Below are 144,179 nucleotides of genomic sequence, written 5' to 3'. Positions count from 1 at the left end.
TAAAAACTGTATTTCCTACATTCAAGACAGGTGCAGGTACAAGATAGCAATATCTGTCATTTGAATGCTTTACTAGGAAACTACTCTTCTCCTTCCCTTTTTCCCCCTCTCCTATGTCCTCTGATCAATTTAGCTGCCTTCTGGTTGGCAAGACCACGAACATGTGGCATTGTTTGTCAGTCCTGTACGTTCTGAAGGGGCTCATTAGCTACCACTCAGTTCCTCCAAATACACTCGCTTTCTGTACTTTATGATACCCTCATAATCAAGTGTTTGGCTGAACTGAAGCTCTTTTTTTTTGCAAGGCCTGGCTTTCTGAATATAGTCCAAGGCTCATTACCACTCTTTAATTCCGCAACGGGTTGTAATCTAGTCAAGGGCAAAATAGATTAAGTCAAACTGATGTCTACCTCAGTGTCCTCATTCAACCCCAGTTGGCAACTAAATACCATGCAGCCACTCACTCACTCTCCTCCCCCACTGCCCATTGCAAAGGTAAAAGCTATGGGTTAAGAACAGTTTAATAATTGAAAAAAGTAAAATATAATAAATATAACTGTAATGGAAAGGGAGTGTTCTGGGTTTACCAGTAGCTGTTTTTCTCCTTCTTAGTAGCTAGTGCAGTGCTGTGTTTTGATTTTTTGGCCTGGGAACAGTGTTGATAATGCCAATGTTTTTAGTTGCTGCTCAAATGTTTGGTCTGGCCAAGGACTTTGTGAGCCTCATGCTCTGGCAGGGAGGAGGGGAGGCCGGGAGGAAGCAGAGACAGGACACCTGACCCAAACTGACCAAAGAGGTATTCCATACCACAGCACGTCATGCCCAGGATGTAACAGGGAGTTACCTGGAAGGGCTGGGCACTGCAGGGTTGGAGGAGGTATCGGTCGGTGCTCGGCTGGGGGAAGTGGGGCGAGTTATCGGTTGGCTGGTGCTGAGGTGTTGTGTTCTTTCCTCTTGTTATTTCCTTTAGCATTATTATTATTGGTGGTAGCAGCAGTGGTTTGAGTTATACCTTAGTTACTGAACTGTTCTTATCTCAACCCGTGGGAGTTGCATTCTTTTTGATTCTCCTCTCTGTCCCTCCGGGAGTAGGTGGAGGGCAAAAAGGGGGGGGGGGGGGGAGGGGGAGTGAGAGAGTGACTGTGTAATTTATGGATGACTTTTGTTTAAACCACGACAGGGAGGTAACAAAAAGAGATAGAGGAATAAAATTCAAGACAGAAAAGTGGTGCACAATACAATTGCTCACCTCCCGCTGGCCAATACCCTCCCTGAGCAGCGAATCGTCCCTTCCGGGTGACTCCCCCCAGTTTCTATGCTGGGCATGATGCGCTGTGGTATGGAATACCCCTTTGGCTACTTTGGGTCAGGTGTCCTGTCTGTGCTTCCTCCCATCTTCTTGTCCCCCTCTTCACTGCAAAGCATGAGACTGAAAAGTCCTTGATCAGGGTAAGTATTACTCAGCAACAACGAGAACATCTGTGTATTATCAGCATTGTTCTCAGGCTAAAGCCAAAACAGCACTGCACCAGCTACCAGGAGGAAAATTAACTCTATCCCAGAGAAAACCAGGACACTCGCATTACACAAAAATGTATCTACTAAAGCACCTATTACATTCTTATATATTTTCCAAGATCAAATATATATAAATATACAATTTAAAGGATAGAGCCTTGCTTTGCCACTCAAATTTCACCACTCTAGTACCAGCTGGGTAGCAATATATGGTTGCAGGACTGAGAAGACAGTATCTGATTTGCGTGTTTTTGGACAGTAACTGATGTTATAGGGTTTAGGTAGTTCTATTTTTGAGTTTAGTGTGCCAGGAAAATCGGTGCTGTAATACAAGGATGATTCTAACCCATTTACCTGTCAGGAAGTACTGTATGTTGCTTGTTTGTATTTTGGTAATTTGGTATTACTGCATGTGGGAAAATGGAGATCATGTCATATATCTTTGCAAATAAGACTTTTTTTTTTTTTTTTTTTGTGGAGACCTAGGACTAGTGTTATAATGATTATAAAAAGAGATAACATGCTAACAAGTGCTTCTACAAGGCTTCAAGTTGTAAAACTTTAGTTTGGATTCATAGTTTTTGTCAGCAGGCAGCACTTCAACTCATATACTCTAATTATAATCCAGCTAAATGTCCTTGTGATATTAAAGGAAGAAAGGATTTATGCCCCATTTTTCTGAGGGTGAAACTTTATACCCTTGATGTATTGCAGGCCTCCAGAATAACTCAGGCCTCCTTTAAAGGATCCAAGAACCTCATTTTCATAACCTCTTACATTCTCCTCAGTAAAATCGATGCTGGAGTCAGCATGTGGAACAGCTTGCATGGAAAAATTCATATATTTCCAATGCTTTTATGCAGAAATACAAACTCCATCTGCCAGTGTGTATTGATGCCTACTGGACATTTCTGTTGCTGTGAATTTAAAAGCTGTAATGTTTTAAATACTGCATTCAGATTCTGAAGATCATACAATGTAAAAAATTGTTTCACTAATGCAGTTTTTGCATTCAGATTTCATGTGTGGTAGAAATTGAAAGTCTTTGTTGAACTTGGACTTAGCTGTTCCTGTTTATAAAGTTGGGTAAACTTGCAGGGGATTATACCAATCTGAATTCAACCTGGGGCATAGTATAAAACTTTCCTTTTGATCAAAGCCATGATTTTTATTTGAAAAATAATAATACTATTATGTCTATTCTGCAAAAGTGTAATGACTTCAAGCAGATAACTGAAAGCTTCTTTACTATGCTAGCAATATTAGTTTCTGAGCTTCAGTAATATGCATGTAGGAAGCTATTGCAGGGTAGAGGACCCACTTGAGTCGAATGTTTCTGTGGCAGAATTAATACAAGCTATTGTAGCTTTAGCTCAGTATTCACTGATAAAATTACATGACTTACCAAACCTTGTGATGTTGAACTTGTAATTTTCATTCAGTTTTCTTCTTTTCTTTGGTCATGTCTAGTGCATACAATTTCAAGCTGAAATAGTGCTTATATATCTAGTCGCCATAGACTATTTTGTTATAAACAGTACAGTACACATTTATAGATTATGGGCAGATAGGTTTATAAAACAGAATGGTAGTTTGAATAGCTAGAATAGTAGTCCCTCAAACAGCACCAGGGAGGAAATCCATTATTTGTTTACTTTCAAACTGCATGTAAGGCTTTTCTTTTCAGCAAAATTAAGTGTCCGAAGTTCTTTCATTCAAATAATTTTGTCTTGGAATCATACAAAACAAAGGGAGGGATTGGCCAAAGTTTTGGATATCACTTTGTAAAGACGTGTATTTCTTACTTTCTTGTTTAATCTGCTGTGTAAAGTATCTTTATATATCACGCATGAAAAATGAGCACAACAACAAAGAAGCATCTGTCATTAGTGAAAAATAAGGAAAGCTAGATGTTAACTCCAGAAGAGAATCTCACTTTCAGGTTAAAGCCAGACTATGAAGAAAGGTGGATGGACATGTAATTAGAGCTTGTGTGTAATTCTCTAGTGTAAGCATTTCCCTTAGTAGGTTTAGGCAAAATTCCTGTAAATGTTCCCAGATGTAGGGCACCTGCTAATTATTGCATTCCGGACCATCAAAGGAATGCTTTGCAGAGACAGTAAGTTATGTGGGTTTTACTTCTAAAAACTGTGAAGTTGTTTGGGCTAAATGATTCTACATACAAGTAAAAAACATCATGTTTTTCACCACTACTCCAAAGAAAGTGTTCACAGGTTTTTGTCCCTTCAGCAAATCAAAATTTTTCAAACCTAAGTTGCCATTTAGTAAGACACATAACTATGTACCACATACTGATTATGTGCTGACAATCACTGTACTTTTAAAAGAGCAGTCTATCTGGTTATGTGAGAGAATACAGTAATGCTATCCATGTCTTTTCAGAATTTGTTAAAGTCAAAGGAATTATACGAATTTACAGAACTGCATAAGTAGCACAAGTTACAACATGCTTATGTTCTGGCTGGACCTTATCAGAAACATGTCTTGAAGTCTCTGTTTCATATTTCATTGGCATGTGTAGCTGTGGGGTTTGCAGAAAGCCCTAGTGACTGATCTTCAAAGAGGTACTAGCTACTGGCTATCAGTGTCTCAATCACACCAGTAGCCAGGACTTCATCTCTCTCGAAATCAGATTACTGCAGCACAGGAGATCTTTCTTATCAGTGGAAGAAGTTATTTCGTTCCAGTGTGTCCCTGTGAACTTATACAACTGATGGTTTTGATGGTTGTGAACTGCCAACTGATGGTTTTATCTGCAGCCCAAAGGCAGAGCATAAGGAAGGCTCTGGAGCTGGTCTGAGAAGTCCTTCAGTGCTCCTAACCACTGCCCAGTTTAATGCTATTCAGGGCCCATGTAACTACCAGTCTTTCCAGAAAGCTACCAAGGGTGGAGAGTCCGGCAGTAAGGGTGAAGGCTCTGAAAAACTTCTAGCTTCACCCTTGGTTTGGGTGGAGGGAAGACAGGCTCCTGTTTGATGCCCTGGCACTCCTGGATCCACCTGAAAACCAGTCAGGTCTGCACTGTCATTAGCATCCCAAACTAAGCAATAGGCTTTTGTACCAGAGACCTCATTACTGTGAAAATGATTAGCTAAAGGTCTTTCTCTTGGAGAAGTCTGAGGCTGGGAGAGTCATTTAGGGAAATAATTTCTGACTTAACTGTCAATATACCTAACTCCTTTGTGTTAAAATTTTATGCCTTACAAGTCTACAGCCTTCCTAATACCGAAGTATATTTTAAGTGAGTAATCAGATTTATTTTCAAGGGTAATTTTGCCACAGCAATTCTAGAAAGTTGGTATTTGAAAATGAAGGCAGAGATTTTCTCAAAGCAGTGCTGAGTAATTATGTTTTTTTCTCATGCTCATATATTGCTCTAACTTTATTTTATTGCCCAATGCATCTTTCCTTCTTCCAATTAGCTTCAAATAATGCCTGTGCTTCAACCTTAGGAGCAGGGTTTCAGAGTTATAGGGATGACATTAAACAGCCTGTCCTCTAGGCTTGTAAAGCATATTTCTTTTAGGGTTCCAGGAAAACAAATGGAGTAACAACTTCTGCAGGCAGTTGAAGATACCTCCAGGTATCTACTGACTTCAGATTACTGTTTCACATCCAATCAGAGATATTTTTAAGTCAAAAGGATTCTTTCCTCAGGCACAGCCTTACTAATTTTAAAAGCCTGCCTCTTTGCAGAATCTTTACTTATGTTCACATTTGAGACTGACAGAATTAAAAATATGTAGTGTGGAAAACTATGTAATTGGGCACTCCAGATATGGTCAATATTTTTATGTCAAAAGAATTTACTTTTTGGGGAAGTGTTACTGAAGGCTTGAGTCCATTTGGGGCACCTGTAAGTGGAAAAAAAGAAATACTGAACCAATGAGACCACTGTCATAACCTATTTTATTACTTTAATGTTGTATTACTGTGGATTGGTTTGCTACTCTGCAGCCGGGCCAGTGACTGGGGGACATCATCAATGCTTGGACCTGAGTAGCTATTTTGCCTTTATCTCTATATAGTAATTCCTCGTGTAGTAGGGTGGACCTACGGCTTTCCATATCAGCTGTACTTACCAGAGTTGTTCTTAATCTGTCATAATGAAGGGGAGGACAAGGAACAGAGGGTGATGGATGGAAGAAGCAGTGACTGTAGCATCATGTTTGCTATCACATGGTGTTGGTGGGTACAAGGAACAGAAGGTGACAAACAGAAGAAGTGATTGCAGTATTATGTTGTTTGCTGTGACTTGAGGGATGTTTTGATGCCTTAATAGCACAGATTATATTCTACTTAAATGGAGAAAAAAAAAAATCCTCTAAGGCTAAAGTCCTACAAGTACTTACACGTCTTCTGAAATTCGATTGAAACTTAAATTCTCTCTCTCATCTACAAATGCTAGGGCACATTCATATGTTTACACTAAGTTTATCAATTCTATGACCTATTTTCTGTGATGCATAATCATCAAAGACTGGGGATGAACACGTGCTCATCAAAATTACCTAAATGTGCCATAACTACGATCCCATGTCCTATCATAAAACAACATCCTTATTTGCAACAGGAGATATAGACTGAGCTATTCTCTGCCCTGTATGGTATTTTAGCTGTGTAATTACCTCACTACTTAAGGATGTTAACTATGATATGATTCATGGCAGCATTCCTGCAGGTATCTCTCAGTAAATCAAAGTAGATGTTCCATGGCTGTTGTTTAGATTCCATTGCAAATATTTACAGGAGTTTATCAAGTCTGCTGAATTATAGCTACTAAATTGCTCAGAATGTACTCATGGAAACAAATCCTCTTTGTATAAGAAAGAAGGCACAATCATTCTTTAAGCTGTTCAATAAATCTTATTGCTCTGAAAAGGTTGAAAGTCATTTGCATTTGGCAGAGGTAATGAAAAGCTTCTTAACAGACTTAAATGTTCAGTGTTGTTAATAAAGAACAGCAAAATGTAACCATTTTATGGGTATGATCAGGTGGGTCCTATGAAATTAAGGTTTGGTTCTGCAGTTGGATCTTGTTCATTGCCAAAACTCTTATTTCTTTGTGGCAGCAAATCATGTGCTAGACTTGCAGACAAATACAGCATCAGAGCTATATCTTATGGAAATAAACAAGAATCATTTGTTTAGTCAGCAAATGCATGCTTAATAAACATTGCAGATTACTACAACATTTTCATAATTGCTGTTAACTTGATTGGTAAAATGGTCTTTTAAAAGAATTTCACTAAACTCAGGAACAATAAAATAGAATTGGTATCCCCAGGGGTTTGCATGATAGTGCATAATTGTGAGAAATTAGTCTTACCACAGCAACTCTATCCAAAGGTGGAGTTCTATGCAGCCTCTCCTTTGAGACATTGTTAACATTTGAAAATATGCTATTTTCTTCACTTCTTTGTTTTAAAAGAAGGTAATTTCATGTGCAGTTTTGCAGACTAAGAATGCAATCCATTCCTATTAGAAAACAAAGCTATCCCATAATAAAGTCTGAATTCTATTTCAAAATTAATACTCAGTGTTCTTTTGTATGAGGGAACATGGGTGTCCCAAGTGAAAACTTCTTTCCTTCAGAAGAAAAATAGTTATTTTTTCTTCCCCTTCTCCCTTGTGTCATAAAAATAATTTTCAATCGTCCACGAGGAGATTTTTAATCTGTCTCAATATGAATGCAGCAAAAAATAGTAAATGCCCTTCATATCTTAAGAAACATATTGTTTATGCCACCTATCTACATTTCCATTATTGTATATGTGCACAGCAATGGCTAGACACTGGGTACCCAGGGAATAGGAATGAAGCTATTAAAAATTCATTTGATTGGTACTATCTTAGAGGAGCCTCTGTATGGAAAGTCAGCTTTTTCCATCTTTTACAAGTTATTGATACATACTGATGTTTAACTTGTTGAGGTGCTTCTTTTTGACTTTGTCTATAGAAGTTTTGTTTAATTAGGGCTCAATTCTCGCAACGTGTGATTGTGTTTTTTTCCTTATTAACAGGTAAACAGGCACAAAATAACAGATACAGATAAAAGGAAGGAATAGATGGTCATGTAAGTCAGCACCTGCTTTCAGCTTTTTCTGAGTTACTTGAACTCCAGAGAAACAGGCTGAAAAGGGCTCCACCTCTCCTATAACAAACAATTAAAAGATCTATTCAGGTGATCCACTTCTCCACCACTATGCTGTCTTTTTGAAGAGCTGGAGGGATTCTCATGTGAGGGCCAAGAAATTGTAAGCTTTGCTTGTTTCTGCATTCTAGGAAAACCTATCACATAGTACGTAGGAGAGTAAACCCCGTATCTATCATTCTTCTGACAGAGCCTGTTTAAGATGTTCAGAAGCTCAAGAAGAGCAAGAGAGCTGCCAGTGTGCCCTTGAAAGGGTGACCTTGTTTTATGTATTCTCTTTTTCTTGTGAGAAGCACATCTTTATTGCCTTGTCTGTCTTTGGTGCCAAGCAACCTCCTCCACTGCAAAGTTCCCTCATTTTGCCCTCATTTTGCCCTGTACCCAGGTAGCCATTGCCACAGCTAGCATGAGTCAAAAGCTCCTGCCATTTAAACCCCAAGGGAGCCTCCTTTGCAAATTACTGCACTGCACAGCAAATACCATCCAGCTCCTTAACAACCCAAAAGATCTGTTGGGAAGGCCTTGAATTGTTTCATCCACCTGAGTGCTCCTTTCTGAGGCTATGAGTTCTGACGTTCTGAACACATTTATATCTAGTCCCCAAAGACCAGCATCTTTTTGAACTGAAGAATCAATGATGTTACTTAGGCGGATTATTTGAAGACAGTTTTGTTGTTGCTGCATAACCTTAGTTCAGTGACTGGCACTGTATGATGGGTAATTCTTCTGATTCATTTGCTGCCTCTTTTGTTTGTTTCATCATGTTTCACTAACCTGTCCTTTACTTCTGACAATAGCTTATATGATCTTTCTTTCAGTTAGATCATTTTCTATGATTACTGAGACATTTGATATTGCTTCTGTATGATTTCTGAATGCAAACAGTACAACAGAATGTATGCCAGGGTACTCTAGCTTGGAGCCAAACTGAAAACAAAGAAAAAAACTAGCCTGTGTGTTGTAGTCCTTTGACAACACAAGGGCTTTGTGTGCCATATGATACTGTTTTAAGTCTAAAGTATGCCTAAAAGTTGCTTATATTACTTTAATAGTTAAGAAGACAGCTGGGTATGAAGGTGGCAGACAAAGCGGCATAAATTATGCGAGCTTGAAAGCAAAATTGTAGTGGAAAACAGCAACCTTGGAATGTATAGCAGTCAGGTCTTTAACTCAAGAACTAACATGGAAAAATAACAGCAGATTTATTCGGTGACATTTGCACTCTGAGATCACAGCAGAAACAAGTAGAGTGCTTTGAAATTCAGTGCCTGTACCAGGGTATTTTTAAAAGTGGAATCACCTCTTCTCCCTCTTCTTAAATACTAACCACTACTACTCAGGGAAGAAGATGCGTTTGAAATTTAAAGAAATCACTTTACAGCTGCAGTTCCAGAGGAATTCTGTTTTGAATAACAACAATAACAACAAAAAATGTTTCTTCTTTCCCTAGGATCACACATGATAACTGGCTTTCAGCTGGTCTCAGAGCCATAGAAAAGGCCAATCTCTGCATGCAATGCATTCGGGACACAGCTTTGGTTTGATTTCTGAATCAGGTTCTTGTGGTGTGAGGTATGTTCTGAATATTTATGCATGTTTTTTTCTTGGAACAGCATTGTCCTGAAATGTACTATGTTTCTGGATTGGCATAATTGCTCTGTAGGAACCATTTGAATCTCTCAGGTAAATGCAAAACTGATACAAGAGCCTTAAAATGTGTATTGTATTGTGTGAATTCCCTTTACTTATCTGACTAACCTTCATTTCTCAAAATACTATAATCTGTTGTGCATACCTGTCATTAAAAGCTCATTCAGAAGCTTATCTGTAAACTAATAGATTGTGACAGCTCCTTTCTTTATTTTTTGGAGCTGTCCTGGGGTAGCATGCGAAGGAATTTGTACAGACATTGGAAACCATGGATTATTCATCGATCATGACTATGTGCTAGGACTGCAAGCTGAAAATCCTCTTGAGAGTTTTATTGGAGATGTTACTGCATTTTCAGCCTCACTTTGAGACAAAATAACATCTCAATCATTTTTATTTTTCTCCTTGAATAGTCAGCACATAGCATTTGAAGAAAGGTCTGTGAAGGTAGCTTCATCATCATTGTGTTAGAATAGTAATTTCTCTCCCACTTGGGGGTTCTATGTTTTCTCAGAGAAGTTGTCCCATAGAAGTGGGGGGTACGGGTTTGCCCTTGCCGGACAGCTAGGGGACCCAGAGCAGTTGATTAGAAGGGGAAGAAAGTGCCAGACTGAATGCAGTGATTTTCTGTCTTGAGACAGGGAGAGAAATCATCACTTAGGCTCACAGGGATGCTCAGGTATTTTCACAGGGTGGATTTGATTGCACAGATCTTTCAATTTGAGCAATCAGTTTTTCATTTAGATTCATTTCTTGTTTTACTATATTTTTGGATTAACAAAATATATTTGTTGACTTGTTGGCAAACCCAACACAAATTAAAAGAAAGAAACTTTACAAAATTTCTAATAGTTTTTTGTGGTGTTTTTTTTTTTTTTTTAATATTCTTTGTACAATTTACATATTTTGTTGGGGTTTTGTGTGTTTTTTTTTTTTTTTTTTTGCAGTTGATTGCAGGGGTGAGGTAGGGGTAGCAAAGAAAGATGCGAGATCCTTAGAAAACTCTTCAGGGACAGGAGTCTTTTCCTTCCAAATTCTGACTGCTGCTACTACACCACAACATGAAAGCAATACATCTCTCCTCTCTTGCTGTAATTTGAATGTGAATTTGATCTTCCTGAGGAAGGAAGATCAAATATCTTCTATCCAAGCACAAATAAAGAAAGGGAAGTGGAGAGAATAATACTGTTTGACATTTTCAGACGTAACATGTACTGATGAGCATGTTACAGACCTACCTATGTCAATATACAGAGAGTGTGTCTACATCGTCTGGTCTGGAGACCTCAGTCCTTCATCCAGATCGCAGCAACTGAAATTTTCAGCTTTAGAGATACAGCTATAGTTTGACAGCCTTGACCTCAGACTGTACACAAGGCATGTGGTCATTTGGGCTGTGGACTGTGCAAATGTAGTGCTCAAGTGCACCCCCTCTTTCAGTCTGTTAGAGTGGAAATAGCAGCAAATAGAGGAAGAAGGTATCAACAGGGGCTTACGAATGGGTCTAACTGCTATTTGATACAACATGCACAGTTGGCTGCAAGTGGACCCTGGCTGCCTCTCCCTGTTCTCCGCACTTGGTTAAATCTGAGTCTGCTATTCCTGGGTGGGATAGATAGCTATCATCCAATTGGTTCCGATAGTTTTACAGTGCGAGCAATCACAATAAATCACCTGCACCAACGTGAAGAACAACCTGATGACGACAGTTATTTTGTAGCAAAGCTAAACACCACATGAACAAGGAATTGAAGAGCATATATTTGTGATTTTATTTGACTATGTACCATAGACTTTTGTTGGGCTTTGAGAGAGAGAGTTTCCAAGTTGCTGTTGGAGAAGAGAACCAATCTCTGCTGGAGTCTTATAGCTTCTCATTACAGTGTCCTCATAGGATCAACAAGAGCTAAAATTGCAGGAAAAGCATGCAAAATTTCTTCCCTGAAGTAGAGGATTGGGTTTTTTTTAACTCTTTCATCTGGAAAAATCTTATAGTAATACAAGTTGAAGGTTTTTTCTAGATTTGATTAGGACTTTTTTCCGATTTTGCTTAAAAACTGTATTCTAGACCTAAATGTCATGCACTAACAACAATTTATTTCTATTTAAAAAGACACAAAAAACCAAAAACCAACAACCTCACAAACCCCAAAACCCCAACTTTACAATCCAGTGATTATGTGTTAGAAGGTAGATATTGTCTCTATCCAAGTCTAGCTGTGAAATAACTGATCAGGAGGAAACCACAGTCACTCTCTGCCCTTGCAAAGCACAGCATCATACAGCTGTTTTTATTACAGTTGTGTGCTGGACATGGTTAACACCATAACTTCAGCAGGTTTCATTATCTTTCCCTCAGACATATGATCATTGCATATTTGTTCTTTATACATTGTTTATGCCTGGAAATCAATAAGAAAGTTCAGACATGCAGCAGTCTTATTTCCTCATGCTCTGAAACAAAATCCATTTGTAATGCCTGTAACATCTTCAAATTATTTCTTCTATCCTGTTTACCTTTTAAGACCCATAATAATGCCATTGATTTTTTTGTTGTTTTTTGTTTTTTTTTTTTCTTATAAAGGTACAGCTTACTACTGAAATCAATGGGGAGTTTGCTTAAAAATCAATAGGGCGTTATGGCCCTGAAACTTAAGACAGTGGTGGCTCCTTAATTATATCAGGAAAGGTGATTAAGATGTCACAAACACACCACTAATCCACAGACACAAAACCAGGTAAATTAAAAGCAACCATCTTTACCAGAGCGTAACTCCATTTAACTTCAGTTGGAGCTTTGCCTGAAAAAGAGCAGTGGAATCAAGTAAGTAAAGTGAAGCAGTGTCATCAGATTTATATTAATCAAACATTTGTTGCAGAGCTAAGGTCATTTACCAGGAGCAGATTGGTCTTTAAACAAACTACACAGGCAACATGACTGATTTCTTGGTTTAAAGCATTTCTGGTCCTTGGGGACTGGGAAAGCAAGAAACGAATGTGGATGTTCAGAGCATCAGACTGCATGTTCCCAAATGAACCAGCTGAACTGATGAAAGAATTCCAAGTCTATCTCAGAAGACCTTTTGGACCTTCAAAAAGCTGGCTGGACTTTGACATGCATAGCCGGGATTTTAAATTTTACAGGGATTCCCATGGGAAGGAAGCAAGTGGAAGTACAGATTGTTTCGGGTTATTTCAAACCTCCTCCTAGTCCCACAGGGGCTGCATTTGGATTCTTTTTAGTAAGCTGAAAAGGAATTAGGATCTTTAACATTTCTTACCAACCTTATTTTCTGTCCTTTGCAATCTATGGCTCTGATCCTTGGTATTTGCACGAGAATCTCCCCACTGTTTTCAGTAGAGCTCTGTAGGCAACAGAAGCTAAGAGGACCCTGGTTGAGAAATTTTGCTCACCAGTCCCATGCTAGTTTGTCTTTTTCACAGTACAGATAATGCATATAGTATATTTTTTGCAAATGAGTATTAATAAAGTCAATAAAGCTCTGGATAATAGTTTTATAATCAGTATGGTAAAGATAGAGATGTTCATATGTAAGTAAAGATGTTGAAACTGAAGACTGTGTTTCCCCTCTAAAATGTAGTAATAGATTTATTTACAGTATTGGTACTAATGAGAAAATTACTCTCACAGGAAAATGCAGGCAGAAACTGTATGCGTATGTTACTCTTAAAGAGGTGGTACTTCCGTTATCTCCTATATCTAGTTTTATCTTACCTCTATGCTCAAGGTTAGAAAGCTGATCACAGAATGAACATGGGTCTTATTATTCCACTTGGTCACTTTTACTTCATCCCTAAAAGTGAGTTTAAGGGGTTGTCACAGTCTTCAAAGACTGCAAGAAGAACTGGAATCCAGATTAGTAGTTCAGCCTGTGAGTCAAGAATGACTTATTTTCTAAAATTTGATTATGATATTTTGCCAATGAATACTGAGCAAGGCTTTTGTTCATCTTTCACACCTGGCTGCTACTGCAAACATGTAAGTTTAATTTGCTTTGTAAGCTTGTTATGAGAGGCACAGTGGAGAACAAGAGCTGAAAAGAACCTCCCGCATCTGTGGTTTTATTAAGAATTGTTTTCTCCAGAGCACCCTCAGCCTGACAGATTAAAAACGTAAAGAGACCTTTTAGTCTAACAGTCTCACCATTATCCCCTTAGTAAAGTTTGCTTTTGTGATAATTACATTTTACTATCTACAGTTGTTTACTAAATGAATAGATTTTCTCTGATGCTTCTTGCCTTGAGTTTTCCTCTGATAGTTTGTGGTTACAATGAAATATTTAGACATATGTGTTTGAATTTTATTTGTTGTTTTCCTTGTTTTGTTTTCATAGCAAATGATTTGATTGTGGTTCTGGTGATTATTGACCACAGAACTAGTTTAGGAATTATGCCTGAAGTAATGTAGTATTAACACTGCTGTTTGCATTGAGAAGAAAATTGCAAGCTCATTCTTTTTCCCTGTTAATAGAAGGAACAAGTTAAGGAGGCAGTTCCCAGTTTCTAGCATGCCCTGAAGAGGCAGGACTTCAGAATAACATCCTCTCTAACACTAACAGTTTTTTTTATGGAAATATTTTATATATGGATGTGTATATGAACTCACCATACAAAAATTTTGGTTTTTGCAGTTTTGTAGGAAATACTGAACCTCTGCTTACATATAAAACTGTAAAACTATTACTAGTATAGCAAACCATACTGAGTTTTGATAAAAAAAAAAAAAATATTCCAAAGGTAAAAATTTGAATAGCTAATACTAATCAGGCACCTATATTTAAAACACAAATATAGAATCATAGAATAGTTAGGGTTGGAAAGGACCTCAAGATCATCTAGTTCCAATGCCCCTGCCATGGGCAGGGACAGCTGACACTAAACCATGTCACCCAAGGCTTCATCCAACCTGGCCTTGAACACCGCCAGGGATGGAGCACTCAAAACCTCCCTGGACAACTGATTCCAGTGCCTCACCACCCTAACAGGAAAGAATTTCCTCCTTATAGCCAATCTAAACTTCCCCTGTTTAACCCCCTGTCCTGTCACTACAGTCCCTGACGAAGAGTCCCTCCCCAGCATCCCTATAGGCCCCCTTCAGATACTGGAAGGCTGCTATGAGGTCTCCATGCAGCCTTCTCTTCTCCAGGCTGAACAGCCCCAACTTCCTCAGCCTATCTTCATACGGGAGGTGCTCCAGTCCCCTAATCATTCTCGTGGCCCCCCTCTGGACTTGTTCCAGCAGTTCCATGACCTTTTTATGTTGAGGACACCAGAACTGCACACAATGCTCCAAGTGAGTTCCCAAGAGAGCAGAGGGGCAGGATCACCTCCTTCGACCTGCTGGTCACGCTCCTTTTGATGCAGCCCAGGATACGGTTGGCTTTCTGGGCTGTGAACACACACTGCCGGCTCATGTTCATTTTCTCATCGACCAGCACCCCCAAGTCCTTCTCTGCAGGGCCGCTCTGAATCTCTTCTTTGCCCAACCTGTAGCTGTGCCTGGGATTGCTCCGACCCAGGTGTAGGACCTTGCACTTGTCGTGGTTGAACTTCATAAGGTGTGATTTAGTTCAATGATTTTTTATTAATTTTTTTTTTTAGTATTAAAGCAGGAGTTTTAGGTTTTTGTAGTCCAGTGGATTCCAAATCTTATTTTGGTATGACTGATTTACATTGAAAAATGTGAATCATAACAAACTTGTTACAAAACCACTTTCATATATAAATCAGAATGAATAACATGCTAAGTCTTGGCATGTGAATTAAAACCGAGCTCGAAGCCTCTGATTTTGGTGAATACTTGTGAATGTCATGAGAATTCCTACTCTACATCTCTATCAGGTCTGCTCAGTTCTGACAGAAGCTACTCTGAAAGAGCTGTCAGAGGACAGAACTGAAGAAAAACATAACCCCCCTGGCTGATTAGAAATAAAGGTGGGATTTGAAATCCTTAAAATATATGTTTTCCTACCTGTACTTCAAAAGCAGCCTTCTGATGCTGAATGGCATTATGAACCTTCACACTCCTAACTTCCCAGAAACCAGGGCCACCAGCAATATACCGTATTGCGTTAAATCTTTTGAAACGTTTTCTGTATTGCCACTGTGCTTTGGAACTTTACTATTTCTACAAAGGTAATTCACCATCTTGGGCACAAAACTCAGACTGTACTAGTAAATTTGTTTGTTGACTAAATCTGAGTGTGATGCTAAAAAAAAAAAATATATCAAGGAGAGAGCTCGGTACAGGCTGAGCTATTTGTTTTAAAGTTCAACTGTAAGAAAGTCCCAGCTGTCTTAAGAATAGGGCAAAAAAGTATTTTTCACAGTTGTGATGTATCTAATTGTTAATGCTCTTGTCATCCATGTCACAGACTATTAGAAAGCACATTAATAATTCAACAGTACTGGTAGTTGAACAAGACACATTTCTTTATCACAGCCCTTCATACTCACTTCCTCCTTCTGTCTTCCACAAGACCTTAGTATAAATTTACTAGGAAGGGAGAATCAGCCTTGCTGAACTCTGTAAGTGGCTTTCAAGGCCAGGTATACTTGTTCTATCCTATCTTGGAGGGGTAGGGTCTCACGTGGGGGAGAATAAAACTACACAGTCTGTGGCATCTTCAGTAAAGCCTTTAGACATGACTGCATGATTGATAGCATAAAAGACAAATGTTGTTCCATTGACACAAGGTTATCAGGGAATTCTACCATTTTCCATGAGAAGTCTCAATATCGGTGCTGTGGTTTAAGCCCAGCCAGTAACTCAGAACCATGCAGCTGCTCACTCATTCCCCCCTCTTCTTCGTCCCTCCTCTCCCGGATAATTTCTTTCTTATTAGTTGGTGGTGCTATCTTGTTCGTCACATCTGTGGGGATCTGGCAACGTCCATATTGCCATTTTATTCCCAAAAATTGAATCTCCTGTGCAGGTCCCTTGAACTTTCTCTGTTTAATGCCAAAACCAGCTTTCAGCAGGATTTGGATTATTTTCCTCCCTTTCTCAAAAACTTCTTCCTCTGTATCACCCCACACGATAATGTCATCAATGTATTGCAGGTGTTCTGGAGCTTGCCCCTGTTCCAGTGCAGTCTGGATCAGTCCATGGCAGATGGTAGGGCTGTGTTTCCACCCCTGGGGCAGTTGGTTCCAAGAGTACCGGATGCCCCTCCAAGTAAAAGCAAACTGTGGCCTGCACTCTGCTGCCAAAGGAATTGAGAAAAATGCATTGGCAATATCAGTCGTGGCATACCACTTGGCTGCCTTTAACTCTAATTCATACTGAAGTTCTAGCATGTTCGGTACAGCAGCACTCAATGGCGGTGTGACTTCATTCAGGCCACGATAGTCTATTGTTAGTCTCCACTCCCCTTTGGACTTTCACACTGGCCATATGGGGCTATTAAAGGGTGAGTGGGCCCTGCTGATCACTCCTTGACTCTCCAGTCTACGGATCAGCCTATGGATGGGAATCAGGGAGTCTTGGTTGGTGGGATATTGCCACCAGTGCACTGTTGTGTTCGCGACTGGGACTTGTTGCTCTTCAACCTTCAGCAACCCCACAACAGAAGGATCCTCTGAGAGACTAGTCAGGGTGGACAGCTGCTCAATTTCCCCTGTCTCCAGAGCAGCAATACCAAAAGCCCATCGGTACCCTTTTGGGTCTCTGAAGTACCCTCTCCTGAGGTAGTCTATGGCGAGGATGCATGGAGCCTCTGGACCAGTCACAATGGGGTGCTTTTGCCATTTCCTCCCAATCAGGCTGATTTCAGCCTCCAGTACAGTTAACTCTTGGGATCCTCCTGTCACTCCAGAAATATAGATGGGTTACACCCCTTGACAGCCTGATGGCATCAGGGTACACTGTGCACCGGTATCTAGTAGAGCCTACTTCTGTGGGACTGATGTGCCAGGCCATCTGATCCACACAGTCCAGTAAATCCAATTGTCCCTTCCTTACTTTCTAGTTCGTGACCATTGGCCCTTTTGTCCTATCATCGGAGCAACCAGGTGATGATGTGCTCCCCTGGATGATGCGTGAAGTCTTTTTGCATATTCTGCAGCTTGGTCGAGGTCCGGGGTCGAGAAGTCACCTCTTCTTCTTCCTCTTCCTCTGATTCACGCGACAATAACTCTAGTTCAGATGCTGTCCCGTGTACTAGGTGCACTGGTTCTTCATCTTGCTTCACTGTACTGGTTGCTTTTTGTGCCTCTTGTTTGCTTTTCCACTTGCATAAAGGGGCAACCGATATTGGCATGAATTGGTCCTTTGGCTTAGCTGCAGTGATTATCACTGTGGTTGGAGTGGCTGCAATACCTGATGTCAGTGCTGATGCAGCTGCTGTGCTTGGGGGTTGAGTAGCACCAGCAGCTGCACTGTCTGTTGCTGTCAGGGTTTGAGTAGCTGCTGTACTTGTCACTAGGGTTGGTGCAGCTGCAGTACTTGGAGTTAGAGTAGCTGCATTGTCTGTTGTAGTCAGAGTTTGAGTAGCTGCTGTACTTGTCACTAGGGCTGATGTAGCTTCTGTATTTGGAGTTGGAGTAGCTTCTGTATTTGGAGCTGGAGTAGCTGCTCTATTTGGAGTTAGAGTAGCTGCATTGTCGGTTGCTTTGCCATTGGATCCAGAGACACTTTTTTCCCTTTGAAGGTGCTGGACAGTGTTGAACAGGGCTCTGTAAGCATTGGCCAAGCCCCAGCACATTGCCATGATTTGTCTCTCTCTGGTATGACCAGCATGACAACACACCTCATTTAAGTGTTTTACTAATTTTTCTGGATTTTGCACTTGTTCCGTGGTGAAGTTCCAAGGCACTGGAGGGGCCCACTGGCCTAGATACTTGCCCATACTATCCCACACACCCTGCCACTCATGGCTGTCCAGCCCCGGAGAAAATCTCTTGGTCCTCTTATATCGTCATCCAACCCTAGAAAAGGCCCAAACCTGACTCTGCTTAACTTTCGAGATCAGATGAATTGGTCATGGGTAAAACACACTCTGTATATGTGCCAACATGGTGATCCCCATCACAATCAGCAGGCAGGTCTCAAGGGTACCCAAAGACCATTCAAAAGCTTCAGAACTCTCAAATGATGCTGTAAATAGGCTGGTGGGGGACCTGGGGTGTAAGGGAATGTCTGCTTCATAGGTTGACCACCTGAAGAGGGAAAAAAGAGATGTATTATTGCTAAACACATCCATTATATACCTCCCAAAGTATAGAGGTCATGACCACGCTGGGAACTCAAGCCCGATCAGTTTCATGATCAATGAATCTATTGTATTACAAATTATTGCCATAAACTACAGCAAAACAAGAACCTTAGCCCAAGACTCCCAGCTGATAAACACTAACACAGCAAATACCGTCTGTAAGTAAAGTACGACATGCTGAAACTCTGAGATTAAGATTAACAACTTTGAGAGCCAATAAATCAGCATTGTGACGAGTGGCTATTAATCTAAAACAATGAATGCTTATCACAAATACAATTAGACACACTCTGGTCAGATCTATCGTTATCTCAACCCTTCGTGCCCCACATTGGGCACCACAAAGAACTGCTGTTGTTTAAGCATAACGGGTAACTCAGAACCACGCAGCTGCTCACTCACTCCCCCCTATTCTTCCTCCCCCCACTCCTGAAGGGATGGGGAGGAAAACAGAAAGAATGCACCTCCCATGGGTTGAGATAAGAACAGCCCAGTAACTAAGGTATAACACAAACCCACTGCTGCTACCACCAATAATAATAATGATAAGGGAAATAACAAGGGAAGAGAATACAACCGCTCACCACACACCGACCAATACCCAACCTTACCTAAGCAGCAATCAGGTCCTCCCAGGTGACTGCCCCCAGTTTCTATACTGGGCATGACGTGCTGTGGTATGGAATACCTCTTTGGCTAGTTTGGGTCAGGTGTCCTGTCTCTGCTTCCTCCTGGCTTCCCCTCCTGCCTGGCAGAGCATGAGACTCAGAAAGTCCTTGGTCAGAGTACACATTACTGAGCAGCAACTAAAAACATCAGTGTTATCAGCGCTGTACCCAGGCTGAAAGTCAAAACCTCATCACTGCACCAGCAACTAAGAAGAGGGAAATGACTGCTACTGCTGAACCCAGGACAACTGGCTGATGTGCTCTTAAAGAAAGAAGCCACAAATTCTTCTGCTGAAGGTGGAAGGTCTGTGCTTGAATCTAGGTGATTGTTAGTAGGGATCAGCAATGTTAGCAGGCTGGTACACACACTTTCTTCTTTTCCTTTCTTTGTAATATAAAAGTAGCTGGCTGGATGAAAGCGTTAGCAATCTAGCAGTTTAAGACTTCAGACTGTCACCCATTCTGGGCTGAAACAAGGAACAGTTCTTATGGTTACTCTGCATATTGCTACCACTGCATCAAGCAAGAACGTAATAGTAGCAATTCTACATTAACATCACATTAACAATGTGCCATACAAGAAAAATAGGGAGTTCAAAGACAAGGCAGTCCCTAATCCCTTCTCCGTCTGTAAGAGTCTCAGCTGTCAGGTATCAGGAATCCAGACACAGGGCTGCTTAAATGCCACTGTTAGAGGCTGACAGCAGAGTATTCTGTAAGCATAGGCAGTGTGGAGCAATTTACTTGCTTTTTAAAAAAGCATTTGAACATTTTGCACCCACTTAGATAGCGATGAACTTCAGTTCATCTATGAAAACGAAAACTCTGAACTATTTTACATGAGCAATGGATATGTTTATACTGATAAATACTGCAGTACTGTAACTTAGTGCAGATAATCTCCACCCTAAAAGAGTATACTGTCTAAACAGACAAAATGAATAAAAGCTAAGAAATGCATTGTTATTCTTCCCTTTTTAGAGAAGGGGAAACCAAAGCACTGAAAGGTTAAGTGGCTTGTCTCTGGTCACACAGGGAGCCCATGGCAGGGCTGTGAATTAAATGTCTCCTCTTGTAAGAACTGTGCTGTCTTAGGAAATATGAATAGCAGAAAGGAGGGAAGCTACCTTGCACAAATTTACTGTATAGTACTTGAATAACATGGCAGGTAGCATTGGAGCTGAAATAATGAACTGATAGCCGAGAGTGGACAAAATGTATTATAACACTGAAGAATGTAAGAAACTTCGTAATTTCTTCTCCCTCTCTAAAGTCTTTTTCCTCTTGTCAACAGAACGTATTGTATTTGCTCTGTGAGTTCCTCCACCCTTCCACTTGTGACTGATCTTTACACAAAGGCAGCACTTCTGAGGATACCAGGTTCCTATGCCCATTGTCAAAACTTGTCTCCTGAGCAAAGGAGAGAGCCTGAAATTTACATCCATAAATGTTGTGCTGAGAGCTCTGTGGCTACCTGCTCTGCTTGGCTAGCGCAACAGCAGCATGGCTGGCACTGAGGGTACCAAGTTCTGCACCTTGCTCTGCCTGAAGGTCCCATAAGAGGATCTGTGTGCCCAGCTGCCTGTTTTTGTTTTATTATTTTAGGTTTTTCAAGCAAGGGAAGTTGGCCTAATTTCAGCAACTGCCAAAGCTACGTACCTGAGCTGCACAAAAGTAAGTACATCACTAGTAACTAGCTAAGTCTTGTTAACAGGTAGTTTGACTAGCTAGTGTGAAACAACCACATCACACCAAGAATTTTCCAAAGCATCTAATGGAGCTTAAGGCTGTTTAAACATCAGCAGCTCTTCCAGCTTCCTGTAAAAGCCCTCAGATGGTTTTTCATTTTATAGTTGATAATAATGAAAGAAGCAATACTTTTAAAGTTTATGGACAAGCAGATTCTTATGCAAGCAAACAGTGTTTTCTATCTGATGTTTCAAAGATGTGGCCTTGAACTTCTTGATTATTTACAAGGTGTTTTTTTCCTTTCCGTTCTATTTCTGTAGGTCAGATGTTGTACAATGTGTACAGGCTTCTTACATAAGATTCTTTCAAGTCGTTTGTATAAAACATGTTTAATGCAAGCAGGTCTTACTGAAATAGCTAGAAGGATATCAACTTTCCAACAATCATTTTCCTGTCAAGATTTTGTTTCTTTCTTTCAGCTAGAGGTTCTTCCCTAGAAATGACATGGGGCAGGTACTTCAGGTCCTGATGGTGACTTATGGACATATTTTAAAGATGTAATTTTCAGAAGGCATCTGTTCATATGAAAACAAAACAGAGAACCCATCTTTATTATTAACGAAATTTAAAAAGTCAGGTATATTATCTTCTCTTACTCATATAATTCTGTATATACATAAACAGCATTTTGCAGTATCTTCCTATAGAAAAATGTGCTATTTTCCTTCTATATTTTTAGCTTTGAATATGCTCGTTTGCCTGCGTGTTTGTTTTCAGGCTCTTGCTCATGCTAAGAGAAAGAAACAAGAGGAAGAAAAGAACACAAAAGAAAGTAGTATTTCTTCAGAAAAACAGATGGACTGCAGTAGCTTGAATAAACAACTTTTCCTTATGAAAAAATGATAAGCAATGAGGAGTTGGATAATTCAGTGCTTTATCTTCTTGCCTGCTGTAACACAAGTACGAAAAGAATTCAATAGAAAATCAGATATAAAATTGCTCTTCCACTTCTAGTAGAGTGAAAAGAAGGGAAAAAATTATATGGCAGCTCTTTGTCAAGAAGCAATCTATGGGTCAAAAGAGGTATTATTCAAATTGTTTGATGAACAAGTGTCAACTTGGATTCCTGGATTTAGTGTGTGCAACCCAAGCTTTTCCTTGTCTCCTATGTGTGAACATGAACTCTGGAGGCATTTCTTTTGCTCTGACACATGCTGTGTCACATCCTGTTCTTTATTGTACTGCTTGTTATGCAGAGAAGCACAGTCACTCAGAGATGAGGAATGTTATTACTGCTTCACAGTAGAAGATCAGCTCAAAAATCTCTCTAGCTTCTCCGTAACCTGCTCTTTGCTCCTTAAATGTCCTGGATTTCTTTGCCTGTTTTCAACTCCCTGCACTAAAGCTGTAGATGGCTGTAATTAAGGGACTTTCTCTGAGAATATGGGAGAAGGACAGTAGGATTGCACTGGTATTCTTGATGCTCAAACTACAAATAGCTGCTTCTTGCTATGCACCTACCGCTTCTTTCAGTGAAGCAAAAAGCCTACTTTCTTTCTTGGCATAAAACATCAGTACCTCCTCTGAAAGAGAAGACACGGGAAGTTGGAAGCAACTTCCGTAGAACTTGTGGCCATCACACCTCCATGACATATAATTATTGGGATCTTCCATTTTGATATTTTATGTGAATCACACAAAACCTCCCTTTCTGTTTAAACAGCTTCCTCATAGCATTTCTACATGCTTTCTCGAGTGCCCACCATGACTTGGTTTGTTTGTTTGTTTGTTTGTTTGATCCTGGGTTAGAGGTAGGTTTTGCAAACTGGTTTGTGGGAAATGCTTCCCATGCTTCATATAAGTGACTCTATTCAAATTGGACGACTTCTTCAATCATGTGCTATTACTCCAGTATCATATCATTCATTTCCTGTTTTCAGCTGTATCTGAAGATACAACCTCAGAGCTTTGTAGCAGCATATCCAAGTGCATGTGCATGCACTAATGTGCAAAACATATTTCTGCATGCCATGTGCTGCTGGTGCCTGAGCACGAGAATCAGTTCTCTGTTTTTAAGTATGTGCCTAACAAAGGACAGGAGGATGTTCCTGGTGAAAAACAGTATGCTGTTCTTTCCTTTTGTTTTGCTTCTTGCTGGCAACTTCCGAAAAATATTTGAGAAGTTTAAAGAATGTCACGCTATTATGCACTACAGAAGGGGAAGTTTACTTTGTGGTGACCTGTGATCAAAAGGCTAGATTTATGACTGTTGAATGAATAAGGAAGGGTGATGGCATGATGTGCTGAGTAGAGAGACTCTGAAACAGAGAGAAAGTAATTTTTTTTATGTTCTTCTTTTTTCCCCTGCTGTATACAGATTTCCTGCCAGCTAGTTTGCATCTGAGATACGCCTGTTCAGATTTCTGCTCTGAACTGGGTGGGTGGAAAAGGTTTAGATCCTGGATCTAAATGCTGCAGTGAGCTCTGGTATCAGGTCATTTTGGACATGAGACATTTCTCTGTGAAACTGTTGTTCAGTGTTTTCTGTTAGAAACTGTGTAGTTAGAAACTAAAAACTGAAAGCAAAGGTATGAAACTCTTTTTCCACAACTCTGTTTTGTAACAGCTCTTGGAAATTGTAGTGAAAAGGATGACTGGCAGTTCAAGATAGACAAGGCAAGAAAAATTAATGCAAAGGCTTTTAAGACAGCTGTCCCATTTAATTTCTGTACTTTTCTTTTCAGTAATGGTGCCTGATACTGAAACACTCAAAGCTTCTCTGTCAGTATTCAAGTAAATGCTTTTCCTGTCTTAAATAAGCTTCTAGTTTTATCCAAAATTAAATTCTGCATCCTAATGGTGACTGACTTTAAATCAAACCTGTTTCATAAACATAAATAATTATTTCAACTTTCTTCATCAAGTAGGTAGTTCATCCAAGTGAAACTAAATAAAGGCGAGAGAGGGCATTTGTGAGGATTTGTCTTGGTTTTGCTCTTTGAAATCTAGCCTAAAATGAAAGGAAGTAATTTTGCCTTCCCTCCAGTAATGCATAGGGCCTATACACAATACATGTAACCTCATTTTAGCCACAGCCACCTTCTACTTGTTGCTTTTGACATTTCATCAAATCTAAGTCTCCACCTACAGAACCAGCCCTTCTAGCTGGCTATAATACCGCAAGCAAATCTATGTGGATTGCTCTTCTAAATTGTGGAGTACTTCACTGACTTTCTGCACATCTCACAGGCTTCAGTGAAAATACAAGAGGGTATAAATTCAGCCTGTTCTTTTCCCATTGTCATTTTCTGTGTGTAGAGTTCATATGCTCACTTTGGTACAACATCCAAAAAATTTAAACTCAGGATACATAAATCTGAGGCTTCATTCTGATATATTAAAAATATTAATATCCATCTTAAATTAGGATTTTATTGTTACATTTTACCAGTTATTTTTTAAAGTCAAATTGGTGAATTGAGTGTAACTTCCACAGAATCACCGAATCAACCAGGTTGAAAAAGACCCTTAAGATCATCAAGTCCAACCAGTCCCCATCGCTGCCAAGGCCACCACTAACCCATGTCACTGAGGGCCTTGGCTTTGATAGTTTATTAATTACTAGCATGACTTGTGCCTTTCCCAAGAAGTTTTGTTTTGCTTACATGAATAACACTGCTGAGATCCTGTGCAGTATTCAGTTCATCTCTCATGGAGACTGATTTTACAATATTAGTCACTTTAAAGTTTGGGCCTCTAAAAAATCGGGGTTTATAGCATTGGGGGACTTTTATACACATCAGTCTTACCTGTTTGGATAACCTTTTTTATTCAAGTGCAATTGTATTCCGTGCAACTTAATTTAATGACTATGAGCACACTGACTCAGGTATTTGGCTTTTGTCTCACCTCAAAGTTCTCATAATTACTTCAGGAAAGAATATAATATAATACAACAATATAATATAATGAAGTTATATAACTTTATATTTGAACATACCTCTTTAATCTATTTTCCTCAGGAACCTCATCTTTCTATGAACAAACCATATAGCTAGAGACTCGAAATAATACCTTAATGCTCTTGAGAAATACTCTCAGATTGATGAAAAATTATATATGACAGATATTCAATTGACAGTATTTATGCCAGCTTATTACTTTATTATATATATCTATTTATTTATTTGACAGCTATAAAAACAAGTCTTAGTCCTACCTCCTTGTTATCTGACAAGACCTGGCACTTGGCCTGATTCCTGAGGACAGAAGAGGCAGCAAAAGCTAAAGCAGACAGGTACGGGTTTGGGCATTTGCTTTCTAAGAATATTATATCAATTTGAGATGAGTGATTAATACAGTGCTTCTACCTTCAAGCTGACTTCCACTGTGACTATAACACAGATTAAAAAAAGGTAGAAATTCTGAAATGAAGCAGCAGCTTCATTGTAGGTACGTCCTGGGATCATGTCGTATCTCTGTGCAGAAGGGTGGATGGTCATTTTCAATTCAGATTCTCTTATAGAACTTGCCATCTCTTTCTGTAAGTAAACAGTAATTTAGGGGTTAAATTTGCTAACATTTTCAGGGAAACTTATGGTGAAATTACTCAAATAATAAAGTGCTGTCTGGTTCTACAGCAACTGCAGGTAACACTCCTAATGTTAAATTGTTTTCTCACATTTCTATGTTTTTCTAACATCATTTCTAATTCAGTGTTGTGATGTTGGTCCACAGGTAACATCTTGGAACTTTTCTCCACCGCTGTCATGCATCTGTCTCTGCAAAGATTCTTGTAAATTTCTTCCATGAAAAGACTGACAAAAGTAACTTTCCCAGTTTATCTTTTTTCCCTGCAGGACTCTCTCCTCCCTGCTGTAGATATTGATGGTTTTGTTTTGTTCTCTGCTGGTTTTTGATTGTTTCTCTGGGACTTTCTGAATCCATTCTTGATTCCTTTTTCAGTATTTCATCCTCACTCTCCTTTGGTTCATTACTTCCCACCCTGAATAAATGTCAGTGTCCCATTTGTCTCTGCCTGCAGTGTATCAACTGTGTTTCTATTCCAGATCTTCTAAGATTCAGCTTCAATCCCTGGTAATCTACTTTTCCAAATTTTTTCTAAGCCTTTCAGTTTTGTTTCCTAGCCAAAGTTGTATTTCCTGAGCTGCTAATTGCCTCTAATGCTGTCATCCATACTTGTCCTGGGATTTGCACTTTTGTTAGCTTTCTTGCCTCTGTTCTCAACAGATCATCGTCTGACTCTTAATGTATAAACAAAATTACTCTCCTCGTCTTTCCTCTTGACACTGCAATGTTTTCCAATAATCACAAGCAAGAACTTCTAGACCTAAAATTTAAGGAAGGGTAAGCTTAGTATGTTCACAGGATGGATGTTAGAGATATAAGTAGATTAGTTTTCTCTAGAAAGAAAAAAAAATCATAAAAGTATTCTTTTTATTTTTATAAAGAAAGCTGGTGTTTGTAATATATATTTTGAGAATAAGTATGTTATTTTAAAATAGAAATGCGTGGAAAAATAGGGAACTACAGTAAAATACTTCCCTGATTGTAATAAAGGGTACAACCGACAAGGGAACTTTAGAGGCATATTCATGGTAAATTATTTCCACACTGATTTAAATTGGTTTTAGAATTAGTCTGTAACCACAGAGCCCTCCCAGTGTGCCATGTGTTGCATAGCTAAATGGAAGAGGCACATTTTTGAATGACTAAGCAGAACATTAGAAAAATTAAAATGGTGCATTAGAAAGAAAAGGCAATAGTTTAGTTTTCAGAGGAGATTCCCAGGTTGCCTTCAACCTGCAGATTGTTTTTGCTAAACTATAGTGGTTGCTTGCGCTAAACACGTACAGGTGACAGACTTCTCACTGGCAGTGTTTTGCTTGTCTCCTGCTCTAGCAGCCCCACTTAAGGCTGGCATTAGAAGACCTTGATGCTCCCCACCCTGGGATGACTGCTCCTTTGCAGCAGGTGAAAGATCAGTCAGAGGAATTAAGTAATTGAAGTGACAGGGCTTTGAGTAGTTAGGGATAAAGTAACCAACAAGAGATCTAATCCTGCTGCCCCCTTCTTACCTTCTTCAGCTGGCTACCGAAAGCTCTTACTTCTCTTGTCTCTCTTCTCCTGTTTAGGTAACACTTTTTGCAAGCAACAATATAGTTGCCTCTTTCTCTCATCTAACTAGTAACACATTTTCCTTAAGCTCACATCTCTCCCTGCCTTTGGCACCTGCATCCAGCGAAGTGGCCATCAGGCAAGCTCAGTATGACTAAAAGAACTCCTGCTCCCCCCACCTATACCCATCAGTCAGGCCCACAGTCTGCTTGCTTTCACCAGAGAGGCTTCTGGAAAACATCTCAGCTTCATAGATTCTCCTTCTTTAGCACTTCTGAAAAGATTTCCATACAGAAGATTTTATATCCAGCTCATTCAGCCTCTCTGTCTCTGCTATAGCAACATCCCTCACTCTGGCCTTGACAAATAGCATTCTGATCCACTTGTAGCCTTGGAGGATAGTGCTGAAAAGATCACTTTCTTTCATTATCTTTTTTCTATGCTGCATTAGAAATAACTGCTTTTGCCTTCCAGGTCCTTTAGAGTCCAACCCTACTGTAGCTATTACCACTCATTCACTGTCAAAATGCTGACTCGTGGCTTTGATCAACCTATTACAGCAGCCTCCACTGCCTACTTGTTAAATTTTTAAACAGCCACTTGTGTATGTACTCCTGGGCTGCCTGTCATGCTTGGAGGAGCTTCTCCATGCAGAAACATAAACTAAAGAGATACTTACCCTCCTGTTTCTAAACTCTTAAGTTCAAAGCCCTAAATGCTGTTGTCCCTTGCCTACTGACCCCAGCACAAGCCAGACCGCTGAAAGGCTGTAATCCATGGTGGTGGGCATTTATCATATGAGCCCTGAGGGGCAGCACACTGACAGCATTAGGAACATTCCCTCTTGCGTTCCCTGCTGCAGCAAGCAGACTGGTGCTGTGGGAAATCAAGATGACCACAGTAAGAAGGTAGTTGTCTTCTAACGGCACCTTGCAATCACCAGTTTAAATTAGTCAGTCTAACTGAGTGTGTAAAGGAGTCTCTTCAACAGGCCTTTGTAAAGAGTGATGTAAACCTGAGCTATCCTTTCCTGTCTTTCACCAAAAAACAGGAGAGAAAAAGATCCGTTGCCTCTTTTCCCTTCTATAGTACCACTTCTAATTGACTTCAGCACAACAGGGGCTGAAAAGAAAACAAGAACGTGGCCTAACATCGCATGTGACAGCACAGAGGCAGTTCCTCACCCAAACATCTTAAAGATGCACAATAGAAAAAGGAGAGTGTCTTGCCAAAGCAGTGAAGAGTATGATGGTTACTGGATTCGAGGCATTTTAGGAAAATTTAGGGAGAAAGGAGTAAGTTAGTGAAAAGCAAAATGAAATGAAGCAGAGAGGAGTAGACTGAAAGGGAGGAAAAGTCAGCACAGTATGACGGATTCTTAACTTTGATTAAAATCCTGTCTGGCCCCTGTAAAACTGACTCCTGCCTCTAGCCAGCAGTGCTTGCCAGCATTCTTCCAGAACTGGTAAAGTCCCAGTGTGACCTAATAGCCTCAGAAAAGTGAAAGCACACAGTTCTCATCAGTTGTACACTCTGTGCTGGGCAGGAAAGCTGCAGCAGCCGGGGCAGGGAGTTACCATCTACCTTCTGCTGCTTATGATGATTTCAGAGCAGACACAGGGAACTCTCAGATCTTTTAACATTGTTTTCCAGCAAAGTAAAACCCCCTCTGTTAGGTCTGAGTGGGGAAAATAAAGCAAGAATTATTAACATGCTCCATTCTTGTTAGAAAAAGAGGAGTTCATTTATTTGAATTTTAGTAACTTTGTAATTAAAATTTTTATATTTAATATAAAAGAAAAATCCTATACATATACCCTTTTGGCAGAAAAAAGTGTTCAGCCCATCACTCAGTCTTCTCTTGCAGTACTTATCCATTATGATGTGAGTTAAAATATGAAATGCATATTAAAGAGAAAATCAATTTCTGAATGAAAATATATATATATCTAGTTCTGGTAAGTACAAAGAGGCTATTGGCTTCAACCAGTAATAGGCCTGCTTCAGAACTGTAACATGAACTGTAGTTAAGGTTGGATTTTTTTAATTTTTTTTTAAAAGTTTCAACAGAAAATTACATTTCCAAAATCATGTAAGAAAGCTTCATCACTTGAAAAGGAACAATGTTCCCCATTAAAAGTAGTGTAAAACATCAGGAAAGCTGGGAAGCTCTTGGAGGAGTGCACATTGCTAATTAGGAATTATAGATACCTGTGGAAAAGTTAAACAGTGCCCCCATAACAGTGTGGGGCAAAGAGGAGAAAATGGTTTCAGTGCAATAGAAACAAGGAAGGCTAACAGAGGTGCACAGCTGATGCTAGACAAGGGTGGTAAAGCTGTCAACCACAGTGCAGAAAAGCCAAAGAATCCAATAAATATTTCTCTTCTTATTTGAAAGAACCAGTGTGATATACTCATATCTGACAGTGATAAGGACTACTTTCTACTCGATCAATAAAATGGGAGATTGTTAAACAGCAACTGTCAGACCTTAAGAGTTTTTGAATTTACAGAGCCAGATAACTTGCACCCAAGAGTATTAAAAAAGCTTACTGAGAAACTCTCTGAACCATTAATGCTGATCTTAAAGAAACCATAGAACAATGAAGAAGTTCCAGAGCACTAAAGCAAATTCAGTGCACCAATAATTTACAGGAGTAAATGTATTTGAGTGGGCAACCTGACATTTACCTCAGGCCAAAACTCACAAAGGCTGACCTGGAACTCAGTCAGTAAAGATAAATATATGTACCCTATTATGATGTGTTATAAACTGTTTAACTGGGTGCGTGGGGGGTGTAAATGTAAACAAGAAATCATTACCATTTGCTGGCTCATTGTATCTGGGCTTTCTCTTGGCCCACTGCTAGTCAGTATTTTCATTAACACATCAACAAGTGCCACTGGGCAATTCCTTCTGCCAGCCTGGCCATGGGATACCAGGAAGGGGATCCCAAGTGTGTGCTCAGAGAGCTCAGGGAATAGTTGGAGCTGAGAAGTGCCCTGTTGCAAGAGTTTCAGTAGGATGTGCAAGGCTTGAGAAATCACTGTAACACTGTTTATTATGGACTTCTATTAAACTCAGGGAATAGAAATATTTGGAAGTGCAGCAATTTCACATGATCAGAAAATAAATCCCCTCTGATACGCACTTCCCACAAATATCCTCTTCTTAGCTTTAAGAAGTTTGTAAAACTTCACTGCTGTGAAGTTTTATATTGTGAAGTTTGATATCACCCTCTGATATTAACCTTTGTCCTCAATCCTCACTGTCTTTACCAAACTGTCAGACAACATCCCACTAACTGCCTTCTCCAAGCAATTCTTAAACAGGCTTTTAGCCTTCTCTGATACTGCACAACTTTATTCCAAGTTATATATATAGACAGATAGATAATATATATATGTATGTATACTATATGTGATCAGACATACCTGAAAGGATTAAAAAACCGCAGATAAAAGTACAACGTGTTTTCTTTTCAGCTCCTGTTTGCACTGAGTTTTCAAAACTATCAGTTACTTCACCCTGATGGGGTGAGATGAAGCATAATGAAGCTCAGATCACTTGGATACAGATCCTGAGTCAAGACTGCCCCTGCCTTCAGGAGTTACAGTCCTAATATGCTTCATAGCTGCTTGTGTCTCATCTCAGAGCGCCCAAGTAACATGTGAGCTCCTGCCACACCGTGTGTCATTCCCAAAGTGGTAAAACGCAGACCAATGTAGGTGAGAGAGATACAGACATCGCCATTGCTGAGAAGGAGACCTTGTCCCACTCCAGGGTTTAGATACTGGAACACCCGAGTCCCTTCACTAATGATGTGGTGTGGTTTTTGACTCTCAGTTTCCTTGAGCGTAGTGCCCAATTAGGCCATAAGGATATCAAGTTTTAATTAGCTAAAATTTTCTAAAGTGCTTACAAATTAGGAGATTTATGGCGTGCTCACTCAGTACTCTGTGTTTTATTCATGATACGCTATAACGATAGGAATTTTCACTTTTTTTCTCAGAGTTGGTGTCTGGACACCACAGCCGAAGCAGATGAACTGATAATTAACCCCAGAAATGAAAGACAGAAAAAGGCAAGTCTTGCAATCTATATTTAGAAAATAGAAGAAGAATAAGAAAATAGAAGTATTCTTAGGTCAGTGATGCCTACAGCATGCATCAGTAGCAGATCAAATATTAAAAGTAATCTTTAATAAGTGCGAATCAAAGAGGGATTAGAAAAGCTCAGGGGATTTGGAAATGAGACTTCAGTTCAGGGAATGCCACAGCTCAGGGGCATAACAGGTGAATGCTCTGCTACCCATGGATGAGAGACCTGGCAAGGGCGCTGATGAATTTGAGATTTATTATTAGAAAGTAAGGACTGAGGGTATGTATAAAGGGAGACCAATTCTGATAGGTATGAAAGGGACATTTCAGACAGCTAATGAAAAACTCAGAACAAAATTTTAAAGTCAATGCATTGACTGACAGGAAGTAGGTATAAATCTGCCATACCTGAAGTAATGTGATTGGATTTATTGCCTTAAGTAAATGTATGGGATGCAGCATACTGAGCAACGGTTTCATTTGTGAATATTGTTCTGTATAGTGTATGCCTATTACTGTACTCTAAAAGCTATAAAGATGGGGTTTAGAACAGGGCAAGCAACATGGAGAGTATCAGTAATATCTGCCTTCCACCTGCAAAATGGAGAGTTGTCACCTAAGCAACTGCTTTTGAGAAAAAGCTTTTCAGAAGTTAACGGTAAATGAACTAAGGAACCAAAGAAAGATAAAGTTCAAAGTTTTGTAGGATTCATTAGATGTACACAACTGCCACCAGATGGGAAAACAGAATATGACAAACAGTACATAAATGAAAGACAGATGAAACGGGGGAAGATGAATTTGGGGATTTGATTTCAGACAGCAGAGTCTTATGTATCCATCACAAGGACTGCCTTTTAGCTCCTTTGTGTGTGAGAACGTGCATGCCTTTTTTCCCCTTCCCTCTACCTCCCTCCCTCCCTTCCTTTTTCTTTTAGTGATTGACAGCCCACAGTTTGAGGAGATGCTTAGACATAAATCCATACCTGTTTTGTCATACATCGTGATCTAAGTAATCTCTTGAGAAAGAGAGTTTTGGTGTTGTAGGAGCCTGCGTGAAGAATTTGGATATGGATCCTCCACAAAAAAGTTTTGTACACTGTAGTAGGTAAGAATGAGATCACTTGGGTCAGTACTTTAACTGTATATTACTTAGAAATACTGTTGAGAGTCATTACTCATTGAGCGGTCACTCAGATAACATTTATCTAAAGCTCTAATTTAAAGTAGTGTAAGTTCTTGTGCATTTTATTACCATTACTGTTAGCTTCGTTTTTTATGTTTGGCATACCTTAGAGAAATAGGCATTAAATGATGTCTTTTCCATCCCTGAATGGAATTCAGTGCTGGAGAGTTACAGCTGCCTGCTGCTACCACTGTCTCCTTTTCTGAAACTGTTTCTGTGACAGGTTTGTAATAAAAGTGTTCAGCATTTCAAAGTAATGAGATATTTATTTTTGTGAACAACCCATCTATGTCGTATAAAGAATATAATGTTCTTTGCTCGCAAAGCCTTATGCATTAGGATATTCCAGTATTTTAATACCAGCTCTTCATGGTTTTTTAGTATTACAGTTTGGTGAACCTGGATTCTCATGAAATCATAAGCTACGATGCAGTTCATGCTTGTTTTGGAGCAGGCTGCAAGTTCAGTTACCAGATGATTGGTACATCCATATGCAGAAAGGGCAAACATTGAGCAGTGCTTGGTTGCAATTATATTGCCTTGACACCCTAGAGATATGTTTTTGAATCTTGTGATTTCAGTGGCCTACACTAGAGCTAGCAAGGAAGGAAGACCCTGACAGATGATCTGTTTGGCCACAGAGAGAATAATTCCTTGCATGACCTTCTTATTTTGTAAACACATTGTAGTTAATAAGTTTAGGAAAGGCAGCATGTTCTTTTTTAATTCCTACTCAGGCTGAATAACAATGTACCCTAAGAAATGCTCTGGCTGGCATTTAATTTCCATTACCATTGCCATTTTACTCTCATTTTGATGCCTTGTTATCACTCAATAGGGACAGAAAAAACATTGATACCTTTGCCAATCATTTTAGATCTTTTGATGGCTTTGTAACTCCGTTAAGCAAAAGGTTTTTTATGTCCCAAAGGTAAAATAAACTACTGTATAAGGTCACTGTCTCTTTCTGTTTATAGGGAAGTGAGAGAGTGTTGCTAAATAGCAGGCAAGAGAGCCTTTAAGCTCTCAGAATACTAATTGAGGGCTTATTTTATATATATAAATAAACATTTATAAACATATTCAGATACCTAAATCCTACCAATATTGTAGAAAGCTGGAAATCTACATACCCCTGAGAAACTAGGTTTAAACACTGGCTTATTACTACCACAACATCAAGAAAAACAGCTTACAGCAATGTTTTAAATTCTTCAGTCATTTCTGATTACATACTTTGACTGGAACAGACTTTTTTGCATCTTGGAAATTCAGCCTCTATTAATATTTCCCAAGATCACAGAATCATAGAATGGTTTGGGTTAGAAGGGACCTTAAACCTCATCCAGTTCCAACCCCCCTGCCATGGGCAGTGACACCTTCCACTAGAGCAGATTCCTCAGAGCCTCACCCAACCTCCCCTTAATTTTCTTAAATACACGCTTGTATTCAATGTACTTCTTGTCAATGTATCAGTGTGCTTTATCTTGGCTAAAGCTTAAGATCCTGTCAGGAAAGTACTGAGGAGGCTTTGACCCACTTTGGGGAAGCATGTTGCTCATTAGGCTGTTGCTACTAAAGGTCACGTCTAGACTCCTGATTATTTGTGGAACTCCAACAGATGGTGTGAAAGAGCAACTTTTCTACCTTCTGGAAAACATACAGTGAAAGAGCTGCTGGAATACAGCAGAGACCTGCAGGCTGATGAGGGGCTGGGAGAAGATAAGTAAAAACTGATTGCTTGCCATTGTTGTGATAACATGGGAACATAAAATTAAGTAAATAGGCACCTGGATCCAAACACTCACAAAATCACAGCATGGTTTGGAATGTTGGAAGGGATCTTTGAAGATCATCTAGTCTAGCACCCTGCCATAGGCAGGGACATCTTTCACTAGACAGTGTGGGAGAGGGGGGAACAGAGGAGGAACACACATATAACCCAATCTACAAACATGCATTCATATTTTGGGTAGATATTGATGTGTAATTTTTTCATTTTTGTGTTCTCTGGACATCTTGCTTTGACCTATACTGAAACAGAATGCTAAACCATATGGGCCTTAGATTAGGTTTGGCTTAAAATGAGCTTATTATGATGTTTTATTTGTATTTTGTTCATGACTCTCCTCAACTGTTCCCCAGATGTACGCTACAACTGTCACCTTTGCAGACACTTCTGCTCCTTCAACCAGGATGCAGCACGCACTTCACTTGACAATTACTGCTTCTTGCATTAATCAGAGCAAGGAGCAGAGCAGCACCCCAAAATGGGAAACACCATTCAGGAACACCAGCATGATGCAGAAAAAAGAATGAAACCTCTTGCTCTGTGGTGGGAACACAGTGGTCTCACATAGGCTACATATTTTCCTAAAACTCATTGTCACAGATCACAGAATCACAGAGTGGGTTGGTTTGAAGGGAACTTAAAGGTCAGCCAGTTCCAACACCCTGCCATAAGCAGCGACACCTTCAACTAGACCAGGTTGCTCCAAACCCTTCTCAGCACAATCTGTGCCAGTGTCTCACCACCCTCAGAGTGAAGAACTTTTTTCTAACAGCTAATCTAAATCTACTCTCTGTCCGTTTACAGCCATTGGACACCCTGCTGAAGAAAGGGGATGTGCTGCCTGCCCTGCTCTCCAGATACGGGTGTGCAGACGTAGCTTCGTAACGGGGAGGCCGAGATTGAGCGGGGCACAAGCAGCGGAAGGCAGCGTGTGAGGGCGGAGGGCGCTACCGCCACTTGTCGGCCAGGGTGCACCCACAGCGAGCAGGGGTTCGGGAATGCTGCTTCCGTATTTGTTTCTGTGACTGTATCTCGCATCGCCCCCCCCCCCCCCCCCCCCCCCCCCTTAGCGCCTTTTAGCCTCGTTTGAGGAACTGCGGGAGCGTCTCTCTTCGCATACCCGCGTGTGTGAGTGCATTGAAACAGGCAAGGACCTGACAGCGAGTATCGCGGTGCGCACCGATTGCCTGGGCTACAGCACACTGAGCCGGCTCCGCGAGGAATTACACACGGAGGTGCATCCTGTGCCATTCCGAGAGTGCAACCGCGTGGATGTCACAGTATCGAATACTGTATGATCAGTCAGGTAATTCGCAGTGCTTATGGCCTGGCACTAAAGGAGGATGCAGATTTTGTTCATGTGCCCCCAATGAAAGGGCACGATTGTTTTCATGTTTAAATAAGCATTCTTGAAGATGGTTCTTTCCATTTTTTTTCTCAGCCTCCCTCCCCAGCACTGATGTTAGACTAGACTATTTGCCTAGCAGTGCTGTGACCTCCAAAAAGAATTGAAATTACTTGTTTCTACTCTTACTTTATTTTTAAGGTATGCTATTACAGTTGCTATCATACTAAACATTTGAACCTTTAGTAGATTTAATAGCATGAACATTACAGCCATTACCATAATGCAGTAGTTCTCAGGAAAAGTCAACCAAAAAGTTACTCTTCTGATAAACACTTACAGACACTGAGTTTGGGAAAGCATTGGTTTAGAGTCAGTTTTCTTTTGTAATCATACTTGTGTTAAGAATTAGAATTTACTGTAATTGTGCACAGAGCAAGAGTTAATAGAAGTTACTGGCTATGTTGGTATTTCCAAGCTGGGGTTCCTAGCTTGAGAAAAACCATGCTTTAGCTACAGTCATACCAGGAGTGGATTGATGCCAAGCAGATTTTTGTCTGACCTGGTGGCTATGTCTAAATAGCAGAGTTTGAGCAGTACTAAACTGGACCGTTGCATCTTAAAAAGGAATGGATATATAAATATATGCATGTATATCACACGTAATTCATGTTACATGTTAGCTCACTGGAAAAGATACCTGCCTCACCTGGTTGATTAACCATGCTGTGTATCCTTCCTGAGGCTCCTTTGCTCATCTAAAAAGTTCATTGTTATGCCTTGAACAGTCATTTCTTCAAATAAATAAAATATCAGGGAAGCCACTGCAAGCAGAAATGTAACTGTGCACTGTATTCAGTTCTTCTGTTGTCTGACTTGAAGGAGGTTTAACATGGGCTACATCTTTCCAATTAGCATACAGTAGGAAAGATTTTATCAAATAAGACATTGGTTGTGTGGTGACAAAAAGCTGGCCAGCTATCTAAGTAAGGCTCTGTTATAATTGAAGTGGAAAAGCAAATCCATTTTATGAAACATCGAAGGTTTGAAACCTATTTCATTTTGCAGTAAATTAATTACTTCGTTTTCACAGGAAGAAAGACTTCACACTGTCTACTACTGAGCATTTAAGGCATGGAGTGAGAATGGCTGAACTAGAGGTTTTATTAGATTTGGCTCATTCTGTCTGCAGCAATTGTTATTTTGCATCTGAGAGATTCTTTCCACAACCTGTACTTTCCTAGCTCTTCATCCAAACCTTCTGCGAATAAGGATTCATCCTAGCAATGTTTAATTTAAATTGGTTCATTTTCACAAAACGTTTAGCTGGAGCTAAATTGCATTTTTCCTAGCAGGGAAAAAAAACCCAAAATTATGACAGGTTGTAATTGGTCGATGAGAAAATGAGCATGAGCCGGCAGTGTGCGCTCACAGCCCAGAAAGCCAACCGTATCCTGGGCTGCATCAAAAAGAGCGTGACCAGCAGGTCGAAGGAGGTGATCCTGCCCCTCTACTCTGCTCTTGTGAGACCTCACCTGGAGTATTGTGTGCAGTTCTGGTGTGCTCAGCATTAAAAGGACATGGAACTGTTGGAACAAGTCCAGAGGAGGGCCACGAGGATGATCAGGGGACTGGAGCACCTCCCGTATGAAGACAGGCTGAGAAAGTTGGGGCTGTTCAGCCTGGAGAAGAGAAGGCTGCGTGGAGACCTCCTAGCAACCTTCCAGTGCCTGAAGGGGGCCTATAGGGATGCTGGGGAGGGACTCTTCATCAGGGACTGTAGTGACAGGACAAGGGGTAACGGGTTAAAACTTAAACAGGGGAAGTTTAGATTGGATATAAGGAGGAAATTCTTTCCTGTTAGGGTGGTGAGGCGCTGGAATGGGTTGCCCGGGGAGGTTGTGAGTGCTCCATCCCTGGCAGTGTTCAAGGCCAGGTTGGATGAAGCCTTGGGTGACATGGTTTAGTGTCAGCTGTCCCTGCCCATGGCAGGGGCGTTGGAACTAGATGATCCTGAGGTCCTTTCCAACCCTAACTATTCTATGATTCTATGATTCTGTATTCTGTACATGGCCATTGGGAAGAAAGTGTACTAGATCACAATGGTAAATCGGAGAGTCTTGAGTTACAAATATTTTTACTCTCCTGCATAAAATAATAGTAAACACTCACATACCTTAGAAAGACATGGCACAAATCCAGACACCAGACCGCAGACATGACTGCTCTATACAGACACGAGATGATCAAGATGAGCGTTCAACAGAAGCAGATTGCGTGCATGGCATTATTAGGTTGCTTAGATGGCCAGCCCTTAGATAAACCAATTTCTAATAAGCAGTAAATTGGTATTATCAATTTCTTCAAAATATACATGCCACTTACTTATTAGAGCTCACATTTTCTTGTGCAGGGTGTAAGCTTTGTCCATGAAATATCCCAATGTGAGATTTCAGTGCGGAAAAAAGGCCAGTGCAGATGACGTTACAAAAACTCTCAGCTGATGGAATGAGTAGTTGATATTTAAGTCAACAGATCTGTGATTTGTAGTGGTTTGGGGGTTTTTGGTTTTCTTTCTTCTCCTAAACCCTCATGTCCTTTTTGGCAGGAGGCTGTCTTTTTTTCCATGGTACATGTGGATCTTGCTGTAGTTATTCCAATGATGTGGTCTATATACAAAACTGATAGGGCGCATGCCAGTGTATGAGGACCATGCTAAAATACACTGTTGTGTATAATGTAATATTCTTGGGGTATCTTTTGTCAGAAGTAGTGAGATGGGTCTTTAATGAATGAATCAGGTTAACTGTAAGGGAGGCTCTGTGAGCCTGGGATTGCTCAGCTGGCTCATTGGCCTGGTGGAAAACAAACCTGCTAAAGCAAGGTTTTCTGTCAGATTGCTGTGCTGACCTGCCTCCCTGGAGAAAACCCTTCTTACACACAAGGGGAGCAGTCAGGGTTTGGATATGGAGGAAGGCAGAGTGGGACTGCCTGACCTTCAGCAGAAGGGGTTAGGCACATGAGAGACTATGTCTCAAGGCTGCAAGCAGAATAGGAGAGTGAGCTGGGACTGGCGCTCCAAGCCTCATGTCAAGGCGTCACAGACAGCCTGTGAGCTTGCCCTGCCTTGCAGCATCTGAGGTACCTCAGGGAGTTTAGTGCTGTTTCCTGCAGCATCTCTTCCCCTGCTTGGTCTGTGTCAGATCTCAGAATCTGATTGTCCATTTCTTTTTCTATCTTATTTTCTAGAAGAGGCTGTGAGTGATATAAAATTTCTGTGCAGAAGTCAGGAGCAATGTGAAAAGATTTAGTCTTTCCTGCTATTTCAGCTTTAGCTGTACTGAGAAGGATCAGGTGCACACTCTTGTGTCTGCAGAAGCTAATTCAGGTGACTAGCTATCAGCAGTACTTTTTCACTGCTCTTTTTGTGAGCATAAAATTTCTGAAAATACAATGTAAACTGTTGTATACTCAGGCAGTCTCCCTTTAAGCCTTCTACTGAATAATTATTCAATATTGAGAAGTTATTCAGGTATTCTCATTTTGAGGATGCTAATTTTACAGTGCCAAATAAGTCTCAGCTTTGCCACACTGGTACTAGTTTCTACAGGCTTGTAGAATGTAAGTAGCTGAAGCTTGAAATTTAAAATACTAATTTACTAACATAACTTTTAAATGCATAATAATCAAGTTGTAGTCCATTGTCTGTTCTCACCCCAACCAAAGTGCCAACTCCACTACATATCAATGTTGTGCATGATTTTACATGCTAGAGACTTGCATTTTGAAATACTTCAGCTTCTGGATAGCAAGGAGAATAACTTTGAACCTGTACCTACTCACTGTCTCGTAAGAGAAGATTCAACACATAAGGGACTCCTTCGATCATTGATCTAAATTACCGTTGAGTGCATTCACACACACATTATCCTTTTCTGCTCATGTCTTTGCCACTTCTTTATTGCTGTCATTTTTCTTTAATTTTGTCTTCCTGTCCTTTGTCTGTTTGCTCAGTATTTCTGTGCCTTCTCTGTAGTTTTGCATTCTTTTCAGTTACTTCTGAAATCTTCATTGCTTCATTTCTTTCAATGAACTGTAGAGTCTGCCATGTTTTAATCCAAGAAGAGACACTATTTCCTGAAACAATGCAGACCACTTTTTAAAGATCTCTTTTGCAACTAGCTCATGTTCGCACACAGTAAGAGTGTTTTCCCCACTGCACAATCTGAGTTTTATCTCTCCATGTGCAACATGAAAGGGCTTTTTTTCTTTGTTCACTGTGCATAGATGCATATTTTGTTTCTCTTTAGGTAGTTTCAGTTCTTTAACTGCAGGCTTCGCCAAATGTTTTCAAGTGTAATGACCCGTGTCCAAGCATAGTGTACTGCTTAAGGTTTATTTCCTTGTCAAGATTTTCAGTAACCTTTCATGCTATCTTACATCAACTCATTCCAGTAGTATTTTGCAGATATCTCTTTTTAGCCTTCAACTGTTTTCTTTTTCCTGTTCCATAAATCTGCATGTTTACTAACCAGGGCCATCAGCTTCTGTCAATCTCTTTTAATTCTGTTCTTTATTAATTTCTTAATTGTTAATTGTTTCATAATTTTATTAATCTTAGTAAAAATCTCCTAGCATTTTTTTTTCTCAGGTCTTGACTTCTAATGATGTTAGTGTTTGACCTCAGATTATGGTTTCCTAAGAACTTTAATTCAGCAGGACTTCATACTTTTTGAAAAGGCTTCACAAGTTTCTTCCTCAAATTTATTTCTCTCCTGGTGTTCTCAGGTGAAATTTTTCAGTTTCTAAAATAATTATTTCTAAGCGAGCATTATATTCAAATTTTATGTTAAGAAAAGACTTTTTTTTTAGTGTGTCAGGTCTTTTTACCTGACTTCATATGAAGGCAAACCTCTTACATTAATTTCAGCCTGCTATACTTCCTAGATTGTGCAGGTCCATATTCCCTTCAGTCTTCATCTTTCTCTTTTCTGTTCTTGGATTTGTTCTTCTGCTCATTCCTTATAACAGATGTACCCTGACAGGGTCTGTAGGGACTGAGGGTCACCACTTACAGCTGCTAGGTGTCTGGTAATACGGGAAGGAGGTAGCTCTGCCTGCTGTTTTAGGGTCTCATTATAGTTATCTAGACTTTTTTTCCTGACAGTGAGCTTCCCAAGGAAGAGCAAAAGATTTTTACATTAAAGAAAGTTACTGGGTTTTTAGACTAAACTTGTTGGTTTAACTTTTTAAGGAGAGAAAGCCAAATAAGCCAGGTTAGGCAGAAAAGGAAAGTAAAAGCTTTATAACTATGTTTTTCCCCAACCTCAGTGTCCCTGCAGAAAGGTTTGTGTTTCCAGGCTGGATTTTGGCCAGCTTTGAGTTGTAGCAAACCCTACATGGCTTCTACTGGGGGAACAAGAAGCTCTTTCTAAAAGCAGGCTTTTTTTTTTCTTTTGTACCTTGTTCTCCCAAGTTTTCTACATTTCATCATCATTCTCCCTGCACTTACTCTCTTCTTCCAGCACTTGCAGGAGGTTCAGTGTTATTTTTTCCCCCCAGAAAGGTCCACCTGACCCACTTGTTCTGTTGGTCTTAAAATAACAATATATACAAATTTAGAACAGGCAAAACAGAGAGACAATTAGTGCAATACTCAACACACAGGTGACAAAATAATTGCAAAAGTTCATAGAATTGTAGAATGGTTGTGGTTGAAAAGGACCTTAAGATCATCTAGTTCCAACCCCCCTACCATGGGCAGGAACGCAGAAGCTTGTCTCTCTCAGGTTGCCAGAATCCATGAGTGACAGCAGTAGCCCTCTTAAACCAGCTTTCCCAGTCTCTTAAGACCAGTTAACTATACAACCACATCAACTGTGATTTGCTTGCAGTTTTCATAGTAATTGAAAGCGTGGATTTGTTCTGCAGCTGCATAGTTTGGTTGCTGAGGTAAACAAAAACCTTTTCTGTATTTTCCTTTCTCATCTTCTGGTATCTTAAAAGCTTATTTATGCATCTTTCATAGTTGTGAAACCCACTAGATCCCTGGTTTAAGCAGTGTGGGATCCAGTAAAAGGTATTTTTGTTTGGTCATGTCCACCACGTGGCTGCACAGAGGTACCACGGACCAAAGTGTAAAAGGCAGGAATGTACTCAGGGCAAAGCTTTGAACTGTCCCCTTTACCAACAACAGGGACCTCAATTAGCATAATCTTCTTGTGAAAACACATGGGCCCATTTTAAGGCATGATGCCTGCTGACTTCAGCTTTAGGGATAACTGTACCTAAAATTCATAAAGTGTCCCTGCTCCTGTGCAGACAATACTCATCTTTTGTGGCTGAATGCAAGCAATCTCCAAAATAGAAACCATCTATCTAGTTGCTCTATCATGCTACACTTGGAGTGCTGTCTACAGTTCTGGTGTCCTCAACATAAGAAGGACATGGAACTCTTGGAACGAGTCCAGAGGAGGGCCACGAGGATGATCAGGGGACTGGAGCACCTCCCGTATGAAGACAGGCTGAGGAAGTTGCGGCTGTTCAACCTGGAGAAGAGAAGGCTGCGTGGAGACCTCATAGCAGCCTTCCAGTGCCTGAAGGGGAGCTATAGGGATGCTGGGGAGGGACTCTTCATCAGGGACTGTAGCGATAGGACAAGGGGAAATGGGTTCAGATGGGGAAGTTCAGGTTAGATACAAGGAAAAAGTTTTTTACTGTGATGGTGGTGAGGCACTGGAATGGGTTGCCCAGGGAGGCTGTGAATGCTCCATCCCTGGCGGTGTTCAAGGCCAGGTTAGCTGCAGTCTTGTGTAGCATGGTCTAGTGTGAGGCGTCCCTGCCCATGGCAGCGGGTTGGAACTTGATGATCTTGCGGTCCTTTCCAACCCAAACCATTATGTGATTCTATGATTAGCTCTCCCTAAACAAAATATTAATGCGGATATGTAACTTCTAGAATGAAGTGATCTCTGCAGTTAGTTAGTGTGGAGCATATGTACAGTTTGTACATGTCTGTCTAAATTCACTGATAGTCACTGAGGTTACAACTTCCCCTTTATGTCTTTTGAAAATGGCATAAAGCTTCTAAGACACTTTGGTATTTTAGAAATTTTTACTCAGGAGTTTTTTTGTCTGTTTGTATTAAAGCAATTTTTTTTCTTTTGTCCCATTATTCCCTGATTTGGGTTGGTTTGGTGGTGGATTTTTCTTTTTTAAAATGGAGATTTTACTGAATGTTAAAGCAAAGAAGAAAAGTGAAAAACTCCACAGCTAGGAATTTGTGATTTTTGTTAAATATTAATATTGAAGTTATTTTGCAGAGCTTTGATTTTGAGGATGCTGTGTTTTTCTTCAAAGACAAAGATGATGCAACTTCTTAAAAGATAAAAAAAAATTAGGAGATAATATAAAATGAAATTGGTAATGGGACAAAGCAGCTCTGTGGGTAACTGCTGCATTTTGTGTTACAGCGTGTACTGCAGATATATTTGGGTTTCTCAGGTACAGGTGCTTTTTAACTGCTGTATTCTGATGATGGTTTTGATAAATGTTTTATTGACATAAATTTGATGAACAAATAAGAAATCTAAACATATTAAAAATTTCTTTGGATGTGCTGTACATAAAGCAATTTGTGTCTTTAAATGTGGTGATCAACTTCTGTGGAGGAGAATCTGTATCTTCCTTCCAAACACTCCTCCAGGGGGTTCCTGCTGCAAAATTGATGAAATTATACAGAGATAAGACACTTCCAAATAGTCAATAGAAACTGTTCCTGCACAGGCAGAAAAGGTCACAGAGGACAAAGAGCCTTTGTAGTAGGTGTTTTTAATGCAGTTTAAAGTAATGCAGTTGCAATGGATCATGCATGTGGCACAGTGGTCACATTAAGACCATGGGTCAGCTGGATTATCAGAGCCAAGCAGGTTCAGGCATCCTGCCTAACATAACTGAGGATGTCATTCCAAGGGTCTTTGTAACAGAAGCTCTCACTGTCCATCTGGTTTAAGAGATTTAATCCTCTCTTCCCAGTGAGCACTAATCTATGCCAAGATCTCAAAAATAAATTAGGTTTTTAATAAAGCCTCTTCCTATTCATGTCTGTGTAACCATTTTCAGGTGTACTGCCATAATCTGAGCAATAGGTTCTCGAAAGAATTTGGGGGATTATTGGGCATGTAGCAATGGATTTTTAAATTCCAGGAGGATTGGGAATTGAAAACAGACATGACTTGATTTTTCAAAAGGAGAGCTGTGAAATCTGTTACAGAACACCTGATCAACAGGACTCCATGGATGAAGTGCTCTATAGACACATAGGAAGAGCCTCACGCTTGCAGGCCCTTATCCTTATGGGGGGGACTTCAACCACCCTGATATCATATTTGAAAAATCATGGCAGTCAGGTGAAGTTCCCGATGACTGGAAAAAGGGAAATATAACCCCCGTTTTCGAGAAGGAGAGAATGGATGACCCAGGGAGCTACAGACCAGTCAGTCTCACCTCTGTGCCTGGCAAAATCTTGGAGCACATTCTCCTGGAAGGCATGCTAAGGCACATGAAAAACAACAAGGTGCTGGGTGACAGCCAGCATGGCTTCACTAAAGGGAAATCCTCCCTGACCAATTTGGTGGCCTTCTATGATGGGGCTACAGAACTAATGGACAGGGGTAGAGCAGTTGATGTCATCTACCTGGACTTGTCCCACACGACATCCTTGTCTCTGAATTGGAGAGACATCAATTTGATAGGTGGACCACTCAGTGGACTAAGAACTGGCTGGATGGCTGCATGCCAAGAGTTGTGGTCAATGGCTCAGTGTCCAGCTGGAGACCAGTAATGAGTGGTGTCCCTCAGAGTTTGGTGTTGGGACTGGTATTGTTTAACATCTTTGTCGGTGCCATGGACAGTGGGATTGAGTGTGCCCTCAGCAAGTTTGCCGATGACACCAAGCTGTGTGGTTCGGTTGATACGCTGGAGGGAAGGGATGCCATCCAGAGGGACCTTGAAACGCTTGTGAAGTGGGCTGATGCCAACCTGATGAAATTCAACCATGCCAAGTGCAGGGTCCTATACCTGGGTAGGAGCAATCCCAGGCACAGCTACGGATTGGGCAAAGAAGAGATTCAGAGCAGCCCTGCGGAGAAGGACTTGAGGATGAGCAGGGGACTGGAGCACCTCCCATATGAAGATAGGCTGAGAAAGTTGGGGTTGTTCAGCCTGGAGAAGAGAAGGCTGCGTGGGGACCTCATAGCAGCCTTCCAGTATCTGAAAGGGTTCTATAAGGTTGCTGGGGAGGGACTCTTCACTGGGGCTGTAGCAACAGGACAAGGGGTGAGTGGTTCAAAGTGAAACAGGGGAAGTTCAGGTTAGATATAACAAAGAAATTCTTTCCTGTTAGGGGGGTGAGGCACTGGAATGGGCTGCCCAATGAAGTTGTGAATACTCCATCCCTGGAGATGTTCAAGGCCGGGTTGGACAGAGCCTTGGGTGGCATGGTTTGGTGTGAGGTGTCCCTGCCCATGGCAGGGGGGTTGGAACTGGATGATCTTAAGGTCCTTTCCAACCCAAACCATTCTATGATTCTAAGTGTTGAACACTTCTCAAAATTCACACAACCCGGTGAGAGCTCATGGATCTGTGAAAACCCGGTGGTAACTATAGGAGATGCCTGCCTCCAGGTTGAATCGCTGGCTACAGTGTGACTCTACAAACCAGTTAATGTAAAGAGAAACCATTTAATGGAATCTTGAGAGGCTGTGCCCTGCTTGATGTAAAACAGTTAAAATGAGATAACTCATTAGAGGGAGCAATGTTTGAAACTGGAGCTGAAAATTACGTGTCTTTTAGCATTTCTTCCCAGTTTGTCTCAGATATTTATCTCTTCCTTTAAAATGATTGCTTTTTGTGAAACATGCTAAAAATTGATATATCAGATATTGGCATTGTTTTCCAAGGGGGAAAATGCCTTCTGCTTAATGCTTGGCATAGAAAGCCCTAAGTTTGCTGCCTGATACTGTAACGCGTACAGTAAACAGTTCTAAAATGTCCTATTGCACAACTGTTTCCTCTCAGCTCTGAACAGTGTTATTTTTAAAACTACATATTGATTTCACTCTTTCCACTTTAAAACTCCCCGGAAATGACCTCCTCTGTCCTGCAAGGACCCCTGTTTGTAAATGGTGGGTCAGTTTCACAGTTAAGTAGAGGTCTTCTGTTGATCCCTGAAGGAGCACTGATGCATTCCTCAGAGACCTAGGGCCAGGATGGGAACCGCTGGTATAATGAGCGCCCTTTGAGAGGAGTACTATGTGAAATAAAAAGAGAGAACCCGCAAAATGTCCTTAAATTTGTATTTCCATCAAGATTTCAGGTGAATCACACAAGTCCCCTGGACTTTGATTACATCTTTGCCGTTCAGTAATAGTTCACTTGGGATACTGCTGACGGAAGCCAGGAGAATAGAAAAAAGTCACACTCACCTTGTTAGAATGATTTCTGTGGAATCCTCCTCCTTTTAGTAAAAAAAAATAAATCACTTTGATGCCTCCATTCAGAAGCTGTCATTGTGGGAAGAAGTCCAAAAGCACCTGGATTCTCAGCTTGGGTGTATTCTCACTCTAAAATATAACCATCCTTGCATGCATATTCCCCCTGTGGTTCCTGGTGAGGATGTTGGGATGCTAACAGAGATGGAGCTTGTCATGAAGAACTAATGCACTTTATACTAGGGCTACTGCAGGACCAGCAATTAGAAGCCACATATATTTTTGCCCACCTCAACTGCAGAGGAAAGTCAGAGCTGCACAGCAAGGAGTAAAAGTAAATTGCATGGGGGAGGGACGCTTAGGGTGACTTAAATATTCCACGGCCATTCAATTTACTAAGCATGTTGGTTTGGTTTTTTTAGATGTGAAGAAAATGTACAAGTATTATTGTTTGAAATGAGGTATTGCAGGGGCAAATGTGCTTTCGTAGAAGGTGGGATGTGTATGTGGTTTCAAAATGAGTATGAGCATCTGCCATTCTGCCTTGCTCTGAATTCTGTCAATTGTGCTGTGAAGCACATCACTACAAAGGTAGTTTCTTCAGAAATAAAGAACTATAGAATTTTTTTCACCTTCATAACACGAGGTATATGATTTCACAGAGATTCAAAGTAATTTCTCCATACGTTCCTTGTAAAATGAAACAATAGAGGGAATTACTGGCAAAATGTTTTCTTGCAGAAGCTTTGAAAAAAATTCAGAATTTCCATTTACAGTAATATTTGTGTACATGCATTGGCTGTATTTACAGTCCAGGATGAATTGAAAAGTCAACCCAAACATTTCTGAGCTAGTCTGTCTGGTATGGTAATGGGCTCTTGCCATGGCAAGTTGCAATGTTCTTTAATAACCCAATGATGTTACATTACAGATTGTAATACTGTACCACCATCTAAGCAGTGTAGATACCTCTATTAAGTTTGCAACCTCGAAAGAGGGATAACATCTAAAGATTAACCAAAGTAAATTAATGGACAGAATACAGTGAAATGCCACTTCTTTTTTATGATTGTCAGAGAACACTTGAAGCGGTTTTAACAAATGTAAGCCCTTGTGAGCAATTTCTCATGCTGAGACATGTTTTTTGCATGTTAAATTAAGTAACAGCATTTTATCTCTGCTATGAGCTTGAATGTATTTAGACTTTAATAACTTATGTTCGTGGGTGTTCAGTCTTACAGGAGGTGTCTAAGTATATTGGCAAAATTGGTTGCTCAGTGTTTTCACCTTTCAGGGATGGAAAGCAGCATATCTCAACACACTCTGAAAGCCCTAAGGCAGAAGTCCTCACCAGATGTAAAGTGACAGGGCTCCAGATTCACAGAATGGTTGCAGTTGGAAGGGACCTCCAGAGGTCATCAGGTCCACCCCACCCTGCTTAAGCAGGGCCACCTAGAACCACCTGCCTAGCGCTGTGTCCAGACAGCTTTTAAGTATCTCCAATTCAGTGTATATGAAGAAGGGATTAGAAACGGTGAAGAAATTGATTTATTCCTATATATAAAGGTCTCTCAAAATTTACACATTGCACTTTCTGTAATTATGATAAATGAGAGTAAGAGAGCATGAAGCTGACTGTTAAAAAGCTAGCATATTTATGTAAGCTTTTAAATACTCAGACTCGCAGGCTGTCGTGGTAAAATGTGAGTGAGTAGTGAGAAACTGAGTGGCAAAATGGATACCTTTAAAAAATTATAAGTCCTTTTAAATCTACTGAATTTGACTGCAGCAGTTTTGGTGATAATGTGTGTGGAGCCTAACAGAAACAGTAGAATGAGGCAGAATTCTCCTTCAGAAATCCCTCTTCATTCTTGTAACAAACTGCTACTACCAGCAGCAGCACTGGGGACATCTTTGTGTTTAGACAGAGCTGGGACATTTTCTGGAACTGAATAGGTTTGGAGGTGACTAGGTGGTTGTTGCTTGCATCTACCTCTAGTTGGTAAAGGTGCTCTGCCAGGACAAATCACCCCAAGAAACGCAGACAGATGCAAGTTGGAAGGAAAATCTAGAGGTTGTCCATTTGAGCCCCTGCTAACTTTCTCCTATGCTAGGCTTCCTGCTGTTAATTCTGTCTTACCTGTTAGTTGTCCCTTTGGCAATGAAGACTGATGTAGGAAACTGACAGGCTAAGAGATGCCCACCCTTCCAGCTGCACTGGGGACCCAATGCTGCAGTAGCGGGTGAGGAGTAAAACAGTAGACACCCTTAGGAAAAAAAGTAATTGTTTTTGCTAATGTTTAACAGATATTTTTCTCTTCAAAGCAGAGTGGAAAACAAACTTTAGAGGAATTCATGTTGCAAACTACTAAACTGTCTACAAGGACAAAATATTTTGTAAGTATAAATCATTAACTTCTCACATTTCCAGTAGTTAAATGGTGGCATGATCCCCATTTGTAGAGGTCTGTTTTGGTTTTGTTTTTTAAGCAGTCCTTTCCTACTTTTTGATTGTCGTGGTTTAAACCGATCCACACAGCTTGTCCACTCACCCCCGCCCCGACCCTCCCCACTCCCAGAGGGATGGGGAGAAGAATCAGGAGAATGTAACTCCCATGGGTTGAGATAAGAACAGCCCAGTAACTAAGGTATAACACAAATCACTACTGCTACCACCAATGATAATATTGATAAGAGAAAATAACAAGAGAATATGATACCACCGCCGAATGAGTTCAACCCCCCCGAAGAGAGAGTGTGCCCTTCCGGGTAACTCCCAGTTACCTCCCTGGGCATGACGTGCTGTGGTATGGAATACCTCTTTGGCTAGCTTGGGTCAGGTGTCCTGTCTCTGCTTCCTCCTGGCCTCCCCTCGTCCCCAGCAGAGCATGAGACTCACAGAGTCCTTGGCCAGAATAAACATTACTTAACAACAATTAAAAACAACCGGTGTTATCAGCTCTCTGCCCAGGCTGGAAGTCAAAACACAGAGCTTGGACCAGTTACTAAGAAGGAGCAAAATGGCTACTGGTAAACCCAGGACAGGTGACTTTCCTGTATCAAAGTAATCTGGTTTGTCCTGTCATTAGATACAATAACTATGGTATTCTTTTGTCACATTCTGAAATATGTATTAGCTGGGTTAGCTTCTGAGATTTAAAAAGTGTTGTGCCAGTGGGTAGCATGCTTGAAGATAATAGCAAATGAATAGTCAAGAAGAATTTAGTTCAATATAGTTTAAAAGATGCCTCACTAAATTGAAAGATGCAGCATATTTAGATGGCAAACAATTATGAGATAGGTAAATGCATATGAAGACAGAATGTGGCTCTAAAGAAACATGCACAAATGACATTCTGACAGGTCTGCTTTAAAATTTGTCTAGCATCAGGTTATTTTTAAATATGAAATTGATCGTTGATGGGTGTTTATATATTTTGAGTGTGTCTAATTTTGAAAGTCAGTGGTTAAAAAAAGTCAAGAAAATTTGAGACAAAATGCGAACAAAGTAAAACTGGTTTGTCTAAATGTGTAGGAGAAAATAAGGATTTCTATTTTTCTCCTAACTCCCAAAATAAGAAAAAAGAGTGAAAACACCTCTAAAGCAATTGCATGTTTTGGGCATAGTGCAGGAATGTAGAAGAATATTGTTATTAGAATGACAAATGGTTGTAGGTGCTATAAGTGTAAGGAAAGAAAAAATTAGGCCTGTAGCCTTTATGAAGGGGGAGATTAAGAGGAGCCATGATGTAGGTGTTTACTGTTCTGGGGAAATGCAGTGACTACAGATGCAATCAAACTGCTGGAGAGTATGTGAGAGTTAAATATGTTGTTCCCTTACAAAGAAAATTACTGATGTGTGAAGCAGAAAATATTTGGAAGCTTTGGAATCTTGAATATGTCAGATAAAGTTTTGGATATAGGAAGAAAGTTGCATACATGGTATTCATCGGTTAGCATGGGCTCCAAAGTTATGTTGGATTGGATGAGTTATTAAACTGTTTTGCTGTCCTTTGGCATGGTACCTCCAGCCCAGATCTTTGAATAGTGCTGTCATAACTTCTGTTTCTTTCATGTTTAGAAAGATGTCTTAATCCACATGGCGCATGTCCTGCCAAATTCTTTGATTCTTCAAACCAACTGAACAGTAGAGTGCTCTAAAGAGTGCTGTCCATCACTTCTGGGAATGAGCTGGCCTCTGTCCGAGTCAGCAGAGCTCTGTTAGTCTCAAGTCTTTCAGTCTCCAGTTCAGTTGCATCAGAGTAGTTGGAGATTGATAATGCCAGTATTGTGCATCATAATGACACTTTAAGTCCTATGAACCATGGAGATTTCACCTGCTATGTCTGACTCCCATCCGGGATCAAATGGTCCACTCCACTGAGAAGCAATATAGCAGCTGCTTATAGCATCTCAGATGAACCCAGCATCCTAGACTTCACACAAGCTGGGAGTCACTGACTTGCATCAGGTTTAGTAGTACTTGGGGTTGATTACTTGCTTTTAATAAATACGGGACAGCTTTCCGTTCATATCAGCTCAGACCTGTCCCTTGCTTTTGGCACTGCCCACGATGACATAATGTCCTGTCTGATGGAGATTGCAAGACAAATAGACCGTTACCAAAACAGTCTGTTTGCCTGGCAGGAATGATTACATCAAACATGTGAATGCCTCCATTTGCAAAGCTCTGTAAGGACTGTGTTCTGTTCTTAGCAGCATTTCGTAAAGCTATAGGAGCTAGTGAGATAATTTGAACTTTGACATCAGGAACATGCAGATGTTATTTTCTCTGCTTGTGCTTTGCAGTGTAGGAAAACACTGTCGTTGCCAACCTAACCCAGGCACTGGCTCATGTTTATTAGCAGATGAGGAACAGCTATTTGAAACCAAACCAAAACAAGGATGAGCTCCTGCTGGTTGGCAAAAGTGCACAAATGGGACCCCTGGCTATATTAAGAAGCAAGAACTGAAGAAATATTATTGCTGTTCTGGCAGCATATTCAGTTTGAGTTAGAACAGGCAATATTAAGTATCAAAGAAGAAAAACTGTGTCTGAAATTTCTAGTATGGCAGAGTAAAATTTCCGGTCTCCTCGTTAATCATAACACACATGAAACATCTTTTGTATATTTTTCACTGATAGAAACCCCAAATGCCAACAAAATTAAACAGAGTACATGCTTAATAAGAATCACTGAGTTCAGTTATAACCAGTGTTTTACAGCTGCAGGCTGGGCAGAGAAGAGTTTCAGAGCAGCCCTGCAGAGAAGGACTTGAGGGTATTGGTCGATGAGAAAATGAACATGAGCCGGCTTCAGTGTGCACTTGCAGCCCAGAAAGCCAACCGTATCCTGGGCTGCATCAAAAGGAGTGTGACCAGCAGGTCGAAGGAGGTGATCCTGCCCCTCTACTCTGCTCTCATGAGACCTCATGTGGGGTATTGTGTGCAGTTCTGGTGTCCTCAACATGAAAAGGACATGGAACTGTTGGAACAAGTCCAGAGGAGGGCCACAAGGATGATTAGGGGACTGGAGCACCTCCTGTATGAAGACAGGCTGAGGAAGTTGGGGCTGTCCAGCCTGGAGAAGAGAAGGCTGCGTGGAGACCTCATAGCAGCCTTCCAGTGCCTGAAGGGGAGCTATAGGGATGCTGGGGAGGGACTCTTCATCAGGGACTGTAGTGATCATCAGGGACAAGGGGTAACATGTTAAAACTTAAACAGGGGAAGTTTAGATTGGACATAAGGAGGAAGTTCTTTCCTGTAAGGGTGGTGAGGCACTGGAATGGGTTGCCCAAGGAAGTTGTGAATGCTCCATCCCTGGTGTGGTGTTCAAGGCCAGGTTGGACAGAGCCTTGGGTGGGATGGTTTAGTGTGAGGTGTCCCTGCCTATGGTGGGGGGTTGGAACTAAATGATCTTGAGGTCCTTTCCAACCCTAACTATTCTATGATTCTATGATATATTCAGTTATATACATGAATTATCTTGCTTAGAAAGTGTAGCACAATTTAAAACATTTTCTCTGCCTGAAGTTTCCTGTTCTTGCAATGAGAAATATAGTGTAGATGAGCTTTCCAACCAGAGCTGCTGCATAAGAACAGTAATAAAAGACTGTGCACACAAAAATTGAGATGGTGGGATTCTGATCACTTGTGAGCTTCCAGCTGTGTTTAGTTTACCCAAGGGGAAAAGAAAGTGACATCTAATATGTGGTGAAAGAGTACATTTAGTTCAGTGAAGATTGTCTTAGTATTTTGCAGTTTCTGAGTTACATTTGTCATTAGATTGAATGTCTTCTTAATGTGAAGATGTTCCAGAGATAAAACGTAGAATGCCATTCCACTGAGTTACTGTTACTAGTATCTCATTCTTTCTAATGTATACATGTATAAATATTGCTTGCAATCTAAAATGTCTGGAGAGTGAAAAACTGAATTAGCTTACTCTTTATTCATAAACTTAACATATTTTAATTATTTAGTTGGGAAAAAAGTTTAATATGAAAGATGTTCTGAGTCAGTAACCTCTTACTGTGAAGAAGCTACCCAACATTATGCATCTCTGACATTTACTAGCTGATGACATAAAAACTTGCACTGGTTGAAACCTAGGCAGCTAAGTTGAAACGAATAGTAAGACTCAAAATGTTTACAATTATACTGATTGTAACCACTGGAACAGATGAGAAAGATATGTGTTAATTCCTCTTTGACGCAGAGTCTGTAAATTGGGAGTGGGTGTCTGTCTGAAAGATAGAGTTGTAGTTCAGCCATGAGCTGAACTTGATGCAGGAATGGCTGAAATATGTGACATTGCTTCTGTTGTACATAAAGTTAGACCATATTCCCCAAATGGTTGCTTCTGGTTTGAACATCTGTGAGTTTGCAATTTTTGTGCTTTTCTATGTGGATAGAACAGAATGAAGTGATTTTGCACCAGTTTTAGATAACTCCAAGAGTGGTGTGTTTTGATAGTCTCAAATTTATGAAGAGGTGCATATGATAAGTATTTTATTCTAATCTAATCATCCCTTGAAGACTCAGATGATAGTTTTTAGTTAGAAATACCACGCTAGATGTACTGTTCTTGTGTTTGCTATGCCAAAATCATGTGTTTCTATGGCAACAGAGTTAATCTATACTGTTTCAATTGGATGGACCCTGATAAATTTTGCTACCTAAAGTAATCTCAACTGTAGTCCAAGTGACATTAGATTGTATAAAATAAATTGTGTGAGTCTAGTCTTTGTCACTGTTTAACCAAGATGCATTAAAGAATTTGAGTAAGGTAACACAGCATTCCCTATTCGGTACTACATAGTGATGTACAAAACCTGCCTTTTCTAAACCATATTTTCTTAGCTACTGAAGTAACTAACCAATCCGACCTTCTGCCTTTTGTCAGATCACCTGCAATGATGCATTTTGAAACGTAACCTCTCTGAAAATTAAAATCATAGTTAAGCCACTTTGCCACACAGCCTTGCAGGCATTCAGCTAGGAAGATACCCTCACAAGTTTCCTAAGGTTGGCTCACATCCCCCAGGGTCAGAGCCCCTGAGAAAAACAGGGTCTTTTATCCAGCTCCCACAGATGCCCAGACTCATCAAAAGCTTCGACTCAGCCTTGGCTAGTAGTGTGCCAGCAATGCAGATGCATTACAGTTTCACCTTTTAGAAGAATATAGTTTTGAACCAGATAAAGATGCCCATGGATTTTTATGTGTAAAAGAAAAAAACCCCTTCATTTTAGTGCAAGGAAATGCATATCTCATATCATGCATGAGCTATATATTATAGATCTATATGACAGATTTTGTTACATGTAATATATATATTATATATATATATATCTCACATATATCCTCTTTCTGTTCTTTGACATTTAGGTAGTGGTTTCTTAAGGAGTCGTGGGTTTGTTCCCTGTGACATTTCCCTGGCAGTGGAAGCCTTTTTTCCTGTGAAGCTTCCTTCTTCAGATGAACTTGCAATTAGTAAAGACATCTCTGCTCCTGTAGTTATTTCTCATTCCAGACCTGTTCTTGTCCTTCTTCTTCAAAACATGGCTTAAAAGGGAACTTACATCCTTTCAAGTTTCTTTTGTCAAATGACACTGGATGGGTGGCATCAGTTTATTCCATTTTCTTTGTAGGTGGTTTGTTACTTCACTTTTCCTTTAATTCTTCCTATCTGGATGCGTAAAGCAGCAAACACAGTTCCTTTTGTTCATAGCTTATGACACTTGGTTTAGGAATAATGAAAATTTAGGGGCATCACCTCTGTGAAAAGCTTAAGATTCATTTTTTATCTCTACTGGATTCTGGCTTATTGTGGATGAAAAGGACAGCAGACAGGGTAAAAAAGCCCAATTTCCAAACTGAAGTTTATACTCTAATGTAAATATTTGCAAAGCCCTAATTAGTCTTCACATATCTTGTGTGAGAAAGAGGCATTGAAATATATAATAATCCGAGATACAAGCAACTAAAATACTCCTTAGACCTCATTTTAAAGCTGCAGTTCAATCAACACACTCCAGATGGCACACAATGATGATAAAATTATGTATGTACTACTTTGAGGGATGGAATATGCAAACAGAAGTAGCTTGTTAACAGGAAGCCCCTGGAAGCAGCCCCCAGGACTGACAGTCATCTGTTCACTCAGAAAATAAACAAAACTTTCAACACTTTAAAAGACAGAGTTTTGGGGGAAAAGAAAGAACAAACCAACCCCCCCTACTACCCCCCCCCGCCCCCTGCTAATCTCAATTATAATGAGCAAAATACAAATGTTTGAAGAATTATCATCTTTATATGCTAATAAATGTTGAATGGCAGATGTTTTCCAAGCAGATGGATGATTAATTTGGCCCTATATTACAAAGAAATTTAAAGGAGGATATTACTTGACCATAATTAGAAAGTATATACAAATAAGTTCTTACATTATAGACGTGTCACATTACCTTTTTCTGGTTCCAAGTAAAAATTTTCCTTGTGATTAGTCTAATTAAAATGGGTACTGCAAACTGCAAAGGGCAACCTTATCCGACCATTAATGCGCTTAAGTATCAAGAATAATTCCGTAACACATCATACATGCTTGTGCCTACAACACAATATAGAAGACATTTCTCTGATTGCATTTTAGCAACTCATCAAAACCCATATTGCATAACAATTTCACAGACTAAAGCTATAGAACCTGATGAGGTTTGAATTGTGTGATAAAATCTGTATGTCAAGTGAAATGCCGATTTATACAGGATGTATGTTGTGGTTCTGACTTTGTGCTCAATGGGGACTATGTTTTTGAATAATCACACAAATAGCATAAGACAATTTTTTGAACTTCTACAATTTCAGTATTAATGCAGTTACTGACAAAAATCCAGGTATGTTACAGAAACCCCTAAGAGAGCTTGCAGATTGGCCTTCTCTCTTTGCTGGCCAAAAGGCTGCCTTCAGACCTGAAAAATCAGTTTTCCTGAAGCACTGGGCCCCTCTTAAGCTAGGCAAATGGTTAAGTGGTTGTCTAAAAGCAACAGAGAATGGCACTAGTAGAGCAGCTTTTGCTACAGCAACCCTCTGAAGCATTTTCACTTTAGATAGTTTGTTCTATAGTCTAGGTGGTTTTAGATAAATGCCACAGCAATGCTCTTTGTAAATGCACAAATCTAGGTAAGTACTGCATTGTGTGTGGGGGCAAGGTTTATGTTTTGTAGTTCCACACATTGATTCTGATGAACATTTCATGCAAAAGGAGTTTCTGTAGTAAAACATTTCAGAATTCATGAATAGTAATTGAGCCCTTTAGTTCTGCACTAAACTTAAATCCATTATTCTCCATTTAAAGCAGACACATCATGTTGCTCTACAGAACACTGCTCTGTCAATTCAGTGCTTTTTTCAGTGAGCCGGGCTAGAATATTAACCGCTCTTTGCTCTCAGCATTCTTGCTGTGCTTGGCACATTTGGATTCCATTTGAAATAGGCAAATAGCAATTCTGTTGTTCCTAATGAATAGCCTTTAAGTGTATATGCACCTTGCCTTTGAAAGGGGGGAGCATATGGTATGTGCCACATCTTGAATCTTTGGCAACCAGTTTGCTCCATTTCCTCTCTCTCCCGCTCTGCACATAAGCAGTGAAATGTAAAATGTAATAGAAGTCCCTGACAGATTTCCAGCTTATACCAAACAAACCAGTCTGCTTCAGCCTTCAGAGTGTACATATTTTTTCTGTCATGGACAAATTAAAGAAATGCATGCGAAAACAAAGAGTTAAGTAAGAAAGATTAAAGTTTCTGAAAGTCCCCTTCCATATGCTGAATATTTTTAAGCTCCAATGTTTTGTCACTATTACTGTGCCTAAGTTTTAGTATGCTGATGCGGCCATCTATCTGTCCCTGTATATCTGTCCCTACTGTGCTGGTGGAGATACAGTTCCTTCTCTTCCCGTATAATTTTTTTTGTTGCTAAAGTTATATGAATACACAGCGTAAAACCTGCTAGCATGTCCTGTTAAGTTTCTGCACTAGAAGGATTTCATGTTCATCACAAGCAATAAATCACAGAAGCACAGAATCACAGAATCCCAAGGGTTGGAAGGGACCTCAAAAGATCATCTAGTCCAACCCCCCCGCAAGAGCAGGGTAACCTACAGTACATCACACAGGAACTTGTCCAGGCAGGCCTTGAATATCTCCAGTGTAGGAGACTCCACAACCCCCCTGGGCAACCTGTTCCAGTGCTCTGTCACTCTTACAGTAAAGAAGTTCTTCCTGATGTTAACGAATCATGCACTTTTGCTTAAATGAATTACCCCTTTTGAGAACGGTGTGCTATGCTGAGTTTTATGAAAGCATGCCAAATATTAAGTTTCCAGCCTCCCTGTTTCTTCTGTTAGCTACAGGTCTGTTACCTTTAGATCGTCATTTATGAAGGTTTGCCTACATAGAAGCTGGGGGGGAGGAGACATTGAGTGATCTATATTTTTGCGTAAAACATCTCCTACACAGATTCCTATAACTAAGGCAATAATACCAGGAAATCTCTCATTTTCATCCTCAGGTTCAAGTAACCCTAAAATAATGAGATTTTAAGGAGGAATTACTGTGATGCTTATATGGCAAGCCACACAAAGCATAATATTTCTTCTGTATTGGCAAAGTCAAAATACAGTTGTATGGGATAGTTCTTTGTTTCTGAATCACTTCTTTGGTATGCGTTAAGGTATAAAGCCTACTGTTTCTGTCTGCATTGGCTAATAGTATTTTTATCTGTACATCAAATAAATGTTAAGGTAAAGGTGATCAGCAAAAAGCTGAATCTGCCAACGTTATGGTGATGATTTAAAACGTCAGGTTATATAAAAAGGGTATGACAAGCCTTTACCAGCAATTAGCAGAAGTTAGACTAAATGCTTCTGTGAAACAGTCCTTAGGGAGAGAGTAGGGAGAGAGCACAGTGCGTATGGGTTCCAGCTATTGCAGCACCCATTTATACCTCTCTTGCCAGACGATGATAGCACTGAACAAGCTACATATTTCATCTGGTGTGGTAACACTCATGTAAAAGGAGTTCACAGTTTCCAGACAGCCAGAAGGACAAAGCAGCTTGAGAAGATGTACAAACATATTCCAGTTTTCCTAGCTCAGGATATGTTAAGGCTGCCAATTACTTCTGTCTTGTTTGAACTGAAAGATGTGTGAGGAATGGTGATGCTACTTTAGGATATTGTTTAAAATGCAAATCATTGTCTTGCCTCTCTGTCATTTCTTCAAGAAAATAAGAAGGTAACGCTTCAGAATTTAAAGACTGTAATTTGAATTTAATATCAGTGCTTGGATGCTTGGATTGCGAAGGTAATTGACCCAAAGCCCCGTGTAGTGTACAAAGAAGATGCTCACCCAGAAAAGCCCTTTTATTTTATTTGCCAGAAAATGGAGACATTCTGCTATGGGCTGGGTTTTGTTCCTTGCAGAGGTCACACCAGTGTCTGTTTAAAAAATTCATGATCCAGAAAAGGTAATTTTTAATGAATATTTATGAGATGTCCTTTCTTATCAGAGCTGTGCAAGTTTTTAGAAGCTCGCCACTAAGTCTGGCTTCTGATTTTTAGCAGAAAGCTAAACAGTTCTTCCTGAGAAAATAGTAAGGTTGTGTTTCTGTCTAGCTTTTTCTGGTATGTACCTGGTCTAGTCATTGCGGTGATGCTTGTGCAATACATCATATGAGCAGGTTGTGTTTTCTTCTGTAGGAGACTAGTACTTTAGGAGGTACTTAGAAATCATTGTGAAAATAAACATTTTTTTATCCCTGCAAGCTTTTCCCACTGGCTTAAAAAAAAAATAAGCTGAAGACTTTATATAATTCATTTATGTGATAAGCTGTATAACTAGAATTGCAAAAGAACAATAACTAGGAGGCTTTACTAGACTGATTTGCTTTTTATAGTCCCAAATCTTAACTGCAAAACCTCAGAGCACTGCCCAAAAATAAGCAAAGAGAGTATGTCTTTTTCAGTTGCTCTTGGTTTTAACCTTATGGCAGCACCTAGAAGAAGCAGCTGAGGTAGGTGTCTGTTTTTGTGTTCTTAATGGCCCTTAAGCACTGTGTGTCTGAAGAGCTTGTTTTGTATGTGGCAGAGAAAAAAAAGGTCTGGAGCCAGAGTGCTCAGAGGTGTAGTCACTTGTCAAGGCGGTGTGGCAGGGAAAGGCTGTAGCATTATCATGACCAACTTCCAGACCAGGTCTTGTATTCCCTGTGTAGTGTTGCCTTTAAATAAATCCATGCAAAGTATTTCAAGAAAAAATTGCCCGTAAGTATAATATAAGAATAATAAAAAATAACTCAAGTATTGGATTCTGATTTCCTCTCACAGTTACACAATTTACAATTACTGTGTGGAATTTAACTCGCTTTCCCTTCCTCTCGCTTTTTTATGCCTTTTGTATGTTTAAAAGACTTCACATTTTTACACTACTTTATCTCCCATACATGAAAGTTTTACCTAGTATGTCCTATCCTCCTCACTTAAAACTATTTTTAATTTTTTATGTCTTAGTTCTTATTTTATTGTACATTGTTATACTATATATATGTTATTTAAAACCATGCATTTGAAAGCATGCAATTTGATCAGAGCAATATGTCTTTTGTATAATTCCACCTTGCTAAGATGCCTTTACACTTCATGACCATCCTGGGGCCAGCATCAGAGAGGCAATGTTAAAGGTGCATTCAGGAAGGAAGGACTCTGACAATGCCTCAGCAGTCTGAATTTCAGCTCTCCCTGCTTACGTTTCCTTTTATTTCCAGCCCTCTGGGCTGGCTCCCCCTGGAATTTCTTTCAGAGTTAATCCCATGTGGATGGGAATTATTCATGACTTAATTTAATATAGGAGTACAATTCTCAGCTGGTATGTAAGCAGACACAGAGTTAGTACATTTTCTTGGGGTTTTTTTTGATGCTCTAGTTAGTAAATACTGACTTTGTAGACAATATCAACAGTAGTATTAACTTTCAATGGAATCTGGTAAAATCCTGGTGAAAAACAATCACCTCACAATAAGGTCTTAATTTTCTTTGGTCCTTTTAAAAGATTTTAATGTCCATTATTTGTATAAAACATTAACTTACCTGAAAAAGTAGGGAATGTATATTAAAAGAACTGTTATCTCATGTGACTGTCCAAAATCATAGTTGAGTGTATTTGATATTTTATGGGGAACAAGGAAAAACAGCCAACACATAAATGAGCAGTAATTATATATAAATATTTGTAAATATCTAAACCAGGTAATTTCAGTAACTTTTAGGATACCCAGGTATCCACAAGTTCCATTGAGTGTCACTGAAGTTAATGTTATAAAATACTCCCTAATGCTGTTATTGTTATGCTTCTTTTTTTTTTAACCTAATAATTAGAGAAGGGAGAATCTTGTAGAACAGTTAGGTTTGGAAGATAGCAAAGGCAAGTATGTGACTACCTGTTTTGACTATCTGTCCTTGGTTTAGATAAGTATTTGATTAAAAGTGTGATAGTGTCTGGTGTAAATCTGACCATTATACCTCAGAAGTCACTTTGAATTACAACCAAATATTAAGGGACTAAATCCAGAAAACTGAAACAAAATTAAGGTCTTCTGTTGCTTACAATTAGACCTGGCTGACGCTGTGCCATTTACACACACACACCCTCCCCGTTTTGATTATGTATTTTTCCTCTCACATCAGTGAATGCCTTGGAAAAAGCAGTTCTGTGACCATATTAATGATGGCTTCTCTTGTGCCTTCACTGCTCATGCATAATTTAGCTCTGGGAAGATCAAGTAGGAGTGGTAGAGAATAGATTGATTTGATGAAGAAAATCATGCAGTGTTTATTGTTGGTTGTGTGAGGGTTTTTTTTCCACAAGAACTTTGCAGTGGTGCTTCTGTTCCTGAATAATGGGAAGCACTCTCAAACTACAAAATGAAGCATCTTTAGAAATAACAAGTGCATAATGAGATATGCAAGCGGCTGCTAGCCAACAGTACCTTTTTCTACCTCTTTTACATCCCTTTGGTACAGTGCTACATCTACATACTGTTTCTCCTTTATTCTTTCTTGTGCTGTCTAGGATTATGTGTGAATTTTTTTTGCACGGAAAATAAATAGTAATATGTTGCCAACTCATAAAGATACCTTGTTTTTTGTTTTTTTTTTTTTTTTTCCTCATTAGTGACAGCAGTTCAAGGCTCATCTTTAGTTGATAGCTTAACTGATTAGTCCTATTTAAGAAATCATTCCTGCCAGGTTGAAATATATGCATTTCTTTGTACTAGGCAGTCTCTTTCTCCATTGTTACCTACTGTCCTCCTCCACTCTCCAGCTGCACTGATTTCTTCACTCACATTTTGGTTGCTCACCTTTATTCTGGCTGGACTCTGTAGATACCATTCAATAAGCTGATTGAAATGTATCTTCTCCTCCGGTCAAATGCTTTTAAGAAGCTGGTAGTTTCCAGCTTAAAAAAAGAAGGTAAAAGCTTTGATATTGTGGGCTTGTCTGGTTGGGAGGCTCTGTATAAGCAAAATAACAGAAGCACCTTTTTATTCCTTTTTTTCTTCTTTCCTCTTCCCTAGCATCTAGAGATAAAGGTGAAGGGTCCTTCCTCTTACAGTTCAACACCATGTAGGGGAATTATTGTAGAAGAAATGCAAAAGAGTGTCTAAACACTCTCAATAGGGACCTGAGTTTTGAAAGTGCTTGTAGCTTTTAGAGTGAAGAGAAGCAGAAGGCATATCCACAGGAGGATTTTTTGTTTTGGTAGCATCTCTAAGTCACTCTGCCAGAAGGTTTAAACACCTTCCTTGTCCTTTTGTTTTGTGGGAGCTCTACGAGCAGAAACATGCAATAAAGCACATGTGTGATAATGCAAGACAGTCTGCTGGCAGGAGTAGTGATGGCACGCACCTGAAAAAACGGGTGCAAGACCAGTATATGCTTAAGGGTGTGGGAGTCAGGCTTTGCCACTGTATAGAGAAGTATGCGATGTGTTGCTAAATGTTTGGAGGAAGGGAAGAAATGAGGAATTCAGGAAACCGCTGTCAAAACTGAATTGATAAAGAGATCGTGATTAATCTTAACTGCCTTTAATGGTTATTTTTGACTGCAGGTTTTTTTCTGAACAGAAATTATTGTCTGCTGGCTATATTTTAAAACTGTTCTTTCGAAACAGAAGTACTTTTTTTAAAAAAAATCCTATTAGGAAAGGTTTTTATGCTCATTTTGTCCTCATGCTTGAATTGCCATCTGGGTTTTAACTTACATATATCAGTTGTCTGGCTCTACTCCTGATAGAGTGAAATAGTTAAGCATTTGCTTAATGGCTTCAATGAAGCAGGATTTAAAATTTGATACATGTTTGCTTTAAAAGGATCTTTCAAAAGAACAAGTTATTAATCAGCCTCTGGAAATCAGTAGCCACATTTAACTATGAGATTTAAAATCTCTGTATCCCTGAACAAAAATGAAAATTCAGCAAAACTCCTTTGTCTTCGTGCAAAACAGGCAGCCAACTGCAGAGCTTGGAGCCTGGCTGGACTCTGCAGCCCTTTATCATTTCCCTGTTGGGAGGGAGTTCTGCAGCTCTGAAATCCGTTTCAGTGTGGATTTAGCTCTCAATTTGATGTCGCAGCTTGGTTTTGATGTACCTTCTCCTAAGGGAGCTGTTGGGCAAGGTGTTTATAAACCCCTACTGAGAGTCACTCCAAATAAACATGCAAAAGGTGATTCATCCTCATACTTCTTCCTGTCTAAAAGCATTATGGTAAAAAAGATTTACTCTAGAAATTCCATCTTGCTATCTGAAAGTAGAAGAGGACATTTTTAGAAAGCCTATAGTGTCAGAAGAAAGCCAACTACTGTTGAATGTAGTGGAATGTAATCTGATTGTGAATAACCTGTAATTCACATATTTACAAAGGCATTTAAAATAGCTTTTGAAAAAAATTTGAGATAATTTTGCCCCTAGTATACTTACAAATAAAATACCTTTTTAGGATTTTTTTAATTTAAGGAATGGAGATTTTAAGATCACAGTAGACTGCAAAAGATGACCCCAGTTTGTGCATTAATTGAATAATCTCCATAATAATACCCTCTGTTGGGTACTCCAGCACATTTGAAAGCCACTGCAAAATTTGATACTCCTCTGTGGCTCTGCTGACTCTTCTGCTGTGGAAGTAATGGGTGCAGTATTAAAAATCATAGAGGCAGGGCACAGAAGAGAAAGGTAGAAAGGGTTCCCTGTCCTGAATGCTGGGCAGATTATGAGCTCCTCTTCAATGACCACAAATATTATTCCACAGCACTATACAGTCAAAGTGTTGGGGTTTTAAGAAGCCAGTAACTCATGTACCCCTGCTGGCTTGCTTGGGAGCACAGCTTCTATGACAAGCTGCAGCTGACATTTTATCTTCGGGCAGAAATCTGTGTGTGATGGGACAAAAAACTTAAGTCACAGTCTTTCTTAGTCATTGAAAGAATTCCATCACTTACCACATTTATTTTCAGCCTTCTGACTTTTTAATTGATTTCATGGCTTGTGACCTTTTGATCTCAGAAATGTCATGTTTTAACATTGAGAACTTGGGAGGTTTTGTGCAGTTAATTGATGCTCATCAGTACAAGCTGAAGTTGTAGACACTATTAACTCATAGTAGACACTATTAACTAATAAATAGTTATTGGCCATGCTCATAGAAATACATTGTGCGTGAGGGAAATAAGTACTGATTATTTCAACAATGTAGATGTGGCAAATAAGTTTTTGTGTAACTAAATGTATGAGCAAATAGCTCCTTAAAATACTGAAAGTAGGAGAAAATGGTAAAGAATCTGAGTTGAATTAGCTGCATGGTGCAACTATCTGAAAATACTGTTGCTGAACAACACTGGAAATACCCATTAATTATATATGGTATGTCACTGTTAGTTACCTGTTAATAAAATATAAACATACCATAGCAAAATTTTTTCTAATCAAGCAGGCACTGCTATTTAGAGGGGTAGGTGTTAATGAACACTCTTTAAGTTTGGTAAAATGCGTTCATATTTTCAAGAATCTTATTTAAGAAGATAGTCTAAACAATGCCCTTGATTTTACGATCTTGATTTTCACTTATGTAAATTCGAATGTGAGCCAATGAGACCAAGCCTAGAATTTGTATCCTTTCTTCTGAGTATTTTTTCTCTTTGTTTTCTTTTTCTAATTAAAGTGAAAATTCGAAGCAAATTGTTGTGAAATTCAGCCATTTATGTGGTGTAACAGCCCTGTACTAGAGACAGAATAAAATTCTTAACAGGATAAAGTGGGATATTCTACAATCATAAAAATGGTTAGCTTGGAAGAGACCTTTAAGATCATCAAGTCCCCCCATAAATTGTTGAGATTCTCTGCAAGCTTCTCCCATTGACTTAAAAAAATGTCATTTTCTCTTTAAATAAAATAATTGGTAATATTTTTATCCTCAAAAGAAAAGGTACACAGAAGAATTTAGGGAAAAAGTGGTAGACCAGCTTCACAATTAATATGGTCTGATTCTGTTGCAATTGTATACTAATGAGTTGTTCTTGCAAACTGCATTGACTCACTGCTTACCGCTCTGAACAGCACCACTGCGTGGTTTGCATTAGTACCTGGAATCTGTGGATACACTAAACAAGTTTCCCACTGTCACTACTAAACAACTACTGAGGGTTGCATAGTTGGAGTTCAGTTCCATAATATGAAGCCATTATAAAAAGATACTTGCTGCTGTGAAGTGAGGAGAATTATTTTAGGTGAATAGCATTGTATTTAGAAGTATTTGCCTGGTTGGGCTATAAGGTGGTGTAAAATAATGTGTTTAAATTGCATATTGGACTTTAGAATGGAATTAACAAGTTGTGATTAAAATGTTTTGGGTTTGGGTTTTTTTTTTTTTTCTGGCACTTGCGTTAAATTTCCTTCTGTGTACATTCAGCCCTGCTGTGTTTTTTGTCATAACACTATAAAGCTTCCAGTTATCTGATCTCTTTGTCTTTGACAAGCTGCTCTTTTTTAACATACCAATCCAGCTTTGAAAGCTATTAAAATTCAGCAGATGCCTTTACCTCAGGCCACGTAAGGGGATCAACCAAAAGTCTGCAACTTTGGGCTTCGAGGACTACTTTTGTAAGTTCACATTTGCAGCTCCTGTTTTGTGGAGCAACAGTGACAACCAGCGGCCGATTACCTGAAGTTGGCCAACGTCCTCACTGTGGATGTCCTTCAGACTGCCAGCCACCCACATCCGTAAGGACAGAGCTAATTTATTTCCTTTTACTTGTCTTAACTCTGGCGATGAGTTGAAGAGATTACTTCTGTTCTCCAGATTAGATGTGCTCTAGCAATTCAGTACAGAGCTGCTGAATTCAGATCAAAAAGGTACCTACTGACCCACTATTTCAGTGGTGTATCTACATATATATCGGCATTAAAGGTTTCAGTGCCTTGCTGGTGGTATCTGACATGGATCAAATGAAATTTACTGTGCAAAGCAACCATGCTTTAGTTCTTCTAAAGAGAAAACGAAAAGGTTTGAAGAAAAAGGTCATCCTTTTCTATGGATTAGCAGTTAGTGCATATAATACATAGCACTTGAATATAAGTTATTTGAGAATGCGTGTGTTTTCTGCATTTTAGTTAATGATTTCTTCCTTCAAAATACAGATTTCTTATCTTAGAAAGAGAGTTGCTGCTCGTGGTAATGCTGTAGAAGCTGGAGTAAAAAAAATCTTATCCACTGCTTTTTAGTTTAACAAAGCTAACAGTTTCACTTACAGTTTAAAGTTTAGGCTAGCAGTTGTCTCAGTATCAGTGGGATTATTTGTGTGGAAAGGTGCCCTTAAACTTGAAGAAAATGCCAAAAGTCAGCCCAAAGGAGTCTGGTTTATATTGATTACAACTGTTCCATACTTAAAGACCTAACGAAGGTAAGTAGTTTATACCAGGCTGGGAATACCAGCCCACTAAGCATTGTATGACATTTCTCTCCTTATCAAAGACCCCTTTTCTCTCACTCTACCAAAAAGGAGGGGAAAAAAAAAAAATGAAAAAAAGAAAAACAAAATCTCCAAGCCTTCCATTTCCTCTTCTCTGGCACTGCTTTATGAGTGCTGATGGCAAATTTGCTTCTGTAATCATAACTTGAACCCATCTGGGGATGAGATTGGCTGCTAGCTTAGTATTTCCACTTAACATATTCATGATTAGCATGCACAGAAGTAGTAGAATTAGGATGAATGTTTTTGGAACAGTACAGATAAATCCTCATAAATGTAGTACAACAGCTCTGGAAATGCACAGTGCTGAAATGTAATGAAGCTGAACTCTGTAGAGAGTTTGGTATTCTCAGTACCATGCCTCTCCTAATGAACTCATTTAGATCAGAAAATGGATTTAATATTTTATTGGAATTAACCTGAGCCAGTAAAGAGGATTACAATTTCTTTCTATGGTGATATTGCAGGGTGAGGTAGCATGTTACATGAATATTAAGCATTTCATGAGCATTGTCATGAAGCCAGAAAGAGTATAAGATAATTGGGTTTTAATATAGTGGTATTGTTCTTATAATAATTAAATTTGAAAACTAATAATAGTATATTTGAAAATTATTGAAATCCATATTTTGTTGCATTTTCACAACTTTTAAAATGCTTAAAATGAAAATTGTGCCATGTTTTCCCCAGTCAATTTCAATAATTTCTTTTTAAACATGGAAGACTAATAATACCACAGGTCTTCAAGACAGGAAAGTAGACACATTCTAGAAAAGAGGAAGGGAAATGGGAAGTGTATTCCATTTTCTTTATAATATCATGTGCTGGTAGGAGGAAATATGTAGAAATCAGGAAGAAATCTTGACATAAATGTATGATTTTCCTTTGTGTTTTAAAATGTTGTGGCCTAGCATTGCTTCTGACTCAGACTGTCTTTTATAGTTGCAAACATGTTTTTAATCACACTGTATGTTCTGCATTTGAAAGGTTAGACTGAAAAAAATTAGACTAAATTATTGTCATCTTAGTTATCTTTCTAGATGGCACATAAAAAAGAACAAGAACAAAACCTGAAAGATTGAGTACTTTGAAAGCATTACTGTAAGCAGGTATTGTTTTTTTTTTTTTTTTAATGAAATTTAGGGTCTGAAGTTGCCTTTAAATATAGAGTGTCTGTAAAAATCATCTTTTGCATATCTGAACAATTACTAGTTTTACCATGTGAAATGCAGTGTATGCTGTGCTAGAGAATAGCTCTGAGCCTGGGGGAAGCACAGAACAAAAATAGGTAAAGCTAAAAATTCAGAATAGGTGGAATTGGATGCACGGACTGACTTCTTGAGAGAATTTCCCCCTGCCATCAAAGCTTTTCACTTAAAGTGCCCAAATACACAGAATTAATTTGTAAGGTCACTAAGAAGGTTTGTTTCGTTTGTAGCAACCTTTCAGCAGTTTACTTCAACAACTAAGTAACATTTACAAGCTGTTTAGGTTATGAGAAAGATCAACAACAGACAACATAGCACAGTCAGTCCTCAGAGTGATGGTTTTTGTGCTGGAAAAAATAATCTTAAATACAGTGTTAGGGTGGGAATGTGGAAAGAGAACAATCTCAACAAGTAGGAGGTTTCTGAAGATGGACAGGGAGTAGCTGGAATGGCTAAACAAGAAAATATACCGTGTCATGACTATGGTAACTTCAATAAGATCAAGTCAAATAGCTGTATTTAATGTGAAAGAATTTATTTTCAGTCTGTGCATTATGCAGCAGCATAGAATCTGCTACAAGTCTACATATGCCTCATCACCACTGCCTAGACAGGGCTTTATATGGTTCAGAAGTTCCAAGGGATTGTTCAGTAATTCAGCATTTTATTGCATTGCAATCTATATTGAAATCTCATGGTTTTACATTGGTTTATGATATTTCTGTAATATTTCCTTTTCTCGGGGAAGATAAATAATGGGAACTTCTTTATTCTTGGTTGGTCGGGTCTTGCTATACCTAGAACCACCCTAAACATCTTTTACTACCATTGTAGTCAGCACAGGAGATGTAACGGTTAATTCAAGAAAATGGGGTCCTGGTTATAAGTCAAAAAATTCTGTATGATGGGATGAAAATATATTTCAGCGTTTTGATGAGTCATTTCAAAGCACTTTGCATGTTGTTTCCAGCATGTATTTTTTAACAGTAGGGGTGTTTTCTCTGCATTCTGGTGGCTGTTGTTGCTATTCTCTCGATTTACTGGATCTGGAATTATTTATGTACATCACTTACTTTGGCATTCTGCCATATTAATGAAAAGAAATTGCGGAACTGCTTCTCTACAGAATATTACTCTGCTTGACTGGCAGTTAAGTATGGCACCAGTCTTTTACATTATTCTGAACGCTACCAACCTCAATACTTACTCTGGGAATCTGCCTTTCTTTTCTGAGTCCAGGAATTACCTCTTTTGCTTTTCCTTCTCACTGGGTACTGAGAAGAAGAGAAGAACAGAGCAAGAGGGATGGAAAGTAATGATCTGCTGGATGCTTGCTTTCTCTTCCTTCCTCAGCCAGTTCTTACAGCATCCTGAAGAGATGGTAAAGCAGCAACAACAGCCTGTCCGAGGAGATTTGCCTCAAGGTGGGACCGACATTCCCTAGAGGGCTAAAATGCTACTTATCATTGTATGACTGGCTTCTCCTTGCAAGAACATCTCAAGAGGTGCCACTTCTTTTTATTGAATTTTGACCTGCCTATGCATACCGTATTGTCATAGGTGAAGTTGTGTGTTGGACTTGAGCAGTAAGCAAGTGGGATACAATGACAAATAGTAGGACTAAATTTTTAGTAACTATGTCTTAATAACACAACATTGAGCTGTAATTGTCCTTTCATTATAAATACATTTTCTTCCTTGAGCTTTTATCTCTGTTCTCACTCAATTTTTTCATTTTCATAATTAATTAAAATGGCAATGTTCTATAACCAGTGATTGAATTATATGATATTACTTGCCTAAGGCGATCAAAATTAATCAAAATAAGGAGTGAAAGTTTTGCTATTTTTAATACAGCTGATTTGATTCCTGAGGTTTTGATCAAATTAAATGAAGGATCAAATTAACCAGTGATTAAATTGAGTAAAAGGCACTTTGTATGCCTGAAATATATTTTACTCTAATAAATTTCAAGACACAAAATATTAACTGGTGTTTTAAAAATTCATTTGTATTTCACTGTTTAATTTTCTAGAAACTATTTCCTTCTCAAGGTTAGAACATTTTACAAGAGAAAAAAACACACTTTAATTTCAATTTTCGTTCTTTTTTTTTCCCCCCTGCTTTTTGTGTTTGCAGAGAATCCTTTGCATCCAGAAGCTATTATTCCAAAGCTTCTGAACTCAGCCTGCAAAGATATGCCGAAGGGTAGTTTAGCAGAAACCTGAGACTCCCTAGAAGAGAACCTGCCAACCTGCGCAGACAGTTTTGAACACAAAAGACCTCTTAGGCAGTTACTACTTAACCCATGCATTTGTAGAAGCGCTACTATTTTGCTGTTTAGAATTTCATTTGTGATCTATTTTAACTAGTGTGTTTGTTTAATGGAGTGGGGCAACTTTTCAGTATACACCACTAAGTACACCAAAATTGAGAAATGAGATTTCTGTTATGGTGCAGAAATGGTCGGCATGAGAACAAAATTATTCACAGATTTTTGTTTGCATGGTAGGAAAAAAGCTTAAAACTGCACTCTTGACTCCTGCTGAGAGTTTGCACTGACTGATGGAAATGGGTGACCCAGCTGGGGCACAACTGCAAGAAGCTGAGGCTGGAGGTAATTTTCTTAAAGGTGGTATTTACTTAACATTTAATACATTAACATTTAATATTCCTCAGAATCAGAGAATGACATAGCCAAAAGGCAAGGTGAGAAACAGGGTCCAGTTTTGTGAGTTACAGTGTTAGGTAAGTGTTACCTTGTATTTAAATGCTTCTCTTCCACTCTTTGCTGTTAGTAGAAGTGAAATAAATCTACAAGTGTGTAAATTTACCAAAGATTGATTAAAAATACTTGATGTTATGTATCAAGGCTGAGTGTACTTATGAATTTGAGGCACTTAGGTTGTAAAGGGAATCTAATTCATTACTCTTTAAGTTCTGGAAAAGGCATACTTAAAGAAAAAAGGGAATAAAAAAGTTTTAGGGGAGGAGAGAAAAATTAAAAATGGACATTGAGAGTAGTATGAATGTACTATCATACTGTAAGTAGCATTTTATGGTAAGTTGCAGTGACGTTTTGAAATAACCGTTATCAAGAGGTAAACAACTGGCACAAGCTGGATCCTGGCTTATTCTGTGCTTCTGTGCTTGGAAATGATTGTTAGTCAGTGGGAACAGAAACTGTGAGATAAAAGTTTTGTGGTAGCAGGTTGGTAGTTCTGATGATAACCTTAGGAAGAGCATGTAGGACAGGAAAAATCGCAAGCTGCGGGACAGTTAAGACATTTATTGCTGATAGAGCCAAAAAATGGAGAAGCCATGGAGAACCCTAGTGTTGCATGGCTTATAAATATCAGGTTTGTGGCCTTTAGGGTAAAGTTAGCTTTACTCTACTGGCTTGTCTTACATACACTGTGCAGAGCTTAACCTTTAGAATGTATATGTTCTTTGAGTCTCTGCTTAACATGGGTATATTGTGTTAGGATGCACAGTGCCTGCATAAAGATGAGAAGATGTCAACGAAGTGGCATATAAGTCTGCAGACACCTGCAGCTTTACAAAGAGTATCTACATAGGAAAACATCATCTCTTAGAAACCCTACATGAAAGATCCCTTATAGAATCTAAATTGATTTCATGTCATGTTTTTTAATTATATTTGATACTAAATGTTTAATTAGATGGGAAAAAGAATTTGAGATTCCTCTTCTGGCCTTGCTGACAATTTGGAATTTGAGTTTGGACCTGCATTTCAATAGCTTTTTCTTTCTCTTCACTGACCTGCAAAAATTAATATAATTTTATTTATTTATTTGATATGGTACTTGCATGACTAATGCATTTTACAGTCCTTATATAAATGCTGTCATGGAGCACAGTGCGTTAATGGTGTTTGCACTGTGCATTTTAAAACAGCAAATAAAATATTTAGAAAATTGTTTTTAAAAGTTTTATCAAAAGTATTTTGAGGAATGTTTGGAACTACAGGCAGAGTTGATGCAAAAGATCAGGTATATAACTATATTCCCATTACATCCTTGGCAGCTATTATATTTTCCAGTTTTAATGCTGAATATCAGTTATATGACATCTGTGGGTTCTTGAATGTTTATTATTTTCTCAGATCTTGCCGATTTATAGAAGTAGTTCTTTAGTAACGTTTCTTCCATTGAACTTATTTTTTTCCTACTTCCCACTTAATTTTAAGAACTTCAGTTATTTAAAAGCATGCTGACAGTAAATGCAACCCGTTTTAAAATTCCACTACATACCCATTATTCTCTTTTTTTCTGGTGGACATAATCGAAATTCTTCTCCTTCCTCTTTGGTGTTGTGTTCTTTCATGACATCTAGAGGCCAAAATTGATGTAAGCTGTAATTAATCTTTCTGCGAGGCGTTATAGACCCATTGGTAAATCAGAGATAGGGATCACAGTGTCTGCCTACATAAAATTATTGAACATCCCGGAACAAATCTGCATTCAGAAACTGTATTTCATAGTGTCATTGTCCAGCAGACACAAAAGATCTGTTCAGGACAAAAACTGGAAGTGTGAAAAACAAAGACTGCATTTGTTTTATATGCAATTCCCTGTGCAATTAATTCATATACAAGTTGTACAGTAATCTAATTAGAGCATCTGACATTTGCCTGTGACAGCCAGAACCCGTTAAGTAATCGATAATGCTAATATAAAGTGCCTGATTAAATGCACCTTTTCCATCTGTATTCTCAAGTTGATATGCAAATTCACGTTGCCTGTGTGATTTCTAATCCCTGTGCTCTGATTTTTGCTTTTAACTGCATCTACTGCCTCCATCACAAGACCAAAAAGACCAAAATTTGCTATAATAAGCAGAATAAGTTATACTGTTGAATCTTCATGTACATTCTTGTAAGCTGCTTAAAAGCATCTCATTCATTAAAGATGTTTCATTAAGTCATTATTATATATTTGTGAACTTATTGCTAAATACAGCAAGCAGAAAATAACTCGTGTTGCTTTCAAACTTCAGTTTACTTGGCCTAAATGTGGATCACAAATGAGTATTTTTAATATTTTTCTGTTTTATTAATAGGGAAAGATAAAGATTCATTCTGTGATGATGCATGCAGAAAATGCTTCCCCCTGGTGAAGAGAGAGAACTTCTTCTGTAAATTACTGTGCTTTCTAGATCTGGTTTATTGTTTTAGATTATAAATTTTCACTTCTCTTCCCACGGCCCCAAGACTGCATATCAGGTTGACTGTTATCCATATCGTAGTAAAAACACTGTCTCTCAGGATGTAGCCCATTGATTAGCAATTAGCTAAGCTTGTTTCAAGTCATAAACACTTTAGACCTTGAACTGATGTTTACACTGAACCTTTCTAACCAGTTTATACTTGTTCCTATAGCCTTGGAATTCAGTTTGGATTACCAACACCAACTGCAGGTCCTTGGGTGTGTAAGAGATCACTATCAATAATAGTAATTACTTTCTGTATAATATTATGCCTAAAAATGTCGTACTGCTTTAGAAGTCTTTGAAGTTAAATCACAATGAGATCTTCATTTAGTACTACAACTCAGCCCCAGAACCTTGTTCTTTAGCTTATCTGGAATTAGTGGGACAGTCTGATCCCATTGACAGGACAGGCGGGAGTCAACAAGTTGCCTTGGAGATGAGAGGGGAAGCTCCTGCTAGTGCCAGGAACTGAAGAAATGTGGATCACACTTGAAGCAACTTCTTTTATGTTTGTTTGCAGTCACTGAGCCTAATCAGCTACAGTTATCCTTTTCTTCCACAGAAGACTATTTTAGCAGAAACACCAAATGCCATGGTGGTTTTTCCATTCTCACAAAGGATAATTGTTATCTGTGATTGTACTTGTAAAATAACATTAAATTATATTCATTTAGTACACTAACACTCTTAATAGCAAAGACTGTGAATCAGTTTTATGTTTTGATGTCTAGACCTAACACAGCACAATACTACATCTTGTTAAAAAGTACCCGAAGAAAATACAAGCCTAAATTTTGGTGGTTGCTGCTCTAACTTTTTTTCCTAAGATACCCAGATATAGAATCATAGAATAGTTAGGGTTGGAAAGGACCTTAAAATCATCTAATTCCAACCCCCCTGCCATAGGCAAGGACACCTCACACTAAACCCTGTCACCCAAGGCTCTGTCCAGCCTGGCCTTGAACACCACCAGGGATGGAGCATTCACCTCTCTGGGCAACCCATTCCAGTGCCTCACCACCAGAACAGTAAATTTCTTCCTTATATCTAATCTAAACTTCCCCTGTTTAAGTTTTAACTCGTTGCCCCATGTCTTATCACAACATTCCCTAATGAATAGTCCATCTCCAGCATCCCTGCAGGCCCCCTTCAGATACTGGAAGGCTGCTATGAGGTCTCCAGGCAGCCTTCTCTTCTCCAGGCTGAACAGCCCCAATTTTCTCAGCCTGTCTTCATACGGGAGGTGCTCCAGTCCCCTGATCATCCTCGTGGCCCTCCTCTGGGCTTGTTCCAACAGTTCCATGTCCTTTTTATGTTGAAGACACCAGAATTGCACACAATTCTCCAAGTGAGGTCTCACAAGAGAAGAAGGGCAGGATCACCTCCTTCGACCTGCTGGTCATGCTCCTTTTGATGCAGCCCAGGATACGGTTGGCTTTCTGGGCTGTGAGCGCACACTGAAGCTGGCTCATGTTCATTTTCTCATCAACCAACACCCCCAAGTCCTTCTCTGCAGGGCTGCTCTGAATCTCTTCTTTGCCCAACCTGTAGCTGTGCCTGGGATTGCTCCGACCCAGTTGTAGGACCTTGCACTTATCATGGATGAACTTCATAAGGTTGACATCAGCCCACCTCACAAGCATGTCAAGGTCCCTCTGGATGGCATCCCTTCCCTCCAGCATATCAACCGGACCACACAGCTTGGTGCCATTGGCAAACTTGCTGAGGGCGCACTCAATCCCACTGTCCATGTCACCGACAAAGATGTTTAACAAGGCCAGTCTCCGATCCCTGAGGGACACCACTTGTTACTGATCCCCTGCCGGACATTGAGCCATTGACCACAACTCTTTGTGTGCGGCCATCCAGCCAGTTCTTTATCCACCGAATGGTCCACCTATCAAATTGATGTCTCTCCAATCTAGAGACAAGGGTGTCATGTGGGACAGTGTCAAACACTGCACAAGTCCAGGTAGATGATGTCAGCTGCTCTACCCCTGTCCATCAGTTCCATAGCCCCATCATAGAAGGCCACCAAATTGGTCAGGCAGGGTTTCCCCTTAGTGAAGCCATGCTGGCTGTCACCAAGCACCTTGTTGTTTTTCATGTGCCTTCCAGGAGAATCTTTGAAATTGCTAACTTTTGGCTTGTATATTTCAAATAAATTCGGTCTACTCTGTAAAACCACCAACAAAAGTATATGCATAAACATATTTCAGGCTAGTTTCTCTCGTTTACTGTCCTATAAACTAAAACTAGAACCTGAAGATGTAAACCCAAAGCAAAATTAAAAAAAAAAACCCTCTCTTTCCACTTATTATGAAATTTAAATCACAGGGTTTAGTTCGTAGTATAGAAATACTTTAAGTAAACTGATGGAATAGGAATGTATAAAGGTGACTTAAAATAAGAAAGGATGTTGAAGGCTTTATTGGAAATGCCAGAATATGTTTATTCATAGATTTCTCAGAAATACTATTTATAACCCTGTGCATTATGCATATAAATATTTACCAAAAATAGCTTTGTATTTCAGTTTAAAATTCCAGTTTTAGCATATGTTAGGATGTAAGATGATTGGCATCTCTCAGGTAACCAAGTACTGCTGGTTTTTTTTTTTAAATGCTCTAGAATTGTCTCGGTAGGCATACACTTGAGGCTTAACATTGCTTTTGTAATTATTACAGTAATTATTTCAGGAGGATTACCACATGCTTTTGATCTTTTTGTGCTTTAAGAACCAGTTAATATCTTAGATAGTCTAAGGTATGTGTTTGCTTACTGGTTTCATTCTATTTAAATTATTTCAGAACTTATGTACTAATAATGCACAAAAGTAATGTAATATTTCTGTACTAATTCTGACTTATCCAAGTATCCTAAATCATATTTTATTTCAACCTTAAAAGCTGATTCACCAACACGCTAAAGCAAGTAGAGCATGCGAGCCAGTTCAGCTGGATTTTACTGCTGTTTTGTCTCTCCCCAGCACTGCTAAAAAGCCAAGGCATGTTGATGATGCATAAGATAGATAGATCCTTCATTTGAAATATTAGTGACATCAGTGTGTTATATAAGGGTAAAAGGGAGAGCTCAGTCTCTAAGTCACAACTTCTAGAAGCTCTATGGGCATGTATGATTACATTCTGCTTCCCCCAGCAGAGGCAGTGCTGTGGAAAGGGAGTCTTTCAGGAGCTGTTGCCTAGGTAGTATGTAGCCATGTGATTTTTAAATTCCATGGGAAAGGAGCTGAGCACTCTGTATTACATTCCGAATGCCTTTACCCAGTCCCCTTCAGACTCTTGATACATTACAAACACCAGAAGCTTTGCATGCAAATCTGACTATATAGCTCTGATGTTAACCTACCAGTGTTTAGTCTTACTGTAGCAAAGTAAAATTAACTAATAATAGTAGATAATAAACATAACTTTAAATTTTCTTGAACCAAGGCTTATATTCAGGAATTCAACACCTTTTAAAAATAAATGTCAAGAACGCACAATATTTTCTTTTTCAGGTCATTAGTAAAAAAAACCTGACATATGCTAAATGGACCAACACTTTTCTTAAAGGAGTATAATTTTAATTAACTTTAACTCAGATTAATTAACTACCTTGTAATTTCTCAGAAAAAATTAATTGTCCTTACAGACTGCTTAGTAATTTTGGGGATAATGTAGTGCATTTGGCACTTCCAACAAATAAGTCCTTGCAAGATGGAACTTGGTCAGTACCAGTCACACCATAACCGAGATCTCTCCTGAGCCTTCTCTAGGTTGAGAGCCCCAGCTCTCTCGATCTTTCCTTATAGAAGAGATTCTCCAGTTCCTTAACTTTCTTTGTGGCCCTTCGCTGGATTCTCTCCATCTCTGTCTTGTACCGGCAAGCCCAGCACTGGACACAGTACTCCAGGTATTCTGAATAGAGGGGAAGCATAACCTGGCATGTTTGCAAATAATACAGAGCTTTGAGAAATTCAGTTTGGCTTCTCTTAGTAACATGGATAATCTCATACACAATCAGGTCAATGAAAAAGCCATTCGGAACCTCTTTTATTTCAATGCTTCTGGTTGGGCAATAGCTGTAGGTAATTGTTCTCCAAATATAGCCATAAGGCCATTTTTGCCTCTGCTCTCTCACTTATATATTTCCTAGAAATCTATGTTGAAAGTCAAGGCTTGGAACATTTGTGATTAATTCACTTATTTAGGCATAGATGTCCGGTAACATTTTAGGCACCATAAAATATCCTGCCTGGCATCCAACTGTCAGCTAGAAGACAGCAGATCTCCCTTGGAGTTTAAGTCATGTCTGCCAGCCGTGTATGGTTGTCTTGAATGACTTCATGGTAATGAATATTGTATTTAAGCAACTGAATCCAATCCCTGCTCTTTGTTTTATGTGGTTTTGTCCCACTTTACCCCTAGACTTTTAAACTTGTTCTAAAAAAATGAAAAAGATTTGAAATAATTTGCCCTTGACAACTGTTACTTTTTTTCTTGTAATCTTCCAGGTGTTGTGTACTTTGATTATTTATCCCAGAGCTCTCCTAAGAAGTGAAGTTAAGCTGTCTATTCGTAATTCCCTGGACCATATTTTGTTTCCTTTTATTTCTGTCCTTATTCAAAGAATGTCATTATACTTTCTATTTCTTGCCTTCTAGGACCTCATCTGCCTTCAACATATCAAATATTCTGACTAGCAGCTGACCACAAAATAATAATCATCTGAGCCTGATAGAATAATGTAGCAATCCAGATATATCAGCAGTCAGTCATTTGCTGTAAATAAATTGCTGTCTCCTCTCCCTTCACCGTATTTGCATCCCCACACCGCTGAATCCAGCATTGGCACTGTGGCTGTGAGCATGTGGCCCGAACTGCTGGACCTTTGGATGCATCTTTACCTCGCTGCATAAATAATTATCTTTCTGTACAATAAAAACCTCAGCTACTCTCCAGCAGGCATCCTCAGCAATATCAAAAGTACTGTAAAGTGCAACACAATTTTAGACATGCATACATGCAGTATATAAGCACCTTCATGCCTGCTTGCGCCATCTCAAGCTGGCACCCACAGTCATAGCAAATGCTAACTTATTGCTGGGGTAGCAATATTTTTTACTGTTTTGATGCAGCAGACTACAAGCAGTTTGAATTCAAGCAATGACTTACCACCAGGATCTTTGCCGTTTATGCTTTAAATGTATTTTTAGTGAACAGACCTTTAAGAAATCAATGAACAGCTCTGGAATGGTCATTTTTCAAATGGCTAATCTCTTCTTCAGCTTTTCCATTGTATCAGATATCAGGATCATTTAAGGCTGAAGCACAAACTACTTTTCTCTCTCAAAATCTTTAATTTTTCTTTTTTTATCTCAAGTTTCAGCTTCAGCTACTGGATTTGGGCAGCCCCTGGAATTTAAATACCAATTACCTTCCAAAAGACTTTCAATTTCTTACAATGACACAGAAAATTAAATTAGGTTTAAAGATGATAATTATAAGCACCTGTACCTTGTAGCTTTCATGTACAGAAAACTCCCATCGATTTCAATATAGACTTGTTTTTGCCATCTGTGTCACTAATGGGAATAATTTTAGTTGTAGGTTTTATGAATTGTAGATTTAGCCTTGATATATCACCTTCAGAACCACAAGAAAAAAAGTAATAATCTAAAGAGCAGTAGTTTTGCTGTAAAGTTTTGCTACGAACACTGTACCAGCTTTCATGGCAAAGCAGTGCCTCCAGTTTGCAGAGGTTCCTATTCATACCACTGTTGCTTTGCAAGTGACACTTTAAAGATAAAACTGTATTTTAAAATAATTGCATGTTTACTTTTGCGTAAGAGAAAAAGAGAGATATTTGTTACCTACAGAAAAAAAGATGTCAAGAGTCAAGGTTTTATCCTTTATTTTTAAATACAAAGTGTTTCTTAGAGTCAGAACAGTTTTTAAATATTTAAAAATAAACCCCTAGAAATTGAGTCACCTCTACCTTTTTAACTGCATGTGCTAGCGTCATGTTATGTCTTTTGATGTGGTTCTTGGAATCTGCCGTTCTCTCTAACAGTAGTGTAAAAATGTGAAGTGTGACTAATACAGTTGTGCTATAATAAGCTGGGGGTGAACAAACTTCATGTTCTTCTGGTGCCCCCGTGGAGTACTTGAACAGAGTTCATCTCCCTTTAATACAAATAGAAGGATTCACCTTTGTAGGTGAGTTGGAGGTTCAAGATCCACACCAGTGTTAGGTGATGCTGAAATGATTTTGCAATTTCATATATGTACTACTTCTATATATGTGATGTGGCATGAATTAGAGCTATGGATTCACTGATTCCATTATTTTTGAAAAAGCAGTGATAAAAGTTCCTGTCATCATGATTAAAAAAAAAAATAATTATCCTCGAGTTGCCAGTTTCCATGCAAGTTATAGGGTATTAAATTTTAAATAATCATCAGAAAAGACAGCTTGAAAAATGGCAGCATAAATAGGTAGGGTGTATTTATATCTTCAGTTCATATTTTTTATCTGTCTTGTTCTCATTAATCAAAGTCAAATGTTTCAAAAATTAATCAATTTATGAAGTCACTCCGGGTATACACACTTGTACATTTCCTTCTTTTTTCCTTCTTTTTATTATTTTTAAGCAAAGTTTCATTTAAAGGAATGACTGACAAGGTTAATAATGCAAAGGGAATATTTTTAGAAGGTTATTTGATTGGACTTTGTAATATTTCTGCTATTAATCATTATACTTTCACTGATTCCTTAAAGGTTTTCTGCCGTACCTTAATCTAGTTTTCAGGAAGTATTATAAAAGCTAAGAGACCATTCATTAGGTTTAATGCTTATATGTTTCAAACAGCAAATTTTTCTTTCGGGACTGTTTATAAGTTGAATTACTGGGTAGAAATTAGAATTTACCTTCAATGCATCTAATAGCTATTCATCAGTCAAGTTTTTATGACATTTTGTCACATAGCCAAAATTGTTGAAGCTTACACCTTGTATATGTTTGTGTAACACTAAACCCAAATTTAGATCTTTGGGGGGTTTTTTGTCCATGAAAAAGCTGGTGAACTGGAAAAAGAAAGCATGTGCCATGCAGGCTTTCCTAAATGAAGAGGTATAATGTGCCCTAATGTTATACTAATATCGTCTAATAACAAATTTTGTTACAGAAACACAAGAGTTATAGAGAAAGTAGTCTTACTAATAAACTGTTATTAGTTGTGTTGAACACAGCCCTTCTTCACCTTTCAAAAGATTCAGAGAGGAACTACCAGTTCACCTCAGGAGTTTTGCTAACTATTCCAAATTCAGTGCTGCTGAAAGTCTGTGGACTGCTCAAGCAACAAGGTAAACCAGGGGCACACCTGGATAACGCAGACTATATGATGCTGCTGGGTGTGAGAAGACTAGCAAGCAATGCTGCTTTGGAAAATTGCAGTTACTGAGTTAGCTGCTGAGGAGGACACATGCTTTGGCTCAGGCCTTACACAAGCAGTGGTGGTATGAGGGGAACAGTGGTCTAGTGAGGTAATTTTCTTCAACTAAAGGAAAGCACAGTGTGGTGCTTCCTGGAGATTGCAGAGGTTCCTGCAGGTGGAGAAGGAAGGATTCATTGGCTAGCCTCAGCTAGCCTTGGGGTGCAAGTGTAAGGCAGATGTTTGCTTCAGCTGGTGGGAAAGCAAAGCGAGTGCATGACTGAACTCCTCTAAAGTCAGTTCTGCAAGCTTTATGCAGTGAAGATAATGAAGAGTCTCAGCACCTGCTGCCTTGATTTGTGCCAAATTGTTAATGTGGACATAATCCTTGTTGTCAAAACCAGCTTTCTGTGTCTATGGTAGCAGGCTTATAATACTCTGAATACAATAAATTTAGGCTGGATTAGGGATGAGTAAATCTGGTAATCTAGAGAACATAAATATAGATGTGAGTGCTTTGTATGTAAGTACATACAGAATAGATAACACAAGCAAATATGGAATCAGAGGCTGAGCCAATTAAAGCTGCAAAGTCCTTGCACTGTACAGGTGAAGAGCTGCAAACTGGGAAGCTAAACCAAGAGATGTCAGACAAATATTCATGTCTAAACAAACATGCAACAGTCTGAATAGATAAATATATTACCTGGAAATTGCAGAGACAAGACACATTCATGGCAATATTCTGGTCTATTATTATTGCAAATGTGAAAATTTATATGTATGTATTTTAATGTCGTTTCTTTACCCAAAGAAGAGCAAAGGAGAAAGGCGTAACTTTCATTTGTTAAGTCCTGAGATCTGATCTCACAGAATCTAATCCAAAGTTCAATGAAATTTTGCTTGTAACCTCAGTGGATTTTAGATATGGCCCGTACTATACAATTTTATGAACTGATCTCTCCATTTTTGAATAATTGTATGAAGCCCAATTCTAGTATATTATGAGCTCACAAATAATATTGTGTATCCCATGAACAGAATATATTCTCAAACTATTAAACTGTGCCACAAATAATTATCCATGCAATTTGGTCTAGAACATATGTCACAACTCTAATTTGTCAGAGAAATTTCAGCATAATGATCTGATAAATAACTAAATCTTTCAGGAAAGTTAAATTTACTCATCGGCCTGATAAAAGCTGTTTATACATAAGTAGGGTTTGATTTTGTTATTCCTGATTATGAACGTTGATTCTCTTTAAGATCATATCTAGGAACTTGAATGTTCACACTAATTCAGTAAGTGTTCCCACTGCTAGGTAAATGAAAATAGATATTTTAATAAATTCATCTTTTGGTGTGAGGTTCCCAACCTTTTTTGATGCTGGACATCAACAGGCGATGGATACACTGGGAAATTTTTTTGTGCTTCTCTGGTTATCCACATGGCCATGATTCTAAAGTCTAGATATAGATACAAGTTTTGAAATTGAAAGGGGAATGAAAAAATTGTTTGGTTTAAATTAGGAAGACATTGGAAGAGGCTTCAGTGCAATGATAGTCAGAGGAAAGCAATTAAGATATAAAGAAGACTGACAGATTTTCAAGGTGTTTTTCATCTAAATAGACAAAAATGAAAGGTAAGTGGTACCCCAGAAAAAGAGGCTACACTTACGGAACATATGAAAGGTATGCAAAAAGTAGTCTTGAGAGATACTGCATCTCTAAAAGTATTGTCATTCATATTATTATTGATTCCATTAATAATACTGCTATTAATATGGACAATGAGTAATAATAGGTAATCAATAGCAGGTAAGTGCCACAAGTGATCTGGAAGCAGGCTTTGGAAGAGCCACTCAGGAACAAGAAGACGTGGGGGACTGACACATGTGCTGAACTACATATGCAGGTAAGGAAGGAAATTCACAGCATGGTGCATGAGACAGAGAATCCGGATAGACACCAGAAATAGAAATATGCTTTGTGAGCCAGATGTATGGTGTCATGGAAAAAAGACTAAAAACCTTTAAAAAGATCCATAAAGAACTTGAGATGGAATCTCAGTTTACTTGAAGATCCCCTATAAGGTAGATTCAGAGTGCAGCTAACCCCAGTCTTCTGTTTATCACAAAGCAAGTTATATTTTGTAGGCTGTGAAGACTCAAGGATTTGAGGAGAAGCAGATGAACTTGACTTCTTACTAGTCTGGCAATCACCGAAGAACGAAATCGGTGCAAAGCCAATATGCCTCACTAAGGGTAAGATGTTTATCCAGTTTAGGTTTTTATCACATGATTTTTGTCTGCTTTTCTGAAGGACTTATATGAATGTTCCTTTTGTCTGTGAATTTGATTTGGAAGCAGAGCTGGTATATTTGTAGTGATCAGTTAAAATAATAAAATACAACCATGATAGAACAAAGTAATTCTGCATCCAGTTTTATACTAAAGAAGGATCTTGTTCAAAGATGCTGCGCAGCTCTTTGTGCAGAATCTTGCAGGGCAAAAATTCAGCTACCTGAAAACCTCTGTTTGTGCAGTCATAGTGAAAGAAATACACACACAAACTTTATATTTTCTTTTGTTAAAGTGAAAAGATCTCCAAGACTCCTGATAACTGGACATGTGGAACAATAGTGTGGACAAAAGGCAAGTTTAATTTGAATAGGATTATTTTGAAGCAGAAGTTGGGAATGTGATAGAATTGCTTAAACGTTTTTTCTGTATATATAAACCATGTGTACTAAGTCAGGAAAATTTCTTGTAAAAAGCACCTTTTCTGTGCCTAAACACGCTTGTTTTCAAAAGCAAAAGCCTGAAAAAATAACAACAAATATGAGTGTTATTCATACTTAGGGTGTGGTAAATAATATACTGTGAAATACTAATTAGTATCAGGAACATTAGCAAGTGAAGTTATCTTAAAAACTTCATTGTCTGGGTAATTTTAGAATAAGTCATGGAAAATACTGGAATTTTGCCAGTAGTTATTCCTTTATAGGGTCTGTTTTGTTTCATTACCTAAAATGAATGGGTACCACTATTATTCTCCATGCAGTTCATTTGTAATGCATGCTGTATCACAGCTTTTACCTCATATAAGACTGTACCTGGGCTATTTTATCCTCTATAGGTCTGTACCCAGTCATCCACAGTACTTTATTTTTTTATGGCTTCCCTGAAATAGTTCTTGCTTCAGTATTTTTCATTAAAAAATGAAATAAAACTTTACTGGACCATGTCTGGGAGATGCTCAGGTCTAATAAGTTTATTATCTTTTCCCTGATGAATTTTGGAGGCTTCTCCCTTCTTCCACTGAGATGGGCTTACATGGATTGATTAAGTGCAGTCATTCCCTAAGTGGAAAATCGAATTAAATGCAAGCCAGGAAAACAGAATGATTAAACTATGGCACACTGATGTTAGGTTGCAGTGAGTATGTGAGGAGGGCAGTCATCCTTGGAAGATGCTACTATGCAGTTTTCTTTCTTGCCTGTATAATCCGATACCCAAAATACTGGAAGCTTTTGATGCGTTAGCATTGTGTTGCTGCTGTGGATAGAGCTGATTTGCTGATCATACTGGAGAAAAAGCTTAGTTGTGCCTTACCTCCACCCATAAAAAGAGCCTGGAGTATTTTATTGAAACCTGCTGGGAACCCCTTTGCAGTGACCCAGGAAATCACTTAGTACAAAAGAAGTTCCTGTTTTGTTTTCTTGTCTCTAGAGGATGGGCTGGACTCAACAGTAGGACCTCTGCCTGGGTGTGCTGGCTTGCCTGGGGAATCATGAAAACAGTGAAACAATACAAACCTCTTAAGTTATACATCCACAGAGAAACCAACTGAATATAATCCTTTCTCGTGTATTTCACTGATTTTTTTTTTTTTTTAATTATTATTATTAACTGTTTCTGGAAACTTATTCCCAATTAAATAAGCAGCTGTTAAATATTTAGGACATGTTCTGGTATTATGCCACAGCTTATTTGAATGTATGTGCAAATAAATGCTTAAGAAAGATAGAAAAATAATTTGTGTAGTACTTCCCTGCCCTTACTAACTACACCAAGCACTGAGCATTGGAAAATACTGCAAATCCCCCACAAAATTAATAAAAAGCTTATGATTCCTACTGTGGATTTTTTTCTTTGTTTTGTATATATATTCAGTTTGGATCTGTGAGTGTGAGCAAGGCCTTAGGGCTTGTTGGACTCCAGCCGAGATGCCGAAGGCTCTGTGGCAGCAAGGCACAGAAATTCAGAGATACTATCCACTGATTCGAAAGCCCTGTTTTAATATAGGGCTTGAAGTTCAGCTGCTCTTTCATTTAATTTGATATCCTCTTGTTTGCCTTTCTGGCATCATGCCACATGAGGTCTTGCTGAAGCTTCTGTCTTTACTCAGGAGGAATAAATCTAGGAAAGGAAAAAAAAGCTTAAACCCTATTATTGTTCATAAATGACAGGTCTGCATTGCAAAGTGATGCAATAATTGCCATTTGGATGATAGAGTGTCAGGAATCAGTAGGTACCACTGGCAAAATCTCCACACATTAACAAAACAAAAATCCAGTCTTCCCTCTGGATTTCTCAGCATTACCCATTTTTAGGGCATAAAATAAAAGTATTAAACAGTCCTTCTGTATTAGAAGAAAACAATGGGTTCTTCTTACTTAGAAAAACAATTCACCAGCAACATGGGATGTGAGAACTGTTTGTTTGCTTCTCTGATTTTTACACCTTTATAATACCAAAGTGTGTATGACCTAACTGAAAGATTAATTTGTTTTAACTTGCATAATCATCCAGACAACTCCATTTTTATCACAAGTTCCCTCATAGTTCGGAATTATTTAGAGTAGAAAATCAGTTTCTGAAAAGCTGCTGTTAAAAAAAAGTGATAGAGAGAGGCACTTAAATATGTCTCCTTCTGAAGGTACAGTATTGTCATCACAGTTCTGCAGCATCTGGCAAAGTGGCCTCAACTGCAGGTTAAAAAAAGGAGTGAAGTTAATAGCCATAAGTGTGCCAGTGATTTGGAATGCCTGATTTTCTGGGCTAAGTACAAACCCATTGTAAACTGGACATTTTTCTAAAGCTTTTTTGGGATGAACACTGGATAAACGAGATACCCAGAAATACCTCTGAGACTTTTTAAGGGTCTGATCCAAAGATGTGAGTCTCAGCTAATTTAAAAAATAACCAAGTTAACCCCATTCCATTGAGTTATTTAAGTATTAATTTAAAATCAAATTATCCTGTAGTAGTCATATTCTACATGCTGGAAGCAGAAATGTTCTTAGTTTCTGAAGAATATGTTCCCTTACCTGTGAATGGTTACTCAAAATTAAGCAGACAAGAAGACTGAATAATGCATAAGATCTGTGACACAAACAGGAACATAATCCTTTTTTCCAGGACTCTAGTCTAATACCCTATCTATAAGATTATCTTTTGCTGTCAAGATCATTTATCTAAAAATGGAGAAGTAGAACTGGAAGAGACAGAAGGGAAATCAACAGTTGTGGAATCGTTTCTTTATGAAGAATAATTCTATAGACAGGGACTCTCCAGCCTAGAAGAGAGAGCATTGAATGAGAGGTATGATAAAAGACTGTAAAGTTAGGACTGCAATGAAGAAAACAAGTGATGTTTCTCATAAAAAAAAAAAAAGGAGGGAGTAATTGTTAAATGGAGTAAAGTGGATGCCTATTCACATAACAGTGGATAGTGTGGATCATGTTGACATAGGATGTTGACATTAGACTGGTTCTAAAGCGATCACAAAAACTGATGAAAGAAAAAACAATCAAGGCTATTAAATATAACTTTTAAACATAAATATTAAATACTGATATTTAATATTTAATCTGTTTTAGAAAGTCTATAAACTGTAGAAAACTGGAAGCTGCCAGAGAATCCAGCATATTTTGAGCACTCCGTCCTTGAATGCTTCTCTAGGTATCCTCTGCTGGCCACCATCAAGAGATGAGGTACTGAGACCTTTGGAACTCATTTTAATAGGAATGATTATAAAGGATAATAAGAACCCATTAAACGAGTTATTTGAATGATAAATTTAAATGTATAAACTAAATGTTTTAAATTAAATATGGAATGAGACAGTATAGCAATTATTATATCAATAATGTTACTGTGTAAGAAGTGTTGACTTTTATTTGTCATCTATGTGACCTATAATATGCATGCTCATGTGGCTGCAGCAAGTATCATTCCAGGCTTATGCAGTGATATTCCATGGGTATTTGAGGACACTTTATGTGGATTATTACTCAAATCTTAGTTGTTAGAATTAAAAAAAAAAAAAAAGGCATACAACAAATCCCAAAAAAAACAGTATTGTTAAGAAAAATATCCGTAGCTGTTTTGCCAAGACGCACTTTTTATTGCTCCTTCCAAATATAGATTAAAGGAGAGAACTCTACGTAAGGCTTTATTCTTTAAATTACTCACAGCTTGCAGTCTGGTAGGTTTTGCCTAGCTCATTATACCAATTTAATTTCTGAAGTGGGTTTTGAGGGAAGGTAAAGCTACAGAAAACATGAAAACAAGGTCTGTTTTAGTGGTCCTAAACCAAATGGAATAACGTTCTGCAAAAGCCTTACTGTGTATATGAAGCAAAACTGTCCACAGCTAAGAATGTTTTGAGCTGTAATATTGATATCCAATGGGTATAGTCCTGTATCCTGTCTTGGATAGTGACCAAAATGAGCTGCCTAGGGACCAGGGCAAACAAAGAGGAAGTACACAGTGATACATCCCAGAAAACTTTCCTAGTCTCCACCAGTTTGCTGCTCAGGGAATGTCTGACCCAGGGATGTCTGTATCTAAGTGTATGTTTAATAATTCATTGTGATTTTCCTCTTTCCTAAACTTGTTTTCCCTTGGTAGCTTTTTCATCCATCACGTTGTTTCCACTCTTGGCCCTTTACTCACTATTCATCCCTTTCAAGTGTATGAGTATTGTACTCAACACGCAGTACAAAATGAAATAGGAACATATATACTGAAAGCTTTTAAGTATGACTGACTGAAACTATTGTGTTGAACAACACACCATTTCAGGACATAGTGTTAATCTTTGTTGTCAAAGTTCACTTTCCATCACCGCTTTTCACATATATCTTATAAAGCTATTAATACACTAAGCTGTGCTTCTTTTTACATTGTTTTGTTTCTTGAAAAGGAACTTGGGTGGGGTAGCACTGAAAATGTTGATCTTTGTGCTTGGTGACATAAAACAGAATAATGAATTAAAACCAAATAAACCAGCCTCTTTCCCCCAAATGTATTCTTCCTCTGCCTGTGGGAGGGTGTGTGGCTTCGTGCAAGAGAACAAAATCAAGCATCTGAAATAGAGTGCGGTGTGTCACTTTCAGGTGTAGTCCGAGAGACTGTTGTGGCCCATCACTGAAATATTGTTCAGCCCACGAGAACTCTTCTTTGACAGAGACAGAACTTTCTGTCACTGGTATAGGGCACAAAGCTTTTAGAGCTTAAATATAGCCAGCAGCTAAATGCTTTAATCAGAGGTTTAAAAGAAAGACAGGGCAAAGCTGAGTGAGAAAGTCCTGGATAAAACAGCCTTATTATCTAGTAGGTTTATTTTAAAGGTTATACTTCAAATACTGTTTGCAATATCCTGGGACTGTTAAGTGCATGTTTGATAAGAAATGTTGTAATAATTCTGGTATGTGCTTTTTCTGTGTAAGGGATTTTACATATGTTAATGCTGGATTTTGCTTTTTTCATTACTGATATTTTGTATGGTTGTAAGATGACCAAATTCTAGCTAATTCTTCAAAAAAGGATGCATGTGTGGTTTTGGCTAAGGTCAATATAATACGTATTGAATTCTAGGTAATATTACATATCTGTCTCCTCTATCTGTAAGCAATATTATGTCTACAAATATTAGAAGTTTAGTCTTTACATTGTAGAAAAATAGATCATAGTAAATAAGTACATGCTGACATTTCAAATGGCACCCATATCTGAGTTCCTAAAAAGTTCTTGCTAAAAATACACAGTTTAAACCACAGCAACAGCAGGTGTCTTCTTTCTCCCCCTGCATTTCTAAACACAAAGCTTAGCAAGCTGGATTTTATAGAGGAGAAGGGAGAATATTTCACTTCTACCCACATGATCTGTACCTCCAAGATTTTACATAAATCTAAGTGTGTATGAAAATACAAAGCTGAAGAAAATGAAGGATGTCAGAAAACATATACCTAGTTTGTCCCTGCAGAGTAGATGCAATTTTTTTCTGGAATATGGGGGGGTGGCAGTGGAACTATCTTTGGGCCTTAGGAAATGAATGACTGCCTAACTTCTAATAAAGGAAAAAGCAGTTTAAAGAACAAAGGTCTCAAGATTTTGCTATATCTTTCTTGAAAGAATCCTGCAGTTCTTTATTTCAGATTTGTAAAATAACTCTGCAAAAATAAATGATTTTATTTATTCTTTATGCTGATTACAAAGATTTGTGACTTAAAACAGATGAACAGTTTCATCTTGAAAAATTATGATTTCCAGAATCTCATCCTTGCATAAGTACTTTCTGGGACTTTGTTGCTTAATCCCTGTCTTTCCATAATATAAACCTAGAGCATTATTTAGACAAAACCTAGTCTTACTCCACTCCCAATGAATGCTAATACTGGTGCTTGGGAAGTAGCTTTACATTGTCTTTAGACACCCACTGCCTTTTGCCGGTTCTTGGAGAGAATTTGTTGTGGATCTCACATTATCAAAGTAATTTAAAATCACACTGGAGTAGTGGTGCAAACATTGAGTTGTTTTTATGACAGGAGTATACAACAGGATGCAGAGGCTGAGGACTTTCTGGCATGGGACCTGGAGGACATGCTCACACTTTTCTCTGTGACACAGGGAGTGGTTATTCTGGAAAAGGCAGGGAAATGTAGGGACTTCAGTTCTGAAACTGCTATTGTGTAAAATCTGTTTTTAACTCCACTTCAAAACCATTTTTCTCTGTTATTTCTTAATTCATTAATGTGGAATGGTCAATTAACTGTAGAAAACAAAAATAAAGCTATTGGAAATTTCAGGAGTGATTAACAATGGGAGAACACAATGACTTTCAAATATTTACAGATATTCCTCTGTTTTTAAGAGATAGAGAAATATCACCAAAGACATCACTCAGGACTAGAAGAAATATTGAGTTAGGTTTGAAATGGAGTTCAATCAGAGTGATGAGGAAGAAAATATTCCTTTATGTTAAAACATATCTTAAGTAAAATAGTCTTAGCAGGAGATGCGATCACATTCCTTATAGGATGTTTTTTTTAATTATGGGTTAAAGAGTGGAAAACATAGTAAAGAAGAGTTCTTCAGTGTCAGGACCCAGACCAAAGTTCTAACAGCCTTGGCATGATTCTACACAATATTCTACAGAAAAAAAAATACTTCCCCCTGCTCTATTTTGTCTTATCCAAAATAGATGGCACTAACAAAGCAGCATGCTGTTCCCTAAACTTCATGTTCTTGCCACCTACCCAGGTAGGCATATTTTATTTTCAGTTCCCTTAGTTTTACTTCTGAGAGATTCACTCAGGAGACACAGTTAATGTTGATGAAGAGCCTGGTGTCACTGAGCTCATGCTGATAAAGACGGAAGAGATTCGGGCTGTTCGGAAGCTTATTTGAAGATTAAATACATCTCACATCTAGGCTGGAAGGTTTTGACTTTGAAACCATGAGAGGTTGCAATGACTCAATGTGAATCAGAGATGAGGCAGCCATAGCTGCCTTCCAGCATTAAGGAGCATTAATCTAAGATGCTGTTATACAAACTCTTACCTACTTCTAGTGGAATTTCGTCAAGCACTTACAGTTATAGAAATAATACTTGGAGCAAGAGAGTCTTAGATTTATTCAGAATATATGGATATCATATCATCTTATATCTGTTAAAATCAACAGGTATTCAAAGTGGAGAACTGATTTTGTTTGAAAAGTTAGAAATGTAGGAGGTAGAGATTGCAGTAAAACATTCAGCGAAAGCACTGATGTGTTGACTTTTCTGTTTTCATTATCTGCCTTATTAAAGTCACAATATCTTTTGTCTCTATCTGTGAATCAAAAGCTGGAGGTAAAGACTCCCAGCTTCCATAGGTGTGAGCCAGAAACAATAATCTTGTTTGCATTGCTGGCTGCAGATGATTCACTGTTGAATCTACAATGAGTAACAGCCTTCAAGGGCAGGGCATTAGACCAAACACAAGCAATAAAAATATAATTCTTTATTGACAACCAAAATAATACTATGTGATATCAGAGTGAACAATTCTGCATACCAGATGCTGAAGTAAGGTGCCAGCCCAAACAGCCATTTTCATTGTGGGTTCAATCTAAAGACTACCTAGGCTATGCTATTCAATATGCACAGGTTTCATAGGCTGGCATGCAATTATGTTTCACAGAATAGGTAATTTGAGCAGAAGTTCCTTCTGTTCCTGATCGTCCCTCAAGGTTCTAATTTTCTTTGATGAGGGATTTTTCTAAACACTTTTCTGTGGTGTTTGGTATTCTTCAGAACAAATTAAACAATACATACAACATTGCTTTGTCATTGGTTTCACTGTGCTCTGCCTTGTTTGTGTCCAGGTACACTAAAAATGCAGGTGGCCACCTGTACTTACAGTTATATGCCCATACTTACAAGAAGTCTGTGTGATAGTCCTTAATTTTGAATGACTTCTAGGCTCATTTCATTGCCTGTTTGGTCTACACAGAATTTTTTCTTAGAACAGTAAGGTATTTATGTATATAATACTTCTCATTTACTTGTGTCTAATTAATTGTGACAACATTGGAATTAGTTGTCAGATTTAGAATCGTAGAATCATAGAATAGTTAGGGTTGAAAAGGACCTTAACATCATCTAGTTCCAACCCCCCTGCCATGGGCATGGACACCTCGCACTAAATCATGTCACGCAGGGCTCTGTCCAACCTGGCCTTGAACACCACCACAAATCCCTTGGGCAACCCATTCCAGTGCCTCACCACCCTCACAGTAAAAAACTTCTTCCTTATATCTAACCTGAACTTCTCTGTCTGAACCCATTTCCCCTTGTCCTATCGCTACAGTCCCTGAAGAAGAGTCCCTCCCCAGCATCCCTATAGGCCCCCTTCAGATACTGGAAGGCTGCTATGAGGTCTCCAGGCAGCCTTCTCTTCTCCAGGCTGAACAGCTCCAACTTCCTCAGCCTATCTTCATACGGGAGGTGCTCCAGTTCCGTGCTCATCCTTGTGGCCCTCCTCTGGACTCGTTCCAAGAGTTCCATGTCCTTATTTTGAGGACACCAGAACTGTAGACAGTACTCCAAGTGTAGCATGATAGAGCAACTAGATGGTTTCTATTTTGGAACTTCCCCTGTTGAAGTTTGAACCCGTTACCCCTTGTCCTGTCACTTCAGTCCCTAATGAAGAGTCCATCCCCAGCATCCCCATAGCCTGTCTTCAGATACTGGAAGGCTGCGATGAGGTCTCCATGCAACCTTCCATACAGATAGGTGGTACAGGTCATAGAATCATAGAATCATAGAATAGTTAAGGTTGAAAAGGACCTCAAGATCATCTAGTTCCAACCCCCTGCCATGGGCAGAGACACCTCACACTAAACCATCTCATCCAAGGCTCTGTCCAACCTGGCCTTGAACACCACCAGGGATGGAGCATTCACAACTTCCCTGGGCAACGCATTCCAGTGCATCACCCTTACAGTAAAGAACTTCTTCCTTATACCCAATCTAAATTTCCCCTGTTAAAGTTTGAACCCATTACTCCTTGTCCTATCACTGCAGTCCCTAATGAATAATCCATCCCCAGCACCCCTATAACTCCCCTTCCAATACTGGAAGGCTGCTATGAGGTCTCCAGGCAGCCTTCTCTTCTCCAGGCTGAACAGCCCCAACTTTCTCAGCCAGGGGAGGTGCTCCAGTCCCCTGATCATCCCTGTGGCCCTCCTCTGGACTTGTTCAAACAGTTCCATGTCCTTTTTATGTTGAGGACACCAGAACTGCACACAATACTCCAGGTGAGGTCTCACGAGAGCAGAGTAGAGGGGCAGGATCACCTCCTTGGACCTGCTGGTCACGCTTCTTTTGATGCAGCCCAGGATACGGTTGGCTTTCTGGGCTGCAAGTGCACACTGAAGCTGGCTCGTGTTCATTTTCTCATTGACCAACACCCCCAAGTCCTTCCCCGCAGGGCCGCTCTGAATCTCTTCTTTGCCCAACCTGCAGCTGTGCCTGGGATTGCTCTGACCCAGGTGTAGGACCTTGCACTTGTCATGGTTGAACTTCATAAGGTTGGCATCAGCCCACCTCACAAGCGTGTCAAGGTCCCTCTGGATGGCATCCCTTCCCTCCAGCGTATCAACCGGACCACACAGCTTGGTGTCATCGGCAAACTTGCTGAGGGCGCACTCAATCCCACTGTCCATGGCACCGACAAAGATGTTGAACAAGACCGGTCCCAACACCGATCCCTGAGGGACACCACTCGTTACTGGTCTCCAGTGGACATTGAGCCATTGATCACAACCCTTTGTGTGCAGCCATCCATCCCGTTCTTTATCCACCGAGTGGTTCACCTATTGATTTCTCTCCAATTTAGAGGCAAGGATTTTGTGTGGGACACTGTCAAACGCTTTGCACAAGTCCAGGTAGATGACATCAACTGCTTTACCCTTGTCCATCAATTCTGTAGCCCCATCATAGAAGGCCACCACATTGGTCAGGCAGGATTTCCCCTTAGTGAAGCCATGCTGGCTGTCACCAAGCACCTTGTTGTTTTTCATGTGCCTTAGCATGCCTTCCAGGAGAATGTGCTCCAAGATTTTACCAGGCACAGAGCTGAGACTGACTGGTCTGTAATTCCCCGGGTCTTCCATTTTCCCTTCTTGAAAACGGGGGTTATATTTCCCTTTTTCCTGTCATCAGGAACTTCACCTGACTGCCATGATTTTTCAAATATTTCTTTGCTTACATTTGTTTATTGCCTTCAGATTACATACAATTGCATCTCCTTCCTTCTGACGTGACGGAAGTCCCTTACTGGACCCCATTCAGCCTTTCAGTGTCAGACAGGCATCCCGTGCTTTCTCTGCACCCTAGGTAACATCTCCTTGGTCAGCCTAAGCATTTGTGGAACAGTCTTACTGACTTTGAAACAGCTCCCAAGGTCTGTATGAATTTATGTATATATGAAGTTTCTTATAATCAAAATGATTGAGAAAGGCATCTGCTCATTCAGGGTAAATCCTTTACAGTTCAGCACAGCTAAAGTATTGGGTGTTTTTTTGTTTGGTTTGGTTTCTCCATGGGAAAACTTCTGTTCCTTACTTACGTAAGGGGGACAGTACATCAGCTGTACAGACAAGAGGACAAGACTAAACACGCTGTGAAAATTATAAAGGGTAGTAATTTCTAAGCACTTTATTCTTATATTGTGCAGTGTAATTTCAAATTATTTTCTCTCTCATATCTGGAATTCAAGAGCCATATTTTCTGATCTATTGCTTCTCTGGACTTCACTTTTCTAAGGGGTTCCTGCAGGGGCTTGCAATATTCTGTTCTGTAGGGAACAACATACTTTAATGTTGCTTCCTTGATTTCCCTGTAGATCCTCTCAAATTCTGTAAATCCCTTTTTGTAGGGATAATCAGTTTTCAGTGATCTCTACTGTGCTTATGAATGCATTTCTCTTAATGAAGATATTGACTCTATTGAATGAGGGGATGGCCGCATAGCATAAGATCTCTCTATATCGTTGAGACCCTTCAGTATGAGTTTGTGGTTTATCAACATATATACACAGACCAGCTATTAAGGGGAAAATGATGGAGTGAGCAGACAGGTAATTGAGAAACTCATAAGAAGACCTACAAGGTGCAGCATGCGCTCAGAAACCATCCTGCCTGTTCTGAATGAATTTATAAAGCATGGGGCTTTGAATTCTTAGGCTGACTAAGGTATATAATGTAGCAGAAAGCAGATACAACTGCAGCCCATGCAGTAGCTAAACCAGCTATACAATTGTAGTCTAACAGATGAAAAGATGAATGTCAGATAAGAAGAAGAAATGTGAAAAAGCTGTCAAAATTAGGGATAACTACTCACATACTTTGTATCGGTAAGAGGCTGTGAGTTATATATGGAGTAACATCCATAGGTTTTTCTGGGTGGACTTTGAAAAGAAATTAGTACTCCCACAGGTGAACAGAGGAACATTATCTCCAGTAAAAAAAAAATATTTTAAATACTACCATTCCAAATATACAGGAAGCATTGGTGTTGATCATAAATTTGCAAATTCTCTTGTGAAAGCTTTTTCTCTCAGGTCTCAAGGAGGGCTTCTTATACAATTTATATTATTAGTAATAAGAATGTCAAAATGAGAAGCCTAACTTGGAGATAATTTGTCTTTATTTTACCTGTCTAGAAATCCAACCAAGTGAAAATGAAATAGTTTATGGTTTTCATAATCTCGTTTATTCTATTAGATGTTACAGCAGAGAAATAAATCCTGTGATTAAGTTTTTCAGAAATAAGTCCATACTTTTAGTTAGGCACCTGCCCAAGTTTTCAAAATGCTGAGCTCCTGCTAGTTTCCATTCATCTCAGATGCATGGGTAAAATTATTTTCACCTTGTTCCAAATTCACTGAATTTCAGTATGGAACAAATCTATTTGGAAAAATGGATGGGTGATAGTTGATGAATGTGAGAAGCAGGTATATCTAAAACCTGTCTGTTGATCTAGAACTTATCTCACAATGATCTGTTCTTTGCTTACACGTAATTTTTAATACTGTTTCTAAATGAATGTTACTAATCAGTTGAATTGGAGCTCAACAGATAGGTATAAATTGCAAATATTGGCCTTAAAACTAAGTAGAATCAAGTTTATTTTGGAGGTTCTTTAAAAGAATAGAAATTGTGTAAGAGAAACTTTCTTTTTAAAAGACTTCCTTTTGCAAATGTTTTACGTTTTGGGGTTGATTTTTTTTGTTGTTGTTTGATTTTGGTTTTGACTAGATCATGAGTGGTTACAACCTGATTTAAGTTTCTTCAATGTAAATCCTCATGACCTATGTTGATTTAAACTGAAATACTCAAGTTTTTGTTATTGTTATTATTGTCTCATTAAAATACACTGTGTCATTCAGAATGGAGCAACTGCAATCAAATTCGTTTCCCCAATAACTTAGCTTAGCCACAGAACAATACTTCTTTTTGTAAGAGAAACTCTTTAAAGTGTAACAAATGGTGACATTTAGAAATGAAATTTTACTTGACATTTCTTTCTGAATTCTATTCCTTTTATTTTCATATATGGAATTATACTTTCTGACATTAACTTCTAAGGAAAAAAAATCTGGATTTGTTTTGTTCTTTTTTTCCTGTTATTTACTTTATACATAATGACTGTCATTAACAAAAACCTTTATGAGATGCCTCAAGACTTTGGTTTTGGCTTAATAGCTGGAGAAGTTGGAACTTCAAATGATCTTTGAAATTGTCATACATTTGATAAAATTAGCTGCAAATTTTTTGTAATATTAGCGATTAACATCACTGTTTCCTTAGAAATCTTAATGTATGAGAAACACCTAGATAAAACCTGTCTCAAATTATTGAACAAGCTAGAATAAAATCATTTATGAGACTCATAATGTAGTTTCTAGTTTTCATATTTTCTTATGTTTCTCTACTTTAGGTTTGACGCTGCAAGAAGAAATGCGTTCACTGGTCAAAACTGGAGTGAAATATATTATTTTTCATCCTAGTAGCTGGTGCAGTGTTGTGTTTTGGCTTTAGTTTGAGAATAATGCTGATAACACACACACCAATATTTCAGTTGTTGTTCAGTATCACGCTGCTCAAGGACTTGTCAGTCTCTCATGCTCTGCCAGTGAGGAGGGGGAATTTTTTAAATGCCTAAAAATATCTGATTTTATCCTCTTACTCTGCCTTGAAAAAAAGAAACTTTTTGAAGCATTTAATAAAAAAATAATGGGAGAAAATATCCACATAAACAATGAAACAATTGCCTTCTAAAATGAGACACTAAGTTTCAAGACTTGCCTGTTTCAGACCACTAACTCCAGCCTTTCACATCACAGCCAAAAGCGCTGCCAATGGAAGGTTAATTTGAAATTTTTGTTTTTCAAGCTCGTGTTAAAACAACCCTAAGTTGTTTTGATAGTCTGTTATGATTCTTCAGAATTCAGATATCCTGTGCTTGCAGGTTCTCCATCTTTCACTGATCTCTTACTTCCAATAGGAAATCTGAATAAATAACATATTACTTCTGTTTTATTAATATATATATTATCTGAATCCACAATTTGATTCTCTTCAGCTCTATGATATTCTGTGAAACCATCATTTGCTGCTGTTCAACTTCATGAAATGCTATAGATATAATAGCACTCACTATCCTTTTCTCGTTCATTTACTTAGATCCACCCCCGTTATCATTTAGAAAGAAAACTATGCATGTTTTTTATCATTTGTGGCTGAGCACCAGTAACCCAAATTATTATTTCCATTGTTTCACAAATACTTACTGTTGCCATTATTCTTTTTCCCTATTTGCCTATCTTGACTTGTAAACTCCTCTCACAGTAATAGATATTTCAGATAGTTTTATTACATGCCATCTCCATTTACTGTTTGCATCATCTATACAAAAACCACATATCTTTCATGCAAAAAGTAGAAACTACTTTTATAATTCAAAATCATGAGTGCAACTATAAGCCAGAGTCATCACAGACTGTGCAGACTGTGGAAAATAGTTATTTTATAGTAGCCAGTTGCCCATTATTCACAGAAGATTTACTGCAGTAAAAGAGAAGGCTCTTCTGGATAACCTTTAAAATGCTGTTTCCACAAAGGATGACTTGAATTCTTACTAAGGCTAAGTGCTCCAGCAGTGGAAAAACAAGAAAGAAGGTTTTGAACCATGGGCCTCTATGCCCATGCCACATTACCTTCCAGATACCGCCATCCGCTCTTCAATCTGTCAAATGTTACTATGGGGAATACAGGCTAATGCACTGCTAAGGATATAATGTCAAAGATTTTATTCTGTCATATACCAAAAAGAGAAATATGGTTAAAGATAACCGCTAGACACCTACCACATAGTTGGATTATGAAAGGCAAACACTGAAACATCATATAAGACTTGTATTCAATACATTCTTTCCTGCTAATACAGCTTAAGGCTGGATGGATTTATTACCAAAATGAAGTTAAATGGAGTTAAAACAATGTAAAGACAAGTTGTCTTGTTTAAACGTCAGGAATGCCTGGACATAACGATACGGGAATGAGGTCTACAGTTAAATCTTCAAAGTAGTTTTGAACATTACCCTGGGAATGACGAGTCCATGTTGTATGAAATGCAGCTTTGCAATTGAAGTTTCAAGAATGGCTATCAGGAATCTCTTTGCAGCAGCATTTGTTGAATTAGCTTCTATTGCATTTCACGGTGTATTCTAGAAAGAGAAGGACAGTTAAATCACTTCAGCAGAAGATAATGGAGGCACTGGGTCAGATTTTCAGTCCTGCTCAAGACTTGTTTTAGAGGTTAAACAAACTATATTAAAAAATCTGCTAATAGGTGGGGAGGGAGGAGGGTTTGAAACATAAAGGAAATCATTCATAGTTGCACAAAATTTCATCTTTAAATGTGTTTTTCAGCAGTCAGTAATCACAATTGTGCTTCTGGGTGGTAATAATGGGATATAGTGACTCTGTCTTCTAAGAAAATCAGGCCTGTGGAGCTGGGCATATCTCTGTGTTTCCGTGTGCTATTATAATTCCTTCTCCTCTGCCTTAGTAACATTTTAACGTGTTGGCCAGTTCCAGTAGGGGACACAGACAAAATATAACTTTATTCAAGTTTTATAAAAATATTTGGTCAAGAAAATACAGAGTGTCAGTGCTGCAAATTTGAAGAATAATAGCACTTGCTATTGCAGTATGAGACATGAGAACCCTATATAGGAGAAAGCAATTCTCAAATGCACCAAGAGCTTTAAAAGCTCTTCCCTAGCTAGGTTTACCCACCAAGGCTGTTACTCATGAGACATAAAAACAATGGAAGCAGACTTTGTTAGCCGTAATGGTTGGTAACTGCTTCTTTGCCTCTAGACTTCCAGTGGGAATCAGGTCAACTGAGTAGTGACAAGCTAATTACTGTTTGATTTCCGGATGGTTTATCTTCAGGATTTTAGCTCAATTCCCCATGGGAGGTGTTTGCATCAAGGGAAACCCAGCGCTGCAGCAGAGTCCATTGCAAGACAGAGGCTTTCACCCTGAAGAACTTCCTTTTTGAAAAAGAGATTAGAAAACTCAGCATAAATGTTGTACTGCAAGCTCTCATCCACTTCTGCTGGTAGATACATAATCTCTCTGACCTTCCTCAGGTACTAATTTGCTATAAAGGCTTAGAGTTCATAGAGAGCTAGTTTCCTTTCTTTCAAAAAGGGTATCACCACTTTAATAATAGTTTCAAGCAGGATGACAGAGCAATATAGGAAATCATGCTGTACTTTTTACTCAGTAGATTAAAGAACTTCCATGTATCTTGCTTCCCCTTATCAACAGAGGATTTTGGAATAATTTCCCTGAGTTTCAATCCGACTTTAATTTAACTTTATTAAAAAAAAAAATAATCACTGTATAGGGGTTTTGTTTTAGGTAGGTTTCAGATAATGCAGTCCAAGAATGTATTTCTGTGAGTGAATTGTGAGAGCCCCTGACTAGAGAGATCCCACTGTGAATCCCTGACAAACAGCTGACTACAGGCAACTTGACAGCCACTTTACCAGAGCAATATGAAGAGAATAGAAGCAATTTTTAGTGAGGTGACAAATCATACATTTCTGATTTAAGTTTAATACAGGAAGAGATGCAAAATGGACTCTGGTTCTTTGAAGTTATTTGCTTCAGTGTACCTTTAGAAGGTGTATTATTAGACTGTCCTAATGCAAAATGATCAGCTGAAACTAATCTCACTAATGAGGCTCATTTGTTCTTTGCTGAAGCAATAAATAGTTTTTTCAAAAAAAAAATCTTAACTAGTAGTTTAGCTACAGCCTTATAATTAATTTTCTTCTCCAGTGCTAGTAAGCATGGAAACAAACAGTAAATTTTTCATTTGTTCATCTCTTTAGAGCAACTGTTTAGCACAGATATGCTTGATTAATGGGTTTAATTTGTTCCCTTCTCCTATAGTCAATTTTCATATTACACTGGTTATCAGAGGATAGGACAATAATGTGGCCACTCTCATTGTACTGTATTCCATCAGTGTCAGGGCTGCCTTCTAGCTCCAGGTCTGCATCTTTAACCTTTGTAGTCCTGCCAAATCTTTCATCAATCTGTGTTACAGTCACCTTGGGAAGGAAAAGCAGAAGCACTCAGTCAGCACTTACAGGTAGTAAAGTGTGTCATTATTTCTTACAAAATGCTGGCAGCAGTGCACCTTTCATTTCCCACAGAAATATGATTTGTGAGATGAGCAACCCTACTGTTAAAAGAGGAAAATGTAAGTAAGTTAATAGTCTGCTGACTACTTGGATTTTATATTTATATCTCTTTGTGTATATAGTAGTGCTTGCATAAGAATGCACATACATATATGTATAAATTACGTTATTTAAGATTATTTTTTTTATATATATATGCACACTATATTTTGGTGGTTCAAAAAACTATCACTATTATGTACTTATATTTTATATGCATGGTTTAAGTAATATCATAAAAAATAAAAGAGACTTTGAATACTTCTGTGTGTTCCTTCCAGAGGAATGCATATAATCATAGAGACTTGCTAAGGTTATTGTAGGTTTTGGGCTAGAAAAGTGCTCATAATTAGAAAGTGCTATGTTTCTTCAGTTTCTGTTATAGTCAAAATGAGTTTAACCAGATTTAGTGGGAAATACATTACTTCTGTAAATGGCGCATTACATGCTTATATAATAAATCAAGTTTAAAAGATCATTAAGAACTACTGAAATAAAAATGCATTTTAGAGTGCCAGTGTAGGCATAAATCATGTACATTCTCTGAGGATGATGATGTACAACTGGGAAAAATAATTCTAGTGAACTTGTAATTTATTTTCATATTTTTTTATTCAGCGACTATATAAATGAGTATTGCATAGTGGCATCGATATTTACTTCTGTTCTCCTTATTTCAGTAGTCTAGAAAGGCTGTAAGAGGAAGTCTAAGCCAAAGAACCTTTGTAAGTAGAGAAGAACAATTACACAGGTGGAAAAAAAAAAGATATGTGGATGACTTGTGCAAAGTCCCAGAGAAGAGTGGTGACAGTCAAGTGCAAGCCTGAGATCTGCATCCTGTTCAGATGTGCAGTCCACTGGGCATACTGGCTGCCTGTGGTGCTTCTATTTAAGTACCTTCCGTCCATGTTATTTCTGACATATTCAGCTTATGAGGACTGAATAATACCACGACACACACTAGACGTTTTAATACTCTGTCATATCAGGAGGGAAAACATCTGTTACACAGTCTTTACTTTAGAAGAACATTACACTAAATCCTTCATTTGTCAATGACAATAATTGCCTGACAAGTTGTGAAATATTGATGCAAGTTTTTCTCATTCATCAGGATCACACCATTCATTTTGCCTATTTCAAAGGTAGGTCCAGATGGAGTGACAAAATGTGAGCATCAATTGCTATGTTTATTTTTTTAACTTTTCTTTAACCCGAAGAAATGTGAAATTGTGAAATGAAAATAAAAAAAATCCATGACTGGATACTTACTTGACAATTTCATTATGATCATGACATGTAAAGCCAAATGTAAATGAATTAATAAATAATAAGAACAGGGCTATATTTATTCAACACTGTCATAATTTAGGAACATTATATGATTAATATTGACCTAGGTGATAATTTTTAAAACTGTCATTCTAATTCTGTTTTTTTAATTAGTAGGCGTCCTTGTGTTTGTTCCTTTCAAGATGTTTTTTCCCACCCATTCTGTTAGAGAAGATCTGGTTTGCCAGGCAAGTTCACGATGGTCACACAGAAATACTTGGTTCTCCTCCTGATTTTGAAAATGTCTGAGCCAAATTAGTTTTGGTTTTATTTAATCAGGAATTTTACTTGTCTCAAGTAGTCAGATTACTTATTTGTAGATCATTTTTGCTCAGTGTAATATATACTTAAATGAAAGTTTCTGTGCAATTAATTTTTAATTTAGAAATTACAACATAGAATAAAACTAAGACCAGCATTTTGTCTGTTTAGTAAATTCCTATTTGTGTGAGTTTCCACAGAAAAAATCAAATCTGGAAAAACATTTTAATAGTTGTATTTTGAAGTTATAGGAATATTGTAGCTAAAAGGCTTTTAATAGTCACGAGACTGAGCAAGTGGCTGTGTGATGCTTAATGGACTACCACGGTTAAACCACACCAAATATGAAAAATACATTATGTTGAGTACGACACAGTAATTGTGGGGTGCAATAAAAATAGCTACTGTTATGAGTAAATGCCTTCAGTTCCTGTAGGAAAAAATGGAGAATAATACAGTAATTAAATTGTAATTAACCTTTTTTTCTGTCTGTACATTAAATAAGGTTGCCTTGAATCCATAGTTCTGCAACTTCCCAGGGAAGTAATGCTTTAAATGATAAGCTTTGTGATGGGAGTTTTTTGTCACGTGGCATTGTGTGTGCACATGCCTCAGAATACGTAACACCATATCTATCCAAACTGTGTCGTTAGCATGAGAGCTAACAAGCATGGAGATGACTTGGTGAAAGGTTAGGTGCTTCATTAAAACTACTTGTCAGCCATGGGAGAATTTCCAGCAATGGCGAGCTATGACAAAACCAGCTGAGTTTATATTATACTTCTGCACAATTAACTCAAGAGAAATTAGAGGCAATTTAGAGGAATAGCTGGGAGACTAGTCAAGAGGAATGCAACCCATCTATAATAAACCAAAGTGTCTCAATTTCCTGGCAATTAACATACTGTTATCTGTATAGAAATCACCTTTTTGTCAAGAGTTTAAGCCTGTCATCCTTGGTCAAAAACAGGACAAAAGCTTTTCTCAAAAGAGACAATTGAAATCAAAAACCATCCTCCCACGATCAGTAGTGTGTTCCAGAGAAACTGGAAATAACTCGAGACTGATTCTCACTTGGGATGACCGTGAACAATGTGTTCTGATGCATTCTGTACTTGCCATGTGTCCCATATCACCAGTAAACCTAAAGGTGTAATGAATGCTGGATTTCTTCTATGTGCCATAGCAGGAGGCTCCTCCGTAGAGGGGCTATTGTTCTGCTCTGGTTTTGAACTGCTGTCTGAAGGGCATAGTCTTATCTTAGTACTGTTTAAGTTCGCATGCTCAAGTGATGAAAGACCATTAAAACAGCTGAAATGAATCAAGTACAAAACCCAAAATGAACTGTTGAAACAGTAAATTTGTACTATTAGAATAAGATTACTTAAATATTCTCATCTGACACTTTGACATAGGAATTCAAAATCTTGAAGTGAATAAGCATGAGCTTGAAGTAGATCCTATTAATTTAAAGAAAGCAGGGTAGAATTCACTTTTGGTGGAAGGACAGTTGCTGCAGCTTGTATTTAAAATAGGCCAGAGAATTTACTGAGTGTTTATTTTATATGATTATTTTTTTATTGTTAAAAAAAAAAAAAAGCCAAATTATCCAAGTTCCTGCCTCAAGAAGTGCTGTGAGCTTTATTTGAAAGGAAGAACTGTAATTTTTCCACTTAGGTAAAACTTGTAGTACTACAAATTGTTTAAATTTTTCTGTGATGATTCATCAAGCTATTATGACTTACATCCTTTAATTTCATAAAAAAGAAACTTAATTTTTAAAGAACAAGTTACAGAGAGTAGGTGTTTTCAGACTACTGCAAAACACCATATTGACAATCACCATGGATGTCAGCGGAAATCTTGAAATGCAGAGGGAACAATAACATGAAAATTCAATTCTTCCAGATTACTATTTGCAGGAGAAACATGTCAATGAATGCAGAATGTAGTATTTACTTCACAGCAACTTCTAATGAATGCCCTGAAGTTGTGAAAAACTGTTGCTTAATTTTCTTTATATGCAAAGTTTGATATAGGATTTGTGTATATGGATACATATATTTGTGTATATAGGCAGTGTAACAATGTATTTTCCAATAATTTCATTTTCTAAAAGCTGATGCAAACTAAGTATTAAGTAAACCAACCTCAGACTTTCCTGAACTTTTACACTACCTGAGAACATCAAGTCCCTACCAAACAAGCAAGATTGGTCTAATGAGTGCTGATGTGGGGATTGAAAGATTTCAGTTCAGTTCTCTTCTGTACCAGTTTTTCTTCAAAAATGTCATTTAGCCTTTCGTTGATTCTCCAGACTAGAAGAACATTTTCCTTCTTCAGTATTATGTAACAGCAGTGGAGATCCAGAGGTTCTTAGCTACAGTACTGATGGTGGAATATTCATTATCAAAACTAGTTAGATTTAGTTCCTCCTTAAAAATATATCCTTATTCTCTGGGTAGCTCATCATACAAATATGTAATTTTGTTTATTTTGGTTATTTGGAATTTATTACATAAATACATATCATGGAAGTTTATAAAGTTGGTATCATATGCTATTCTGCTGCGGTTTTGCTGCTGTTAAATAACGGCACACCCGAAATATACTAGAAATAGAAATGATACATGCCATCTGGTTTCTTGAGAACACAGTGCATCAATGAGGTTTGGCTGGTTTTTGTCTTCTGATTGGAGTTTCTGATAGTGATATATTCCTGTATAGTCCTAAGTAGTGTTTCCTGGATTGTAACAAAACAGACCATTTCCCCGAGACCAGCAGAATACCCATGGAGGCTGGAATCCCCTGAAACTAGAATTGTTGGAAAGCAGCTTTTTTGCTCTATTTTTTTTCCAGAAGGGTTCCAGTCTGAGAACAGCATTTAAAGAAGATTCAGTTAAGCATTTCAGAAGGCACTGAAGAGCAAGAATGTAATGTATATACAAAATGTATACGTAAATATTCATATATATATGTATATTTGTATATACATATTATATATAAACAGCTAAACATACACATTTGTAACTGTACCCTGTGATAGTATACTATCAAAGCCTAATCACTGACTCAGTAGCATAACAACTGAAGTTACACTAGCTCCGTTTTTAGCTGTTGTACTAAGCAATGCAAATTCTCCATGAAATTCAAAGTACTTAGTTTCTCAAGCATACTAAAGCTCAGGTCTCTGCCATTCTTTTTTATCTCCTATGTAGTGTGCAAACACAGGTATGTTATCACAGTCTATGCTTCTATCTTCAATTTTCTGTGAAAATGTATCTGGAAAACTTTCTTTTTCATGCTTTTTCTAGTGTTTGTATTTAATCAAGAGGAGTGAATCTGGTGCTGTATGAGTAAAGGTTTCACGATATATTTTTATGGATAACAAAGGATTTGAGGAACTGCCATGGCTTTTTTTCATGTGCGTTTATATGCCAATACCCTTCTGACAAAAGCTGCAAAAAAGGTATTTTCCAGATGTACTTTATTTTGGTTTATTTACTTCTAACACAGAAGATAATAGTTAACATAAATGTACTGCTTTACACTGAGGTGAGAGAGATCCTGTCAAGGATTGCAGTGAAAGCGTGACTGTGCTCACAACATATCTTCAAGCAACATATCTTCCTTCTTGTGAATGGGAACAGTGACATAAAGTGTGATATGAGGCAGATTAGCTGTGTCTCGGTGTCTTCTGGCAGCACATTATGTTCATGTCATGTTCTTGAATTTCATTTACAGATAAGCTTTGTGAGTAATTGTAGCATGCATCTTAAAAGTGTAATCTACATTTGATGTATGGAACCAGAGGAAATTAGATTGAGAGAATCTTTCAAATGACTTTGTATGTTATTTAGCTTTTGAGCACATGGTTTTCCACTAACAAATCTTTTCCTCTGCTGCTTGCCTTTAAACATTTTCAGTCTCCTAATGGGCTGTTGTTTAAGGTTAAGAGGAATACATTGGTGGCCACAGAACTCGTGAATTAGGAGGTTTTCGTGGGTTTCCCCTTAATGCAATAAGTCCTAATGGTCTTGCAAGCCTGGATTGTGTTCATACATTATCCTAATGGTCTGAATTCCATTAATATTCCAACTTAAGCATCAGTGATTACTATTCAAATGATATTTAACCTAAAGGGAAGGTCTGAGTAGGTCCCACCTTTCTTCCACATATATCTGTCACATGTAAGAAGTGATTAGAAAATGGATTATATGATTTCCTTGTGAAATATGATAAGCAGAGCATTCCGTTTGGATATACTGCAGAACATCTTTTTAGGACATGTTCAGTCATTCTGTATACAAGGAAAACCACTGAAAATACTGGTCTCATGTATTAATAAAAGACTGCCCATCAGCTTGGCTGCTCTAGAATGCTAAAAGTCATGTGAAACTGTAGAAAATAACATTTGCTAGTTATATTTGATTCTGGAAGTTTCTTTCAATACTTCACGTTAAACATATTCAACGCAGATGATGACTCTTCCTGTTATGTCTTATAAATGAGTCTTCTATGGATCAAACTCTGTTCATACCTATAGATAAGTATCTCACTTTACACATGAAGTTAGTATCTTTCTCTGTCGCAGCAACATAAGAGAAATATAAAATGGTTAACATTGGTAAGATACGAAATTTCACATCATTATAAAGAACTGATAGGGAAGAGTTGTTTCGCAAGCAGCTATTTTCTCCTTTGATGCATTTGTTTTGCTTTGAGAATGAAAAGTTATCTTTGCATAAAACTTGTGGTAAAATCAAACACTGTATGTTTCCCCTCTTGTAGATAGCAAATGAACACTGTGGGTGTATTTTATTACATTATTGCTACTCTGTGCCATCTCTGTTTCACAAATGTCATTAAAACTTAAGATCAGTCATAATATATTTAAGATTAAGCATAAAGAGAAGTTGTGTGTATAGATTCCTCACGCTCAAGCGGCAGACTAGCCCCTCTGGAATGTATGAGTGTTTGCTAACAAATTCACTTTGCTGGCAATTATCACTGTAGCCAACTAGCCCCACATTCACTTCTTGGCTGCTCTTCAAAGTAAAATGGTTTCTCAGAAAAATTACTTTGGTGACATAGACTTGCAGGAGCTACCTCTTTTCTAGTGATATTTTAGTGACTGCTGACTGGTTTTGTCACAACGCAATGCTTGTATACCTGTAATGCCTGCGGACTTCAACAGAAGACAGAGGCTGTGAGAGAGAACACATTTTATTTACCTTGAAGCTGGTTTTTGAGCCATGCTCTGATACATAACACTCAAGTCATCAGATGAAACTGAAACAAGAACTTTTGTTTCAAAGACCCCTGAAGGTGTCCTTCCAAGGATTTTTCAGATAAACCAATGCTACGCCAGATGCTTTGTCCCAAAACCCACTGGGAGGACTTCACAAGGACTGATAAAATGGGTTCTTTCTCTGAGACTGCTTTAGTGATTCAATTTGAGGTGCACAAAGGTGTACACTTTTATGTAAAGTCACTTAAAGAAAGCATTTTCTGTAAGGCCACTTTCAAGGGACTGTAGTTGACAGAAGCTCATTTGTTTGGACCCAAAGACACACATATATATAAATTTATCATTAACGTCTCTGGATGTCTTCAATTTGATAAGTATACTCTAGGTTTTCTGTTGCAAAACACCTTTCATGGTATGCTTCCTTTTCTGAGGACTCTAACTTTGTCCTCCTTAGGTGGCCAGTCCCTGCTCAGTCTTATGCATCCTAGTAAAATTTAGTGGTCTTTGCCCCAGTAAGGTGTACCTGCAGCTTGACAGCAAAAGGGAGAAGATACACAGCGATAATACAGGAAAATAAAAGTACACAGTGTTTATATCTGACATTTTTCATTTGCATCCATCCTGCAGCACAGATCTTGTATTCCCCCTGTACCACATTCCACTAAGCATGACATAACATCTTTTAATTCTTTGATTAAAAAACATGCATTCATAGCTGTATGTTTTCTAAATCCCATCAATGTAAGTTATTCCTCAGTGAGTGCTATAAAGTATTTTTTGTTATTCTCTTGAAGATAATGAAAAATGCATGAGAAATTATCTAAAAATACACTTAAATATTTTTAATTAATGTCTGATTAAAAACAATACAGGAGAAATCTTTGCTATAAAGGTATTTTTGATTAATCTTTTATCAATTGTGAAGATTTTCTTTCATAAATAAGCCAGTTTCCAAGAGTCAGTATGTTCTACAGTAACTGTGAAGGGCCAAAGCCAGCAAATTCTTTACATTCCTGCGTGTGGATTCCATTGTTTAGCAGAGCATCTTGTTCTGTGCTGGTGAATTGTAAGAAAACCTGAGCATCTTTCTGGTCCAAAGATGTACTAAAACTTACAAAAAAAAAAACAAATGAAAACAAACCCCATCATTCCCACTCCACCCACTCCCTCCACCACCCAAAAATTAAAAAGACTTCATTTCTAAAGGAATTTTCTTTAAGAAAAGGTAAAAATCATAATTTAGAGGAATTTTGTGAGTCAAAATGAGGAAGATGTGAAGCTTGAATCAGTATCTTCTGTACCCAAATCAGATTCCTGCCTGTTAGCTACAAATTCTCTTTTAGTGTCTGTGATACAACTTTTATATTAAATAAAACTTTTCTCTCTTGGGCATAAAGTTATCGTTGACCACAATTTTTCTTCCAGATCTCACTATGCTGAAGACATCAATCTGCAGCCTGCATGGTTTATCGTTTCTCCCTGCTGAAGGTCAGTGTCCTTATGAGCTAATAACCTAATTGAAACTCTTTCAAGCTCAGGCCAGGCCAAAATGCTTTAGATTAGTAAATATATTCTATTTCAGCTTAACTTCAATCATTTTGAACAAAATAATTTTGGAAGGATAAGGGCAATCAGCTGAGTAGGAGGTTGGGAGGGGTTGATAATGAGTAAGGAAATGGTAATACTTGACAATGGCAATGCCTTCACCTGTGAATTTATAGTCATGCTCTGGAAAGAAGCCAAGTATTCTACATGGTGCAATACCACTTCAAGTACCAGGAGGAGTGTCTCACTAGTGTGTTGTCCTTTTGTGTTTGCTTTAAACTAGTTTCTAGAGAGCCTGTCTTTACTCTCCCAGCTGGACCACAAAATACTGAGAAATCACTGCCACATGCTTATTTACACCCTGTGGCATGAGGGAAATCCTCTTATAATGTGGTTTATCAAGCTGTATAGCTGTTCTACAATGGAAAATTCCCTTTGCTTTAGCAATATATTTCTCCAATAAACATTGTCAGGAATTTTAATTAAAGAACTTGGATCATTAGTCAACAGGTGTGGAATCTTTAGTAAATTACTTTATTATCGCTTACGTGGACTTAGGAGACAGTGAGAACACCTAATGACAATTACAGAATCATAGAATGGTTTCGGTTGGAAGGGACCTTAAAGATCATTTAGTTCCAGTCCCTCTGCCACAGTCAGGGAAGCCCTCCACTAGACCAGGTTGCTCAATGACCTATCCAGCCTGGCCTTGAACACTGCCAGAGATGGAAAACCTTCCAGGAAGAGACAGTTTGTGCTCAATATTTGTGTGGTGTAAATAATAACTATAAAACAGGAAAGAAGTTTTACTTTTAGACATATATTTTAAAGCTGAAATAAACAGACTGAAGTGTTATTTCTCTTGTTAAATTTTTCACTAAAAAGACCAAGGGAAACAGTTCCCCTAGGTGTCAGTAGTATCAGGTAGCTCATATATATGAAGGTGAATGAAATTAATAAATACATTTCTGACAGGAAAAAAATATTATGGAAAAACAAGAAACAACATCCTTTAAAACATTTCTGCTCAAAGAACTGTATACCTTACACTGTTCTGCACAGATGTGTCCATCTATATGGATCATTCTGTATTGTAAATCCAATATGTGGCCTAAAGCCACACTTCTTAACATTTTTTGTGATCCTTATAACACCTTGAGAATGTTAAACAAATTGCGTTAAAAAAAATTCTGCCTATTTCCTTTTATTGAAGGGAGACAAGGACTTAATGCAATATTTGTTTTATAAGTATGTTCATTACAAATAATCACACATAACCTTGCGGTTATTGTTTTGGGAACCATAAATCTTTATCTTTTCACTCATTTAAGGGCTGATGCAATACCCGTGGAAGTCAATGGAAGGTTATCAAGACTTACAGGCATAATTTACCACAGCTGAACGTCTGCTTTGTCTTCAGAGATATGTAAGTAATCAATCATGCTTGAGTTTTATAATATGTTTTATACTACTAAGTGTACATTAGTAATAATTAAGTATAGACGAGACAATTTTTTCTTTTACAATCATATCAACATTTCTTTTTAAACTTCGATGTAATAATTTGACCTGCATTTGTTGGATGGTATGAAGAAAGGCTCTTCTGTGTTTTTTTTAAATTATTGCATTAAAATAATTATGTAAAGTATTATGATACAGGAGAAGCATAATACATGATGTATGTTAAGATTTATATGAAAAGGACAACAATTACTACTGGAGAATTGTAACTATTTTTTTACAATATTTTCTGATAAAAAGTTATTTCCTTCATGCCTCTTAAATAATGAAGAGTTTTTCTGTAAATAAATGAAAGCATTGAGAGAGGAAATCACACAGACATTGGGTTATTTAACAAAAATCTTCACTATGAATCCTGAGTAATCTTGTGATTTCATTATTTCAAAACAATTCAGGACTATGAGATTTGCAGATTCCTTTTTGCAGTGTAAGTAAGTTGCTGAGAAGAAAAAACTGGCAAGACCATTTATAAATCTAAATGTATTTAAAGAGTGAATCTTTGTGATTCAACTTGTTAGAGGTAAAGATGACAACATATATATAAACAGACTTTAGCCCTGCTATTGTAGGCTTTTATTGGGAATTATGTATAACTGTATTTCAGAAATGTTCATTTTGTGGCTAACATAATGATCCAGATTTCCCTGTCTAATATTCCAGTCCATCTGGTAGAGAAGTTACTGACTCCTATTAAACTGAATGAGATTTGCAGAATAAGTTATCAAATCGCAAAAATGACCAGACAGAATTTTAAGCCAAAATGCAAAATAGATTAGCCATTTTTATTTTTATTTTTTTTCCAAAAAATAAATAAATAAGACTAGCAATTGACTGGTTATATTATTGCTTTAATCTACTAAACTAACACATTTGTGTGAATTTAGAGATTTTGGATCAATTATAGATCAGGCTCTTTGCAGTCAAGAGAGCAAAAATCTGGTAGCATAGGATAGGGACAAACCTGATTATATACAGGTAATATCTATTCCTCTGCAAATGGGCCTCAAATCTTACTTACCACACTCTCCTGTAGCATTCCAAATGTATGCCAAATTCTGTTGTGCTAATTTTATGACTACTGTAAAGCGAATCTCTTAAGTCATTATCTTATATAAATAAAATGCTCAGATGAATTCCTCTTTCCCTTTACTCATGAATTCCACTGATTTTCTGTAAATCTCAGAAACATCCTCATGAAGCGCAGTAGGTGAACATTTGGCAGAAAATACACACCAAGAGTTGCCGCAGTCATGCTTCAGAATAGACAAAGGGGGAAAAAATCATATTCGAAGACAGATAGCAAAATTATCCTGCAGCAGTAGATCTCTGAAAGAGTGACAGACTCAAAAAGTGGTGGACCCCGTTTATTTTATTTCACTTTGTTTGTCACAGTGTAGCACAGATGCCCATAACTACATATCATTTGGAGCAAGAACTAACGAGCCTGATAACAATAGCTGAGTAGGACCCTCAAAATGCTAATAAAAGTTCGTGGGGAGGGGATGGGAAAAGACAGGGTAAGAATTTGTCTGGTGGCTTTTTCTACCAAAATACTATTTGGAACATATGGCTGAAAGGTGAGCAATTTTTTTAATATTACATTGTTGAAATATGCCATGTATTTCTTTTTTGTGTCATGATTAAGCTCAAAAATACCCTGGGTGTTTTTTTTTCTTTTAATAAATGTATTTGGGGCTATATGCAGAAGCTTTTACAAGACCTGATATATATGCAACACTTTCTGTAAAGAAGGAACAAGTGCATATGATTTTTTTCATTATCTCTATAAAGAGGTACTCCGTGTTTTGTTTTTTTTTTTTACTCAGTCAATCAAAATGAGAGAAAAGAACCTAACTTAGTGACCTAACAGGCAATGCAGGAATAGTTGTATATACATTGGTATAAACAATATGCAAAGATTGGATCTACAAAATACAACCAATCAAAGCCCCACACTGAGCTAAAATTCTTGTGTATCTGTAAGAAAAAAAAGGTCAAGAATTGATGTGAGCTACATCAGTCTCTCAAGTCACTCTATTCTTTTCTTAAATTTCCCTATTATAGTAGGTAGTGACTAGAAGTGGTACTATATAATTCAATTAGATTGAAGGTAAGCTTGTGGATGAGAGAACTGCCTGGATTAACATCACTTGAAAATAATAGAAGCCAGATTTCTCATAAATTAAGTATCTTCAGGGCGCCGGTTCTTCCATCTCTTATCTGATCTGAAGTCAAAGAAATCAATGGAAAGATTCACTTTTGTTCTGTAGGTTTTGTTCAGGCTCCAGTTAAATAGATATTTTCCTATTAGAAATTGAACTTCTTCCTTAAATACAACAAAAATTCTGCTTTGATCTGTTGGGATTTGATTCTCCCACCCTTCCACCCTTCAGTTATAAACTATTATGCAAGCAGTTTTTATACAGATGTAAAATTTGTCCTCGCTCTTTTTCAGTAGGTGTTAGTATCAGCACCCTGGGAATGCTATTTGCTCTTTTGTGTCACCTTCTAATTGACAAGTTCAAACCCTTTTTAAACTTTAAATTGCAGGAAAAAAAAAATGCAAAGCAGAGAAAAGAAGCACAACTTCACTTTGAACCAATGTTATGCAGCAGTTATTTAACTGAGGATAAAAAAAGGCATTGAAGTAGAATACCATATCCAGCTTGAAACTTGGCTGTGAGAGAGTTTTGGGGTAGAAAGACTGCAAGGATGAAGTTTAGGGGTAAGAAAGGCCACGAGGCTGAGAACCTAAACAAGAAATAAGGGGTTTATATGCTTCCATTTTGGGATCTCTGAGGTATGTTAAAATAAATTGACTTTTAGAAGACAGACAAGTAGAATCTTCTGAAAGAAATCATGTCTCATTATGTTTTTCATATAAAGTATGGAAAATGAAGGCATCCAGAATTAATAACTACATGTGAATATGTTTATCAGTGTCCTTGCTTGGATGAAAAGCCATATGGTATGACTCAGGTGAGGTGGCAGACTTCAGACCCTTTGAAAAGAACTATAGGCATGAAAAAGTTATGCAGAGACTTTAAAAGAAAGATAAACACTTTAAAATGGAAATCTGTGAACAGCTCAATAATTTTACAAATTGTGTAATCTCAAGTACTGTCATAGCTCCTTCAAAAGTTATGTCCTCATTTTTTCCCCCGAACCTGTCTAGAACAAAAGGTCAGTGCTAGAACAGGGATGTCTATGAACTCGGTGCATACTTTCTCTATCATTAACAGAATTTTCCATTCTAGGTACCAACACATTCCAGATTCTTTGATTTGAAGATCCCTCAGAGTGATTCCTCCAATCATAGCCATTTTTAGAATACTCTGGTATTTCAGCTGATAGCTGCTATCTGGATGGAAGCCTGAAGTTTGCAACAGTATGCTAATACACCAATTAGAGAAATGTCCTGATTACTTACAGCTTCCATACATGTTGTCTAAACAGAACAAATAAATACGTACTTCCATTATGAATAAATATTTCTGATTTAGAGAAGGGTGGCCAGTCCTGTAAACCTATATTTAGGGAATACATTTGTAGCAAGATAGAGCTTGTTACAGAAACTTACTGATTAAGTAAAAAGTTTCAAAAGTGATGGATTCAAGCATGGTTTAGATGTTTGGGTGGGGGGTTGTATGACTTTCACTTCAGAGTTATCAGCTAAGTATTTGAATTTTAGCTTTGAAAATTGTAAACAAGAATAGCATTGAAAAATAATAGCCATAATATGGGCAGTTTTCAAACCATGGTACAATGGAAATTTCGTCTGTAAAATGAAAATTACTTCCACGTGTGTGAGGAGAGAAATTCTAGTTTATGGAAGTATAACTGAATGATATTTACACAGCCCAGCCAAATCCAAAAATAGTTATGAAGCTGCAGAGGATTGTGTGCAGTGTCATCTTTTTGCTAGTGTACCAATTTGCTAGTGTATCAATCACACAATTTAGGTTTGTGTAGTTAGATATATGAAACCAACCTTTAGCACTGGGGTAGCTTTCCCCCCAACTAGGCAAACTGCTGATGCAAGTTCTTTCCCCTCTTCCATACAAAGAAAAGACGCTATAGGAGACAAAACTGTGTTTCATTGTTAATGTATATATGCTATGTTTGTAGGGGGTTTAATTTTCCTTGCAAAGGAATTTTCTGTGAATATTTCTATCATTGTCAAAGGCAACAATAACATAAAATTAAGCCAGGGAACGTGCATGATTTGATTTTAACCACGCAAGTATAACTTCAGTAAATAACAATTATCTACTTTAATATACTGTATTATACAAACTTTACATTTTTGTGACAGTCTCATATAGCAGTATTACAGCTCTGTGCATGTGCATCATTTGTGTATATAAAATAAATAAAATTTAGAGGGAGATTTTGTACATGTACATACACATACTTGTTTTATTAGTGGCAATGTTGTGATGTATTATAGATATCTATCTTCTATTTTTACGGAAAGTGCACTTTCAGCTTCTAAATCTTAAATTAAACTGCAGTGGACTAATAAAAAAAGAAATAAAGTCTACTGAAATAAATTGCCTCTGAAATAGATTTAAACTTTGTAAGAATTATCAGCCTCTTGTATCTAGTGGGGAAGGCAAAATATGAGGGAACTATTAAATTCATATCTCAGCGATTACAAAACAGTATTTCTGTATCTGTGGTACATGAGAATACAGCTCTCTGAGATGTCTGTAAAACCAAGGAATCTGTAATGAGAACTAAGGGAGTTAGCAAACAGATTTAGTACAAGATTGCTTACCAGAGGGGCTGAAAGGTTCACAGTTAATCACCCACATGTATTCCCCCAAGTCATCTTGTAAGTGAGTGCTCTCCATTGGAACTTAGGCTGCCAGAAGCTGGTCTTCAGGAGATGTAACAAATAAAATCAGTATATATCATGTGTAGTTTGAAAGTCCGTAGAAACATATGAAGAGAAGAGCAGAAATGGAGAAAATTATGTAGAGTGATAATCTCTAAGTAAGCAGGTTACACTTCAAGGAGGAAATCAGTGCAAAATAATGAAAAAAAAATAAAAAAAAATATTCACTTTTAAGGAGTATCAAGTTTATTTAGAAAATGGACATTTCAAATGAAAAATAGACACAAATAATTTCTATGTGAACAATCTGTTAGAGATAAGAATGGCCTTTGAAAACTGAAAGACCAAATTTCTGAAGGACTAGAATACAAACCTTTGGATTCTGATGAGACATACAGACAAAATTCAACATCCTAAAAGACAGTATTAAAGTAAGCAACTCTCAGAACTGAGTTTATATCCTCATCACAATCTAGCCCAGTTTGCCACTCCACCTCTGCCTATATTGCTGACTCTGAACTTGGCTGGTAGCCTTTTAGTCCAACTGGTACTTAATGAGGAAAAGAAGACATGGGCAAACCTTAGATAATGTTTAATCACACATTAATGACATATAATAGACATTTGAAAATTTTTTCAATATCCAAAACTTTTTATATGCCTGTAATTTCTCAGAATAACAGCAAGCTGAGCTACAAATGCAGCTTTCAACACAAAATGGTGTTGAAATGTATCAGAGCCCTGTGTGCAAATTCAGATTATAGAGCCCTTGAATGATACAGTGATTTTGGCCCTATGCAGAAAAAGTAACCTGCCAATTCATCCTTCTCCTATGTCTCAATTAACCAAGATGGCAAACAGTATATAATAGAAGCAATCATCGTGTCCTTTTGTTGGTTATGATGGGAATGGCATTTGTCTTTTTTCTATGTATATAAATATTCAACATGTGCTTTGCCTGAGTCATGCTGTAATGAAATAAAGTAGCAAAACTGAGGCTTAGAGCCTTCATGCCATAATCCAGGTTTTTAACAGCTGAAATACTTGTAAAGCAGTCATCTGCTTTTCAGTAGGTGGTTTCTGTTGCTGAGAAAAAAATATCTCTCCTTTTGATCATAATACCTGTTACCTTTTACATGTTCCTTTCATATAAAGAAAATAAAAAGAAAAATCCAAACCTCTTGAAATTCACACAGTGGAAAGGCAGTAGTATGCCAATTTTCAGGCATATTTAACAAGGAGCATATAAAATCCTCCTGTAGATTGTGCATTGGCAATAGCATTTGCAATTCCTATTCTTCCATCATTATCTTTGTTGGAAGTGTAAGTGTTTCAAATAGTTACCATAATTAATTCAACAGTGTTAAATACTATAAACATATAAACATTTGTAAATATTATAGTAAGTTATGTCATTGTATCTGTTATTGTAGCAATAAGTATTATAGGTATTTATAAATAAGTATAATTTATAATAGTATGAATATATAAATCCAGCATTTATTTTTTTTATTTTGAAGTGTGAAGTTTCATTAACTCACTTTCCTGCCTCCTCCTGTCACATTTTAATTCACCACTCCTTTTTATGAATGATTTGGTTGGCAAAGAGACAATCGGTAACCAGTAAAGACTGCAACCTGAGGTCCGGTGCTAGAAAACATGCACATTTATTCAGCCAGGTGTGTCAGGAATCCTCAGATGTAATACTGTGATGCTACTTCCATTTCGTAAAGTCTAATTATGAACTTAAGTTTTTGGCTGATTGGATCTAATACTCATTGAACTCTGTCAGCATCTTCTTATTCAGTAGTGTCTGTCTTCTTATTCAGATTGTGTCTACATGAAAAATACTAGCAGCTGTGTTCCCAGAGCATACAGTTTCGTTGCATTACCGCCAAGGTGCAGGTATTGTTCTTACAAAAGGAAAGGCTTAAAAGCTAAAGGTCTAATACAACTGAACTTTGGGGTTCCAGTCAAATTCAGAAGAGATGAGCTTTGTGAGGGATTTGATTAGTTTTCTTAGAAAAAGAAAATAAAATTAAAAAAAAAGAAGTAAACACTCCTTAATTTGCTGGGAAACAGAAAATAAAAAAAAAAAAAAATCACTAATCTCACTTGTTGATTTTTCCAGGCTGAGCAGTTAAAGTGGATAATTCATTTACATATAATTACCTTGAACAACTCTGTTCTCAGTGGTGCAAGGTTGTTATCTGGCATATGTGAAATGAAATTCAAATCCCTGATCTAACTTATACTGAAAGGCTGTTCTCTAAATTTAAACGCTTTTCATTGCATAATTGAGTTTAGAGCGGGCCTCTGTAAGTCATTTGGTTGAGCCTCCTCCTCAGTGCATGGCCAACTTCAAATCCAGCACTGAAGTTAGAAAAGTGGTCAAAGCCTTGTCCAGTTGAGTTGTGAAAGTCTATCAGGTTGGAGTACCCACAGCTTCCCTAGCCAGCCTGTTCCATTGCTCTTCCACAGCCAGTGGGGAGAACTGTCTTCTTATACAGTGTCACGGCATATGTGGGCCTGTTGCCCTTTTGCTATGCAACCCTGAGAAGAGTCTGGCTTGATCTTCCTTCATTACAGCCATCATTTGGGTGGTGAGAAGCCGCAGAGATACCTCATTATCATTTCCATCCTCCCACTAAGGAAAGGCAACATTTCCATCACCTGCCCCAAACCCATTGCTGTGGGTTTTGGCTAGACTTTCCCCAGTTTGTTCATCTTCAAGATGAAGATGTTCATTTTGAAGATGTTCCTGCTCATCACAGGGGGAATTGGACTAGATGACCTTTAAAGGTCCCTTCCAACGCAAACCATTCTATGGCTATGATTTCTCTTTAGCAAGGTTGAGAAGGGTCATACTTTAACCCTAGCCGGCAACTAAGCACCACCCAGCCACTTGATCAGCTCCCCCTCTGTGGGATGGGGGAAAGAATTGGAAGAGTAAAAATGAGAAAACATATGGGTTGAGATAAAGACAGTTTAATAGGTAAAGTAAATGCCATGCACCATCAAAACAAAACAAGGAATTAATTCACCACTTCCCATCAGCAGGCAGGGGTTCAGACATCTCCAGGAAAGCAGTGCTACATCATGTGTAACAGTTACTTGGGAAGACAAACAACATACCTGTAAATGGACTTCCTTCTCCCCCAGCTCTATATGCTGAGCATGACACCCTGTGGTCTGGGACATCCTTTTGGTCAGTTGGGGTCAGCTGTCCCGGCTGTGTCCTCTCCCAACCTCTAGGTCACCACCAGACTACTTGCTGGTGGGCCGGCGTGAGGAGAAGAAAACACCTTGGCTCTGTACAAGCACTGCTCAGCAGTAACTAAAACATCCCTGTGTTGTCAACACTGTTTCCAGCACAAATACAAATCATAGCGCCATACAAGCTACTGTGAAAAAAATTATCTCAGCCAAACCCAGCACACTAAGGTACAGTCTATCCCACTGGCCAGGTTGCTGATGAAGAACCAACATACAGTCTTCCCAGAAACAGGTATGTGTATAAAAAATATTTAAATGTGAGAGCACTTTACCTTCAATATTTTAAAAAGAACAAAACCCACAACAAAACAAAAAACCTGCTCAGTCGCCTCTGTTAATGATCTGGAAGAAAAGTTTTTTCAGAAATGATCCAAGTCAGTTCAGGTTTATGAAATTTTTAAGTAGGCCACCTCTTGCCTTTCCTGCCAAGAGCAGTGTTACCCAGCTCCAGACTATTTGGGATTCAAAAAGAGTTTTGCAAAGGATACTATTTGCCTAGGCTTTTTCAAACTCCAGAAATCAATTAAACTGAATCATCAGTGTATTCTGAGCACATTAGTTCAGAAAAGCATATGCTGAAGAAAGCTCAGTGAATCATAGAATCATAGAATTGTTAGGGATGGAAATGGAAGTGGTCTATGAATATATTTGAAGCAGTGTTGTTTATTTAGGATTTTAGTCACGAGATTATTCATGAGAAATCCTGTGTTTGCTCATCGCTTTAGCTCATAGACAAAGAACATAACCACACCATTTACATGTACTAGAAAAGTGTAACCTAAGGAAAAGGCCTCTAGTCACTACTTTGAGAGTAAATTGAGAATAAAGACTATGAAGCAAAAATATTAAGTATTGACTCATACCTGAAAATATGGAAGGTATTTCTAAGTCAATACAGGATAAATAATAGCAGTGGCCATGTTGTCAAATTAAAATTTTAAAGCTCTTAACTTTTCCATATTGCTTCTATTATCAGTTACATACACTTTTAGGAACAAAGAACACATCTTAACCTTTTTTTTATTTTCCTTTCCTTGTGACTCTATAGGTTATGCTAGCACCTATGGTTGTTATCTGTATTGCTCATTAGCAAGGAAAATGGGCAAAATAAAACAAACTATGACATGTGACGTGTAATGCACATATATTTGATGAACTTCAATATCCATACTCTATTTTAGGCTGACAACTTACATTTTTTTTGCTTATACAGTATGGCAATAAATCCTGAGTATTGAAATAGATTCAGATTAATGTTTTCCAGTTGTTTTCACCACAAGTTGGAGAATCACACTGATGCAAAGCCGTGCAGCTAGAATATGGATAAATATCTATATTATGTTGCATATATGTGTGTCTTAGTACTGAAGGTAGAAGAAAAATGAGTACAAAGTCCATTGGTCAGCACCTAAATTGTGCTTTAAGAAATCTGTATTTTGTTTTATCCCATTCTTTTCAAGTTTTCTGTCAAAATCCTGAATGTTTGCTTTCAAGGAGACTCACACAGAATAAGACAGATACCCTGAATATGTGGATGAAAGAACTGGCTTCATAAGCGACAAGAGCCCAGAAACATCTCTTAATTTTCTCTCTTATTTCTACACTTCTGAATCTCTGTATGTTAATACTGGAACTGTATCCTCCTCTGCCTACTCCTCAGGCTGGAGGCACAGGGCATTTAGCAGCTTCTTGTTTAAAGCTGTTTATCTATCAGAAACTTTCCAGCCAATATGAACCCTAATGCTTGTCATTGTTTTGGATTGACCTTCAGAGTTGCATGGAAGGTAAGGTGGTAATGTGAGAAACAGATATTCTTGTAGCTCATTTGTTTTTATTCTTTCTGTTCTTTGTGCTCTTTTCTTTTTTTGTCTTCCCCCCCTCCCCCCTCCCTCCCTTAACAAGCAAATATTAAATGCTGATACATGCAATGGAAGAAGCAAGTCACAAAAACAATTTTATGGGCTCATATGTGTGAAGTGAGGGGCCTCCTAAGTAGATAAAATGAAAGCATCTGCATTTTGTACAGACATTAAAACAGACAGGAGACTCTGGAAGAATGACAATACCTCTTACAGGAAATGTCACTTGAGCTGTTTGATTTAATCTTTTCTCCACAGGAATTTCCTTTTTTCCAAATGATAGCTAACAGCTCTGTCCATAAACCTGCATGTTAGCTGGGAAAGTTTCTCTCGCTCTGTCTTCTGAAATTAATTAGTTTCATTACTGTTGAACAGGTCGTATAGCTTGAGCAGAATGCAAAGCTGACTGCTACAACAGATGATACTGTCACATCGTCATGGAGCAGACTGATGCAACACCGACTTACAACAGTCTATAAGTGTACAATGTCTCTTCTTCCTTTTAGTGTACTAAATATATGATATCTGTTTTCACTCGCCCTCAGCTTTCCAAACCAGCATAGCATCCAGCATATGCAGATCAGCAGTGTCATCAGTACAGAGAGAACACAAAAACCCATCTTTCTTCTGGTAATGGCATAAAGAGACAGTTTGTCATTTACTACTCCAGGTTTAGCAAAGAATGAGCCTTGAGCAAAATCTTTTTCACTATAAATTATGTTTGTAGGGCTGAGGGAGTTAGACAATAGCATGCTTACATGGTGTGATCCTAACGCTATAATTAGAGGTGGAAATTTTTTTAATTGTAAATCTTTTGATAATCAGTATTTATTTTTTTCCAAAATTATTCAGAGTTGTATTAGCTATACACATCACACAGCTCCATATGTAGAGAATGGAAGGTTTGATCCCAGAACTGACTCAGGTTATGAATTCTGAATTGAATACCTGTATCAGATAAGACAGAGAAGATTTAAACTTGGGTCTTCCACTTCCCTGAAGAGTATTTTGTCAAGCTGTTAGGTATTCAGTAACAGCTCCTGCTGGAGTGTTTTATTTTCCTGTGAGGAAACCTGTAAGATTTTCTGGTCTATCCTTACATTGGTGAGCATTTTGAGGAAAAGAGCTGGGAGGTGAGTTGAGCAATTTTTATTACATGTATTTCAGCTTGAAAAGGCTCCAGTTCTTTCCCAGGATCCAGAGCCTAGAGTAGGAGAGGTGAGAATGTGATGGGGATGAAGGGCAATATGCAGCCATTTCTTTATGCTCCTTCTGCTGAAATCTGTGTGCAGTGTGTGTCTTGTTGAGCTAAATGTAGCTGTAAGGTGCATGATTAGAAGTGCTATTTAAACATATCCCGACTTTTCAAGTATAAGTCCTCCTTCCCCTCCAACCAGGTCAACAAAAAGATTGTTGATTTTTCTGTTTGTTTAAAAATCCATTTTACTTCTAAAATGGATGACATAGTAAGGTAAATTGTTTATCCACAAATGCAAATTATACCAGACAATATAAATAATTTTGTAATTCATTCCAGTTTTGAATACTGAGATTTACTTTCCCTTTATCATAGATACACAGATTCATTATGGCCAAGGTAGTATAATTTCCCCTTAGGCAAGCTCTACTACAGACTTTGTGAATACTTTTCACTTCTCTGATCTTGCCACTGATTCCAGCAATGATGTTTTTTATTAATATTTATGTCTTATCCAGTGAGACAACTTGTTTTTTAGGAAAGATGGTTGTGGTGAATACTCATTAGTCATCTGCACAGTAATTCACATCCCTAGTCTCTGAAGTTCAAGTGAAGAATTGAAGGTTGAGCAGCAGAGGCGGTGTTAGCCTTAGGAGTTACTGACTTGAAGGATATAGATGGTTCCCATTTAAAGGGGAATTTATCCCCATGAAAGCTAATTTTACTAATACGTCTGAGGTCAGATCACATGTATTTGGTCAGTTTGCATTTATAGACTTCTGACAGCCTCAGGTGTAACCCCAGTGAGAAAATCGCAGGCTATATATGTAAAACCAACAAAACTCCAATAATTTACACAACAGTTTGTTTTGGTTTTACCTCTTCAAGTAAGGATTTTGATTCCCCTGTTGACTGCTGCACCTGATGTCTTTTCTGCGGTGCTAACTGTGAGGACAATCAGTAATGTGTATATCATGCAGTTGAGTAGTAGATTTAAAAAGAAATGTAGATACTTTATTAGCAGAAGAGTGGATCAAAAGAACAGTATTTACTGTCATAGAAATGCATGTGTACAGGTGTATAAACAGCAATACTATTTACACTGAAAACAAAACAAGCAGAAGAATTTGACTGAAAACTGACATTTTAAGAAACTGTTTGTAGAAGTCGGTGATATAATGCACTATCTTCCGCCTATGGATTATGGTGGTGTCTCAGGAGCTAAAACCTCCAGAAAGCGTTCATGAGGATGAAACGAAACAAAAGATGATTTGCAAGTAAGACTTTCTTAATCCATTGTGTACTTTGACAAATTTTAATCTATGTGATTTTGAAAATGCAGTTCCTGATAATTAATGCAACGGGTGGGTAAGGAAGCTTTGTATGAACATTAATTTGAAGGACGATGAGACAGAGAAGATAAATCAAGTGCTGCTTTATGTGCTGTCAGAATAGTCGATGAAACTGAAACACAACACAATTCAAATTAGAAAAAAGATCCATTCTGAAAAACATTTAATTAGTCTGTCAATTTTTCTGCTGTGAGAGAAAGCTAATTACAGAAGCTTAGTGGGCTTCACAAGAAGAGGGCATTTGCATGGATATAGGAAAAATTGATGCTAGAGATGATTGAAAGCATGTAACTTTATCTCTAAGTAGACAGTGACAAAATGAAAGCCAGGAAGAAGTTTTCCCCTTCTAGTTCAATTGTTGTCCACTACAGGACTTTTGGCACCTTTTTATTCTGAAAAAAACAAAATCATCTGTAAGCTAGACTTATCAGCAGAAGCATTTAAATACCTTTTTGAAAATCCCATTTAGCTACATCTGAGTTCCTTCACAGCAAAATTCTGTGCACAGCAATAAGAGCAAAATTTGCCTCTAAATTGCCAAATTTAGTCTCAGAATTACTGTATTTCTGTAAAATTGGCTAATAATAATGTCTTTTGCCAGGTCAGTACCTGGAATAAAGCATTAATTTTTTAAGGTATTTTCAGTTGATCAGCCTTTGTCTCAGTAAGTATATATTTAAACAAGACTCAAAATGCAATTGAAAAGGTTTTTAACTTTTTGAATATGTCAGTAAGCTATAAAAAAAAAAAAAAGGAAAAGCAAATGCTCACAGAGCAAACCCACAAAAGAGCCCAAATGGAGAGGTCTTGCACATGAGTAGGTACCATCTTCCCTTTTCCCCTCCAGTGGCAAAATGGTTGCTTTTCTTTGTCTTTCACCAATACAGTAAGACTATCCGTCCCTTGCTAAGCTTTCAATACTCAGAGTTTTTCACACCATTTTATAACTCATCTGAAAGATACTGCTTGAACAAATAAATACTTGTGCATTGTTCCAAGAACACTGCTTTCAAATGAACATCTAATCCAGCTGCTGTAAGACATTCTTTGGTTTCCCATCAACCAACACAAATTCTGTATAATCTTTTGAAATCTCACAAAATAATTGAGTAAATCATAACAGCAAGGGCATTTCTGTTATTGTGCTGACATTCAAAGTAGTTATCTTGTGATAAGCAGTGAACAAACCAGGGGTGCAAAAAAATGCAGCCTACACGTGTATCTGTAGTTTTTTGTCTACTGTAGGTGATTCTCAGAGGACTTGACCATGAACTAAAGTGACATTGTCCATGAACTACAAATTATATTGGTAAGTTTCTGAGACATTCTAGCTAATACAGATAGAATTTTGCCTTCCATATGTGTGACTTCCATTGTACTAATTTCTGGATAAGCTTTCTAAGCAGAAAGAAAATTTGCTTTGAATGAGAAGAATAAATAAAGGAACTAGGACAATAATGAGAGTAAGGATTTTTTTATTTTTTTTTTTAATGTGTCTATGGAATTAGAACAAAAGACAAACTCCTTCCAAAGGATTTTATTCCACTCTAAAACTGGGATTGATTCACTGCAGTCTTTTCTTAGATTACAGTCTTTACACTAGCAAATGTTTGAAAACTAATTTCTGGAAACAGCTATATATCTATTAACCCCTTTGGGACACCATTGAAATGGACCTGATTTTGATAAAAATCCACTGAAATTAATAAACTTCTCAGATGATGAGTGCACTGAAAATATGCAGTCATCTTTCAAATATTAAAGTCCCCTTTCACACTGACAAAGATGCTGACAGGTATTTTATTTAAAATAGAGTACCCAGGACTGGACAGGAAGCCCAATTGGCTTATTTTATGTTTTTGCTCTTCTTTCTCTCAGAGAAATGAAAGACAGTAGGAATAACTTTATGAGGGTCTGCCTTTGGGAGAGATGTGAACATCTCATTCTGCAAGCCCAAGGACACATATAGCTAAAATAATATTTGACTATGAAGCTTTATTTTAACTTACACTCTGGTTTGCTATGTCAGCAGAGCAGAGCATTGATCTAAGCAGTCTGTCTATGCAAAAGCCACAGCTGCAGACATATAGAGTGACATCTTTTCTGCTGTTAAACAATGCTCTGTTTTGGCCCTTTACACAGAATGATAAAGGGAAGGTCTGAGTAGTTATGGTGAATAAATAGAGGTCACAGGCCTTCAGACAAAGTGGTTCAGCTCACCTAGTGAGTAGAGCTGGAAGACATGCAGCATGACTTTTGTATACATGGTTATATGGAAGCATTGTTCAGTTTTGTGTAAATCCTATGTATTTCATTACTGGGATTTTGTATAGGGGTTGATTTTGGATTTCAAACAAGGACAGAAAACTTTTATGTCAATACATAAAAAAATCAGCTTGGCTCTTCCTCATTTCATTTTTCATTTTTGAGCCTAAAAGGGTATTATGGATTCTGCAACATGAGGTCTGAAAGACGCAAAATAGAAGGCAAGTAGGAAAAGTGACTGAATAACCCTTTTGTTTTGGGTGTGCTTTTTGAAATGTTCAGGTTTTTAATTCTTTTGAACTACTTTTAAGCTACTGAAAAATATCCTGATTTAAAGACTGAATTAAATGGAAAGACTGTCATCCACAACTGGATACTTCAGATTTCATGCTAATTATGCTATTCTGCAGGCAAATTAGTCTAGAAATAAAGACTGCTACACATAGCACAAATGACATTCTCTCTGCTGAAATTTCTGTCTAACTTTGCCCAAGGTCTTCCTTTTACATTTGCAAGGTTTGCAAGTAAAAGCCTAACTTTTTAAAATCTATGCATATACAATATTAGCCCTTCCGATCTAGTAATGGAATACGTGGCCATACAGATTCAGTTCTGATGAAATCTGTTGCTTTCTGTACTTTCAGAGCATGTTTGTAAAACACATACAGCATTCAGCTTTCAAAGTCTATCCATAATAAGAGAAATGTCTACTTTATTAGAGTGCCCTTGACTGTCATCCTGAAGCTAAGTGGGTAAACCATTTTTTTTCTTTTTTCAAATTTATCCCTTCCTTGCTGAAACCAATTGTGCATTTTATAACTGAAAAATTTGATTTATATTTATGGGTTTAAAAAAAAGAAGCATTTTTTCAATACATGTTAAGAATGTCCATGGCAGGGGGGTTGGAACTAGATGATCTTGAGGTCCTTTCCAACCCTAACTATTCTATGATTCTATGATTCTAATGTGATTTTTCCTCAAATCTGCTTAGATTAGCTGTAGGAAGCATATTCTCAATGAGGGCAGTATGTTCTCAAAGTACCCATGGAAAGTTGACTTTGACCTAAAGGGTATACTTTATAAACCCCTAGTAGCTCTGGAACTTTCCTCATATTTGAGTGCCAAGTGCAGCCATGAGGAAAGCACTCTGGCAAAGATATTCTTAGCTTGGTTTTTCATATATAGATCTGGGAAGGAGCAAAAATGGAGAATGTTTTCATAACCATTTAAACTAAACCCATCCTAAGCTTACTGGCCAGTGGGTTCTCATTAAGACCTCACAGTCCTCCCTTCAGTTCAGAAAAGGTGTATCTATGTAGCTGACCCATACATACCTAATTGGCATATCAACCTTGTTTAAGGATATTTGCCTAAGCTTATTAACAAAATAAAATGTAATAAATTAATTGTGATTAAGCTCTTCATGTACCCTGAAATCCTTCTGAATTTCATCCTAAATAAGTGCTAAACTTTATCAGTGTTTAAAATACAATATTTTCTATAAACTCATTTTGCAAGTTTGTAATGGAGAAGAGTGTTTAATGCTGCCTTTTCAGTAATTTTTTACTTTGACTAATGACTGATTTTTTACTTCGACTAATGATCTGAGATGAACGGATGAAACTTGTGTTACATGTTGCAGACTTTACTACCTTATTGTGATAACTTTGAAAACTTAACTAAAAAGGCCATTTCTGTAGGGCAGAGATACTACAAGGTGAAATCAATCTTGCTGCTGATGAAAGGAATTGCATGCCACACAGTTTGCACTTTAAATTATTTAGAGTGTTCAGGCTTCCTTGCCAGCAGACATAATTGATTTGAGAGTTGGTTCAGTACAGACTAGCAACATGCTATGTAAAATTTGTGATGTATTCTACGTTGGCAGTTCACCATGCTTCTGGGCTAAAGAAATTGCTTAGAATTGCTTTAATTCACAAAGGTGTTCTAGCCAAAGTCATTGTGACAAGAAGTACTGCAGAATTAAAATGGTCACTAGTTTTCCATGAAATACTGAAAATGGGGATTCTGCCTACCTGGTAGACTTCATGCTCCAGACCATCCTTCAAACCACTGGGAAAATATGAGAGATGTAGCTCCTGGAGCTAAAAAGAAAAGTCAGGCAATCATGAAATGAAACAGAATGAAGTAGCAAATTTCTGTCTTGTCCCCTCAGTCTAGATGGCTGGAACACTCAGCATGCAATAAGTTATAACTCATTTAAATGATTTCCTGACTGTAAAATAATTTGCCAACTTTGCTTTCTCATACCCCAGTAGGCTAGGTGAAAAAAAGCGTGCTAATAGTGGTTGGAAATCTAAAACATCAGATGAATTAATTCTTCAGTCAAAAAAATATACTAAAACCCAGCTGATCACTCCAGCCTTTTGCTAACGAATGGTTGCCCATCAGGTATCTGAGCCAAATGAAACGGAAGCAGAGCCCGAAGACCACTGCTTTCATTCCATCTACAGTATCAATCTCTATCCATCTTGCCATGGAAGAAGGCCAAGAGCATATATATTCTGTGTCTTCTCAGCAGCTGAAGTATAAACCATTTATATGCTTGCCTATGATTTTGGAGCTGCCAGCATTTATTTGGTCCGTCAAATCCAGCTGGGTATATTTCTACCCAAGCATAAATACTTTGGGTGAAAATAGTTGAAATCTAGTTTCATATTTTCTGACTGTATGCTCATCAGCTGAACCATAGTTCAAGACCTCTAGTGTCCATGGCAGAAAACACCCCTTAAAATTCTTTATAAAGAGCTTTTTCACTAGGTAATAATTTGTTGGGCATAGGCTGAGTCTATCAGTACTGGCCAACACTATGAAGACAATAAATTCTCAGTAAAGCAACTACTTATGATTAGTCTGCAATAAATGTCATGCATTTAGGGAAGAAAACACAGTAGTGTTTTCATTGATAAGGCCTATGGATGGGTTCAAGGCTTAACGAAAAATAGTGAAGCATGTCATGTCTGAACGGAGACTTCAAATAAATAATTTACTTACTTGTCCATTCTGTCTCATTGAATCTTCCTTCTTTTCTTTCCCTTGTGACAATTTTATTACTTCCACAATTTATTGTTTTTATCTGTCAGTCTTTATAACTGTCTTTCATTGTTTTGACTGTTCAGATGAAGCAAACATATTGTGTGTTTATTTAGTTTAATAATCAGCCAATTTACAGAGTTACTGATGTGACATCATATTTTTTGGTTCCCACTTGTTCTAAGCAAGGTATATTGATAATAATTTTAAGATTAAATTGTAGCTTTTTTAAATCAATTGAAGGTATGAAGTAGCAATTGGAAAATGAATGGCTGGCTGATAAGACCCATACTTTGGTCAGTTAGTGTCATCTCGCATATTGGATTCAGCAGGAGGTATTGTTTCACAGCTCACAGGCTCATGTAAAGTGACTGTATCTGACTTTTTTCTTCTCATACATACAGATGTCCACATCCACATGCATGCATACTCCAGTTGCAACCAGAAATTTGAAAATATTATGCCTGAATTAATTAAAACAGTGTTGGCTCCATATTTACTTTCTATATTCCTTAATCATGGATGGATACACTGAAAGCTACTTTAGTCATTAATCTTTGGTTATCAGAAGTCAGCCAAGGATTTTTATTTATATTATTTATTACTTAACAACAAAAGAACACCTGATGTAGATGTTGTTTTATTTTTAAGGAATCTGACTTGGATGTATTTCTTGTCGGCATCTCTGTGACTTCAGAGGAAAACTAAGGTAACTTTTATTACATATTACACCAGGATCAAACCCCTTGCTTTAAGATCTGATCTTCATTGTTAAATGACCAAAAAATCAGCTTTGGGAACCTTTACTTCCTTTTGCCCCACAAATGTCTCTGAAACAGTTGGGATCAGGAAGAGTCACGTTTAAGTGTAATCAGTATTAAAAGGGCTACAATGATGTTGTGTGCAGTTCTGGTGTCCTCAACATAAAAAGGACATGGAACTGCTGGAACAAGTCCAGAGGAGGGCCATGAGGATGATCAGGGGACTGGAGCACCTCCCGTATGAAGACAGGCTGAGAAAGTTGGGGCTGTTCAGCCTGGAGAAGAGAAGGCTGCGTGGAGACCTCATAGCAGCCTTCCAGTATCTGAAGGGGGCTATAGGGATGCTGGGGAGGGACTCTTCATTAGGGACTGTAGTGATAGGACAAGGGGTGATGGGTTAAAACTTAAACAAGGGAAGTTTAGGTTGAACATAAAGAAGAAATTCTTTACTGTTAGGGTGGTGAGGCACTGGAATGGGTTTCCCAGGGAAGTTGTGAATGCTCCATTCCTGGCAGTGTTCAAGGCTGGGTTGGATGAAGCCTTGGGTGTGAGGTGTCCCTGCCCATGGCAGGGTGGTTGGAACTAGATGATCTTAAGGTCCTTTCCACCCCTAACTATTCTATGATTCTATGATGCAAATCTATTTTAAAAACCCTTGGTTTTATTTTATTACAGATCCTTTGTCAGTGACACTTCCCTTCCCTACCAATGGAAAGAATCAATGAAAAGTAACAATTTTCTAAATTTATGCTGGATTATTTTTAATCCAGGTCCATTTCTCATTTTGTGGCTAAACAAGTGGTTGTATTGGTTTAATTGAGGGGATGACGACAAGGGGACAGGCAAGAGCAGGAGGGAATAGGATCTGCTTACACCACTGCTGTTTTGATTCAGTGATTGTATTGTATCAGTGAAATGATCTGAATAAAAAGTACCACTTAAAATCGCAAGGGAAAAAAAAAAAAGAGCAGGAATTGTGTTTAAATCAATCTTGTTCAGGATATAATTCATTGAGATGTAGGGTCACAGTTTTCCTCTTGCTGCTCCTGGAACGGAAGGTTCTGATCAGGCTTCCATCCTAACTGTGACAATTACTTTGTACTGGTTCTCATGGTCATGGGAGCTCTCTATGAGCTGATTTATTTAGCCTATTGGAAAAATTATATACTGGCATAATTAGGTAGATTTGTACTTGGTTAGTGAGGAAAGATTTGTGAGTGCCAAAGCTGGAGCAAGGCAGAGGTGCGTGTTGCTCCTCTTCAGTGATTCATCTCAGCTGCTGTAATGAACTGACTGGGAAGTGCAGCTGGAAAGGGGAGACTACAGAATCCAAATGTGTTGCCTAACTCACACCAGATTTTTTGTTGCCTTGGAAGAGGGGTCTGGCTGGTGTAAAGATGACAACATTGGTATTTCAAGGACAAACTTTTAGTTATATTCTAGAATGATGGATTAGTAGGGAGAAGGCAAAGGTCATTTTCTGGGTTGTTTTGTCACTTTATGAAGGCTTGCAAACTGCAGATTGAGCAAAAGATAACATTCATGAGTGCTGCATATGTAGTAGAAGAGAGGAGTTCTGAAAACAGCTTATGTTGTGCTTGCCAAAGAGCACACACAGAGGACACCACTGAGAACCAAAGGAAAGATACAAGTTTCATTTGTTTGTTTGCTTTAAGGAAATAGATTGACTAAAACAAACAGAAGGAATTAGGTGTATAATCAGGGCAATATAAACTTAGTGCTGGTCATGAAGAATAACATCAGTGAAAACTCAGGAAAAGATCTAAAATCTAAATCACTTCTGAAAAAGATCTTAAGAGAAATTTAAAAACCCATAGCCATGTTTAACTTTCTTTTACGTAATTTATATATGCCTTGGTCCTGGGGTTTATGTATTACTACACCTCCTTTCGTGAATTGTTCTGTATCTTGAGGACTGAAACTACATAGCATTTTTATAGTGAACACTTTTAGCCACATTGTTTCTGGTTGGATTTGTTGGGAAAATAGTAGAATCACTGGGCCATGGCTTTTAAAATAGTTTTTACAGCAGGTATTATTTCATTTGTTTGGTTTTGTTGGGTTTTTTTTCCTATTTGTGAGGCAATCATTCCTTAGTAGGTATTATCAGCAGGAAGATATTCTTGGTAGGTTAAAAAACTCATTAATATCCATTAATTTTGTATCTGTGTGTGCATGGGTGCAGATACTTATACAATGATGTTGCAATTATTTTCTGTTAGAAATTTTACAGACTGAGATCTTCCAGTCACTCACCATAGAGGCATTTTTTCCTCAGAAACTGAATTGCTCTTATTGTTGTTACTCAAGAATTGCTATTTATGGGGATCAAAGATGAGTTGTGTGTAGTGTTACATCATCTATCTTACTGATGCCACAGATTAAGGTAAAATAATTTCTTCCATCCTTCTTATTACTCAGTTTGTGTATCTATCCATCTCTAGCCCTTTGTGCAGCCTTATTCCACTGGGGACTCTTGTTAGTTACTGCCTAACCCTCATAGCTCTTAAAACTGTTCCAGGGTAATTGCTTCCCAGGATAGCATCTCTCTCCATATGAAGTTACATTCCCCGTATCTTCTTAATTATTTCCAATTTACCTTTGTTACAAGACAGCTTTTATTATTAATCTTACACATCCACCGAAAGAAGAAAAAGATACCAGATCCAAAAAGCTAAACTAAAAATGTGGAGAGGGGAAGAATGCTTTTTGATTTCTCTATTTAAAAAAGTTTTTACATGAACTTTTAGTCAATTCTTAATTCTTTAACATGGACTTTAATGCTATTTTAATCCGTTTGGTGCTGCTAAAAGAATCATCAAGTGACAGTGTGTCCTGGTTTTGGCTGAGCTACAGTTAATTTTCTTCCTAGTAGCTGATACCATGCTGTATTTTGGATTTAGCATGGGAATAATGTTGGTAACACACTGATATTTTAGTTGTTGCTCAGTAGTGCTTACCCTGATCAAGGACTTTTCTGTCTTTTGTGTCTGCCAGTGAGGAGGGGCACCTGATCCAAACTAGCCAAAGGGGTATTCCATACCACAGCATGTCATGCTGAGTGTAGAAACAGGGGGAGCTCTCCGGAATCGGACAATTGCTGCTGAGGAATCGGTCAGTGAGTGGTGAGTGATTGTACTGTGTATCACTCGGGGTTTATGCCTCTTTCTATTTTCTTTATTATTACTATTATTATTGTTGTTGTTGCATTTTACTTTATTTCAATTATAAAACTATTCTTATCTCAACCCACAGGTTTTACCTGTTTCCAGTTCTTCCCCCCATCCACAGTGGGTGAAGAGGGGAGTGAAGTGAGCAAGTGGCTGTATAGTACTTAGTTGCCAGCTGGGGTTAAACCATGACACAGTACCTTTGCATTTTTTATGATATACTGGCTTGCAAAACCTTGGAAATGTTTCTAAATTTCAATTATATCAATCAGTGATACAGTTCCCCAAGGCCAGTATCCAACAGGTGAAAGGAGAAGGGGTTAAACAAATAGAAAGGAGTAAGTGAGAACAAGAACTGGAGGGACAGAAGAGGATATAAATCATCCTGTTAGCTTTGCCAGAAGATGCAACAAATCTCCTCAAGTTCACGGCTGGAATTAATCAGGATAATAAATATCAGTGTGTTCTCTTATAGTAAGAAAAAATCCTTGCCTCATTTGAATGCCATGTTCCAGGTTTTAAATGCATTGTTCCAGTTCTCAGAAATTTCTCTTGTATTTCTGAAAGATTAACAGGTATCTTAGATGCTACTTTTACATTTTTGGAGATAAAATTATTATATTTGCTGATTAAAATGACAAGTTACTAATGAGCCGGAAAGTATTAAGTTATCATCTTCTGTGATTAAGAGTGCAGAAAAGACACATTTATTAAAAGTTCATATCATTCTGGTACCCCCGTTAAAAATGTTATTTTCATTTGGCTATGGGTCCATACAACTTACAATTGTGAGAATAACTCTTCTCCCCATGTCCTTCTTGCACTGCACTGGTGTATTTTTCTGTGCTTTTGGCTTTCCTGAGCCTAGTTAGGTACTTCATAGGCAAAAATCAATATAAATAAACTGCTGCATCCTGTTTTTTTCTTCATTTGTTCTTTGTTACTTTTTATTTCTGCGTTCTGCTGTGGAATGAACACGGAATGTTAGCCTTGTCTATTGCATTTTTCTTTGAATTGTGGCTTAATAGCCCCCTGATTGTTCTTTTTGAAAAACTCCTAATTTTCAGTCTCATTTTTCTTGATTAGTTAGCTCTGCACTGGTGAGACTCAATAGCATCTCAAGTGTTCTGTAGAGGGAAAACACCTATTTCTTTGTCTAAATCCTGTCAGAACTTGCTTTCAAACAATTTTGTCTCTGGAATCATCACTTTGCACTGGTGACCTTCAAGCTGCTAAAGGAAGGATGTGAAATGTGATCTATAATGAAAACAAAAAGTAAGAGGAGCTCTTTGGCAGGGATTGATTCAATAATGGCTCCATTATTGAATATTAAGTTTACATTTTACTTAGAACTGTGAAGCTGTAAGAACACCCAAATATGTAAGATGGAGATGGACCAAGTTTGGATTGATTTTGGTCCGCTTTCACTTCTTAAATATAATGCTAAAAAGGGAGGGCAAGCATCTCAAGCTCAACTGGCCATGTATTTGAAACACAAACAAAATAACAATCACAAAAGTTAGCTTTTATTTGTTATTTTTAATGACCAGGAATAAAATCCTTGATATTTGAAATTGAAGTTCAATCCATGTTCAAAGTAAAGCAGATCTCTATTTTCTTGGATTAAATTCAGTTATTTTTCCTGTGTACTGGATTTAAAAAGTAGAAAATGGGCCTTTTTTTTTTTTTTTTTTAATCTGAGATTTGCATATTGTTTCAATGTAGCAGCAATTTGATATGGAATAAAATCTCCTTTAAAGCCTATTAATATTTCTAATCATTAACCTCTGAAAACTTCAGAATCCCCAGATACCTAAAGAACTGGAAGAACTAAGCAGATTTAAAATTGGCATTGAATGACTGAAAGGCAATTGCTCTATCTTTGTAAGAACTGTAGTTTATTTTAGCTTTCATTCACTTTACATGTTCTGCTAGCCAAGACAAAAGAAAAAAAGAAAACCCAAAACTTATTCTGAAAGAAACCCCCCAAAACAACCCTTACTCTGAAAGTATTTAGAAGTATTTATATATATATTTAAAAAAAAATATAAAATTCTCCCAAAATTCCTACAAAACATCTTCAGATCAAATGATGCACTTTATTCTACAAGAGTTTAAGGTGCTGGGAATTCTTTGGTTTGCAACAGAGAAAAAAGTGCAACTATTTTGAAACGTTTGAGATAAAGAAATTAGGAGAGATTCTCCATATGAGAGAGAGAGAGATTCTGAAATACCTCACTGTATAGCTATCACGAGCTCAGGACCAGAGAGGGTATCTTAGGGGAGAAGCTGCATCTTCCCCATGTAATATTCAGGAGACTGATGTTTTTGTTTGTGCTCTACACATGCAGAATATCCTAGAAAATTTTGTTCATGCATTGTTTTGTGTATCCTGGAAAACACTAGTGCTGGATAAAACCTTTTCTGCTTGTAGCATGTTAGAATGGATATGGATCTCACACGTTTTCTAAACACACCTCCATCAGTACTGAAGAATGCTCTGTGAGGTAGGAAAGTGACACCCTGCACCTTGACCAATATCAGCAGCACAGGCAGTCTGACCTTTCATCTGCTCAGGCAAGGATTCCTCCACACCTCACCACCAGGCACAGAAACCCTCTTTTACTATCCTTGGTTAAAGATAGAAAAATAAAGCACTGAGGGAGTGATTCATAGAATCACAGACTGGTTTGGGTTGGAAGGGACCTTAAATATTGTCTGCCTTACCAGAGGGTCCTTCTACATCCCCACAGCTGTGCCAAGCATAATGTAGCCACAGTGAAAAGCTGCACTGCACAGGATGCAAAGCTCAAGTCCTGCTTTCTACAGACACCAAGACATGATGACCAAAATTCTGCCATTAAAGCCACAACTATGTTATTGAGCATAAGTTAGGGCAACATTTTTGCAAAGACATAAATAACTTTGGTATTTAAATCACATCAAATTAGTGGATGCTAAGCTCTTGAACACCTTAAAATACTAATGCTGTAGGGTTGTCTTTGAGAGAGAAACTGAAAATAAGATGGGATGGGAAATTTCAAAGCACATACTATATTGATACTAATTCTATCTTTAGAGCATTAGCGGAGTGCAGTTTAGATGATTTTCAGAAGTGAATGGGCCTCTAAGGTAGCCCATGAGGAGACAGCAGCAAGGAGGTGATACTAGTGAATGACTGATTCTTAGAGAATCATAGAATGGTTTGGGCTGGAAAAGACCTTAAAGCTCATCCAGTTCCAACCCCTCCTGCCACGGGGCAGGGACACCTTCCACTAGAGCAGGTTGCTCCGAGCCGTGTCCAACCTGTCCTTGAACACTGCCAGGGATGGGGCAGCCACAGCTTCTCTGAGCAGCCTGTGCCAGTGCCTCAGCACCCTCACAGGGAAGAACTTATTCCTAATATCTAATACAAATCTACTATTTTTTCAGTTTAAAGCCATTCCCCCCTTGTCCTGCCACTTGTAGAAAGTCCATCCCCAGATTTGTTATAGGACCTTTTTAAGTACTGGAAGGCTGCTATAAGGCATGCCCAGAACCTCCTCTTCTCCAGGCTGAACAGCCCCAACTCTCTCAGCCTGTCTTCATAGGAGAGGTGCTCCAGCACTCTGAGCATCTTTGTGGCTCTCCTCTGGACATGCTCCAGCAGGCCTGCCTCTCAGTCATGTCGGTGTCCCTCTGGATGGCATCCCTTTGCTCCAGTGTGTCAACCAGACCACACAGCTTGGTGCTGTTGGCAGACTTGCTGAGGGTATATCAATCCCACTGTCCATGTAGCTGGCCAACTAGTTAAATAGTGCTGGTCCCAATACTGATCCCTGAGGAGCACCACTCGTCACTGATCTCCACTCAGACACGGAGCCGTTGACCTCAACTCTGAGTGAGACCATCCAGCCGATATCTTATTCATCTCACCTTTGAGCAAAAGCATTCAAAAGTAAGGGACTAATTAGATTCTCCCCCAACCCTGCCCCAGGATCAATGGATAGAAATTCCAATGAGAGAGCCATTTCATCTACCTTTTTATTCTGACTAAAAAGGGATCCTTGGTAATTAGATTAAAATCAATGTGCAATTTTTAGATGAACCTTGTCATAGAGATTAAGGGTCAGAGGCATGATGTTATTTAAACCTTCATCTCCTTTTTTAGGCAACCATCTCACACTGATTTTACTGACAACTAGCTGCCTGAGTAATTTCTGAGATTTGGATCTAATTACAGTATAAAGATCACATGAAGTCTGTGGCAGGCCTTACCAAAGTCAATCTTTCAAGAAACATTGTATACTGGATAATATCAATAATATTGTCAATGTCTGCTTCCTTACTTATGTATAATTTGTGGGAGAATCTATTTAATGCTTGTGTATTATAAAAAAGCTCTAATTCTGAGGTCCTGTAACTGAAAACTGGATCGTCTGCCTACATGTGAGTTGAGTAATTACTGCTGATCTACTGAACTTCAATAACATTAGTATTAGACCTGTAAGAGACATCCAGCTGTAATAAAGGGCAAATGTTGGAAGGTCATTTAAAAATGCTTATGATTCAGATGCCTTAGTCATAGGGAAGGCAGAAATCTTGGAAATCCTGAACACCCAGCTAAGCTTCTATAGCTTAATTAGTAGGGTTGATGGGCTGGTTTTTAACTTTTATTCACAGAGAAATTAAGGCACTCTTTACAAAAAACTAACCCCTTGCCATAAACATATACAAAGAGCTAGAAGGTTACCTCGTAATTTCATCAAAATTGGCACAATACAGCATTTAGAGTGAAATAGCTTTTGCCTCCTAGAATAAACTTTAAAATCAGATTAGCTTTCTGTCCTGGGTTCAGCAGTAGCAGCCATTTTTTTCCTCCTTGGTGGCTGGTGCAGTGCTGTGTTTTTGATTTTTGGCCTGGGAACAGTGCTGATAACGCCGATGTTTTCAGTTGCTGCTCAAATGTTTGGTCTGGCCAAGGACTTTTGAGCCTCATGCTCTGCCAGGGAGGAGGGAAAGCCGGGAGGAAGCAGAGACAGGACACCTGACCCAAACTAGCCAAAGAGGTATTCCATACCACAGCACGTCATGCCCAGGATGTAACGGAGAGTTACCCTGGAAGGGCGAGGGACTGCAGGGTTGGATGAGGTATTGGTCGGTGCTCGGTCGTGTGGGGTTGGGCAAGTTATTTGTTGGCTGATTCTGAGGTGTTGTATTCTCTTCCTTTGTTATTTCCTTTATCATTATTGTTGCTGGTGGTAGCAGTAGTGATTTGTGTTATACCTTAGTTGCTAAACTGTTCTTATCTCAGCCAGTGGGAGTTGCATTCTTTTTGATTCTCTGTCCCTCTGGGAGTAGAGGGAGGGAAAGAAGGGGGGGAATGAGAGAAGGAGCTGCACGGCTGGGTTTAAACTATGACACTTTCTTTAAAAATAATTAAATATTATTAAATGCAATTGATTAATTGATTTAAACTTGATTCAACACAGTTTCCTTTGACTTCACTGCATTCTGAATCAGCTTCTGAGCAAGTTACAAGACCGATCTAAATTATACTAACTCACTGCATGAAATCCTGGCTTTGCTGATACCAGTGGTAAAACTGCCATGGACTGCATTCAGGTCAGAATATTACTGAAATCATCTGCACCAAAGTAGTGCTCAGCACACTTGTGGTGCGGGTGAAGCTCAGGGGCACCTTTCCAGCAGCAACCTAACTCCTGATATTATGTGTGGGTTCAAACTGCTCGGGCGGGTTTTAATTCTTGTCCCTGCTGCTAGAACAAAATAAGGACTAAGACAGGCTGGAGATATCCTGCAGAAAGAAAAACGTAAATCTAAAGTGTTTTTTGTTTGTTTGCTTTTTCTTGGTTCCAACTTTCCTGTGTACATTTTGATTTCTTTAAATGCTTCCTCTGCAGTCCTGAGCTTCACAAAACCATCAGATGGTTTGCAGAAAGTCAGAGTTGTAAGGTCAATGGACCATCAGCATTTTAACCTCGTTATTTGCCTCTTATTGTCGTGATATTTGTTTTCACATGTTAGCATGGATTTTCCACTAGCCTTAATCTTTACCAAGAGATTGCAGGATTCAAATAAATAAGCCAAATAATACTCTCTGTGTCCAAGTGCAAGCCACCTTCATTCATAGCAGCCCTTATGCTGTTGTATTGTTCTAGGTTTGTGGCTAAAACCAGTCTTTTGGCTGCTGTTAACGGTGCTTGAACAACATTAAGGTTTTCTCTGTTTAGATTTGGCTGTGTCCTAAGCAGTCAAAATGTTCCATTTCACTTCTGTGGTTTGTGTTCTAAAGTTTGTGTTTGGTTTTGTTGGTTGTTCTTTTGTTGTAGGGTTTGTTTTGCAGCTGTTGTTTGTTTGCTTCAAAATGGAATACACAAGTTATTATTCTTTTGGTATTAAGTAACCTGACTAATTAAATGGGAAGTTGGTTTCTGAGGATTGTTATTAGGAAAAAAGCACAGGCATCTGGGGTATAAGTAAGTATCTGCACATACTGAAAAGCATTTGCTGAATATGTTATGAATTGTATTTCAGGATTTCATTTGAAAATATATTTAAAAATCATTGCTTGTTTGTTGTTTTTTTTCCCCCCCCATTGTTCAACAGCTGTATGTTTGGCTGGATTATATATTGCAGGTATTAACTGAATAATATATCACCAGCTCTGACAGTGAGCAGCAATACATGTTAAACAACCTATGTAATGAATTTTCGTTTTGTCATTCAATCAGTTGTGGAACGTGTGTTGCAAAGTAGTATGTTACTTTGGTTTAATTTTGTTTCTAATACATTTTATGTCTGTATATTATGTAGTGTTTTGTAAACTGAAGATCTCCAATGATTTATCATGCCGTCTGTCATATCAGACATCAGTAACTGTGTAATGTTCTTGTCTCCTCTCTATTTCCTTTCTTGACAGAATTTCACAAGGGGAGTAAAAGAGTCAGGGTTTGTGCATGAGAGGAAAAACTGGGGTAGAGAAGAACTGAGAATTACGAGTGCCCTCACTAAGCTGAAATCTTCAGTCTGGGATCAAAAATTCGCTATCCACTTCTGCGTACTGACTACCCTCTTGGGAGGCCATAGTCTGCAAGTTCATCCCTTAAGTTAGCCATTGTCCTGGGTTCAGCAGTAGCAGTCATTTTTCTCCTTCTTAGGAGCGAGTGCAGTGCTGTGTTTTGATCTTTTGGCCTGGGAACAGTGCTGATAACACCAATGTTTTCAGTTGCTGCTCGAATGTTTGGTCTGGCCAAGGACTTTCTGAGCCTCATGCTCTGCCAGGGAGGAGGGGAGGCTGGGAGGAAGCAGAGACACCTGACCCAAACTGACCAAAGAAGTATTCCATACCACAGCACGTCATGCCCAAGATGTAACAGAGAGTTACCCCGGAAGAGAAGGGACTGCAGGGTTGCAGGAGGTATCGGTCGGTGTTCAGCTGGGGGGAGTGGGGCGAGTTATCAGTCGGCTGGTGCTGAGGTGTTGTATTCTTTCCTCTCGTTATTTCCTTTATCATTATTATTACTGGTGGTAGCAGCAGAGATTTGTGTTATACCTTAGTTACTAAACTGTTCTTATCTCAACCCGTGGGAGTTGCATTCTTTTTGATTCTCCTCTCCGTCCCTCCAGGAGCAGGGGGAGAGCAAGAAGGGGGGGGAGTGAGTGAACGAGGTTTGTGGTTGGGTTTAAACCACGACAGCCAAAGACCTGAGCTGTGACCTTCTCTGCTGATAAGTAAGGAGTACCTAAGGGTAAAGATATCATTATGGTGAAGAAGGAGAAAGTATGTCAGGGAATAAAGGCTGCAACTGAAAATACTATTGGATTGAAATTCCCAACATTAAGAAAAGGACAGCTGGGTGTGCTGGATTGGAGTTGCATACAGAAATGTAATATTCAGGTTAGTGGCCCCCCAGATTTATTGGTGCTGCTGCCCATGGGACTGCTTAATACAAGAAAAGTACCTATTGATCTGAAAGCTGCATTGCGATAAAAGGTATGCAAAGAGCTCATATTTTTGGTTGTTAGCCAGACATATAAAAAATGGATAGCATAAGAGGTCAAAGTGGAAAGTCTTGTATTTTTTCTATCTAAATAAATTAATGATGTAAGCCACTTATTTTGAAAATGTTTTCATTACTATTGTTTTCTTCTTTTACATTAAACTGGTGTATGTTTTCCAGATATTTGAAATATGTTTTAATTTTCCATTTTCTCTTGTTAATTGCTTAATTCTGTATAAACTTGTGAGTGACTTTGATTGACCTTAAACGACACTTTTGACAAACATATTACTCACCCCCAAAACTGTTTAGTCCTAAGTAAAATCCCCCTGTCAAGCCCTTCTAGCATTTTGAGGATTTTCCTTTTTTAATATGTATGAATTCATACAATGTTGAACAATTACACAACCTTAAACACAAGATTTAATAACCCTTTTTCCTTTGTTTGGCTGGTTTTCTTCAGATGCTTCTGGGGAAGAGTGGTGTATGTCACTTAAAGATGCATTGCCAAATGTCCAATTATTGTGCCTGAATTCTTCAGGAATTAGTATGGTTTCAAGAATTTTAACACTGGAACTGATTAGAGTAATAAAGGGGACATGATGTGCTAGGGAAATTCTCTTTAAACTCAGAAATTTACTTGAACATTAGACAGGCGCTGCTGACTCCCCATAGAAATGAACTGGAATCTTCCAGTGTTAGTACGAAAGCAAAGCAATTCTGTGATGCTTCCTCATTTGAAACACTTTCTGAAGTTGCTTCTTCTGAAGGAAAGAAGTAAGATTCCTGATTGGTTCTGCAGGTGACTATGCCACAGACTTGAACCAGTGCAGAAGTGCTGGTTTTGCCGTACCTACTTTGGTACTTAATTCCTAGTGGGGGGTACCTGAGTAGCAGAGCTCCCTGGTGTAGTTTACTCTGCATTTTTTCCTTCCAGCCAAATAGCAAGTTTGCAAATTTACAGTTGCAAGCACAACGTCATGTAAATTGAATCTCTTTCAGTGGAACTTCATTTAATTTTTCATGATAGATTGAGAGGGGTAAGCCAGCAGAGAGATAATGTAAATCTGACCTCTTACGTTCCTTTCACCACAAACAGAAGATTTCATCTCATTTTCTCAGACCTCATTTCTGTTTGTGGCTAAATGTTAATCTTGGGTTAAGCTCCTCTGGTAGTTTGTTCTTGTGGAGGAGGTTTCTGAATATTATTTAAGTGGAACCACAAAAAAAGTGTCTAGTGATTACCAGGAGATACTTGGCAGTTGCTGCACTGGGGTATGCATGGCATTAACCCAGTGCTGCAAGTGGAAACTCATGACTGTGGCAATTAGAAGAGGGAAGAACCACCTGTGATACAGAGGTCTTGGGCTCTAAGGGTGAGGGAAGGTCTTCTGAGCATCTTAAAAGTCCCACGGAGGCATCCACACATGCATAAAAATTTTGCAGAAAGAATGAAATGTTTGAATCATTGGCTTACTGATCAGTATGTTTTCCTGTAAATAGCCCAAACAATATTGTTTTTAACAAATTCATTTTTTAAAATGCTTCATGGCCGCTAGCACATCCTTTATAGCATCTTGATAATCTTTTCATTATTACTTTTGTGTATTCACTTCAATTACCAGTTTCTTGTCCTCTGCTATTCTAGTACTTAAGGAAGCTTATTACTTCACTTAGACTCCCTCCCTAGCATAAAAGTGGTGTCCTTAGTGTTCCAAATCAGGGCACTGCAAGCTGAGGTTACGTAAATTGGCAGTTTGCATGTGAAATAGTTCATAGGTATACATTATATAAAAATTCTACCGAATCTTATGAAGAGTTTTGAGGCATAAATACAAGAAAGATTCCTTCTCCCTACTTGCCTCTGCTGAATACTTCAATAATTTAAGGAAGAATCTCAGTGGAACTGGTGAATTAAGATTCTCTATTAATATCTAAAAGAACTTAATATAGCTTATACACTAGGAGAAAATTCTACTAGAATGTCAAAGTTCCTTTGATTTTGGCCAGCTGAACAGACCACTGTAGGTGCTGTTCTAAGTATGGACTGTGTAGGTCAGCAGTAGTTTTAAGCATTAATCCTCTCACAATGTGTACATGACAGCAAGGGTAGCATTTAAAGGCCAAATGCTATCTGTCTTCAAAAGTGAACTGGAGAGTTAACTACTTCTGTCTCAGTGAATTCAAATAAAACCAACCCTCTAGGCACAAAAGCCTGTTTTAAAGGTAGAAAGTAACCAATATAACTACATCTCATTTCCAAGGAACTGGACAGCTTTATTCTTGGCATCATTTATTTGGCTCTGCTTAAATTCAGGATGCTGCCCGATCCAATACTGCTAGACGGTAACTAGCAGAATGGACTCCACAGGTAGGTTTTCTTAGCCATTGTTGATATGATATAAATAGTAATGATGCTCATAAGTAAAAACACAATTAGTGAACTATGTAATGCCTTTCTGTTGATATGTGCAATATATCAGAGCACTCTAAAACAAGTAGGAAAGACTGTGTGCGTAAATTTGTCTTGTTTACCTTCACACATTAATGCTTCTCACTGAGGTGCTGCAGAGGCCAAAGAAATAGCAAATAAAGAAGTTGTATAATCTTGTGTATAGTTTAAAAAAGGGGGGAAAAAACAAACAAAAAAACAAAAACAAAACCAAAAGAACACCAAAAACCTCCAACAGTCTTGAGCCACAAAATCCCACAGTGTATTTTCCAAGCTTATCTTTTCCCCAGATATATGATTTTTGAGTGAGACACTTAATTACCTTTTCAACCCCAGTCAATCCATAGAGAAAAATGTACTTAAGACCTACTCAGTAGGAAATAGATTGTGAATCCTGACTGATCTTTATCAGCCTTATTAACAAAAGTGAATGAAAGTGAGAAATTATTCTAGCTTATAATTTATAAGAGGCATCTCAAGAAATCACCTGTTTCTGTATTAATAAAACAGTGGTGAATAGATGCAGCTGTAATTGTTGTGAGTTTGTTTTTTATAAAGGAGCATGTAGTAAATAAAACTGTTGCCATTAGTCAAGATTTGTAGTAGATATTTTTTCTACCACCATGCTTATATGTGTACAGCATAATAATCACTCTGTGTGTCATCAACATTACTGAAGTCATACTACAACCTATTCTAGAGCTGACTTCCCCAATTTATCTCAATATAAACAGTTAAACAAATTATGTTAAATAACATGCAAGATCTCATGTCCACAAGTGGCATTACAGTCCAGGAATGATCCCTAGAGCTATATAGTTTTAGCTAACATGATTTTCAATTTATCTAATCAGATATGTGCCTTTCTTAAAGCTTTTCTATTTTTCCTTCAAAAAAAGCAGGGCACAAAAAAGGCTTTTACAAATCACTGCCCTATAGAAGCAGCCTGTGCTTGTCCCTGTCCCAGCTTAACCCATGGCAGCTCTGGCCTGCTTTGAGTGACCACCTGCAGCATATTCCTGGCTGCAGGAATAAAACCTGCTGGTTGGGCAAAAGTCCATCCAGATCAGTATCCTCTCTCAAGCAGTAATAAAAACCATGCTTAAGTATGAATGGGATAATCATATAATGACATTTTTGCTCCGATGCCCTTCCTGGATTCAGCAAACTGTGGTTTGCAGACATCCTGAACCAGACAGGGTAAGTTTATACCCTATTAACAAGCTGGGACAGTTCTGTGTTCTTTTCTAGTGGCTATCAGTTGTTTACCTTCATTAACAATACACATACTCACCTGAAGCCTGGTGTCTTCAGACTGGGTATGCCACCTGTTTCCATCAGTTTCAATCAGATTCAAGTTTCAGTATTTTGAGACTATCACCACACTGTGCTGATACATTGAGATGTAACTTAAAGCAACATAGTATAAACTGCACACAAGTGTTAGACCTTCATTCAAGAAAAACTGTAGTTTGAACTACAGTAAAAAATGTTGAATTACAGACAGTATTACTTTGGGGTTGGGGGGGGGGAGGGAGATATGACAGTAAAGAAATCCTAACTCTTCTCTGATAAGAATTTTATACAATAGAAAAATACCTTTGGATATTTACTTTAGAAACTGTCTATTTCAAAGTCTAAATGCATGGCTAATATTACACTTTTCAACCTAGTTTGCTATGAGGAAATCCCCCCGAGCTTAAATCGCACTTACTAATTTTTAGCAGTTTTTTATGGGCTGAATACCAAAAGAATTAGGAATTACTTGATTTAAATTAATGCCTGGGGATTAAAATTTGAGACTGGGAATTCTTTGTTTAATTTGTAAACAAATATACAGTTTTAGTAGTTCATGATGTCATTGCTTCCTAATAACATTAAGAGTTCTTTAAACTTGTATGATCTTCAAATCTGTGGTCACACTCCAACAAAATAAAAGACATTTTCCCAAGTGGGAATTTAGGTGTTTTGTTTTTAAAGAACCTCTAATATTATATATCTTCTTTGCATAAACATATGCTATTTTCCATGTTAATCAGAACATTCGTCTTGCTAATGACCTAAATGATGTCCTAATTAGAGTTGAATAATCCACTGAGATATGAGCAGATTTGAATTTATGACTTTTTTTCCAATCAAAACTCTTTTAATTTTGTTCTTATAAAACACTTGCTTCTTTTATGATATCCTGCCTGTAAAAGGAATAAAAGGTAAAAAAAAAAAAAAAAAAAAAAAAAAAAAAAAGAGACATTGCTATTTTATGAACTTTTTATGATTTCGGATCTAACCACATGTAGTATGGAAGTTCCAAAGATGCATATCAAGTGGATCTTTGCAATCTTAATGTACTAAGCTATTTTTCTGATTCTCTGAAATGCACTTTCAACGTTCACCTCTTAAAATATTAGGAAATCTCCATTTAGGTTAGAAAGTGGCTCTGTACTACAAATATTTGACTCATTATGCTATAACTTGGGGAAAAGAGAATTTATTCATAAAAGGGAACTGTGGCCCTCTAAATCTTCCTAGAAGGTTGAAGGAGTTCTGAGAAGGCTCTGCCTCTCCATTCTCTGTCACTTGGGTCAAGTGGATGTGCAAAGTTTGTTAATGTAACCTGTGTTGCTGGTGTGTAACTTGTGAAGGTGGCTGATGAGTTAGGGTGACAAGTAGACAGGGGTGTGAATATAGTGCAAAGAAAGTTTTAATAATGCTGAGTAGCTTGTCAAACAACCCTTGGGGTTTCTTCGTCTCATGCACCTGGCCTTTGGACCTGCCTCCCTTCCCAGTAATCTAAAAGAAGTGAGAAACCACAAGGCTTTGTTGTATTCCCTTTCTTCTTCAGCACCTCACATCTTCCTGTCTTTCAAGAGCTGTTGTTGACAGTCTCGTCCTTAAATTGTCACACAGCTTGGCAGCATTTCTTTGGTTCAAAATGCTAATACAGGCTGTTCCTGCTCTTAGTTGCTGCATTG

At 38.1% G+C, this 144,179-nt stretch overlaps 2 long non-coding RNA genes across 7 annotated transcripts; both read left to right on the top strand.

Moving 5' to 3' along the window:
- Window positions 1–33,885: 33,885 nt before the first annotated feature.
- On the top strand, window positions 33,886–73,283 carry LOC136013079 (uncharacterized). Of its 2 annotated transcripts, none has more exons than XR_010612135.1 (5): window positions 33,886–35,459; window positions 48,317–48,385; window positions 68,012–68,277; window positions 69,285–69,389; window positions 71,855–73,283. It is a non-coding gene; the product is annotated as an uncharacterized LOC136013079 (long non-coding RNA). The 2 variants fall into 2 exon arrangements; XR_010612136.1 differs by having other exon boundaries at window positions 33,886–35,699; window positions 68,126–68,277.
- Window positions 73,284–76,253: 2,970 nt separating this feature from the next.
- Window positions 76,254–113,509, top strand: LOC136013078 (uncharacterized). 5 transcript variants are annotated; one of them, XR_010612134.1, is made up of 8 exons: window positions 76,254–79,372; window positions 81,259–81,707; window positions 82,039–82,097; window positions 85,328–85,441; window positions 95,221–100,566; window positions 107,316–107,378; window positions 108,767–108,861; window positions 112,214–113,509. It is a non-coding gene; the product is annotated as an uncharacterized LOC136013078 (long non-coding RNA). The 5 variants fall into 5 exon arrangements; XR_010612133.1 differs by having other exon boundaries at window positions 76,254–81,358; window positions 81,600–81,707; XR_010612130.1 differs by having other exon boundaries at window positions 76,254–81,707.
- The last annotated feature ends 30,670 nt before the right edge of the window (window positions 113,510–144,179 follow it).

This window comes from Lathamus discolor, chromosome 4, assembly GCF_037157495.1.
Source record: "Lathamus discolor isolate bLatDis1 chromosome 4, bLatDis1.hap1, whole genome shotgun sequence".
Taxonomy (NCBI): Eukaryota; Metazoa; Chordata; class Aves; order Psittaciformes; family Psittacidae; genus Lathamus; species Lathamus discolor.
Note: the sequence above shows the minus strand (reverse complement) of the source record. Positions and strands in the feature narration are given on the sequence as shown.